Raw genomic sequence first — 106391 nt, 5'->3', positions numbered from 1 at the left:
AGAAAGAAAATGCTGCAGCTTGTAACATTTGTTTCCAAAATGAGCAAATAGGTTTCCACATGCTTGGATCTGACCCCCTTAAAACCTTTGGCCCTGAAAATAGCCCATGGTAAATACTTCTGGTAATGTAATGATGTTGTAGAGGAATAGTAATACAAAAAATATGTTAAAATCTACTTTAAAATTAAAAAAAAAGGAAAAGAATATTCATGTTAAAATAATTGCACCCCAAAACCAAGCTGCAAATATTCTTCATAACTTTCCAAAACTACATGCCTAATGCTTCAGGTAGTACATGTAGCTGCTAAAGAACTCCAGTGATGGATGGAATTAACATTGTGACCTGGTGTACAGCACTGTAGATTCTGGGAATGGTGCAGTGCATTGTGAGCAACAGAGTATCTCCATATTTAACTGCCCCAATGTACGGGGGGGCACCCCAATGCTCACGTTATGTTTTGTGATGGATTTCAAGGGCCTGACAGCAGATTAACTTTTATATGTGGGTCTTGTAAATTTTTCTAATGCCAACTAATAGAATTTTGTTAATAGAGGCAACGCAAGAGAAGGGAGAAGTTAGTTGATGCCACATCTGATATTTTAACTGTTCTGAACAATGGTGTTTTATGTTGTAATAGCCATAACCAAAGAGAACTGAACTTTTTCTCCAGATCCTGCCACTGGAAGAGAAAATGGGCATATAGAATGTACCTGGCCTAGAGGGCTTAAAACACACTGCTTTTCCGTACACAGTCATAGGTATTATGATGTGTTATTAAAATAGTTCATGTTACATGTAAAACCTGTTCTAAAGTAATCATCTGAACTGAAGTGTCTTAGCAATATTAAATATTTCCTTTTCATAGTATTTTGATGCTATGCTACTAGCTTAATGTGTGTTTTGGTTTGACTGTGGCTAGATTCCAAAGTGTCTATAACTTCTCTCTGCAGCTGGACAGAGGAAAGAAATTTTAACAAAAGGTTAATGGGCTGAGATAAGGACTGTGAGAGATCACTCACCAAATACCATCATGGGCAAAACAGGCTCAACTTAGAGATATGAAGTGAATTTATTACTGACAAAATCAGAGGAGGATAATGAGAAGTAAAATAACCCTTAAAAACAGCTTCCTGCCACCCATCCTTCCTTCCAGCTCTGCTCCTACCACAGCAGCACAGGGAGACAGGGAATGGGGTTATGGCCAGTTCATCACCTGGGGCTTCTCCCACTGCTCGGGAAGAGGAGTCATTCCCCTGCTGCACCATGGGGTCCATCCCATGGGAGACAGTTCTCCATGAACTTCTCCAACATGGGTCCATCTCATGAGCAGCAGCTCTCTCTCAGTGACCTGCTGCAATGAGAGTCCCTCCCATGGACACACAGTCCTCCCAAAACTGCTGCAGCCTGGGTCACTCTTTTACAGGGTACAAGTCCTTCAAGGACAAGCTGCTCCATCATGGGGCCTCCCTTGGACTCATGGACTCCTTTGCGCATCCACCTGCTCCGTTGTATTGCACTAAATAGTTTATTTAGTTGTTGTTTTGGACTGGGTGATGGGAAATATTTACTGAATATGTTAGGTCATGTGGATGGGTTTTTCCCCTCCCCCATCACATGGTCTCTCCCTCACACACCCCCCCTGTTATACACACCTGGTGGTCAGTCCCATGGGTACCCCTCCCCTCGCCCCTCCCCACCGGTATCCCATTGGCCGCGGTCCTCTTTCCCCGCCCCCATTCCTCGGGTATAAAACTCCACTGCAGGAGTTCTTTCTTATGGACTCTTTTCTACTTGGGTGGTTGCTGCAACCAGCAGGGTCCTGTCCCAGGCCAATAAACAAGATACTCGTCCCCACGTGGAGAAGAGCGCTTCTCATCTTTTATTTCTGTCTATGCAAGTCCGTGTGGGCCAGAGTCTGGGCTAGCTGGGTCGGACTAATACAACAGCCCAGAGAGCCACGGATTATTGCACTGCTCCAGTGTGAGTCTCCTCCACCAGCTGCAGGTGGATCTCTGCATCCCCATGGACCTCCATGGGCTGCAGGGCACAGCTGCCTCGCCATGGTTTGCACCAGAGGCTGCAGCAGAACCTCAGCTCTGGTGCCTGGAGCACCTCCCCCTCCTCCTCTTCCTCCTTCTCCACTGACCCTGGTGTCTGCAGAGTTGTTCCTCTCATGTGTTCTCACCCTACTCTTCTCTGGCCACAATTACATCTGCATAATAACTTTTTTTCCTTTCATCTTAAATCTGTTATCACAGCAGTGTTATCACCATTTCTGACTGGCCCAGCCTAGGCCAGTGACACATCTGTATTGGAGCCACCAGGGATTGGCTCTGCTGGACATGGAGGAAACTTCTAGCAGCTTCTCACAGAAACCGGTCCTGTAACCCTCCCCTCTCCAAAGCTTGCCCTTGCAAACCCAATTCAATGCATTAAAGCATTAATATTTCAGTGTAGAAACAAGAAAATGTTCTCTATGCGAGTTAAAGGACGAAAATAATGAAACATGATACAGTCAGATCAAATCCTGCTTATTACAACAAAGCACACCTTTTATCACACATGACATAAGACTGGAATTGTAAAAGGATAGGGAGCAAGGATTCAAGAGAAAGCCAGAAAATCTAGCTTGTTAGACTCAAGATGGAAATGACAATTATGGAGTTTGAGGATAGTAAACTTTCAGAGATAAAAACAACTAACTCTGAAACATAACAAAACATGACAAATAAAGATGAAATGATGTATTCTACCTCTTTAAAGCATGTACTTTATATTATGGACTTTAGGCAGATAATAGCAAACGATCACACTGCATGTAACTTTATTGTTATTATGTTATAATATAGATTTATGTAAAACCTTAGCAATGGTAATAATATCTTTTATCCAAGTCTTTGTTATTATATTTTTAAAGTTTCCAGATTTCCTGTCTGAGCATTCAGATTCCACTCTAGGAATCACATTCCCAATCCGTGAGACTTTCACTGCTGGGACTGAGAACCCTTTGCAGTGGGTGGCTCCAGTCACCTTACAGGTGCCCCATTTGAATCCCTACACTCACCATGCTCACACTGCCAGACAAGCTTCCTTTGCCATCTTGACCCCACGTTTCCCATAGCAGTGTCCCAGATGCTGGGTTCTTGGAAGTATTTTGATCCTGATGTGGCAACTCAGTAGCAGCATGTGCTGTTTCTAAGGAATTCCTGGGCTTTTACACCCTTACAATCTATGCGCCCACCCTTCATGCCCCTTGCACTTGCCTCTTGGTCCAATGGTGATATTTTGGCTGAGGTCCTCTCCTTGTTCACTGGGTCCTGCAGAGTCTCTACGTGACTGGCCACCCCCACCCCCACCAGCTAGCACCAAGGTCCCTGTGCCCTTTGTTAGCAGAAGGTCAGTGCCTGTTCCTGGCCCATTTGATGGGGCTCCAACCATTTGCTGCCAGCCAGGGCACAATGTCCAGCTTGTGCACAAAGCTCTCAGCATTAGGGTACTCCTCTATAAGCATGTCCATCTTCGGTGATGGAGCTCTCTTTTTGGCTTAAGACTTCATGTAGTCAATTTTGCTTAGTAGAATTGTGTTGCTGGAAAATGTATGAAATAGCTAGATCCTCTAAGTGACACAGTGTTACCCTCTCTACCTGTTACCCTCTCTACCCTGCCCCAGAACAGCACCTTGAGCTATGTCATGTGTTCAGGATGTGTCTCCCTCAGGCCGGAGAGATGTGGGCATAGAAAATGAAATGTCCAGGGATGAGAAAGTGTTTGTACGAAAGGTCAAGGACAGGATGACCCTTGCTGCTGATTAGATACTTAGCTGCAAACATCAGAGAAACACCAGTCAGCATTCTCAATTCTGTCTTTTGTAATTAGGCACTTTTGCACCTTAAAAAAAAAAAAAAAAAAAGAAGAAAAAAATAAGCAAGGGCTGTTTTGGTAAAGATGCCGTATTCCATATTGGCATCTACCTGCTAGGCAACCTTGCGTAGAGTGCTGTTATGTGGTTGTGAAAAATCCACTTGTGGAGAGAATGTGGACGGGACAGCCACTTAGGCAGGCAGCCCTCATCTTCACTTAACAAGAGTTACCTGTTGTCAGAAAGATTAGGCACCTGTGCCTTGTATTACAACTAGGAGATTCAGGCTTTGCATGCAAATATGTAATCATGCCAAAGCCATCGCTATTACTTTTTGGTATGAAATTCCAGACAGAGCATTTGGTTAAAATGTAAAATTCAAGTTTTCCTTGTCTGTCTCCATTGTTTGTGCAAGTATGTAACTCGACAATCACACACTGATTGCACATAGTGAAAAGCTGTGAAAGGAATGAGAGGGAGGTGTTTTTACCAACAAACTGTGGGCCTGCTGGTAGATAGAGCCAGATACTGATAGGAGAAAGAAGCAATGGTAGGAACCATAAATTCCAGAGGAATTCCACTATTTGACACAGACTGTTACTCACTCAAGGCTGCGCTAAATTCCTGGAGTTAGAGAGAAATAACAAGAGACACAAAGAAAAGGGAAGGGGGGGAGGATGCACATTGGAAGAGGGTCTGTATTAGGCGATTTGGGAAGTCTGTACCTCTCAATTACCTAAAACAATGGGAAAAGAGAGAAGGAAATGGGGCTGAGAAATTAGGATAAAAAGGAGGATGCATCCCCCAGCAATTTGAGAGATCCTGTGGGAAATTGCCCCATGACCTCTCCTTTTATTCATGAATAAAGCTATGGGACTCCACTCCACTCCACTCCACTCTTTTTATGGGACTCCATTCTGTCTCTTTTTTGGACATAAAAACCTCTGGTATTTTGGATTAATTTTCCTGACAGCTGCAAGCAAAAAAGAGATTGCAAATTAATTTCATTTGTCATGCAAGACTTTTAATCAGTTTGGAGGTTGGAATCTCTTACAGAAATTTTGTTTTGATTGACAGCGCAGAGCATCAGAAAACTAAGGATTTTTCTAAATCTTTGCATTAATTTTAGGAAACAGAATTGTACAGATAAAGATAAGATATATTTATAGCCAACACTGGTTTTGGCTGTCATTGTGGAATCTCTCTGAGCAGTTAGATTTTTTTTTCTTTTTCACGAAAAAAAAAGCAAATCCCATGGAACACCAAATCTCTAATCTTACTGCTGAAATATATCTGAATTCCTCATATTCATCCCTCTCCAAAGATACTGTGACCTTCAAAGTACCTATTAAAGCTGTAAGGACATTACAGTCAGTGATGGCACTGACCAATGATAGTCGTCTGTCATCTTTCATACACAGCATAACCTTGATTCAAACTTATAGAATATTTAAATAAAAATATTTCTAAAATTTCTAAAAGAATTTTTGGATACAATGTGTGCTGAGTAAATCTAGTGTAGATGCTGCAATTGATACCAAAAGGCTCCAAAAAGATCTGCAAATATTTGGCGAGATTTTTGATATGCTGTAGTAATGTGATGTTGTTAATGTCTTTCTCCAGATTAGTACAGGACAATGTACCTTTCCAGTTTCTTCTTCGCACTGAAAACACATGAGGTTTCATCTTTCTACAAAATAAACCAACAATTCAGAGGAAAGGACAGTTGATCTAAGTGAACATTTCTTATAAAGTATTTTTTTTCATATATAAAATGTATATATTATATCATATATATATTTTTCATATTATAAAATATATATATTATATCATAAATTGAAAATTTCATCATGAATTTTTGTTAATTATGGCTAGCTACATTTTACAACATAAGAACTGTGCAGAAATAATGATATTTTTCTTTTGTTGACTTATATTTTTCTGCTTTTAATTTGAAGTATAGAGCCTGAGAGATTTGACTCAACAACCAGGATTTTGTAAAGCTGTTTTGCAAGCAGATAATTGCCTGAAGTTTCTGTCATTAATTCCATGCAAAACAGTACTTGTTCTCTTAAATGAAATTGAAACTTGAAAGGGCACTAAGTCCAATTAAATTAGTTTTTTAATTCTGCATGCCCTAAGCATGTAAAAGTGGGTCTAGATGACAGCCAGGAGAGATGCAATGACTATGTTCAAGGCTTGGAATAATCTGTAGACGATAAACTTCATTTTGCTTTATAGTGGTGTCTACAGACTTATCAGAATCCCAAAATTAAGATAGAAAAGGGCTGTCTTTAATCCTGCCTTTTGAAACACAGCATGATTTCTGATACTGTTTCAAGTTACTGAAATAAGGATAAAATTAATTTCAAAAGCAGGTGGTATATGCAGTGAAGTTATCATGACAGAGGAAGCGTTAGTTTCATGGAATAAAGACAGCCTCATCACAGAAATCAAGACTGCAATCACCATTCTTTGGGCAACTGTGGCTGAAGGGCTAAGATTTTGTTGTTACTGTGGCTGATGAAAGAGGCACTGATATTTTGCCCGCCCAGGTGCCCGTCCCCTGCGGAAAAAAGCCTTGATGAGTTTCCTGGCATGTCACTGTTGGTCATATTTGTTGAGACAGCAAAAGTACTCGCAGCTGGGTGCAGCTAAGGCCTCTACAGGCGTGCTGCACCAAAATCTGTCACCGTGGCGGCCGGGGAGCCCCGTCCGGGCTTTGGCTGCCCGGAGCCGCTCTCCGAGCCGCGCTACGAGCGCCGCGCTGCGAGCGGGTGGCGGTGCCGCGGCGGAGCTCGCTGCCCCGCTCGGACACCCCGCGCCAACACCACGCTACCTTATCCGAGAGTGCCGGCAGCAGAGCTGCCCTGGGGAGCGCCCAGTGTAAGGGGGCGCCTCTTTCCTTGGCGTTGCGGAAAACGCGTGTTTTATGATTGGCTTTTCGCAAATATCGAAATGGATATTATATGTGTTGTGTTAGAAAGTTACGCTGTATTAATTCTCTTAAGTAGTGTGCTAAATATAGTTGTAGGTTATAACAAAATGTTGAAATAGAAACTATGCTAAGTAAGATACTTTTTTTAAAGAAAGGACTCTCAGCGAGATAGCAGCCACAGGACACCTAAATCTTTCAGAGAAAAAGAATTTATTGCCCTCTTATGAGAAGAAACTAACTTCTTCCCGCCTTGCTCAGGCTTGAAGGCACCGTTAAGATTCAGAGGAAGAAGTCGACGATGACCAGAGAGAATCCTGTGTTTGAATGGAATTTATGCATTATATATGAAGTGTATGACTATGCAACAGGCTATTGTTTTTAAATGTTAATCCTCTGTTAACGGGTGTCCTTTTCCGGGTTTATGCTGCCCAGAAAAAGGTACCCGGACGTCCGTAGCTCCTTGTTTCTATTGTCTCATATTGTCCTAATTCAAATTGCCCAAATTATTATTACTCTAATTGTATTACTACTTTCATAACCATTTTAATAGTAATAAACTTCTAAAATTTTAAAAAACAAGTTATTGGCGTTTTTCACAATGTCACTTGTTGGAGGATGTAGGTCGTACCCAAAGACCCGCGGCGACACACCGTTGTGTCACAGCGCCACCTTCGAAGCGCTGTCGCCAAACACCGGCCCCAGACGGGGCGGGGCTGTAGCGCTACCGGGCTGGCGGGGCCCACACCTGATGAATAATAGAGCAGCGCACCGCATTGGTTAGCGGGCGTGATTGACAGTTCCAGTCCTGCACAGTAATTGGCCGCAGCTGGGCACCGGGGGCGGGGCGGAGCCTGGCGCCGGGATTGGCTGCTCTGTTACTCACCAGTCGCGCGTGGAGGCGGTGGGCGGGCTCGGCCGCGCTTATAGGCGGCGGGGACGGCGGTGGCGGTGGGGGGTGTGCTGTGGGGCTCCATTGGCTGCTGCGGCCGGGGCGGGGCTGCGGAAGGTGCCGGGGACCGCGGGCGCTGGGGCGGCGCGTAGGCCGGGCCGCTGCTGCTCTCACCCGGCGTGTGCCTTGCTTCGGCCCCGCGCAGCGGTGGCAGCCTCCTGCGGGGCCCCGGCGGCCGCCGGGGTGCGCGCAGGGGGCGGTCGGGGAGGCGAGGTGGCCGCGCGGATGATGACGGGGCTGGTGGGCAGCCCGGTGGGTGCCGTCATGCAGGAGAACTTCGGGTGCTCCGTCGCCAATCGCTTCTGCCAGCTCCTGGACGACGAGTCAGACCCGTTCGATGTCCTGCGCGAGGCCGAGCGCCGCCAGCAGCAGAGGAAGAAGCGCGATGAGGCGGCGGCCGTCGCTAGGAGAGGCGTGCCCGGCGGCCGGGCGGGCGGCGGCAAGAGGGAGACCCAGAAGGAGCGCAGGCAGCCGGAGAGCTCCCCTGCACCCTCCCTTGCGGCGCCGCCGCAGCCAGGTACGCGGGCAGCACCCCGGCGGGTCGGGGGCGGGCCGGACCGGAGGCCGGTTTTGGGAAGGAGGGAAGGCGATGCCCGGCGCTGCGGTGCCTGGTGCGGGCCCCGCGGCGCGGCGTGGGTGGCTGCGGGCTCCGCGCTCCGCCGACCTCTCGGCAGCCGTGGCGTGGCGGGGGTAGCGCTGTCATAGCGAGGCTGAAAAATCCTGGTTCCCGGTGGGGTCGTCGTGGTGAACACACCTGAAAGTCCCCTCAGAGAAAGCAGTGACGCTTGGGCACGGTCCCAGCACGATGTTGCCGAGCACTCTCAGCCGAGGAGGCCTTGGAATATGTAAGTGAAAACTTCAGCAATATCCCCAAGAGACAAGTGCAAGAGCATAAACTCCTACGCTGCGGCATCGACAGCTTTCATGGTGGTTTAGCAGCCCTGTTGCTGCGTTTCATTGCTTGTCACCCTGGACAGTATCCTTCAGTGTTTTCAGAGTTCTGTCGTCTCCAGGGATCTGTGCTTATTTTCCTTGAGCTTGCATTGGTGAGCCAGCCTTTGAATAAAACCTTATTTCCTGGGGTAACTCTTCAGCCGATGTTCAGGAGTGGTCATCTGCTAGGCTTTGATGCGTAGTACTGCTTGGGGAAAGAGGGAGTCAGTTGGCTTTTGTACTAAAATGTCCGTCACAGTCCTCTTGGCAGCTGGAGGCTTTTTGGGCTATAGCTTCCTGCATTTGGAGCTGATTGCTAGTCTTAGTGAGTCTGATTGTTACTACTTACCCAGTATTGAGCTTCAGGTTGTTGGATTCAGTATCTAAAGTATCTGAGCAAACTGGTGGATGGTTTCCAAATATTGAGAATCTTTGCACAGAAGATTCTGGTTTCACACTTTCACTCTGGTTTCAGGTTTTACACTCTGTTGTAAGTTCCCATTCTCCTGCAGGAAGCAACGAAGCCTAACACATAATCTATTATTAAGATATTTTCTTCCTGTAGTAAAAGCTCCTGTTAAACTCACAGTAATGGTACTATGTGTTTTAATGCCCTAGGAAAAGGCTTTTGAATTAGGTTGTTGCTCCATCAAGTTGTTGCCAGTGCTACCAATTCTATTGCTTAGGCTTACAGTCTTACACTCTTCCCAACAGCAGTTCGTAGATGCATTTTTAGCAGTTTGTGGAGCAGAGAATCTTCGATGCTAAATATGCGCTGAATAATGAGCACCTTTGTCGAGGAAGATAAGTTTTCACTGTCTTTATGGGCAGTTATATGAAACTAGTCTGAGATTTCTCTGCTATTATGTGACTTTATCTCCTAAGACCAGTACTCAGACTATAACAGCTTATTTTATTTAAAAGTTACTTTACTGTAATTGTAGTTGTCAACTAGAAGTTGAAGGCGTCTGCTCAGTGAACATTAGAGTCTCAAGTTTTGATGAAAAAGTTCTTGAACAAGATCTGGTGGTTATCAGTAACTTACCATAGTAGTATGTGAAGACCATCCTTTACCTCCCACTTGCCCATAGGTGTCACCGTTCTTGGCAATACACAGTGGCTCTGTGGCTTGTCTTTGACTGTTCTCTGCAACCTTGGTTGCAGAAATTTCTTGTTAATGCAGAGATTTCTTGTTAAGAAATCTCTTTTCTCATACAGAGACAACAGGCATGTGCACCTTGTTTCAATTTCCTGCTGATTTAAAATGGAGAAAAGACTGCTGACTATAGTACCCTTAGTGAAAGGGCATTAGGATCTATTTTAGGAGAGTTATTTCTCTTCTATATTTAAAACACACACTTTCTTCTTTTAACATAGCATCTGTTTGGGAATTTGTGTGTTTGTCTTGGGCTTATTAGGAAGTAAGGACTATAAAAGTACAGTGCTTAAGATGCTAAACCAGTGTGGATAGTCATGATTTGGTCTTGACTGTGTTCCTCCTTTGAATGTGCTGTGTTAGTGAGTCTGCTTTGAATGGCAGAGAACCCTCTGAGTTAGGGTAAATACACAAATGATGATGTAGCTGACAAATGTTATGCAAGTGTCATGTTGAGAGAAAAATCTTGAGGTTTTTTGGAAGGGAGTAGGTCAGCTCTTTATTGGTGCCATACAAAGTTGGTTTGTTACGTAGGGTTCAAAACTTCTATATTTTATATAAGATTCAGGGGGCTATCAACTTGACAGTTGAGAATGACCAACCTCCTTTTACTCCCACAGTTTGGCATAAAGCTTCTAATAATGGATTGTTAGAAGAGTGCACCTATGTTTGGGGAAATAAATAATATTGATTAAAATTACTAAATTGTTAAACTAATTGCTAAACTTTTAATTAAAAAAAAAAGAAAAACATAACAGTCTTAAGACTTTGTTTCTAGACTTTCTTAGTGATTTTTTTTTCCCCCTGATTTTGGGCATAACTACCCCTAACTTCATTCTACTTATTAGTAATTAAAACACCAAAAAAATAGCATCTAGACCCATCTGAACAGCAAAATCAGAGTCTAGTGGTATTACAGTTGAAATGATGGAATTCACTGTCTTGTACTAGTGTTTTTGGAATCATCACAGAATAGGGTTGAGAGGCTATGTTGGAAGGATGGTCTGGTCCAAGCTTTCCTAGGAAAGATAGCCTTGAAGACCTCATCTGCTACCTTGTCGAGTTGCATTTTGAAAGCCTTCTTTGATGGGAGTTTAACTCTGAAAAGGTTGTTTCAACATAAGGTAGCACCAGAAAGAAATTCTTAACACAGATGAAATATCTTCTTGTGCAGCTTGTCCCCACTGTAGCCACTCACTTACATGGGGCTCCTTGTGAAAAGAGCCTTCATCATTGTAGCCTTTCTAATACCTGGGTACTGTGATGTGGCTTATCTGAAGCCTTGTCCTGGGAAGAAGACAGTCTCTTCTCATAAGGCAGACTCACCAACCTTTTCATAACCTTCACAGCCTTCTTTTGGATATTCTGCAGCCCGATCATCTTCATAACCCTACTTTGGACCCCTCCAGACTGTTTTATCTAATTGCTAGGGTATTTGCTTGTTTGGACTACAAAAAGTCTTGCTAAGTTTCATGATTTTTGTTTTATTCTAGTATTATTTCTTAAGCATATTGAATCTGTTAAAAAGGGTCTTTCTAAAGACTCAAAGCACATCTAGTCTTCTATCTTGCAATATAAGAAGTTTTACAGTACTCAGAGATTTTTTGTGGTATTATGTTTTAGTGTTTGAGTGGAAGGTTTAGTCACAAAGTTCTGTAAGGTAGGTTTGTGGGTTTTTTTATGTAATTCTTCACTGAGTTTTTCAAAGCAGGTTTTACTAAATTTCTGGAGATATTTTCAATTTGAAGCAAACCTCCTGAGAGGACTTTGCCAGAGAATGCAATACTTTGAACTCTAGAATCCAAACTATTTATTATGAAATGGCACAACTCTAAGGAGACAACTTTTTAAGCTTTGTTTTTAATGGAGAAAATGGACTTCTATTTCACTGTCTACCAAAACCTATACTTTTGACCTTAAAGGTGCATTTTTTCTCTTCTCTGGACTGTTGTTTTGTGATTTTTAGACTGTATTAGCTGAGGATTTGGGTAAAGGCTGGTTGTAGGTATTGCAGCTCTTGTAATTGCACCACTTGATGTTAACTCAGTTCATTCTTACCACAGTGACCAAACTGCATTTGCCAGCTCTTTATGCAAAAGGCCGAGTTGCAGAGCTTGCATTCTTTACCAGTCCAGGAAAATTAAATTTGTTGATCATGCAGTAATACTCTCTGTTCTTTTGAAATCTCTAAACCTTTGTTGCTAATACTTCTAAAAGGTTTTCTTCTTTCCTATACATATGATGACTCTGGTAACATTTATATATAGTTCCTAAATACTGTGCTTTTGAGTTTTTAGCTGTGGTTTTAAAATGGCGTGGAATTTTCTATGGAGTTTTATCTTAGACTGACTGTGATTTTCTTATTTTTTAATAGTTTATCCTGATAGCATTCTTTCAACTACAGTGCCATAAGGATTGTCTAAAGGAAAGCTATGGTAGGCAATTCTGTAATTCAGCAAGTACTGGCACACATGTAAACAAAATGGCACAGGTTAGAGTCTAACTCCGTGTGTCTCTTTGGTGTGTTGCTTGCAATAGCTGAAGCTATTGTTTGAAGTTTGGTATTAGAATCACACACATTTAAAGGGGAGAAAGTGAAATTGTTTTCGGAGTCTTAATTCTTTTACTCTCTAAAATATAGCAAAATAAGAGTTTGAGTGAGAATAAATTTCCTTTTACTATTACCAGTTATGAAGTTTTGTTGTAAAGAAAGATTAGTTGCCTGTGTATAAGTTGTTAAACAAGTTTATTCACCCTAGGGTTCCCACAGCTGGCATCCGGTTTCAGGAGAAAAAACATTAATAATTTTGTGGTATTGCAACAAGTACAGCTCAAGCTAGGTGCCTCATCAGAGGGATTTAGGGTACAAAATCCCAGGTATTTCTTTGTTTTTACAACCAATGCTCCTATTCCTTGCACACTTCACACACCTTGCATGCACATCTTGCTCCAAAGGTGATTTTTGTTTTGGAGTCTTCTTGTTCATATCACTTTTTTTTTTTCTGTAGCTGTCCTTATCTGGATGGGTTGCAGCTTCTGATGATAGCCATGACTTCTTAATCTTTTAGTTTGCACTGTCTCAGAGGCTCCTTTCACTGTAGCTGAACAATGGTGCAAGACTCATTCAGCATTTCAAGGTAAAAGTTTGCAGCTTGTGGCCTAAAACTTCAGCACTTTGCTTGTGCTAAGCAGAACAACTTAGATAAAAGAATTCAGCTAACTAAGCTCAGTATATAACAGTCCTCCCTTTGTTTTTATTAAGCTTTCCCACTATTATCAGAAAGAACTCATGAAGTTTTTCAAAGCATTTAACTACTATTCATAATGTCACATGCGGTGTTATTACAAATAAGAGGCATAATATCCTAAAGCTTTAACAGCAAAGTAAGTACATAGTAGGGTGGTATGTGACCACTTCCATTTAGAATCTAATTTGGATTTCTGTGAAAATATTTTAATTAATACTTCAGTAATACCATTGAGCATACTTTTTTTTTCTCAAAGCTTTTTTGCATTTATTTAGCATACTGAGTCAACCACTGATCTTCAAGAGGTTGATCCTAGGTGTAATTGTTTGCCAAACACTAATCCTGTTGATGTCAGCCTTAGATGTTGGGAAGGGCTGTTTCCCAACATTGCATAGTATTCCAAAGTATACTGCTCATAAGCTTCAGGCCATTATAAACCTATCTGACTACAAGTTTGAGTTACTTTTTTTTTCATTTTGTTGGAGCCTTTTATATGAGCTCAGGAGTGTACTACAGGAATATTATCGGCAGAAATATTTTCTGCTGAAGCAAGGGACTCTCATTTTTTCCATAGCATACCCACTGCATGACACACTCCAAAAGCTTACTTAGACTCAATATAAATAGTGGCACTTGCTGATCATGTCACCACAGGGCTGCTTTTGCTAATGCAATCAGTCTGGCCTCTTGGGTCATCAGCAAGGGTTGTAGAGGTTCAGTTTCAAGCGCCTCAAAGTTTCTCACTAATGCATATCCTCTGTGTTGTTTTCCATTTACATAGTATGGAGATCCATTGGTCAACAGTATCAGATCTAAGGTCTGTAGAGGCTGATTTTACAGATCTGTCCATAAGTGGCTGGAGTGAAACACCTCATAGCAATCATGATACAGCTCACTGTTGGAAAGAATAAATAGTAGAGCTGCTGAATTCAGCATCCTTTTAAAGTAGTAATAATTAAATTAATGATTTAAAATTCATAACAGTTCATGTTTTAACTGCCATAGCCCTGGTGGTTAAGTTCTTCAGTACCCTACTGTGCCTAAAAAATTCCTCACAATTGTTTTCTTTGTTACTTTGTTTGGTCAAGATATTTGTACCATAGCCTTGGACCTATTTTGGGTCTACTTTGTCCTTTTGAGGTATACTGGGAAGAATGGGAAGAAGGATAGTCTTCTTTCAAAGCTGGAAGGGGTTTCCTCTTCTTTTTTTTTTTTTTTTTTTTTTTTTTTTTTTTTTTTTTTTTTTTTTTTTTTTTTTTTTTTTTTTTTTTTTTGCGGGGGGTGGTGGGAATTGTTTTTTTGTGTTCTGATTTTTTTTTGGTTCGGGTGGGTTTTGCTACTTGTTTATTTGTTTTTTGTTTTATTTATAGATTAAGCCCAAGCATCAGTTCTGCATTAATGCTGATTTTTCTCCACAGCTTTGTGACTGTGGTTTTCAACAATTCTGGTATTTTTAGCTCCTTCTGTATGTTTTTGGTCATTGTACTCCTTCCCATAATGATTAGATCTATCCATTCAGGTAACAAATGTAATTCTGTATCTCATGTCTGTAAGAGGTCTTTTTTTATGTGGGGGAGTCTTCTGTCAATGTGACCCTTCCACAAACACTCTTTTTCCAATTTGTTCTTTGTAAGCAGTTACCTCTCTCAGCTTGTGAATTGCATGCCAGCTACCACTGTCACATCCTTACATTAGGAAGTGGGAGAAACAGCAGGGTTTCTGCTTTCGTTTATAGTCTCTGATAGCAGTTGCAAGCTGGGCTCCTTGAGGTGTTTGTCTGAAGTCAAGGCTCTCTAAAAAAAATGTTTAAAACGAAAAATTTAAAAAAAGGTGAAAGTGCACTCTCTCAGTACAGGCCATTGAAGAACCACAAAACCTAGAGATACCTCTTTCCAAGCAAAAGTCTCACTTTTTGAGGATGGATTATATAGATGGAGGAACTTGCTGAGAGCTAGACAGCAACACTGGAAAGGCAGCTAGATTTTGCTGCATTATTTTATATCCATCTGTTAATACATAGATATCCAGTGTCTGGGAAACCAAACAATGCAGATTATAAAAGTATAAGTTCTGCTTTTCCAGTAGCAAGTTCTGTATACATACTTATTAAAAACATTTCTCTAGGAAGTCTTTTTATCTAAGTGCTGCAGTGTTAGCAAAAGTAATTCTAATAGTGAAGTATTATTGTGGGGAAAGTGAAAACTACTGAAGTATGTCTGCTCTGTATGATTTAGAGTTTTAACAATATCTCTCTTACAACTGAGCTTTTTTTCTTTAGCACTGTCTAGTTCTAGTACCTGGTAATTTTAGTATTTACAGATTCTTTCCTGCTAATAATAGCTCAGCTGCTTCTTCTGGGGAAAAAAATGCTAGGTCTGTTGAAACACAGATCTCTGTTCTGATTCCTCAGTTTAGAAAGTAAAGTGATAGGCAGCTTAGCCAACAGACTGGGCTGATGCAGTAACAGTCCAGGAAAGCTGTGGTGAGGTGGGGAATGGTGGGACACGTATTCAGGTGAATACAGATTACAGATGTAATTTTAAGATACAGAAAAACCACTTTAAAGAGAGGCTAAACTAAGTAACTAGGAAAGAGTGATGTTCAGTTTTCAGAATTGTGTTTGTAAGGCCTCAAGTAGATGATCCACAGAACTCCAAAGCTTTTTTTTTTGTGTGGTTTTGAAGAAAACCTGCATACCAGATTATATAGACAAGCAAGCAGACAAAATTGGGGTCTATTTGGAGAGGTAGTTATTAAGCAAGCATTCAAAATGTACCCCAGTTCTTTATGTCAGTGATATACAAGATGGCTCATGCTTTGTCTTGATTTTGTTGCCTTGTTTTATTGTCCCCCAAAGGATAGATGGCCCTTGAGCTCTGTGAATTAAACTGAGTCTGTGTTAGGACATAACATAGCATAAGCTCTACAGTTTTAATCCTCTGCTATCACTGCTGTCAAGCTCCAGTCTGGTTTTATTTACATGCAGAGCTGAAAGCTGGGCTGTCTTTTTGAACTGATTTACAAGCAGGTCACATGAACTTTTGCCCCAAGGGTGACTTGTCCTACTAGAGAGATACAGGTGTTGCATACTGCCTTAATCCACTACTTCATGTCTGTCAAACCAATTAAAGATGTTTTTGTGGCACTTACTTCCTGTATGAAAGACTTTCTAGTGTTTAAAATACATCTGCAGTAAATGAAGCCACCTGTTAAAATCAAAGTGAAATAGCCTGGCACTCAAATTGGAGTAGAACAGACAGCTCCATTCAGTATTCTCCATGCTGCTGACATGTAATATACTGACATGTCTGGCAAGAAGACTTGTTTTGAAGTTGTTTTGAAGTGCTTATAAGCAGTACTGGGTAATAAAATGAGACACTATCTTTTTAAAATGACTTCTGCATCTTCTTTTTTTGGCGTTGTTTTGCTAGTTTGAAGTAGCTCTTTGAATCTCAAGGTGAAATTGAGGTTAATACTAAATATGTAGGGATTGGTGCCTCTGACTACTGCATTCTTGCCAAAGGAATCTTTATAGAATAATTGATGCTTCAGATAGCCAATGAGAGAGGATCAAAATTAAAAAACATCCTAGTCTGCGCATTCAGATCCAAACAAAATAACTAAAATGAGGCCAGAAATTAGTAGTAATTTTCCCAAGCGAGATTCCAATTTAGAATTAACCCTTGCGTAGCTGGTAGTGTAGTTGAGATGTGTGTAGAGTAGATGTTTCCCAACAGCATGTACTGTTCTGTATCATCTGTAATTTTGCTTTGTGTTAAACTGTCCTGATTTGAAAAGCTTACTCAGAAACTGATTTAAAAAGTTGTCCTTTATGCAGAGATTAAATCATAATTTGGGTAATGCAAATATGCTCAGTGGTCTGAGGGTCGAGTAACTTCAAACCTGAGAAGAGAGAATTACTGGAATGTATTATGTCAAGTGGTTTGTAGTTCAAAGAACAGCAGAGCTGGAGTTGCTTCTGTACCACATATAAAACTATCTTTGTGCAAATATGACTGTTCTTACTGCATAACAAAAAGCTTTATTTACTACATTCACCAAGTGGATAGTTCTTGGAAGCTTTCTCTTTACAAATGGTATTAGATTTTATCCTTACCACCTAAGCTTTGATCAAAAATCTTCTGATGTGGGCATTTCTCTGGGGCTAAGAATTAATTTGCATATTTTAATATTGTGACATAAAATAGCCTTTTTTCTCTCTATGTTCTAGCAACAGAGGTAGCCAAGACTGTCACTTGTCCACTAACCTGAGTTCAGTAATCTGCTCAGCATTCCGCAGTAGTTCAGTACTTCTTGTGGAAACAGTAGCTTAGATTTGAGACCAATCTTCCTGTTCCTTACTTACTTGATTGACTTACAGTATTGGCTGAGAAAGGTGTTGGTTTAAATATAGAGGCCTAGCAGACAAAATGGCTTGCTTCTGGAGATCTTGCTCCCAGAGGGAGAACAGAATTTGGGAAAATGGTAAAGGAGGCACATAAAGAAGCGTAATCATCTGCTAGATGTATACAGGTTGAGTGTAAAACTTCATTTTTTTTCTATTATAATTCACAATTTCTTTTCATTCATTCTGCCCAACCCAATCCTCCTCAACCCCAACAATGGCTGAACAAAAATCTAAAAAGCTTAAGTATATTTTATCTTGGAATATGTTTATGTTCTAGAATCAGAGGTGTTGAGGTCTTTCTGCTTACTGTTTGGGTCTCTGCCAGCTGAACTCAGTGACCTTTAGTGTCGTTGAATGGTGCTTTCCTCCACAGAACAGCAGTGTGAGAGGTGACCCTGTGCTGGTCGTTTGATACTGTGGCCATGAGCTTAGAGGACCCGGAGGCTTAGACTTCTAAACTGAGCTCATCTGGCAGGAGGTGTGTTGTTTCACAATCATCACCTATCTGTAAGGGGTCATTCTCTTTCTCTCACCTTCATTGCTTCTGCTGCTGTATTTCAATTAGTCTTTTCCATTGAAGCTTCTCCACCTCATCCTGTACTACACTTTCATGATCCTTGAAAACATGAGAGAAACAGGTTTTTTTCTCCCTCTCTGTGACTTGTGAGCAAAATGAGATTTTTCTTTAGACTATCTTTTCTAGAAATCTCTGACTATCAAAACCCATAATATTTTGCAGGTTCATCAATACAGAAGGTAAAATAAGCACGTGTCTTTCAAGCAAACAGTGTCTGGCAACATTAGCTATAAGGACTTTTAATATTCTGGTGGACTTGGGTTTGGATGTGTAGCCAGCTCACTTCAGTGAGTAGTTTGGTAACTGCAATTGTGTTACTATTGAGCTGTCAGTAATCCCTGCGTGTGTTTGTGTAGGCCCAAAGCGAGTACCCAGGCAGGGAGAACAACAAGGGTTCAGTAACAGAGGCACAGAGGGGAAACAGGACAAAACTGAATGGAGACCATCTTTCAGGGAATACCGTCCCTATGGAGCACAAAGACAAGTGGAATTCTCAGTGGAACGGTATGTATCCTGCAGAGAGAACTAAGGTCCCTCACAGAGGATATTAGTGTGCAGGTTTTCTGCAAGACTACTTACTTCATGGCTGTAAGATTTGTAGTTTCAGCTTCCTTGGGGGTTGAATTGCTACATTTTTTGTTGAATGTTAGCAATATAAGGCAAAACTGAAAAATTTAAAGATCTGAAAATGTACCCCCTAGTCAGCAGCGTATTTATAATGTTAGTTTCTGAGCTCACATACCAAGCCTTGCAGAACATGTAGGAGGTTGCAAACTGGAATTTACTGCTGACAGTGAATGCATATTGATTTTGCTGTCTTCATAAATACTAGAAGATTCCACCTAAACCCTTAATGCTTCAGAATGTGGCTGTTCTTACTTTATACCACAATAGTTGATATTTAACAAGTTGTCTGAAATTTTAGCAGTTGTATATAAATATGGGTTTAGATGGTGGAGCTATTGCTATTGCATATAAAGTTGTGAAGACTTGACTTGACGTTTTATAATGTTTTCTTTAGTTTCTGTAATGTTTTCAGTGTTAATAACTGCTGATCTTTCTGTTTGTGTGCTGTAATAATTCCTCTAGAGTTCAGTTTATGTCCATTTTCAATGAAAAAACCAAAACAGCTGTAGTGTGTACTGTATAAAGATGCGCTCTACAAATTGTGCTGTAGCTGTTATATACTGATGTATCCCATAGCTGCACAAACATAACAATAAGATTTTTTTTTCTTCTTGTTAATTGTTCTATAAAAACAAAAGTCTGACTAATTACCTTCTTCTTAGACCAGTGGAAAGATTAGACTATGAAAGACCAATAAGAGGCCGTGGTGGGGGAAGAGGCAGAATGAGAGGTAGAGGAAGAGGTGGTGGATTAATTGGAAGTTTTGATGGGTTTGACCAAAGAAGAAAACGTGAACCTGAAAGACAAAGTGGGAATGATAAAACGTAAGTGTTCTGTGTGCTGTTTCTTACTTGGTATACAAGTAAATAATAGTCAGCACTGCAGTACTGTCTTTTAGGTATTCTGTTCCCTTCCATATCCAGGTTGGCTGGCAAAAAGTCAATACTGGTTTTAGTTTGAGGTCATAAAAAAAGGCAAAAACCTCCTAAACTCATAGAATTGTTTTCCTCTCTAGAGGTGTGAAAGCAGATGACAAAAAGGATGGAGGTGGACCTCGCAACTGCAGAACAATGAAAGATGGTATGAGGTATGTCATATACTTGTGCCCATCATAGATCATCATTTTCATCAGTTTCATGTCCATTTTGAGCTTTATAAACATCGCTTTCTATTATTGTTGTAGTTAATGTAATTTTACATTTTTTTAACTTGGCTCCTTCATGATGATAAGATTAAATTGAAGCAAAGGCATGATGACGTTTGTTCATTTAAGACAGCTGGAATCTTTTGACTGGAGCTGAGTTGTATTTTAATGGAAATAAGTTATTATTTTTCTCAATAGTCAAGTAAATGGTATTTAATGGAATTACTCCAAAATGCTAATTTTAAAATTCAAACTCTGTTACTGGGTTTAAAGACCAGTCTCTTTTCTGGAGTTTTGTAGATAATTTCTAAATTGCAAAATGGTAGTACATTTCAGTGTGGTTCTGAAGGTAATATTGAGTTGATTGTACCACAGAAGTACATTTTAAAGTGCTAGAAAAATCAGTAGCATAATGTGATTAATGGCCACTTTTAGGTAAAAAAAATCAGGACTTTTCCATTCAGTTCTGTATATCTCTTAGGGGTACTGATTTTTTTCAGATTTGTGAAACCTCACTGATTATGTTGGCTTATATCCATTCTTTGTACCTAGCAATACATGCTCTTTCCAGTAGCTTTTCTTCTCATATACATCTAGAACTCTTTAATTGAAGGCTGATAAAGGATGGAGAAAAAGTAATGTCTTGAACTTGTAGCAAATATATTTTGCTACATACACATTGATTCACAAAATTGTTTTAAAAATAAAATTTTATTTTAAAATCAAATCTAGTTTTAAAACTCAGTGGATTCAGACAATCATGCTGAAAGTTTGAAAAATATAGCCTTCATGTGTAATAATTTTTGGGTCTTGATATTTCAAATTCTTCTGAAAGTTGTATTAACTTCTCTCCCTCCTACAGAATTTCATATTAAGAGTAGATAGTTTAGGTACCCTGGCTTTTCAAAGGATCAGTTAGATTAACATTGTTCTGAACTGATAGTGCAAAACAAGCTAGCGTGCTTGTAACCATCTTCTGCAGGATATCAGGGAAGGCTTCATAAACTTAAAAGATATTTATTGGCCCTTACATATTTTCTTCCTAGTTGAGGTGGTTTGTTTTGGGCTTTTTCAGTTCAACAGCATCAGAACTTCTACCACTGTTTTCCTGTGATGTGGTAGAGGTGACATAAAATTAAAGTTCTCTGAACAATTGTTAAAGCATCTCTGTGTCCTAATTGTGCTAATCATGCATTGAAGCTAAAAGGTGTTAATTTTAAATATGTATGCCTGCTACTGGAATGAAAATAAGTTCCTGCTATCATTTGACAGTGAATTGAAGTCCATTTTACAGAAAATACAAACTTGAATTCTTTAAAAGAAGCAAAAAGGCAACTCCAAATGTCAGTGTTATACTGACAATTAATACTAATCATGAATATTATTCATGATTGAATTATTTCGTCTTCATACATGCTTTTATTTTTTTTAGTGAAATAGGGTTTTTCCCCAGTATTCCCAAAATATACTTGTTAATTGCTCAACTAGTCGCTTAGTATATCTTTCTGCTTATGATCAAAGAGTTTTCCCTTTTTTTTTTTCCCTTCTTACCAAGGAATTCTGGTCAAAGAAATAATGTATTGATTTGGCTTTTTTTCCGGTGTGACTCATGAAGACTATGGTTTTGTTTTGTTTTTTTTTTGTATGTGTTTTGTTTTGGTTTGTTTGCTTACTGTTTTAGTGGGAAGGAGCAAACTGCATCTATGGAGGAGACTGTGGAAACTCCTGAACAGCCAAGGACATCTGAAGGAGAGCCTCTGAGCAAGTACAGTCAGACAAATATTTTCTGTCTAAATGCAAAGGAAACAATTAACTCTTACTGATGTACTTGTATTGAGGGGCACACTTGAAATGGGAACTGTGAAGTTTTGCTAGTGCATGTATTTAAAAACAGAAAAGCTTTGTTTTGTATTTGTGAGTATGGAAAATATGTCCCTAATTCTGACTAAAGCTTGATTTATACAGTTGGAGATTGCATTTAATTGCACAGTGATGCTTAACTTCCTAAGATTTGGTGATGATTTAAGGAGAAGGTACATACTATGTTTTGCCTTTTTCACTCATCTAATTTGTAGAAACAACCATGCTTTTTGTTCTCTGACAATAGATATTTGAGGTGCTCATGCAATTGTACAAACACATTTAAAATATGCTGAGTTACTCTAAGTTTGTAGTCACCAATCACTAATATCATGCAGATATCATCAATTCTTGAGAGGCCATGGTAGAACTTGGAAAAAAATTCTGGAAATGCCATGAGCCTTAGAATAAGGAAACTGAGAAAGAAATGTGCCTGTTGTCTTGTGGCTTTCATTCTAATCAGTGTCACGGCAAATAAATGAACACTGGCATAAGAAAAATAACTGGACAGTCTTGTCTAAGTAAAAGATTGAAAGAATAAGTAAAGAGCATGTGGTGCACATCTCCTAATGAGTGTAAGATGGTCAGTGCAGTATGTCAACCTCTTCTATTGCTGTGAAGCCTTTTTTACTTCATGGAGCAGCTCCAGATATTAGTGATATGGGTTAATTTATTAATTATAAAGCTAACTAGATGACAAAACCTGTTTTATATGTTCAGGTTGTTTAACCCTGTGAGATGTTCAGTTGATATAACTTAGATTCTTTTAATTTTAGAGTAGGTTTTAATATGTAGGTAAAGGTGTATACACATGTAAAAGTGTATACACATGTCTTTGAATGACTTATGAAAAATATTTCTAGGCTAACTTAAATCAGATGGGCAGTGTAGGTACAGTGGCATAAATACACTGTATTAGCTAAATATGAAAACAGTTATTCACCTTTTTTAAAATTTCAGTTTTGTTGCTTGTACCTTTGTTTGCCTCCTGCTTGTACTTGTTTCTACTTGAATTCAAGCTCTTTGTAGATATGTCCCAATATCTGTTCATTGTAGAGCTTAAGGTGTGAGAAGTGTATGCAGTGGAAAAGGCCTCTGGCAGAATTTGCCAGTTATCTTTAACTCTTTCATCTTTCATTTAGAGATCACTAGATATTCAGTCAGACTGGGAGCCTTTCTGGAGATTTTACTTCTGTTTGTATTTTTTTTTAAGATTAATTTAGGCATAGTCCACTGAAATTCAAATTATTCAAAAAAAGCAAGTAACCTACAAGCACAAAATTCTGCACTGTGTACTCCTTTCAGGGCAATAAATACTGTCCTGAAGGCTTACAAATCTATATACAACACATGAGTTACATAAATCTCCCTGCACTTACTTTTTGGGGGGTGTCAGCTTGGTGACCCTATGTATTTTAAAACAGGAGATACTGTATGAATAGTGCCTTTATGGATGGTTGTATGGCATACACCTTAACAAGATGGAATTGTGTTGTTTTAATGTTTAAAAGCAAAAGCTGGTAGGCAATGGTGTTCAGGCTTCAGGATTTACTTAAAGGTCTTACATGCTTAGGTTGCCCCTGCTGTCCAGATAACACACATTAGGCTACCTTCTGCATTTGCTACAGCCTCAGTATTATACAGGGTTGTGTGTTTGCTTGGGCTGCTGCTAGGGTCATTCTCATTTTGATGCTAAAATGCAGTGACTGCAAGGTAACCATTTATTTTCTACAACTTTATTGCAGTTGTGTGCTTGCATTGAGAAAGTGATTGAAGACTTGAGGTTGTCTCATCTCTCATTCTCTTTCTAGTCTGAAGTGTTTCCATTTAAAATTACAAGTAAAAAAATGCACTCTTGGAAGTTGGGAATAACCTGTCCACATGAAGATGGAGCTTTCTGATGTAGTACTGGCTAATTTCCATGCAGCTCTGGAAAAGAGGTTCTGTGGGCTTCTGTGACTTATGGGGTCTTGCCTTTAAGACTCTGTTTTGCCATTCCTGAGCTTCTATTTGCAGAGTATTGCTGGATAAGAGTTTCTTTTATACTTGTGTGATACAAGTCAAGGTGTTTCTTTCCATATCCTCAAATCTTGAGTGTATCAAGAGTTTTTATCTCTAGTTATTATCATCCCAAACTGCATGCTAATATGGGGGTTTTTTGCTGCAAAAGCAAAACCTAATCTTGACCCTGTATAAAATACATAGGTAGTGCAGAAGTATAAACTTTCCTCACAACTGCTTTTGGTTGGACTTTTCTTCACAGTTCAAACAATGTTACACACTTGTGTTGACCAATTCAAATTAGATTTTTTAGTTTCATTCAGTACAACGCATGGGCTAATCAACTGCTGTTCCTATAGGTATCTGCAGAGCTTATATTTAATCTTGTGGGGTTTTCTTACTTTTTTATTCACGTGACAGTTTTCCTTTTTGGTGGAGCTATGTATCTTATTGGTTATGTAATAGGAAGCTCTAACAATTTATCTTCAATGTTTTAGCTATTTCTCATTTGTTTATTTGTTTTGTTGTTTGTTTTTTTGTTGTTTAATGGTGGCATAAAGCTGTTCATAGATCAGGCCAGAGCTTGATAAGTATTTGATTCAGTGTTTTTCTTCCATAGTAAGTTTGTAAAATTGTTTGGTCTTACCTTATTTAACTTTAAACTTTTCTATAGCTGGTGATAATGCTCTTGTAAATAATGTTTAGTGGGAAAGCTTCTTGTCATTGACTTCTTGATAAAAGCTGGCTAAGCATTTGCTTTGTGGAGCTGAATAATACAAAAACTGTTCTGAGAGAGACCTGCTGTCATTATTTTTAGTATGAAAATAATAGGTGAATAGCTGAGCTAAATGGCATTCTTTTCCATTTACCTTCCTTAAGAGGTTATTGTCATCCACTGGAGACACTGAAGCAGTAGGAACTATTACTGAAGATTCTCATTTAGTGATTTGCTAGGACTTCCACTGTAAATTCAGTTTGTTCATGTCCAGAGGTTGTGCTTAGTTGTCTGGCAGTGTTTTGTAAGCATGACTGCTGGTGTGCCAAGACCTTAATAATTTGATTAATGAAAATGCACACTAAGCAGTTACTAAAAATGTATAACATTAGAAGGTAGATAGTAATATACAGAATGTACTTCCATTCTGGCTTGGTGCCCAAAATAACTTGCTGCAATTAAGTGTCTGTCCAAAATGTGGTGTGCAGGTTTTTGTTGGTGTGCTTCACTCATACTTGAGAGTCTCAACATCTTCACTCACTTGAGAGTCTTGACATCCTAAAACAAATTTTTACTCCTAATAACCTAGCAATTAAAACCATCCTTGGAGTAAACACCAAAACCATACTTTGCAGTTGAAAAGACCAAATATTTGCAGTGTAAATCTGCAAGTATTTCCTTTGGAACTGGCAAGTGGATGTTTTTGTTGTATGTATACTTTTGAAAGGAATACCTCTGTTTGCTTTTTGTGAGATCAAGTTGCTGTGTGGTCAAATGTCCTTGTGTTTTCTTATGATCATAGCAATTTGGACCTGAAAGGGGTCTTTTGGGCCCAAGGCATGACCAATTTTAATTGTTGCTTCTGATACATGTCCAGTTAATTTTAATGTACTCTGCTACTGGAGATTTCAATGTCCCCTGATGGTCTTTCTATACTTAGAAAAATAGAAGCTGCTATGTTAGTTTTTTTTTTTCTCCTGGATGTCTTGCCTTAACGTAATGGATATGCAAAATTTTTTTAGCATTATGTATATTTCCTTTGTACATCTTTAAAAGATTCCCCATTGTACATCATATGTTTCAGACTTGCGTCTTGCAGTGCTACTGTGGGCTTCTCATCTGTTCCCATGTAGAAGACATTATTCAGTTGAGATGTTGTTCCACCCTACCAGGAATAACAGCTGTTCCAAACAAAACCATTTATGTGGCTCCTTATCATACATACTGTGTTGTTGAAGAAGGAACAGATACTTGAGTGCAGTGCTCCTGCACAATCCAGGGAGTTGAGGTCCCTCCTTTAGAGCTTCTGCCTTGTTAGTGGTTCTTTCTGTGTTTGGGTGGCTGATACTTTTGCCTGAGTGTGCATATTTCTAGTTGTTCTTGGGACTTTCTGGTGATTGTTGTTTTGGTTGCTTGTTTTCAAATCACTGGGTCACTTTAGCATCTTGTACCACTGAATCAGAAGCTGTTCAGTATTCTTGAATACTTGCACTATTGCCCTTCTTTTGGGCAATCTTTGTGCCACAGAAAATGCAGTAAATATTATTTTACACTGTTGAACTCCCATTCACATTCTTGGCTTGCTTTTGCAAATTGAAATATTGATAGCTAGTTCTCAAGTACTTTTTCCTGTCAGTTCTGCATCTGTCTGCATCTCTTGCTAAGGACTGAAACATTGTCTCTGTAATGTAGTGAAAGGTTCATGGAAGGAGGAGGAAAAAAGACTTCCAAAGTTCAGATATGCAATTTACTGAGATATGGCTTAGGAAAAAATTAAATCAGTCTAATAGAGACACTTTTATTAGTTATGTTTCTCTTTAATTCCTCTGAGTATTTACCAGAAGTCTTGTTTTTCTAACACTTATTCCCAAAACTGAAGCTTCAGATAATTGATCAAATTTGTTTGGCCTCTTACTCTCGAGGACAACAAATTGAAGTGGTTTTGGGGCTGTGTGTTCTTAGTGCTCTTACAGATGCAACAGTATCTGTTAGTATTTTTCCAGAAGTAGCTGCTTCTTTCACCAGTATCCTTTTTATGTAACTCAGTAAACTAATTTTTTTCCCTAATAGTCCTTCTAATACAGTTTCAGATGGTAATGAGAAGGGAACTACAGACTGCTTACCAGTCTTTTAAGCTTGAATTTCTGGTTGATAAAGCTGGAATTTTCAAAACAACAGGGCATAAAGGCACGTCAGAGGGGCAGGCATATTGAGCAGGACTTCTGTATTTGTTATTCTTCTGTGAAGTGAATTTAGAACTAACTTGTGTTAATACTAGAACTAAAATTAAGGGCTACTTTAGTGTTCAGTTCTGCTTTTCCCTTTCATATGCTGGGTGTTTAGAAAAATACTGTCTAATTTTGGCAAGAAATATGAATGCTTTGGTGCAGAATCTGGTAAGAAGGACTAGGCCTGTTCCCATATAGGCTAGTTCTATAAAGTACAGTCCCAAAAAATGTGTATTCCAGTGGGTTGCTTGTCCGACTTTAAAAACAAAATACACGCAGTCACTGATTGTCATTTGACTCTGCATCTTTCCATGATAAAAAAGTTCCAACTTGCACCTAATAAACTGTATATTTACATTGGGGAAATTATAATTTTTGGTAGGACTGTGGAAATTATGCAGAAAACCAAATCCATCATTCTCCCACAAGACAGGTTCTAATGAAGGGGCTTTCTAGAAAAGTCATTGTTAGGGAAACATTTAGTCAACTCCAACTGCTATTGTAACACATAACAGTTTTCTATGTAAGGAGAAATGGTTTCTCAAGCATCTTGGAGTAATCAGTGTGGGCTTTCCTGTACAAGTCATGGTATTTGACTTGTTTATGTAGCAGACAGTTATGGTGGTGTAGGAAGTTGTGCTCTCCCTGTATGTGATGCTGGTTAGTAGGTAGTAGTTTTCTGTAGGTATCATTAAATGTATACCTGTAATATTCTAAAAGCTGGTGTCCTGGCCAGGCCTGTCTTGATCAGCAGCAGAAAAGTGGCAGAAGAGTACTTAAGCATGATCAGTGGAAGGGAAGTTTTTTTGCTTATGTAATTTATCTTATCTCTGTGTATTACAGACATAAAACCTTCTGTCTTTACAGTTCAAAAATATGCAAGGCAGCCTCTGATGTATTCCATATGTTCTTCTAGAACATATAATTATTGTACTTAGTGACAAATGATAATTTGACTAGGATTAATCTGATTTTGCCAAGTGATAAATACTGTCTGCTTGTCTGTTGCTACATCTGACAAAAAATTCAAGGAAGCATCTTGTGAAATTAAAAAAGGAAATGTTAATAATTTATATTAATAAATAAATGTTAATAATGTAAGATCCCATGGTGTGATCATCATATGGTGAACAATTTTGATGACTGAAAGCTCCACTAAAAAATGAATTCACCTCGTATTGTCATTGTGCAGTACAAGGCAATGAAACCATGCAATTGGTGTGTTTTAAAACTGCTCTGTGTGCCTTTTTTTTTTTCTTTACTGTGGCTATATTTACTATGGGTAGATCCACTATTAAACTGTAGGGTTACGAATATGCCAGATCAAAAGGCAGAAGGATTTTGTCTAGAATCTAAGGGCTTGAATTCAGGATGAGACTGGATGACTACTAACACAGGAAGCTGCAGACAGCATTTGTTCATATTATTAATTTCAGAGTACATAAATATATACTCTAAGTTACATTAATGTGAAACTTATCATATGAAGTTACTGTGAGGAGTAAGTGAAATTGACAATAATTTGGTGAGAAACATTCCAAATGTTTTGTTTAGTATCCTTACTTTGGAGTTAAATAATGTAAGTGCTCTTATTTATCTTGTTTTTATTTTAAAAAAAAGTTTTTTACTCTAAAACTGTAAACTTGTAGAGCTGCTGAAGGAGAGCCAATGGAAGAAGTGGTTCAAGAAATGACGTTAGATGAGTGGAAAAATCTTCAGCAACGGAATCGACCAAAGCCTGAATTCAATATCCGGAAGCCAGAATCCACTGTTCCTTCCAAAGCAGTGGTGATTCACAAGTCAAAATATAGTGACGATGTAAGCACTGCCTCCAGAATTCTGTAAACCTTCCTTTATGCCCAGGGATAGGAAACTGTCTCTATTTTTTTTTTTCTACTAGCTTTAGTATAATCTGAATGGGCAAGAAAACAGCTTTATCTAAGCTTTATCACTGCAATGACATGTGCCCCAAAACTGGCTTTAAATTGTGTGTTCAATTTCTTTGTCTGACATCATTGCCCCTTTTTTCTGTGGAAACATGTAATATATCAAGTTGTTCTACCTTATGGCTCAGCTGCTGCCACCTGTATAGGTCTCTAGTAATGCTGCTAGAAAAACTTGGCTTATGAGTTTAATATACACTTCTTTTCCTCAGTTTGAATCCTGCTTAGCTTACTTGCCAGTATGCACTTGTATGTATCTCATTGTGCACTTGAAAAGATGAATTTTGGATTTTTAGGATGTGGTTTTTTTGGGTCCTGCTTCTTAGAACTAACCTTGGAGAGCTTGTGGTGCTGTAGTGTGCATCCCTCCCAATTTCCTCTAAATTTCACTCCATAATGTTATTTAGATTTAAATTCCACGGAGAAGTTCTGAGGAGAGAGGGGAAGCTTCTTTCAGATTCTAGCTTACTTTGATTTCAGATTTTGGGGGTCACAGAAGTATGTGCATACCGTCTAGCATGAAGTCTACATGCGTTTATGGATATGTACCTTTTCTCTAGTTATAATACTAACATCAAAACTTGCTTAATCATTTTAGATTGTTGAGTCTGCCTTCTTTTTAGTGAGACTTTTTAGGTCAGAGTTGTCATTATCCCCTCTGTCTTTTCTGAGAGGTAGTGGTAGGGGTGGGGAGATACCTGTTTCTCTTCAGAGTTTGTGGAAGGTATGTGAAGAGTACATACAAGTTTCTGTTCCTTTTGCCTGTAAAGTTTCTCTTCTGGTAGTATCAAGAGACCTTGTTAAAGTAAACACAGAACAGGAGGTACAGGAACTGTATAACATAGGCAGGTGAAATCCCTGAATTAGACACTGAATAAGTGATTCATCATTGTAAGGATTGAGTTAACATACACTTTATCATTACTACAGTCCTCATTAGTTATGCTGGGCAATAACCTGACATGCACTAGCTATTAGGAACACACAGTTAAAACCACAGCGATCTCATAGCTGCAGGCATGTTGAGGAATACATTGATTAAGTAGCTTTGGTATGGCCTTTTATCTATTACTTGGACATAACTATAGGAGTAAGTAGCTTAGGTCTGATGCTGTAGTCTCTTTGAAAACCTCCTAGATTTGTATTTCTGACAGACCTCTTCAGTATTATGGAGTTGGTACGGAAGCTTTTGTTACCAGGAATCTCTGAGCCAACAAAGAATGCATTTCCCAGGCATCTGGGAAGCTGCAATTACCTCATCTGTGTTAAAATCCTGTACAGGTTAAGGCCTGTCTTCTACTCCAGATGCTATCTTGGTTCATCTGCTGCTTAGTCAATAATTTAAGTGTGAATGTGTATCTGGGAGGGGAGAAGTTCATACATGGAAAACTGTAAACTTTAACCAGATCTTCTCTTTAGTTGCAAAAAGAAGACTTTGAAGATAATTCTCATGTCTTTCGAAAACCAGTGAATGATATAACTTGTCAGCTGGATATTAATTTTGGGAGTCTGCCTCGCCCTGGCCGTGGATCAAGAGGAGCACGAGGTGGTCGTGGCAGAAGACCTGAAGAGACAGGACCTCGACCAGAAGTAATGGTAATTGATTTTGTGGTGGTGGTGGTGGTGTTCATTTGGGGTTTTTTTATTTGTTAGGTTGGGGTTTTTTTTCTGTTGTTGATGGTGTTTGTGAGTGTCCTGCCCATTTTTGTGTGGAATTTTGATTTCTGTAGTGATAGAGTTGTTTTTAATTCCTGTCTCATAGTATGTTGTCTTGCATATTGAGTTCCTGGCCCATATTATGTTACTTGCAATTAAATACTGATTCAGGCTCCCAACGTTTAACACATACATTTCAAAAGGTCCGATTACTGGATGCTCTAATGGTAACTAGAGGAAAGGATGCAATTAGTTTTTATATAAATTGGGAAGTAATTAAAATAACTACAGGCTTGTATCTCTTTGAAAAAATTCTGTGATACAGTGATACTTTGTTTACTAACAGTGAGATCAGTAAATCTGTGATCCTACAGGATAATTCATGTGTTCAATATAACCATTATTAAAAAACTTCACTTACCTTTTCCTTTAGAATAAAAAAAGCATTTGTACACTGGAAAATGGCATCTTTATTCTTCATACTAACAGAAACTTTACTGTGACTAAAATGCTTTAAGACCAGGAACTTTTGGAATAATATGGAAGTGTTGATGCATTTGTTTCATCTGTAAGAAAAAGGTTCTTTATGGTAACAGATCAGAGAGATTAAAACGACAACCCAATATGTTCAGTTGTTCTAGAATGTAAAAATATAGTAATGCTACTTCTAAAAATATGCTGTATTCTGCTTAAGATGGCTTAAATTTTCCTTCATTCAGTGCTGCAGAACTTGTGACCTGGTCCTCTCCAGGGAGCATTATAAAAACATTCACACTGAAAAGAAACTATAGCAGTCACAAGTTCTGAGATAAAAGCCTTGTGATAGTGATGGATACAATTTGAGTAGAAATAGCCTTTAGTAGTAGTAGCATTTGAGTAGAAGAATGAACCCTTTTGAGAGTAAAATACATATACATAGCTGTCAGATACTTTTGAAATGCATTCATTTTTATAAGACTTCTTTTCTTCCATTCTAGGTTGCTCCAAATCCTGATGATCCTGAGGATTTTCCAGCATTAGCTTGAGGACCCATCGTGAATGGTGGTATCTCAAAGTTCCTTTGTAACTGTGAAGAGACCGGTTCTATGCTGGTGTGGATTGAGGAAGCCAGTTTCCTTCTGGAAAGTTGTTTGGGTGTTTGGTGTGGAATGATTGCAGCTGTCTGCTAATAGAGTTGGGTTCTGGAGATATGGGTGGATTGGGATCCTGTCACAGGCTCCAATGTCTGCCTCCATTTATGAAACCTATGGGAAGGCTTATAGTACTTCCCTACTAGGCTTCAAGTGAAGTTAAAGGGAAGAGTGTTTAAAAATGTATATATAGAGATTATATCAAGTTCTCCATGACACCATGGTGAAATGTAAACTGTACAACACAATCCACAATTGGGACTCAATTTCACTGTATATTTGAAAGTTGTTTCCTTTGAGTGAAGTGTATATTTCAGACAGTCACAAGTTGCAGTTCTTCAGAGTTTCACAAATAAAGAAAAGTGCACATTGGTTTGGGTTTGAGGTATTATTTTAAGAAATCAGAGTGGTAGGTCGAAGCTTTTGCTATTTGGATATAGTCTGGGGAAAAAAAGTGGGGGAAAAAACCCAAACCCTAAACAGCAATCTGTACTCACCAAAAAAAAAGTGAACATCTCTCTAAATGGAAGTGATCTTTAAAATCAAGGCAGCATAGGTGCTTTGAATTGACACCTAACCCTAAGTCCTACTTAAGCAACAAGTTGTAGTCTGCAATTACTTTAAAGATTAAGTAAAATAAGAATTTAAAGACAGAACTAAGTTATTAAAGAAGTTTTTTATTTTAGCAGGAGCAACTACAAACTAAAATGTTAAATGCCTTACCAAGAAATTTGTGATGTTGGGGATGAGGTGCAATGTTCTTTCATTGCAGCTTTAACATACTTGAGCCAGATTTTCTGTTCCCTGTCCAAGGGGACATTGAGAGCCATTCTGGGGGATATGAGAGAAACAAGAAAATGGTGCCAGAGGTGATGACAGAAAGAAATGAGCGGAAAAGCACACTGGGCATTTTGGAAGTAGCTGTCAGCCTCACAGGAGTCTTCAAATGCCTGCTCAACTTGAACACATTCTTTAAATTTACTGGGAAAGCAGATGACTATAAACCTTCCACGTTTTTTCCAGTTCTGTGCCTCACTTCTAAGCAACTCTAAGCAGTCTCCTTTGAGAGTAAATAGTGGATAAAACTTAGAAGAAAAGTTTTTCTTTGGAGTAAGCTCTAAGAGTACTCACAATCTTTGAAGACTTTGCTCACTGATAAGGCTTTACTCAAATAGGATGTAGTCATCCTACAAAGACTCTTTTCTGTAAGCTCCCAACAGATGGTCTGCAGAGTAGGTAAGCCCAAAGGATTTGTTCTTGCATTGTTAAATTACTTATATGACAATGTGTTGTAATGTGAGTTTGCAAGAAGTTCATTGTAGTGGCCTAGAGATGCTCTGACTTGCAGTAGGAAGAATGTGCAAAAGCAAAGTTTTGGTGTTAGAGGAACCCATGCTGCTGCTATTTGAGTAATTGAACGGGATGAAACAATGCACACCTCCTTCACTTTGTAGTCATGAGGTGTTACTTGAAATCACTGCAGTTTAAGATTTACCTGATGCTGCCCTTTTTACAGGTGTTGTTTGTTTCTGCCAAAAATGTCAATTTAATCAATGTGGAATATAAGTGATTTTGTCGGTGGGGTTGTTGGAATATTTTGCTTGTTCTTCCCTTCTTGTTCCCATTTTCCCATTGGACAAGGAAGAATGTGTCTGAAAAATTTTTATTTATATTTTTACTTGCTGGGGTGAGTGAATGAATAGAGATGAGGAGAGCTTCTTGGCAGGGTTTCCTTCTATTTCCTGTCATGTTTTGAATATAGCCTTCTCTTCCACTGACCTGTTTTTGCTAAGGAAAGTGTTCATATACTTAAAAGTAACACTCCCTTTTTCTACTAAAAATTAAATCTTTGGTATGCTGTGCTACTGGACTCAATCTGCTGTGATGCATTCAGTTTGGTTCTGACTGTTCTCTGAGAAAGCTGAGAGAATTGTCTATTTTTCAATCTCCTTCCTGCTGTTGCAAAGTTACTGTTTATTCTTCTAACTTTGATCTGCCTTTCAAAACAGAATGACAAATAGGTTCTTTGGGGAATGCTTTAAAGGACTTGTGAAAATGTATCTGTATAATCCACTTTTGGTTAGCAGATTGTAAACTCCTGGTTAAAAGGAGAAAAGGCTGGTTACAGGACTGTTTAATTAAAAACAGAACAAACCAACCAACCAAAACTAAAAAATGCAACCCATCCAAAACTTTGTGAGAATGAGATTTAGTGTAATTGATTACTGCTTCAACCAGTTAGAGCATGTATATGTGACAATTTTATTTTTCAGTTTGTCAGACTTGAATATGGCTTTAGAGTTTCTCTAGTTGATGGTATATCCAAGTATAGAAAAGAAATTATTAATTGTAAGTGATGACAGTGAATGCAATTTCTTTGCCTAGCTGTGATAACAGAACTGTAAATCTCAGTAATCTGTCATATTTAAGGTACCAAAATAGCTGTATCTGTTAAGCACAGATTTGCTGCTGTCACTCCTGGTGTAGCTTTACTCCTTCATGTAAAGCAGTTGGCAGCAGGTGTAAATATATATACAAACACTAGTAGAATATGGCATGCATATTAAGAAGGGATTAAATTGTGTTGCAGGTCTTAGTCATGTTATTCTTTAATGCACTGCTACCAGTTAGTCTTTGTATTAATGTAGTGAGTGGCCTAGGAAGAACTGCTGCATTTCAGGTTTAAGTTTTAGATTCATGTTAAGTTGCAGTAAGTTTGCAAAGAAAGGAATTTATCTCTCTTCATGATTGTCATTTACATATGATAATGTTGATATGATGTTGTTCAGTTGAATCATATGCCGTAGTAGAGTTTAGGATTGGCAAGTATATATTAATATAAAAGTGCCTTTAGAAGAAAGGGGAGAGAAATGTCTGTGCTTAAGATAAGAATACCAAAGAATTAATTAAGAGACTAAGAAGTAAAAACCCTGAGTTTATGAATAAGAACATTGGGCATTTGAGCCCATAAGAAATGAGCTTTCAGCTGGTTGCACTTTTTTTTGGTATGAAAATGGGCCCTGGGGTAAAAGTGTGTATTGGGCCCAAATTCAGAATCTGTACCTCTAGTACACTTATGCCATTAAGATTATTCTTTACCTTGTGTTATACAATTTTCACATAATTTTTCCTTTTTTTCCCCAGAGCTGTCAGAGGCACATACACACATATTCATATGAAAAACTGAATATATGTGTGTATATACACACACACAAACATATATATATATATGTACATGCAGTGTTGGAAGTAATGCAATGCTGACTCATTATCAGTGGATCAATAGTTGAATGTGAAAAATGATTCTTTGCATAAAAAATACATTTCAATCACTGAATATTTGGCATGAAATCAGAGCTTTTTCTCTTTGAGTAGCATATGCTGAGCAAGTACTGAACAGTTTGTGCTTGGAGGGAGGTAGCCTTCAGTCTTTGGAGGAAGCAACAACTGTTACACTTTGGCTGTGTGGCTTAGAATTTAACTTGAAATACATTTTATCTTGAGCTTTTTATTTTTTTTTTATTTCTCAGCAAATGCCTTTTTGAATTTGTGATACAAGTGTTGCAGATAGCTGTATCTTCAGTGCAGCCTCAGATACTGCATCACATTTAATGGCTGTTGGAGATGAACCAGTGCTAACTAAATTGAATAAAGTTTCTGCTCTCCCTGTTTAGGTAACTAAACCAGTTACTAGTAAAACTGACAAGTGTGACTGTTCATAATCTGTGTTCTGTTGTCTCTACAATGTTTTACAGCTAGTTAACAATAAGCTGTTACTTACTTTTAGCAATAGTAGTTCTTCTGTTGAGATTTGTACAGTAGTTACTGTTTGAATGAAAGATACTGAGTTTTGTATACTGGAATTAAATCAGCAGGATAATTCTGCTAAAACATAAAACTAACAGCAAGGTACAAAATTTTTTTCTCATGCCAGAAGAGAATAAACTGACATATTCTGATCCAGGAATTCTGTGCATGTTAGTTTTTGATTATATTTCTGTTGCTTATGGATTGAGTGCTTCTTTTTGGAGTTTTTGTTAGCTCTAGCAAAGACTTGGAACCTTAGAGGGTATTGTAGGAAAAGAAAAACCCAATGAAACTGCCACCAGATTGAAAGAAGACCAGAGGCTAGAAAGGTCTGATCAGTGGGAAGAAGAGATGGAACTCCAAAAAATCAACGTTAAATAGTAGTTCACTTTAAAATAGGTATGATGCTGGTGTAAAGAGATGGACAAAAAGCACCTAGAAGCATGAAAGCAGGACAAATGTAATGTGTTTAAAATACTGACTAGAGATTCAGTCGAGTGAGCATTTTGGTAAGAATGGTGAAAGATCAACCTAGTAATAGTAAACATGAACTCAGGAAGAAATACAAGGATGTCTAGAGAAAAGCTGTGTTCAAAGGAGGGATAATGAAGAGGTTGAGCCCTTCCACTGAGCAGAAAATAATGGAATTATTCAGCTATCTTAAAAGAATGGCATCAAAGCACTGACAGAGGCAAAAGCAAGCTCACAAGGGTAAGAAGTGATGTTTCATTATTTACCCTCCTGCTATTGGAATCACTCTCGCTTTGGATTTTCTTGCATTAGTAATAGCTGATTCCAGGAGTCTGTTCCCATTGTGCTGTCAGGGTACAAAGACTTTGGGGTTTACCACTTTAACCTGTTAGTGCTGTAACTGAGCTGCAGCAGCTGGCATGGCTGGAGGTGCTAGTGGCACAGAAGAGCTTTTCATCTGCTGCTATGCTCTTATGCAGCAGGGCCACCACATGCTGGGTTGAGGGATCAAAAACACCAGTGGCTGCTTGGCCTCTCCGGAATCTTTATCAGCCTTGAGAACTAGGACAGACTTTGATAGAGAGGACATGGACCAGGAATGGAGTTGTTTAAAGGACAGACTTTCTAGGTGCCTTCTTCCACCCCCTTTGTGACAGTCCAGCACTTGACAAGGCTCTTGGAAATATCCCATGGATGGAGGGTGTCATGTTTAATACCAGATTTACTTACTTGAAGATGGTTCATGTCACATGGTATTTCTAGTTTGGAGTGATACAAAGTATACCGAAAACACAAAAACATAATATTATAATTAATGTAGCAATTGCAGAACACAGATCCTTCACAATAGCGGTATGACTCCCTTTATTGGTCCTTATGAAATACATCCTCACTGTCATCATGTGAGGTGTCCTCAGGTGTCAAGAAGGAATAGGGAGGGTTGATCAGTTAAAGCCCATTGTTCTCTTTGAAATTCTTATGGCAGTTGTCTGGCTTTTATTTCTATGTATTCATTCTCCCCATGCTGGCCTGGTCTTCATTCTTGCTAAAGAAGTACTGGTTGATCCACCTAAACTTTGATAGCCATTTATCCAAAACAAAGGCCACCCCATGTTCCTTCTGAGTTGAGATAAAGTCATCTTTGTAACTGCTCTGGTCCATCTTTTCCTGAGCTTCAAAAGCGCATCACCTTTTTCTGTGTTCTCTTGACCTTATTCCATATTTAGGACTTATTAGTCATATCCATATGAAACCAATCCCAGAACCAGAAGTGCAAGAAAAATACATTTCTTCCTCAACAAACCCTTGGTGAGGTAGGTTTAAAGCACAGCTTCTCTCAGAAACTAGGCTCAGATTTCATGTATAACAGGGCATCCTTTTTGCTATGTTTTTGTCTACTCCTACATAAGCAGTGTAGAAATTGCAATGCAAAGGAGGCTAAATAGATCCAGATTGAAGTTACTAAGAACTACTGTGAACAGATTATTCTTGCATTGACTTCTCAATGGAATTGTCTTGGGCCACTGTTCAGTTTTTCTCTGTGGGATTCTTTCTGTGCTCTGCCCTCCCCTGCCCAGTGCCAGTACTCTCTTAAATTGCTAATGATGTGATAGGGCTTAACTGTGTTTTCCTGTGGTCATCACATGCATAAATTGGTGTTCTCCACCATTCACTCTTCATCAGGCAGCTTGTTTGTCAGGAAAAGGTGCTTTAAATTCTTGTAAATTTGGAAAGGATCACCTTACAACAAAAGAACACAGATTTTCCAACTATAAAACTCTACCTTTGAGGCAAGCAGAAGTTTACTTGCTTGTCAAATAGGCTCTGGTTGGTGTGTGCAAATTCTGCATTTTCTAATGTAGGTAAGGTAAGGGTGATAAGAAATATTTCAGTTGGTAGCTATTTTTTGCTGTTGGATATTCTTTAAAAAGACTAAGAAAGGCCATCACCCATGCTCGTGCAAAAATCAGTGTACCTAAAAATTTAATTCTTTTGGGAAGCCTTCACTGTTGTGGTAAGTATAGAGTATTTAAGATAATGCCTGTTTCTAAAAATTAATACTATATATCATAGAGGAAGGAGAAATAACAACTAAAATCCCAGTGATCTGTCTTACTGTGCTTTTTTCACTGTGTAACTGTATCACAGCAATTCAAATGCAGGTACTGTTTTCCAGTGTGAGTTCCTGGAAATGTAGAGCCAAAATATCTCTATTTTTCAAATATGTGCTTAAAAATGTGTTTTAAGAATCTGTGCTTTAATTAAAGATTTTCAGGCAGCTGAGTGTGGTGTTTTTTCAGTGCACATATGAGTCAGTCTGCTACAGAAATGATGGTTTTGTAATCACTGGAAATAAAACAGAAAAAAAAACCTTCTCATTATTTTTAATTTTACACAGCTCACGTTTACACTTCTCACTATTCAGTATTTTGTATAAAATCAAATGCAATTTGCAGTATTTTCAAATGACACACAAATGCATATTGAACTAATTAATATTACAAGATAATATGAAGCTTTATCTTAAAAATACCTTCAGCAAAATAAACTTCCATTCTGTCAATCCAAGTTAAAAAAATATGATTAGAAATATACAGTTTAAAAATAATCAGCATGAACAGTACTGATTAGTCAGGAAATTTTAGACCTTGATAGCCTGTATATGAGTTTACATATGACAGTCTGCAAACGATTAATATAAAAAATGCAGTGCAACAAACTGGTGAACATCACATTTATGTTTTGGTTTTTTCCTATAATCTCTTACTGTTTTAAATCAGCAGTGCTTCCTCTGCTGTGGCAAAAAGACAAGGTCTAGGTTAGTGTTTGAAATTTTTGATGCTGTAATGGAAACCAGCAATTTTACCCAAGATATGACATCTTTTGAGCATGGAGTATCGTTTGAGTTAAGAATTTGAGGAAGAATCCATATGTAACATATTTGAAAGAGGAAAGAATTTCTAAGAAGAATCTCCTAATTGATGATAGCAGAAGTAACTTCATTCAGCTGCTCTGTTGTACAGATATACAAAGGTGATGCAGCTGCCATAACACATTCCATTTTGGCACATAATACTTCACAATTCAGAAAAAATTTAGAAACCAGGAATTTCCTCACCCGTGTCCACTCTTCATTCTTGTACCTATGACACATTTGGTATGGTATATTAGAAATGTTAGACAAAGTAATAAAAATTTGTTACAAACTAAGCAATACAATTATATGTGGCACAATGAGGTAATGAGTTAATTTTCCATATAAGGCTATTTGGAAAGCTCCGATGTAAAATCCCTTTGACATTTATGTGTTTTTCACTAAGATAGTGGGTGGTGGATGGGGTATCCTGGAAGACATTGATGCTAAACATGCAGTTTTGGTTTAGCTAGAGTTGCTATTGTTTGTGCACTTGCATTATGCAAATTTACTTCTGATGAACCTAGAAGTGCTAATTACTCTGCTGGTTACTTTAAATGAGGTAAATTCTGATTTGGAATTTGGAAGGGGTGAGAAAGAGACCAATTATTTTTAGGTTAAAAAAAGATGCTAAAAGAAGCAGCTCAGCTGAGAGAAGGCCACAGCCAAACATAGTAAATATTACTAAATCTTTATTCTGGTTTTCCCTTCACTATTTTCATTCCTTTTGCCTTCCAAGATGAGAATTTTGTTCAAAAAGAACCATAGGCTCATATTTGCACAACAGACCTACTATTGTGGTTACCTATATGTAAACTTTTGCGCAAAATGGCTTACTAAAAAACCCACCCAACCAAAAAAAAAACAATCCAAACCATACAACCTCCAAACCCAAAACCCCCTAAACTGCAATAAACCCAGAAAAACCAAATAACCTCTGCCAAAACAAACAAAGCAGCCCCATTGAAAGCCCAAGAAATTTTAATTGCCTTATCCGGATGAGATCATTCCCTCTCTTTCAGATGCTTTTTCTCTAGAAGGGTGTGAAAAGGGAAGTTCAAGAAGAAAACAAAATACTTTCAATCTGAGCCTTCAGTGGTCCTTTATTTTGCATTAAACCTGTTCTTTTTAATTTATATTCATGTTAGCAAATTTTGACTATCTAAGCACATGGATGTTATTTGTAAGCTTACTTACAAATAACATTTGTAAGCTTACTTACTTCACATCCTGTTTCCTCTCCAATTTGTGATTCTTTTGCTAGAAAATATTTTCAAATCACTGTGTGATATTCATATTGGCATTCAAAAATCATCAGCCGAACAGAAGGCTTAGTTTTCATTCAAAAGGATGTAGATTGAAACTAGTCACCGAACATTTACATTCATTGAAATTTCCCCCTCTCACTAAGGTAATCTGCATTTTTAAAAACTTCAGTTATTCCATTACTAACATTGTAGATTTCTCCATTTCTTCCACTTTGTACTGTAAGAGCCATTAAATCAACAGATAACTGATCCATAATTAAGGCTATGTGGTAACAGCCCTCATCTGAGGGATATGCAGCTATAACCATCAGCTAGCTGGTGCACAAGAGTACATCAGCTTTGAAATGTCATAATGTGAAAAGTAGTAGGAAAAAAAACCACTGTAGTCCTGTAGGGGATAAAAATTTCAGTTTCAAGTAGATTCCTCTAAAAATTACACTGCTTTTTACCAGAGGTAAATTGTAGTTCCTAAAGTGTTATGTGTCAAAATTTTTACCTGCTCCTGAATTTCACTACCTCAGTCGTATGGAACCCTTATTTTCCCTTTTTTGTGTGCTGCACTCATTAAGTGTCCCAAAGCACTGTCCATGTGTTATCAAGCGTACCGATGAAATCTGAGGGGGGGATTCCTACCTTTTATATATGGTAATTTAAAGTTTCAGGTAAAGAACGTGATAGGAAAAGAACAGTAATGTTTCAGTGATTAAACAGTAATGACAATTCAGTAAGACAGCACTGCTTTAAATGGTAGTGTTTTTCCTCCCCTTTAAAATCATACCAGATTTAAAGCAGTTCTAAGTAGTTCAAAGAGCAATTGGTTGTGAAGAACTAAAAAGCTGTCACTACTAAAAACAAGTTAATTACTTACAATTAGTTTTTCCTAAATAAACCACACGACCTTTGACAATAAAGCACTCTTTGGTGGACAACAGTTACATTGTGTACTCAATACTGCAGCTTCATAAAAAACTTTATACAAAGTAAGAAAGAACAGCTGATAACACAAGAGAGTACCAATACTATTAGAAATAAAAGCTTTTGTGGTTGATTCTCAGACTCAAGTGAAGACTTCAGCCCAGTCTGAACGCACAACACAGATTTATATACTTAAAAGCTCCCACCATCTGGTGATCAGCAGCTAAGTGATTGCCATCACAATTCGTACACATGCATCGTACATACTAGCAAGCCCTCTTTATAATAGAGAGCCTAAATATTTACACCTGAGTCTGAATGTACGTAGATTATGTTGGTTTTGAGAAAGTATTAGCATGGTAGAAAAAAGTCTACCAAACATGTTGACAGTTCATTTCATTCTACAAATAAAAAAGAGATTGTTCTATTTCATTTTTTACTGAAAAATAGAGCCAAAGTGAACTTCCTTGAATTGCATCAAGTCCCCTCTATATCCCCTTCACTCCTGAATATCCTCTTCAACACTGGTGGCTTATTCAAAATTCAACGCAATACTGTTCTATTCCTTGTGGCAGATTGGCTGTTGAAATAAAACATATTTGAGGGAAAAAGTTAAACATTACTCAGTATGTAATTCAGGCAAACATTTCTGGCAAGGTAAAATGAGCAAATGGTACTTCAAAGAAAGAAACAAAAAATCAAAGTCACTCCATTTAGTAACACAGCAATACTGATTGTCAAGGATGCACAGACTGGTCTGATTACAGACAATATGAAGAAAATTCTGTTCCATACAGAAATGCAGAAGGGGATTCAGAGTACCATAATTTAATTAAGCACATTTGTGTAAAGCATTCCTTTTCTTTTTCTCCCTCTGAAATATCAGACTGCAGGAAAAGTAGGAAGAACAGGACAGAAACATATTTTTTTAAAGCTAGGTTTAGATGACATATAGAAAAGTTCTGAAACGCTGCAGGTAGTTTTCAGTATTTTAACAAGGGTATAGAAGACTGCTTTGTACTACCTGGCAAAGCAAAGGCATATGAGATTTTTAAAGTGTATTCCTCTTCATTAGCTTTTGTGATATTCCTCTATACAGCTTTCATACCTTTTCCCCATTATAATTTTTTGTAATAACTTTACCTGCATTCCCTTAAGCACCTTTACCTATCAAAATGCCTTTACCACTTAGGATTTCATTTCTTATCAACTCCTTACTACAAATCAAATTTTAGTTCTGTTCTATGTGGTGACATGGAAAAGACCATTTAACTTGTGTCTTATGACTCGGTTTGGATGTGAAGTATGCACCTTGTTAAAATACAGACATGAACTTCTCAGTAACTGGCAAATTTACAAGGAATATGTCTTATCTGGAGAAATAAGGGCATCCACAGAGAAACACTGGGTTATGGGCTAGAAATGTGATTTCCTGCAGCTCAAAACACAGATATGTGTTATGTCCATCAGTACTTTCTTTCTTTCATAGAAGGCAGCTGACATCTAAAGATGCTCCACAAAGGAAAAGCAGTGAGTGTTATAGATAGGATTGAAATTCCCTATGTTCTCTTTAAAAAGCCAGAATAATGTTTTAGATGTAAATAGCTCTTATCGCTGAAAAATCATTCTGGAGACAATCCATGGTAGGGTCTCCAACAGTCTGAAGGATGAAATGACAAATGAATTCCCTAGCTGTGCAGACTATACTGCATGAGGATGGGTCACAAGTGTGATTCACATACAAAAAGAATTGACTAAAGTGACATAATGCAGTAAATGAGATTGATGTAAAAATGTTGCAAGATGTTTCCACTGGAATGTATCAGAAAAAAAAAGAATAAGGATATACAGTAATGTCAGTGAAGTTCAGTGAAATAAACAAAGTCTTGACAAAGACAGATGCTGGTTAGGGCAGGATGTCAATATTGTAGAAATAAATAATTATTCTCTACTCTGCAATCCACTTGATCTGGATTAAGTTCAATGAATCTGAGTACTGTGAGGTAATGCAAACTGCTCATACTTCAAGAAATCAAACTTAAATGAAAAGGCATGCTTAAAAGAAGACTGATACTTTTTCAAATGGTACAGGAAAATAAAAGGAGACTTACAAGACTAACAACAAGGCACTGCATTCTAATTCCATTAAATTATATGGCCATACCACAAGACCCTTCAAAGGGACCAGCACCCAATTAGCCCTCTCAGATTATAAAACAATTAAGACATCTAGAATAAGGACAAATTTGATTATTGGATGGAAATATGAAACTAACTGAAACTTATTTGACCTCCAAAGTTAGAAGAAAAGAAACAGTATATGGTGAGGTGTTTAGGGTAGAAGTTTTAGAAAGTCCATTAAAATATGAAGGAAGTAATTTATGAAGTTTGAGATTGACCTGGTCCTTGGCCTTCAGAGTCATACATCTGGCAATGCACTTAAAGGACTTCTTATGAAATTAATGAAATCTTCTGTGAGCTCTATTTTAGGGATGCTGTTTTTTCCTAAGGATAGGTATTCACATCTCACACAATACAAATGTTAGCTTGGAGAAGTGCTTTCAAGGAACTGAAAATCTCTCTTCAGATTACACTCATGCATGAATGTTGATACAAAATGTTGCAAGCAGGCTAGGTTAAAACTGGGAGAGGCATGAAGAATAAAAACAGCAGGCAGAATCCCATCAATTCTATTTGGATCAAAACTGACATGGTAAAAATTGGGTAAAATGGAGAAAAAATCCAACCAACCAAAAGGAAAACCTGGAAAAATACCACTGATATTTAGTAAAATACCTGTTTCCTAAAAAAGGTCTTATTTTTTAATATGTTATTCAATAAATCAAAACAAGTCACAACTAAAATGTCTCTGAATAGGATTTACTGCACTCTACTGACTATTTCCACTGACTAACAGAGCAAATTTTTCCTAACTTCATTATCTTCAAGGGAACAGGATGAAGAAAGAGAAAGAAGAACTCTGTGAGGAAAAAGCTGCAAAACAACTTAAATTTTCAGAGATATTTATAAATCAAGCCAGTTAACATAGGAAGTAGTTATGTGCCATCTTTTACTCTTTCCAGTCAAAATCTCTTCAGCACCTGACAGATCCATTTTTCACTAAGAGTTTAAAACAAATTCCAGTAAATTGTAAGCAATAGATATTGTTTTAAACTATGCTCTCAGAGTCATCTTTTATAATGACCTGGAGACTTGCCACTGAGGGGTGTGATCACAGGCATACACAAAGATAAATAATAGGAGTAGTCTGGCCATATGCTTCTGGGCCAAAAGGCACTTTCAGTCTTCCATAAATCCATTAGAATTTAGAATTTCATTAAGCTTTACCAAACAGGTTTACTTCAGATTATCAGCCATGCTATCAGTAAAAAAATCTCATACCAGTATACACATGCATTTTATACACTTCACCTTTCCATAACCACTGCATTTCAGTTGTCTATTGAATCCTTCCATGAAGTTTTGACTTCATGCACTGACTAGTATATGACTTAATGCTGTGAAGAATTTTTCCGTCTCTCACTCCAGACAAAGGGGTTTTCATGTTATCAAAATCCCTTGTCTTCAGTAATTCTCACTCACATTAAGAATTACTATTTAAAAGTCTTGAACTTGGAAGACTGAGCAAGACAAATAAATTACTTAAGATGTAAGGTTCCAGATGTTCTCAGTACATGACACAAACCATTTAATTGTTTCTCACTTTCCATTGCTAGGAGAAGGAGCTGAACTGTGGCAAAGCTCCTGCCAGCAGTGGATAGAACAGGTCAAAGTATTTGCCAAGAAAACAGTTACAGGATCTGTAAAGAGGGTAACTCTCACCTTTTTAAACTTTTTTTTCTTGCAGCGGACCTGGTAGTTCTTTTAGTAATGTCTGTACTGTCAGAAATGCTAGGTTCAGAGGTTTTATTTTTCTGAACACTGGACTGCAGAGTTACTCTGTAAAGAGTAGGAAAAAAGAAAGATTATATAATTGGAAAGTTCCTAAAAACACTGAAAAGAGGGTGTTACAATAGAGCTAACAAGTATCAGCTTTATATCTATTTTCTATTCCATCTGTGCAAGGTTCCAGCTGTGAAAGTATGCACTGTTTTAGAGATTCTGACCTAGGAGTAACTTAGCTATTACTCTTTATTCTCCTGCTATCATTAGACTCTAATTTTCAGTGGCTTCAGTGAGTCCAGTCGTATGCGCAGATTACGTTAGACTGGAAATCAAAACCTTCATTAAATAGTGCAAGTTACAGTTTGGTCGGTTAATACTCTGTAGAAACTACTTTCACAGAATCCTAGATACGAATACTGAATGCTAACTTTTGGAGCAAAAGTGAACAGGAATATATAGGGAGAATATACATTTCTATATTCATGTAACATACCAAAAACAGAAATGGAAAAAACCTCCAATGTTTTCATTGTTTTATATGGGCTTCAGAATTAGAACATGTATTTGAGATAACACAATTTCATCTAAAATATATTCTTTATGCAGTAAAACTATCAGCAACATTATTTTTACTGCATATACACTTCTTGATTAGCAAACAAATGCCTACATACCCACAAATTTCAAGTACTTTAAACTTCTACTTGAAAAAATCTCTCTTAGTAGTTCAGCCTTGCAAAATATTATTACTTGATTTGCAAATGTTCAAACAAAACAGCCAGTTGCTCAGGTAAGATACAAGGTTTCAATGACAAGTACTATGAAAATGCAATGCAAATTCTCCTGTAAACACAGGACATTAAAAGTTGAAGGAATTGCTTTTACAGGAAGCAGAAAAAAACACCCCCAGCTGCCTTCAACTTCATATCATACTTTAGACAAAAGAAATTCTTCTAATGAAAATGTTTTCCTTGCATGCCCAAGGTGAAAACATTTAAAACCTGAAAGCTTATGTTTTAATTTCTACTGTGATTGTAAAACAGTTTTAGCAAGTTCTAATATTGAAATTCTTTTTTCCGTGCCACAGTTGTCATACAGAATGAACAAATTCAGTCCTACCACACTTAAACCAAGCACTAAAAATTACAGCAATGGTGAGATAAGACTTGCATTATACCATTCATCTGAGCTGATAGAAACTCCTAGGAATGAACAGAAAAGCACGAGGTTATGCTTAACCTCGTAACATTCGGTCACTGAAATATAAACACGAACAGATCATGGCACATTCTGTTTTACTAGAGCTCATGCAGCCAGAAATATGGAAAAATCATGTTTTCTCCTTAAATATACATTTGGTGTCTCTCTGCATAAAATGCATGCAATGTACATATAAAAGAAAGCAAAAGTTATTGGAATACAATTTTTGTAATCTTTCTCTCATAAACATCCGTTTTTCTAGATGCCAGAAGTTCAGAAAACTGGTCAATGTACGTGGCTTATGCCCATGTACGTATCTAACATGAACTGAAATGTGAGCCAGCAGTGTGCCCTTGTTGCCAAGAAGGCTGCTAGTGTTCTGGGGACCATCAGGAAGAGCACTGCCAGCAGGTCAGAAGAGGTGATCCTGCCCCTTTACTCAGCCCAGGTGAGGCACATCGGGAGTGCTGTGTCTAGTTCTGAGCTCCTCAGCACAAGAGAGACATGGAGGTCCTGGGGAGAGTCCAGTGGAAGGATATGAAGATGATAGGGACTGGACATCTCTCTCATGAGGAAAGGCTGAGGGAGCTGGGTCTGTTCAGCCTCCAGAAGAGATGACAGAGGGGACTTCATCAATGTCTGTCAGTATCTGAAGGCAGGGTGTCAAGAGCCAGGCTCTGCTTGGTGGTGCTGAGCAGTAGGAGGCATTGGGCACAAACGGGTGTACAGGAAGTTCCACCTGAATGTGAAGAACTTCTGAACTTCTGAACCTAACACCCGAACTTCTTTACTGTGCAGGTGACTGAGCTCTGGAAGATTGTCCAGAGAGATTGTCAAGTCTCCTGCACTGGAGATTTAAGAACCATTTGGATGCAATCCTGCGCCATGTAGTCTGGGATGACTCTGCATGAGCAGGGAGGTTGGACCAGATGACCCACTGTGGTCTATTTCAACATTTATCCATTCTGTAATTCTGTGAAGCATTATGAATTCTCAAGATAGCATTTTGAACAAACATTTAAATATTCATCTTTTCAATATCATAAGGTAGCCCTTCCCAAAAAATTTCATCTTATCTGTTGAAAACAAAGAAAGAAAATAATAAAAGCTCTAAGTGGAAATGTGACTTATAATAAAAATAGCCACTAGGAAACCAAAACAACCACAAAAACATCCTTGTAAGTTTGCTGCATTTGCCAAAGGGAGATAACAAGATGCCTTATGGGATCAGCTCAGAGCCAGCTGTGAGCAAAGTAGAATCTTTAACATCATCTGCTCTTCAGTTGATATGTCATTTTTACATCTAAGATACATGCAACTTCACTGGGCTACTCGACTCTAGTAAAGAATAATTGAAATCACTGTGAACAAAACATTTGCTAAATTATCACACAGACATTTTAAAATCAGACTAGAATTCTATACTTCCAAGGCTGATAGCACCTCAAGGAAAAGAGACAAGGTTTCATTTACACCACTGTCTGACAGGTTGTTGCAATTAAACACCCAGAGCTGTCTTTGAGCCTCACAACTGTCAGCTGAGGAGCTGCAACAGTGCTATCACAGCTTTTATTAGAATGCTACCGCATATATGTTAAAGGTGAGAGAAGAAACTAACACATGGAATTTTGGTTTAGCACAATTAGACTAACAGCCTCACTTGATAGCAGGAGGTTCAATAGATAGGTTTTATAATGGATGTGAGATGAAGAGGTAGAGGTACAGGAAAATTGTGTCAAAATGTCAGCCTGAAAAACATATCCCAAACTATATTAGAGAAGTGTAAGATCTCAGGACACCTACCTTACTTCTTTGGAGCTGTTCACATAAAATAGTATGTCACACAACTTCCAGAAACACCAGCAAACCCATCTGATGCACACAAAGGTTTTCTAACTCATTTGATATGATAAAAAAATGAAAAAAACCAACCAACCACCACCACCACCACCAAAACCTCACAAAAAAGAAACAACCAAAAAAACAACCAAAAAACCCCCAAAACCCTGCAGGCTATAGGATGTTGTAATGGTCACACTATTAAACATACATTTACATTGTAAGAATTTTTCATCTCCAATTCATCTGTAATAGAAACATCACTTGGCAGTTCTGATCCTAAATACACACCACAAATAGCAGACTAGTTTATATACTGCTTTCTTATTCAAGTGAATACTTTGGCCTTTAAACAAATAAACAAATAAAGACCTGTTTGAATGGAACAGTGTAAGGAGCAGCAACTTTTAAATTACTCACAACTCTTATTCACCATTTAACTCAGTGCAAGGGCAGAACACAGGCACACCACCAGCACACAAAAACCCAAACTCCACAACCTGAGACAAAATCCACAAAACTTGAATTGCAAGCAGTGTAATACACATTGGACAGAAATCAGTCCACACAACAAGCTTTTTTAAAATAAGTGATTGCAGAATCCTAAGCAGGGATGAAGAAAAAAGAGGTTACACAGGTGCGTGTCTTCTCTATCTGCAAAAGGCATTTTAGTCTTGCCAACCAATCTGGGCAACCTGTCTTACAAGGTCTGTCAAGTGCAATACTGCTTTCTCCTTCATCACCTCATGATTTTTAAGAAAATAGACCTGAGACCTCTGCTACTCTTCCAAGTCATTGACAGGCAACAAGTGACCAATAACTCCTCAGCATACAGGGCTCCAGCCAAAAAAACTGCCAGGCTAGCCCAGATTGATCCATGATCCTTACCGATAATTTGATCTATTAAAACATGAGATACTTGCTGCAGAAAGAAGAGAAAGTTAGGCAAGCTTTTAAGAAAAGCCTAAGTGTTTTCTCTCCCTATATTTAAACCCACATTGTTAATCTTGAAAATCAAGCAGCAGCACCAGAAATTGGAAATTCACAGCAAATGGGAATAACAAAATTGCTTGCATCACATATACCAACATCAAACAGCCTTTTTCATCTAGCAAGGAATAAGTGTTTCTAGTTTTAAGACAGAACACAGACACAGTAAGAGAAAGAAAGGATGATAGTTGACTGAAATTGATCTTATAGCACAGTACAGCAAAACAAAGCACAGATTGTTTCACCTCCTTAACCTGTGTTTTAAGTTTAGCTTTTTAGTAAGTGTTCAGAAATCTGAGGTCTGACTTCCAGAGACCACTGAGAAAAGAAAGAGTGCTCCATTCACTGTAAAACTTTGAAAACACACCTCTCATGTTATTTGGAATAATGCCTCTCAAGTAAGTTATTTGACAAGGTTAGGGGGAAAATTAAGCTGAAATGATCTTTATTTCTTTATAATTTCTTTCTCAAAAAGAACAGATTAAGATGACCTCAGTGAAGGCTAACTGAATAACTAACCTGTCCAAAGTCTCCCAGTTCTCATTCTATAGTTATCCAGTCACTTAGGTCAGCAGAAAGAGTTTCATGCTTTTTAAAAAGTGCAGACAAAAAGTTGCAAGGCCAAAGGTATGGATGACAGAAAATCTCAGCCCTTCATGCCTGTCAGGAGAGAATGCCTATTCTTAATGAGTAAAAGACTTTCTGACCATTTTTTAATCTGACAGCACTAAGATTTCAAGTATTCACCCACAGTAATCATTCTGCTTTGAGGGTGGTGATGACAGAGAAGCTCCAGGGAGGCTCAGAAACAAGCAAAAAGTTCATCTGCACTTCCTCACAGTTCTGTGTGCTGTTGGAATTTTATTTCACCAAAATATGTAAGTTGTCATTTAATGAAAACATTGCACCTTTTAAGTAGAAGCAAGGCACAGAAATCACTGCAGCTACTCTGATGAAAGTGGAGTGAAGAAAGAGTGAAAACTGTACTCAAGGAACTGATATGCTATTAATGTTTTCTCAGCTGCTGAATCCAAGTAACAGAATAAGGAATGTAAGTAGTCTCCTAAAGCTCTAGAAAACATAACTGTGAACAAAAGATGATGGATCCAGACTGGCTGGGTAAACAAGTGAGCCTGGACCTAACACTGCAACTTGCTCCATCTTCTTTAATGTCAAAAAGGTATAAGAAGTAATGTTTTATGACATGGCATATAAAATTTGATCTCTTCGTAGAAACAAAGACCTACTGACATTTCTAACAAATTCTAATTCTTGGCATTTCATGGGAATAAAATAATGTGTTGGGAAACTAGCCTACTTTGCAAGTTCATGACCTTTGAAGTAAAACTGAAGCTAACATTTGCATCGGCAATATGCAAAGGATAGGATCATATTTTAAAGCAGCACTTTATTTCTTACAGATAATTTTGCTTATGTAGTTTTAAGAGCTCTTTGCCTTTGTATATTGTAAGCCAGCCATAAAAATCATTCAATTATTCCAAATAATATACACAAGAATATAACAAAGCCAGAGCAGTGAAATTCACTCTTGCAACAAAGCCAGTAAGAAAAATGACATGAAAACATGCATTTAAGAGACATACTAGACAGAAAGTGTGAGCTATTGTAGAGAAATGGAATGGGACACTTACACAGTGGCTCTCTCTCAGGGGGTCCTGATGGTTACTATGTTCTTAAACCATCTAGACAGAATAGCAGGCTGGGCAGAAGGGAGCCACATACAATCCACCAGATGACAATGCTAAACAGTGTAGACACCAGCATAGCTAGGAGCCATCTAAAAAGGGATTGGAGGGGGAGGTAGAGATGAAAAAAAATTCAAAGCAAAAGCTATTGGTGCATTTTAGCTTGTTTCAAGTTCTTCAAAAGGATACTGCTCTATAAACTTTGTCAAGCATTTCTTACTTTCTATGACTAACAATCCATACAGCCATAAATTGCCAATGTGGTACCCCTATGCTGCTGGAATCAAAGCAAATCTTCTGAAACCCACACCAAAGTCACCTATTTCACACAGTCTGTATCACTCTTGGAAAGAATTGTGTGCAGGAGCAGTACAGCTCTGACCACTTGCTGCCATCTCTTATGCAGTTTGATCAGCCTGTATTCACACATTTTACTTCACAATCATATATTCTGATACTAAAACATTACATCACAGACAGGTATGTTTGCAGAAACAAGCAACTTATATAAACAGGGGGTGTATTACCTTTCCGTGTAAGAAGCAAAAGCCAATTCATAATCCTTTGCCACAGGTGCAGAATATTGCTTATTAGAACATACATAAAATATCCAGTCATCAACACATAAAGAATTTATACAGCCAACCTCAATAAACACTCTATACAAGTCCCTTGTGACTTAAAAGTAAATAATGCCTCTATTTTTCAAAGACCAACTGTCCAAGCTTCTGGTGCTCTTACTTTGCCCCCCCCAACCCCCCTTATTTTTTCTTCTGAAATAGAACTACTTGGAAGATTTAGAAGCTTCTGTTTGTTTGTTTGTTTAGATAAAAGTAATCAATTTCACTGCCAGAATAATTATTTTAACAGACTAAACTAAAAAGGAAACAGACAGTCATCTCTTGTAGTAGAAAAAACTTCTGACTCACGTAAGGCAGCTAAATATTCCTTGCAATAAAACAACAGTAACGCAAAGGAATGTATGAGTTTACACATTCATTTTTCACTGAATTATTTCAGTACAAGTCGCAACCATAAAAATAACTCAGGGGAACAGAAAGAGGTAAATTGAAGCTCCTTGAGCAACAATGCACAATGTAAAGATGAGCTATAAGCTCCAGGTCAGTTAGTTTAATTCTACACAAGTACAAGCTAATTAGAGCAGATGTTGCAGAACGTTTCATGAGCCAAATAATATTTTGATAGTAGATAGGTTTTGTATTAAGAAGGTATTAGGACAATGGCTCTGAATAGGTTATCACACAGTCTACATTCATCATATGGAACATACACTGAGCGTATGGCAATTAAATACTTGACAATTAAGGCACTTCTGTGCCTCGGAAACTAATCTGCAAGGTAATTGTTTTTTTAGTGTGCTATTTGAAATAACTGAGGTGATGCATTTTGGTATTTTTTAAGTCAGCTGGGCACAGTTTTTGTTCTGAGTATGTTGTTTCTTATATGGCTGCCTGTGTAAATGATAAGCATGAACAGAAGACAGTAATTTAAAACAAAAGTGGAAATCAGACATAGCAATGTGTGAAGGTTTCCAGAGATATATTCCTTTACCTTCAGCACATTTTTACTACATACTTCTCACTTTTTCTAAAAGTCTGCTGACAGTGGTGATCTTGAAAAAGAAGAAAAAGAAAATAAAAAGTCCAGCAAGGTAGCAGCATCATGTCCTACAGAAGGACAACACAATAAAAGTCATGTTGACTGTGGCCTGTGATTTTGGTCACGTGTGATTCACAAAAGTCTGACAGCCAGGGGTCACCATTGCTTTCCTAGCAATCAAACGCGATCCTGCAAAGTTTTCCAAGTGTTGCATTCACTTGCAGTTTGTTTAAGGGCAGGCAGATATATTTTGCACCCACAGTTCTTACAAGCTACAAAAGATGCAAACTTTCTTTTACAGGTGATGTTTCAGGACTTGTCTAAAATAAAGAGACTACCAGCTTCACTGACAGAAATGCAGTTCTTTGAATTTGTTTACTGAAACAGTGGCTACTCTGCCTTCCAGATCCACCAGACATAATCACAAAGCCCACAGGATTTAGGGAGAGTTCTCTTCCAAGGAAGAGAAAATGAAAGAAAGCTAAAAATCCTTCTTTCAACTCTGACTTTACCGACTTTACTTCAAACACCAGGACATAACTTATTTGAGCCAATCAAACAAAACCACACATAGTCATACTCTTTTGTTTTTATACTACCACAGGACAGACAAGGGAATGTTTGTGATTAAACTAAAAGTAAAGCATTCAGAAGTGCTATAGGAGCTTGTAAAGTGCAGAATATCAGCTTCAAAAACTATGCAGAAAACTAGAAATTCAGTAATATAGTTCTTTAACCAAATTGTCCTGCCTCCTCAGCATTCACCAAGCCTTCAGAGAAATGGTGAACCTCATGTTTGTTTTAAGGGAATAAAAACAGCATTGATAACAAAAATTTGTGGGCAATGGGAAGTATGCATGAAGAAAAGGATAAAAGTGTTTCTGGCATTTTATATATTCAGAAACTGACTTACGCTAGTGGAGATGCAGTTGGAGCTTTTGCTTGCCTTTTGCTTTTCAGAGCACGAAGCTTATCCCCTTGTGTTAAACAGTTTGTTTCGTCATCATCACTGTACTGAATAAGTGGAGGGGGGAAAGGGATAAATCAAGATTAAATATAGGCACTTTGATATATAAGAATTAACTTTATCTTAAACCTTAAAATTAGAATTATCTCAACAGGATAAAGTCAAAGGAAATTCATTTGCATAAATATAGTTCTGTTTCTTCCAGTTTCCTGTTTGCTGCCTTAGAAGCTGTAAACCATTAAGTGGTGTCATGACTTACATGCATTGGAATATTGTCTCCTTTTAAAGCATTGGAAGCAATATATTATAAAATCTTTGCTTAAGTACAGTATGATCTTCACTAAATACAGCATTTCCCTTCTTCAGTTGCCTTTTTAAAACAGCAGAACTGTCTTTTTCAAAAAGCACCATCAAAAGGTATTACAGAAGTTGCAATTACTTAGAAACTAAAATGAGTAAAAATGATAAGCATAACCCACCCTTTCATCCCCTCCCTTTAAATACACACAGTGAAGCAACAAACATTCCAAAATGAAATCAGTGTTTTTGATTGCAGAATGTATGTTTTTTCTATTGTTGACCTAATTACAGAAGACTAAAACATGATGATGCTCCTACTTCACCTGTGTTCTAAACTCCATTTTTCATAACTGCCATCCCTAGTTTCCTCCCCCTCCCCCACATCCTTTTATACAAAAAGGGTGAACAGAAAAAAAATTTGATTAACAAAGTTTTAGTGCACCCACAGGTTTTTTCAAAACCTGAGAGATTCTCAACAGTTTCAACTTTTACAAGAGCACAATATTTGGATGGTTACCAGTTCAATGTCCTTTTGGATGCTTCTCCTGTTTCTTGTGTTATTAATTGAAATATCATCTACTCCTGACAGAATTCTTGTTACAGCAATTTTATGGTTTCGTTTCAACTTTGCACGGAAAATATCCCCTTCTGTCCAAAGTTCTGCCTGTTTGCTATCATAACATGGAAAAAAAGGCCCAAAACACAACAAATTAACACTGAAGATTGTTAAGTGTATAATAGAAGAAGAAGAAGAAAAATACATCTAGATTTATTTTTGGCAATAATTTACACTCAATCTACTTACTCCATCAGGAAATGCTGTTGTGGTCCAATCACAGAACCAGGTCTATTTATTCTGATCCAGGCAATAGATTCAGCAGCTGTCATCCGATAATGCTTCATGATGTAACAGGCAATAAGTGTGCCAGTTCGTCCGAGACCAGCTGTGTAATATAGAAGAATGGCTTCTTTTATATATCCATCTCCATCTGGAATCTGTTGTAACTACAGACACTGTTACTTGGGCAAGTAGTTACCTGCCTAATTTATCAAAACAAACCTCTACTTATCAAATGTGGTAAGGGAAACTTAGTCTTTAATCTGTTTCATCATATACAAGGTTACTAACACACTCTCCATATTTTCTTTGAGTGAGGTAACCCTCCAAAGCCAGCAAATTTACAAATATCTGTAAGTTTAGCTACCTTTATTTACCTATCTATCTATGAATATGTATGAAGGTATGAGAATGTTTATAAGGATGGGATAAAACAGTTGGCCTTTTTTTTCTTTTCAGAATTCTCCCAGCACCTTCTTGCAAACTAATCATACATTGTACTCATTGCACTGAAATTAGATGTTCTCCCAGCCCCCCGTCTAATTAATCTCTTTAACTCCCAAGAAAAAAACAAATTTTGCAATAAGCAAGTCTGGGCACTAGCTAGCACAGAAAAGAAGTACTCCAGAGTGAGAAACCTTATTTAAAATGGCCCTCAAAACAGTTCTATTTACCTTGGGAAAACATGAGAAGCAAGAGAGGACTGCTCCAGCTAAGTGGCATCTCTCCTTAATCACTTGCTGCACATGCAAACCACACACCACCTTAGCTCATTTAACAATTAACTGATCAACACCACTGTAAAATCTTCTGTATAACACAATAGCAAAGACAACCACACAGTAGCTTCCATGACTTGCTTTAGGAACTTGCTTTAGCTTTCTATGACTTCCATGACAGCTTTAGGAACAGACTACAGCATTCTACACTTCCTCAAGAGTAAGCGCAGTCTAGACACCATTAGTCTGACATCTACCAAAGAACACCTTAATTTAAATGAAAACAAAGCACTTGTATCACTGATACTCAATATTCTGGCATAACCACTTAAGCAATATGCCTGAATTTATCACCTCAGTGAAGAATAAGAGTATGGACTTGTTTTCCCAGAGTCAAGATGCTGGTTTCAACAATTCTTTCACTTTATAAAATATAATTCTGTTAAATGCAGCAAACAGATGGCAGATACAGGAACAAAACTGCAGCCTTTGCAGGTCCAAAGAAACAGGTTAAGAAAAGGCCCTTCTCCTTCAATCACAGCATTATCAGATACACTAGTAATGCAAAGCTGTGGAGAAGAAATGTCTGATAGACTATTAAAGATGGTGTGGGAAGGGAAACATACTGCCTCTAGAACAACTGAAAACATATATAACAGCTATACTAGCTGCATTGGCCAGGCTCTTACAATCTTCGCAGTTTAACTCTGGAGGAATCGATATTCAGAGCATGCCCAAATTAGTATAGTTTCTGAGAGATGAAGATTTTGGTAGCTATGCCAAAAGAAGAGCACTCATACACTTTGAGAAATCTCCCCAAAATACAACACTGTTTCCAAAACTTTACCACTTGGTATATTTAAACATGTATTTTCAGAGAGAACTTGACAGGACTTCAAATGCCTGCCCAAAGCATCCTTTGAAAGTACTAACACTTTCTAGCAGAAACAGCTATTAATATCGGAAATCTCACTTTCCCCAGTCTCATTTTGGGAATGGCTTGGAAGATTTTTCTGGTACTTAACAAAATTAGAAGTTGAAGCGCTGAACAGAATCATAGAAATAATTTTAATGGAACAGTTGCAGTTTGGCAGACATGTTAATAACTAGATATAGTAGAATTATATTGCAAAATAGCTCAGGAACTGTAATTATAAACATCACTAGCGATATAAACTGGTTTTTGCATCATACCTTTGCAATGCACGGCTATTACACCTTCAGCATTTTCACAAATATTTAGAAATGTTTTAACTATAGTATCACTAGGTGTGCTTCCATCAGCAAAGAAGAGATCAAAATGCTCAAATCCAGCATCTGTAAATCGTTTGGCATCATACAGTTTTTTGTTGAGGCGTATTATAGTGGTGACCTTCTTTTGCTTGAAGTATGGGAAATAAGCCTCTGGAGCATGGTGGGGATAGCCTATTTGAGAACAGAAGATAAAAAAAAGAGTAAGGCTTAAAGTGAAGAAATAAAAAATATTAAAAAAAAGATATGAAAACACTCCCAAAACAGAGAGAAGATAAAGAAATAGACTAACTGAAAATGGAATTTTAATACAATCACCTAGGTCAGATACAATTAAACCAAGCATTAAAATTTTACTGCCAGAGTTCTTATAAAAGGAAAAGAGCCAAGGAAAAAACACACTGTTTGAGGAACAATTTTTAAAGCTTGTTCTTACTGATAACAATCAACTAAGAAAGTAGTGGGCTTGTGTTCCCCACCTCCTTTTTTAAGCATACCATTTTCAATTTTACTTCTTGAATGAGGTCCACTGAAGGCAATGAATTTGTTTGGTATTATCCAGTTAAAATCTCCATTTTCTGCTCTCTGTCAAGAGAAAATGCTTGGTTTATCATTATCCCTGTATTTTCAGGCTTTTCCTTATTGTTTCAAAATACATGCTAGATAGAATTGATGTATAATTTTTGTCAAAGGAAGGTGTGTTAGTTGGCTGCTTTCTTTTTCATCATGAGGATGACAGATGCTCTCAACGTCACATTTCTCCACTGTGTCCCTGTCTTTCTAAATCAGAGTTTTAGAACAACACAACTGATGCCCTTCAGATGAAGAGCAACTTCCAAATTTTTATTTTTTATAGGATTCTAAATTGATCTTACCAATTGGTCTTACCACCATTCACAAAATATATAATGAGTTTTTCAGCTCAGGACCATTTAATTTTCTCTTTACAGACATCTGGCAGCTTTGCATTTCTGAGACTGCATACAATCAGGAGTTGCAGTCCTTCATTGTGACAATAATTTCCTACGACTCAAAGTGAATTTTATGCACTTGGAGATTCCCAGCCCTGTTTTCTTCTTTACCTCAAAGAGTGTTATTACATTTTTGCCATGTGTCCTCAAATACATACTTTGATTGTTCTCTAGCATTCAGTTAGACTTGGGCTTGTATGCCCTTTAGTTTTCATCAAGACTGCTCAAGAATATCCAGGGTTTTACTAATAAAGGAGACTCTCATTTATTTCCATTTTGGTTTCTGCTTTTCCCCATGTTTGAACATAATTATGCTTAAATCTGGATTTTACTATTATCTCTCTGACCACTAACCTTTATTTAACTTAACCTTTATTTAACTTATCATAACTTAAAGAGACAAAACAAAAATGGAACTTAATACTACAAAAGAATAGCAGAAATTATAACCAATTGCTTTAGCATTAGTAACAGCAAACAAATCAAGAAATTGATATTGAACACTTACTTCGTAATGCTCATATTCATCTACATCAAACGTACTAAAATCCAGGAAACCATACTGCAAAGCCTAAAATTCAGAACACAGCTCTTAACAAAGATACCTCTTCAATGAGGACAGTTTATTACTCTTTTCAGTTACATAAAGTCCTTTAGTACACACTCTCCTTCTATCTTCACAAAACTTAAGAATACAGAAAAACTCAGTCTTGCTTTAAACTAGGTTTGTAAATTTCAATATAAGTGAAGTTAGATGAATAAATCAACTTTTTTGTTTTCACAAAATCACTATAAAAACCCCAGATTACTGAAGCATTTAGTCTTTTCATTATTGCTAGCTGCACAAAATAAAAAGAAAAATAACCAGCAAAAAAATATCTATTGAAGCTATGAGTAGATTCTAAAGACTGCATTCAAGGACTGGAGATATTTTTTGTGCACAAATTCTATTTGCTAATATCTTCACTGATTTGAAATTGCTTGCAGTCACAAAGTCCTAAGTAGATACTACTGTGAGTCCGTATGTCCCATAATTAGCCACAGCCATAATACTTAACACTGTATAAAAAATGTAAACATTTGGGTAACTAATAGTTTATCCACTTGTTAAACAGGAAGACAAATACAGATAAACCTCCTACCTCCAGATATTAAAAATACTACATTCCAATTTTCTTTTTTACTACCTAATCTTCTGCAGCTTTGCTTGTTGCTCACCTGCAAGAACATCAATGCACCAGTCTTGGCATACAAATAACCAATTTCAAAATACCCAGAAAAGCTGAAAAATCATCAATCTTCAAGAAGATGACTTAACCAGTAAAAATGTCACTATTTGGTAGAGATACCCATAATACAAAACAATAATATGGTGGAGAGCTGCAGAATTCCATTTCACTATTCATACAGACTAAAAATAATGTGATTTGATTCCCTTATCCTTTAATGCTGCATTACTTCACTGCTATATTGCTATAAAACCTAGATTTTATAATTTTATAGTTAAAAAAAGAAGCACCTACTTCCTAACATTTGTTCTATTTCTATTACTGAAGCAAAATCTGAAATCATTACCATGTGCTGCAAATGCCAGAAGTATATAGCAAACCCATTCAAAACCCTTTGAAAGGCTATGTTCAGCCTAATACATAACACCAGGGGGCATACAATAAACCTAATACAAAGCTCTTAGGATTAGAGGTGAATTACTGTCCCAATAGATTACACAAGTAAAACTCAGAATTCCCTCTATAATGTCTTCACTTGATTACATAAAGTACTGGTAGACTTCTAAGAATGCTATATCTATTTTGTGACAATGCGTAATGCATAGTAAACTAGGCAACAATCAGCAGATCTGCTAGTTCACAGCTTTAATTGGATCCTAGTTTCCTAAGCCTTCTTCTTCTGATGGGCAACATTTAGCTACTTTTTTGAAATGTGTAAAATATTTATTTACTGACCTTGTTTATTGCATGAAAACAGTCCAGTAACGTTAGATGAAAACTGCAAGTACCAAAGGAAGCATCCCTATAAGATACAATGACCAAAACATAATTATTGTATTTTAATCCAAGTGAAAGCAATTGAAGATACTTCTCTAAAACACCTTTTAAAATTACTTCAAGGTAATGATTATTAAACTGAAATAATTATATCAAATGATTACTTCATTTCCCATACATTGAATCTTACAAGAATAACAACATAAAATAACTTCTATTAACAGATACAACAGTAAGATTACTCCAGCTACAGTTTTTGTAAAGCAGAAATGTTCAATTTCTGACATGGACTGTTAGTAAAAATGTTCAATTTCTGACATGCACTGTTATACTAAAATATTTAGTAAATATAGTAAATATATAAATCTAATAGTAATTATACAATAAATTATAGTAAATATAATAAAATAGAATAAAATATTTTCCTTAGTAAATAAAATATTTTCCTTAAGAAGCATAAATAGTTAATGCTTACACAAGAGGAGAAACTAGTTTCATTAAAACAGCTCCTTTCAATGACAAGTTTTTTAATTCTGTTGATACAGGAATTGCATGTTCTTAGTATGTGACCATTATAAAATTTCATAAGCACTGCAGATTACGAATTCTACAGGAATACTATAGTGAAGTAAATAAATTAATTAAACTGAATCTAAACCAGAGAACCATTAGAAAACATTTCATGTTCAAATTTCAGCTGAGATGAAGAAGAATTTTGAAGAACCTGGATAGCTATCTCTAGTAATTTTTTCTATCCTTTCCTTCCTTATGAATCAGTGAGAAAAAGGGCAGAAATTAGGAGGAGACAGAAATAATAGAATGTTACTCAAGTCAAAGAAAGGACACATAAAGGTGACATCATAGTAGCACGTGTATCAGACCACCTGATGAGAAGGAACAAATGGATAAAGCCTTCTATAGTCAGATGGAAGCAGCCTCACATTCTTAGGCCATGGTCCTCACAGGGAACTGCAACCACTCCGATAGGTTTTGGAGGCATAGCACAGTAGGGCACAGGCAACAGAGATGGCTCCTGGAATACACTGATGACAACTTCCCACTTGCCAAATATGTGCAGCAATCTGCAAATACTGCCTTGTGATAAAGAATGCTATTAAGTATTGCAAGCCCTCTGTGGTGAATGACAGATATTTTGATATGTTTAACTATCAGATACTGGCACAAAATCAGACTGCCAAGTGAGAAGCAATAAGGAAGATTAAAAAGCTCAATGAGTTGACAAAACAAAACAAAATAAAATAAAACCCCAGAAAACCAACACAGCAGAAATTAGTACTGAAAAATGTTACATTCTTCTTCAAAATATCAAGGTACCGAAAGTTCTATCAACTTGTTATTTACCTGAAAGGAAGATATGAAACACTTCCTGACAATATAAGCCTGTACACATCTTCAGGGGATTCTCTCAGGTATATTATCTATTTTTGGAAAAAGACAGAAAAGGAAAAAGATTATTTTATGACAGACTTCAATAATTTCAAGTAATTTGTTTACTACAGAAGGCATAATTAATTATCACAGAGTGCAGAAGTGCTGGAAAAGAGTGGAATCAAGAACAAATGTTTCAAGTGTGCAACAATAAAACTAACATAAACAATAAAAAATCTTGTCAATCTAAAGAAATATATATTTTAAAACAATCTTTATAGATTTGCGCAGGAGTTGTTCAGCTATAGACTACAGTGAAAAGGCTCCTGTTCAACTGAATTCTTACATTTCTACTATGACTCAGCTTCACCAGTTTGTAAATTTGTTTAAAATAAGCTTTTAAGATGTAAATCAAAACATAAAAACCTGAAGAGATATCAGTAAAGCTATCATCTAGTACACAAATTGTGGATACACACAGCAGACAAGACTAAAACAGTTATTTATGTTTGATCTTCCTACAGAACATTTACATTAATCCAAATTCTGTACTTCCTCTTTTGCACCTCTGGGGCAATATCCAGTAAAACTAAATCCAGATGTCATAAACTAAGAGAAAACAAAAAGAAAAAAAACAAACAAATAGGTTCAGAAGCAAAATACTATGAACAGAATGAATCGAACTTTCTACTGTCAAAAACACTCAGAAAAGAATTCACAAAGGACCAACTTACGAGAAATATCCGTATGGTCTTCCATCACAACATGTCTGATCCCTCTTGGATAGCCTTTAACACTAAGGTCTCCTTAAAGAATACCTAAAACTCCTCTTTTTTGCATATCTCTTCTTCAAATACCATTAAACACCATCCCCAGCATGGCCAGGAGGTAACAACTGTTAATAACAAGCTGTCATTAACAGGTCAATATTGAGTAATTTCAAGTTAATACTTTTTCTTTGAATTTGCTTTAATACTCTACAGAAAATTGTGGGTTTTTTCACTAATTTTCAGTGAAATTATTTATTTCTTTTATACTAATGACATTTTCCCTTAGAGATATTTGAAAGTAAAAATCCTCATGAGTATTAATTAAATATCTTCCAAAAATCAAGGCATGGTGTATTTACTTTCTGTTGCTCTGGACATTTTTTCTTTAAAATGTTGGCATTGCCTTTCAAATTTCTTTGATGCTGCCGCAAGGCCAGTTTCAACAAATGGCTTAACATACCTTAAACATCCTCTCTCCACATACACACACAGAAAACAAGAGTTAGAACAGATGTTGCTAAAAAAACCTAACAAACAAACCCAGCCTGAAACACAATCTAAAGAGACAGCTAAAGCAGACATGGCCAACAGGTGACCCCTTTGATTTTCCTGATTCAATTAGTGCGTTAAGTATTTTCAGAGCATTCTTCCCTTGAAATTGGCAGAAGAAAAGAGAAAAATAAATCTTGAGACATAGCTAAGTAATGAAAACTGCATGTTTTGTGTGTGTGTGCTTTCACTGGGGAGAGATAAGCGACTTCTGCATTTATATTTGCAAGTATACACTCAAAATAGAAAAGATACTTCAAAAGCCTCCCCAAGTATAATGAATAGCTTAGCCTCTGACAGCAAAATTCACTTTTTATTCTACAAACATTCATTGCCTGATTTGGATGTAAAGGTTATCTTCCAAGAAATTTCAAATTGTATGCTTTGCTACAGTCCTAATTTGCATCTTGCAGGACAGTGAACACATATTGCTAGCAACCATACACATCAAGCCCTTCTTGTTTACCAGGAAGAGAGCCCTGTTCCTGAAAAACTTACAAACCCGAGACATGAAATGGAATTAAAAAAACAGACAGTAATTAGACAGGGTTTGTAGCCAGAAATGAGTCACCTGGAAAAAACTGGATTAAAGAATCACAGAATCAATTAGGCTGGAAAAGATCTCTGAGATCATTCTAGTCCAACCTTTGCCCAAACATGATCATGTTAACTAGACCATGGCACTGTGTGCCATGTCCAGTCTTCCCTTAAACAGCTTGTCCACCATCTCCCTGGGCAGGCCATTACAATGTTTAATCAATCCTTCACCCTTCCTGTGAAGAAATTCCTCCTAATGTCCAACTGGACTTAAGTGCTATCACTGTGTAGTATACAGAGCACTAATCGTACCACAGGCAAATAGAAAGGCAACTAATACTACGTGATTTTGTAAGCTTGTATAAAAGCTCAGCTGAGGTATGAGAGAAATCCTTGGCCTTTCTGAGCTACCAGCTTCTTAAAGGAAACAAGACAGAATGCAGAAGCATTTGTTTACAAGTGTAACAGCTGCAAGAGAGAATTTTTTCTCATTTCACTGTGTTGTATTAAAATAAGTTAGTTAGTTCTATTATGTTAGCTCTCAAGCACAGATCCTGCTTCTGAAATTACATTACCAGTGAAACTGCTAGAAATACCTTTTTAACATACATAACATACATGCATAACAACAACACCCATCCATCCGTCCATCCATATGTGTATGGACTTTTCTTAACAAAGCTACATAAGAACACTTCCTCCATACAAGGACATTTAAAAAACCCAACTGATTTTGCAAAGCAAAAATACAACTTGTATTGTTCAACTGAAGCAAAATACAGCATATTTACTGAAGAAGAAAACTTATTCTGAAACAAAGAGAAATCCTGCTACACTCAGCTATGACACTACCACACACACAAAAGACACAACAAGGGAACAGCTGCAGAGACAGCATTTGATGAAATGGTCAGATAGTGTACTCAGTTGAAAGTGCTTGCAAAAAAATTAGGTTAGTATGAGAATAGCTGGATGAGTGCAATGGTATAGAGTGCTTCAAAAGGGAAGAATGACACTCACATATAATGGGAAAGACCATAAACAGATAATTACTTCACAAGGAAAGTATCTTGGCAGTAACACAACACAAGAAGCTGTGATAGTCAAAGTGGAGACATAATCAATTTCTGTCACAGGTTAAGGGAGTACACAGCTAGAAATCCTGGATGTAACCAAGGCTGGATGAAGGCTAAACATGGGTGGGGCCTGCTTTTAGGTTGGGGTTAATCAAATTCCATGTATGGTAACAGGTAAGACTGAAATAGCAAAGCTCAGAGAAGCAACAGATGTCAAGGCAGCAGAGGCCACACATCTGCATCAGGAAATGGTCTGCACCAAAAGAATTCCATCAGTAGACAGAGAGACAGAGAGCCAGCACTGCAGATCTGACATCTTTACTATATAAAACTTCCAGCAGCTTTTAAGCTTAACAGCTGAGTTTAGTCTGTTCCTGCAGACTGAATGCCCATTATCTGTTGGGATTGCTCCTACACTGCTCCATGAAGTGAACCAAAATGCAGTATTAGCATTTAAAGAAAGATTCAGTTAAAAAATATTTTTGACACATCTGTATCTATGTAAAACTGAATATAATACTGTTTCTGACCTGGAGGAGGCCAGGGAAGCCTTAAAGATGAACAATTTCATTGGAATGATGTGAGCGAACAAAGTACTAAAGAAAGCAAATAAACGGGAAAGAGAAAGTAGTAGTGATCAAACACCTGTAGCAGACAGAAGCGTTGCAAGAGAGAAGGACATTCTAAGGCAGCAAGCAGAACTGAAGTTTTAGAAAACTGAAAGTCTTAGAAAAACTGAAAACTGAAGTTTTAGAAAAGAATGGAAATGTTGATTTGATGAATAACAAAACAAAGATATATTTGTAAATTAATGAGGTATGTACTGGGGGAAGGAGAGGAAATGAGAGAAGACAAACTCCAGAAATCAAAATATACAACAACTGAAACTAATTTGTCCAGATGCTGATTACAATTTATGTTTCTGCTGTGCTTTCTAAGATGATGAAAACTTTCACCAATAAAGTTGTTTTCTTAGGTTAATGCTAATAAAGCAACCAACAAAAATGACAACTAAAAAGATATAATTTTTAAACTAAATTTAAAGCAATGATATTAGAGGTTATTTAGCAGAAGCATTCACTCTCTGGGATAATTTTTATCCTTCTGTGTGTATACAAATGAAGAAAAGACTATTAGAATTTTAAAATTATTTCCCAAGAGGATTCTTTCCTGCAGTTAGGGAAATATTTGGAAAAAAAAAAAAGGCCTTCTTTCAAAAAAGCTTAGTCAATGCAGCATGCATCTACAGGTTCAGCTTTTAGAATTTTCCTACAGTCATATTCAAGTGCAGATAGGAGAATACATACATATCTATACAGACACAAATACAAACAGAAAAAGCCTTAAAATATTTTAGAAATCTTCTACTTAAGTACCTTTCAGGAAAATTGTTACTATAAGGAATTGATATCTTTCAAGTCAAACATATAATTTTATCACAATCTGCAATCATTTGTATACAGATATATATACATTATATATTGATTACAAATATATACATTTGTATATATTTGTAATCATTTGTAAATGTATGCGTATAAATTTTATGCGTACAAAAATATATACTACTGAACTTCAACATATAGCCAGGAATTTGCTATTAGCAGTTGAACTACTAACAATGCTCTAATAATCCTTTCCATTTAGGACATCTGTTTCTAATTAAGGAACTACAGGCCCCTCTGTGAATGGTCAAGAACCATCCAAGCACTGAACACTGGGAAAGGTGCACTCAAGCACTCCTCCTGCTAACAGTGCTGTGCAGTCAAACAGCTGCCTTCAAGTTCACTCAATGAAATACAAGGGTTTGTAGGATTAGGTGACCCAGTCTTTATTTAGGAGCATTTAAAATCGACCAGAGAATGAGAGCTTTTAGCAAGCCATGTTTTCATCTGATTCATTAGTGTTTTCAATCCAGCCTTATTTTTCAAGCAACCATTTCAGAGATTGGAGTTATAATCATTGGAATGATATTCACAATAGGATGCAAAGTATTCCTGGTAGAAAGGGAAATGATTCTCTGGTTTAAAAAGGCATCTTAACTTTCAATACATGGCACTGCCAAGTAAAATAATAATGCTGCATATAAAACAAGACATGTTTAGTAATAATAATCTATGACATAACTTGCTTCTTTTTTAGGAAAATTAAATAGGCTATTCAAAGAAGCTTTACTGTTAGAAACTATATCAACTCAAGTCTGTAAACAGCACTTTAAATTCATATCTATGATGTGCTCAATACAATCATGTTTATCCACCTGTTCACCCTCAAATGAAAAATCTGCTTAAGGCTGCTACCTAAATCATATATTTTACCAACTATGCTTACTGTGAAGCCAGAAAATAATGAGATAAATAATTTTAAACTGCTTTCAAGTGAATTTTATGTGATACAACTTTGTTCCAAAAATGTCACTCTTCCAAGAGGGCCTGAACTGCTGTAAGCAGCAAACAATTAAACCCATTCTGAACAAATGCAAGTAACTGCTGTGTGTGACCAGACTCAAACACAAGCTCATACAGGTTTTATAACTTTAAAGTCTTAAATATTTTATTTCATTAAAACCTCAATTGGATATACTACTCAGTTAGTAGAATTAAATTTCTAGCAATTTCCTTAGGACAAAATGTTAGATGTTGCAAAATTAAAATAGAAGTTTATTAGAACAAAAAGCTTCCTGTATTTGTACTGTAGTGAAGAAATGCATGCAGCCAACAGTTTCATCACTAGCAGAAACACAGTCATTAAGTGGATAAAAGAGACAGAGAGTGAATAACTGCCTGTCTCTGGCAACTCTCTTTGTTCATCATAAACAAAAGCAAGAAACCTCCAATTACCTTTTAAACAGCAGAGGAAAGTATAAAAAACCCTGAACTGATTGGATTGGGCACATCACTATTTTATGCCAGATAAGGAAGCAACCTAAGGGTATAGAGTGAGGGACCTCCAAAAGAACAACCTTTCTTCTCCTATGGAGACAAGCAGTTTTGTAGGAGCATACTGGAATAGAACCTAGTACCAACAGCAGGAAAAGCTGCTGCTGTGAAGATTAATCACGATTTCCCAAATACAACTCAGAGAAGGTAGCATTTTAGAGGACACAAACTCAGAGACAGCCAAGACTCCAGGTAACTTCTGCTTAAATGAAAGGTCAGTACTTAGTCCATCTTGTCTCTGCCACTTGCTCATCAAGCACCTCTCACCAAAACATAGCTGAGGGTAAACATGGTTTACCCACTCTAAATTTGAGCACTGCCACAGTTATCCATTCACCACCACCCAGCCTGGATCACTAGAAGGTTTATCTCAGGTTTAGCCAGAGATAATTCTGCAAGTGTCATACTAAGAACAGAACAGTTCAACATCACAGCAGTGGGTGCCAATTGATTCTCCAACCTCCAGCTTCTACCCAGCATTAGGCCCACAACTAGGAAGGATACTAACAAATTGAAAAGGCAAAAACCCAATACTATGGATTAGAACGGATGAAGGAAACGCTGCTTACCCTGAAGAAAGAAGATGAGAAAATAGACAAAGTACAGAGATGAGTCCTGGAGAAGGTGACCTGAATTACAGCAGTTCATGGGGCGGTACCCTGGAAGGGTCACCCTCCAAGTACATAATTAGTGCCAGGCCTGAGAAAAAAAACACTGTTACTAAGTTAATGTAGCCAAGGGGAGAGGGGGGAGCTTGGGAATTGGGTGGACAGGGCACAGAGGGTACATTTTCTTTCGTAATATAGAAGGAGCAATGATGGAAGAAGCAGACTTTCCTCACCCACAGCCAAGTCCTGGTGAAAATCAAGAGAAGCCACTGTAGATATCAACTCAGAAGACCACTGCTGCTTTGGTAGTGTGGTAAGGCCTGAACAGTGCAGATAGCTTTCAAGGAAAAGATTTTTCTTTAAAAGGTGAAGAACAAAGCTTCCCCCCCACCCCCCTTCTTTCCCTTTTCCCCCTCCACCCAAATAAAGTGTAAACATTCAACCCCAACACATTGAATTCTGGCTACCCTTTGTGTGGCTGAATGTGCCAAATTTTTGCTAACCTGCATAGAAGAATATTATTCCCATGATGTCTGCAAACATTTAGAAATGAAATACAGAATTAAAATAGATGAAAGATGAACAATAAAGGGATTAAGGTCTAAATTGTTAAGATTTACTCTAATAAACTAGTATTTTATTCTAAAACTACATATACAATAATGTATTTGTAAACTTAATTCTTCAATCTTAAGGCCATGTTATACTGAAGAGCTTGAGTTAGGCTGTGCTGTCACATCAAAGTACACCTGGAAGGAAGCAGGAGATGCAGGAGGGGGGAGAAAGAAGTATGTAGTCTGGAGAGTTCATAAACTATCTCCACTGAAGAGGAAAGAAAGACAAGTTAGGTGAACGGGAATGGGGGAAACATTAAAACACATCAACTGTGAAGAAAAGACTGAGAACAGACTTTGCTTGAAAACAAGAACACTAACAGCTGCCCTTACCACACCACAGTTAATGAAGACTTTCATAATTGCCTTAGTGGTAGGAGCATATCCCCACATGATATATATACACACACATATACATTTGAACAAAAGATGACAAATTATAAATCATGCTAATATATTGCAATTCCTTTAAGCAGAAGTTATAATATTTTGTTTAAGAATACAAGTTTGCGGTCAACAAGCCTTTGAAAAGACATGCCCAGAAGTTGAACATTTATGAGGACATAGAAGTCCCAGAGGAGAGCTAGTCATATACAGTTCATTACAGTTTTATAGCTTAACTGTAACTGTGTTTCAAAAAAACCCAAAAGATAACAAAACCAGAAATTACACAGACTCACTGTGCCTTGCTATTCTTGAAAACCTTGCTGTTATTCCTTGTTATTCCTAGCAAGTAACTTATAGCACCTGCACCTACAGAGCACCCCAAAACTGTGCTTTTCAAACAACTTTCAACCAAAGTAGACAAGCACTATTTTTGTCTGCACAAATCTGCAAAGACCACGTTCCCTTTCTACTTCCTTGCTCTTCCTTGAATGAACCAGAACTCCCTCAAGATAAGGCATTGCTTACCCACAGAGCTCCTCAACCCTGTTGAAATGGGAACCTACCATGAAGCTAAATAAATAGAATCAAGTAAGAAAACATATTCAATCCACAGAAAACAAAATACAGTATCAACCTACAACCTACACTGTAAGATCAGAAAATAAATTATGACAATCAGCTCAAGCAACAAAGAGTATTACTAACATGACACAGTCTGATTAACTAAAATTATAGAAAAACTCCTTAAAAGATTTGACCAGTATCTGGATGGATCTTCAACAAAAAGCAAAGTATTCTGAAACTAAAGAAGGTAGACACTTAAGCCTACATATGTTTTAAATAAAGAAGTCATCGATATTTCCTTTCAGTCATGAAATATGCTTATACACATGTTTATCAGGCATTCTGAACAGATCCCATATCATTGCTTGCTCCACAGACAACAATCCAATTCTCCCTACCGAAAGCAAAAATATGGGACAAATATGTGTGAACACTTGAGCAATGAGCTCTGTAATTAAGCTTGCCTCTTCATGAAAGATCATCAAAGAATGCCATGGGAAAAAAAAGTCCTTAGGGGCATAGTTTTTCTTCTGTGATCTTTCTTCAGTGGAATCCCTCCTACAAGAAACTAGGAAGAAATTCTACCCTACTGTAAAGAAAAAGCAGTATCAAAGCCAAAACGTATTGCACTGGAAAGAAAATCAGCATCTAGCTAGAGCTAGCTCACAATCTTAGACTTGCAAATTTGCAAGATAGACATGCCTACATATGACTGATACTAGTACTGTGTTTCACTTTCCCATAGGCCTTTCAGGGAAACTGCCAAATACTCAATGTGTACAATACAGTAACATAAGCACGTCTCCAGACTCTGAGAACAATGGTGGTTTTGCCATATTTTTTTGCCATATGCCACGTGTCTGCAACTAGCCCTACCACATGCCTTGACCAGGCAGTCATCATCTCTCTGTGAGCAAGCATCCTTTCTTTACTCTCAACTCCCGCTTCCTTCACTGCAGCTCTCTAAAGCAGAAACTGCCTATTCATCTGTACAACAACCTCCATTTCTAATTACTGTGCTTTGGATTGTCATAAACCATACATATTAATATTTTATTCAAGACTGTTGAAGAACTTACCTTCACTTGCATGCTATTATTGTGACATGGTAGGGCTACCAGGTGATCAAAAATAAGATTTATTTCAGGTTTTCTGTATACTTTTGCGTAGTCAACCACAGTTTTTTCCTATTAGATTGTTTTGCCATTAGTTAACCTTCTGTACCAAAATTCTGCTCAGAATGTCAGCTGCTGTGCCACACAATGTTACTACTACACATATTTAGAAGAGTGTAGGAAAAAACAAAACCCATTTTTTTCCAAATAATGGCTGATAACTGAAGCCAGGCCCCTCTCGCTCTCTGGACCTCAATTATGATCAAGTAATTACGAAGAAGTAGTTTTCCTAAAAGCTGCAGCTGTTTTGTCAACATAATTCCTTAATGGCAAACAAGCTTAATTCCTCATATTTCCAGTCTCCATGCAGTTTAAGATTGCACAGGACTACAACAACATTCCCAATTCAAATACCAAGAGTGACATGTTTTGAAATTTAGTTCTCAATTTGTAAAAAGTGCTATACAATATAGACAACAGAGAAACTCCAGGGAACAGAAAACGGACATCCTGCATGATGCAGGGAGGCAGCAAGGAGACTGCCTGCATCACAGAAAGTACTGTGTAGCCTTTGCAGCCAATAAATAGGAATAACATAAGGCTACATGAACCAATCTCAAATCTCCAACATCAAAAAGGGCATAGCTTTTATTTCATTTTATTCCTCAGTAAACAAGAGAAATGGTTACAACCAAGATGTGTTAAAAGTCAAAACAGAACCTGAATATGGTGCATCACAGCTTACAGCCTGAAGAATTCAACATTTTATTTCTTGACTACCTTTCCATGTACCAAACACATGCAGTTGTGGTATAAAGCCAGTCCTTTACTCTGCAGCCACAGGTTTGGCTTAGTACCTTCTCAGCCACATTGTATCTTCCCAGCTTTTAGACAGGCTCTAAACCCATCACACATTCTCACTGCTTCTCCCAGATAAATGGAAGAGATTACTTTGTACGAGAGAAGAAGCAGCTGGGGAAGGAGAGGTTCATGTAAACGTGCACTGGGCAAATGATACATTACACTTCAAGCAAAATACTATGTTTCTATTATAAAAAAAGAAAAGAAGTTGTGTGGTTGGGGAAATGCAAAACTTCAAGAAGCAATGATTTTTTCTAAATGAAAATTTTAAAACTGGTTTCTTTTCAGCAATGTTCTTATTTCTTAAGAACAAAATTGGCAGTAGGAAGGAAAAAGCCTGAAATCATATAACTTCACTAACATATATTTTGGACCTTAGAAACTCTCCTATTATGTGCCTCATTACTATAATTACATTAGTAGGATGATTATTCAAGAGAAAAGAATTGTTTTTATCTTGCTGTTCTAAAAATTGAGTATAAAAAATGAACACAATCAGCAGCTGTTGTAAAAATTTAAATACTTACTGCGTAGGAGCCTATGAGGAATGCAGCATTTGCTTGCTTTTTCTGATCAAAGCCAGTATAATGAATTATTTTCTTCCTTATCAATGAAAATGACTGTATCAAGAAATGAACAAGATTATGATTTTGCATTTTAGACCTTTTATACCTTATTTTATAAAATCAGAGAAATGCAAGAGTTTGTTTACCTCCTTTCATCCAGCTGTAGTCAGAGAACCAAAAATACTGTGGAGTAGTCCCTCAGAAGCTTTGGAAAACTGTATTGCATCCCTAACTAAATTTTTCCAGTATTTTTCCCAGTATCCAGCCGAAATAATTTTTGATAGAAATTACTGAAATACTTTGTTTTTCTTCTTAAATACATTTGTATTTTTAGTTTGCGTTTTTTACTTCAAGCCTTATGTAACAGATAGCCATTTATGAGAACAGAAAGAGGCATTCTCAGAAGCAACACAAGTATATTAAAGTTGCAAAAATTTTAAAATCAGAGTTTTTACCTTTTTGTTCATTTTTCAAACTCAAATGTAGATAAATCCACTAGTATTTGTTTCTAAGGATCAGAACCATGCTTAGATTAAAATATATTGAAATTATTTCTAAACTTTATCATACATACTTTTTTTAAGTGTCTTCTTGGCTTGGCATACAGTTTCTCCATGTGTCTTAGAATGTGGGTGGAATGGTATTTTCAATAGAAAGGACACACACGTGTGGTGGCTGTTATCCCCTAACTAGCCCTTGAAATAAATTCTGATGTGCTTGAAACTGCCCACTTTGATCAACTGCTAAGCTATCATAAAATGTTATTTTATTAATTTAAATAGCAATGTTACCTCTTCAAGATACCAGATTCAATGCATTCAAGACAAAACCTCAGATCAGTAGCAGAAATATGTTCTCAGAAAGCCTAACATGTCAGACACAAGACATGGAAAGGGACTATAACATAGAAGCAATTATTTTGTTGCTTCAGAGCACCCAATATACAAAAATCAGAGAATCTCATCTCTAATGAACACAATTACCCATGTGGGAGTTTACCACCTCCCAGTCTGGACCACTAAACAGGTTTATCTCAGGCTTAGCCAGAGACAATTCTGCTAGTGCCCCTGTAAGAACTGAGCAGCAACATCACACCCATGGGTGTCAATTGCTTCTACAACCTGAAGAATAATAAAGCAAGTCTGAATTCTGCAAACTATCATCTGTGACAGACATCAAGGAATTTAAAAAAAAAATACCCTCCTATTATGTGCTGTATATTTCCTACTTCTTACAGTTCAGTGGCAGTTTAAAGATCTAAGTAGTTTTGAAGAGGCAAACCATGATTGACATTAACAAAAATAAGCTTTTTTATCTGCCAAACAGGTTTTATACTCCAACATCTACTAAAGGTCAACTAACTTGTAGTAAGTTGTGTTAATTAATTTAAGAAATCCGTTTTAAACACACTATGCTTTATCAAAAGCCCAATCCCAAAAATTACTCAGCTCCTGTAAGAGAAAATAATCTGCAGTACAAGCAGAGCAGCCTCCTTCAGGCCAATGCTATCAATGCTACTAAATATCAAATGTTGTTCATTATTGAAGAATGTCAGCATCAGAAGAGAAGACCAAGTCAAACAAAAATAATTTCAAATAAAAACATAGCACTACACCTTCAAGCTCACTCAATACGGGCCGATTGCCAATATGACAGAATTCCAGGAAAAAAGCTTTTCCTGTATTAATTCAGCAACTGATATTCTAGAAGCTTAATGATAGTTGTGTATCTTCTGTAAGTGAGTGAGTGAATGAATAAGTGAGTTTTCCACCCTGATCCTCCTCCTCCCTAAATTCACCTCACTAAAATATGGCACTCATATTCAGAATTCAGCTGGGTTAGGAAAACAGGAAAGCACCTGAACAATAGCAACAAAAGAAATGTTGGCCTACTTGTTTTTGCTTTTTAAAAAGCCAGTAATAATTGGCTTTTGAATCAAAAACCCAAGAATTACCTTTAATTTCCTATTTAGCTTGCAGCAGTATCTGTAGACCATTGCCAGATTGAGTGGTCCAAAGTCTGCATAGAAACTGTTAGAAGAAAGGAGAAAAATTGTACATGACCCTGTAAAATACCTTTTTTTAAAAAAAGATGCACAAAGCAAGGAGTAATAATATACGTGTGATATACATACATCATTCTAAAAACAAGCATACTGTCTTACATAAATACATACTGTTTTGTTGGAGGAAATGTTTTGTCATCTTAAACATGGACGACATTTTTTTTATTTTACACACAGCACCATTTGAAACCAATACCCCAGACTTTAAGAACTATTTCTCACTACTGTATCACTCTGTGACAAAAGTTTTTAAATTCTATTTAAAGAGGACCTCATAAGCTTTACTTTAAAAGAAGGCAACTTGTGCTAGAGAAAAGTGAACACAGAGAATAAAGATTTATTAGTGTACTAAAAACCAGCAAGCATGCCCTTGATCAAAACTATTTGAAGAATTAGCAACATTCCACATCATGTAAAAGACAAACACTGTTCACTACAGGGGAAATAATATATCCATTGTCAGCTCATAAAGGCTTGAATTGACTTTGCCATTTTCTTCTCTGATTCTAGGAAGTTCAGACATTCCACTTAATACATGAGGAACCAAAGACACCCCTTTTAGTCTGGCAGTACAATGTGCACTTCTAAATTTATATGGCTGTATCATGTTTCTGTGTCTTCGAACAAGAATGGGTACAATGAAAGTTTCTGCTTTGAAGATGTTTTTAAGAAATCCTGATGGGAAAGCAAGAAACTCTTCAAAAGCCTATAAATCAGCATGGCACGAAGTCTTAGAAGAACAAACTCATGGAATTAATTCTCCAATAAGACTAATTCCTCACTGCTGTTGTTCTGACTAATTTATTTCTGTCAAAAAAGGAAAAAAAACCTAACTTGGTACTTACTTCTCATACACAAGTTCATCATCTATGCAGAAATAATGCGTATTTGCAGCTCCACTCTTTGGTTTTTGGTAGAGAATTGCAAAATAAAGGCGATCTGAAATGCAAGAAAATTGGAAGCTTTTATAAACATAATGATTTTCTGCTGAATCTCTGAAGTATTACTTGTCAATGGGACAACATTAAATGGTTTAGAGTGAATAAAATCTTCTTTTAAGTATTAAATTCGGTATTATTATTTCTCCAGTGTTAAACAAACAAGGCATACAAAGATTGAGGCTTTTTGCTCAGCAGCATTCCCATAATCCACAGCTCTTTAGTGTTCTTTCCCAAAGTGTTCCTTGTTTGATGATTTTGCAAAATAGCAGGAGCCTGACTTGCACCCACACACACAGCAGACACATCCTTTATCAGGTTTGGTTCCACTCCAAATACCAATGCACACACACCACCCCCCAGACTAAAGCACAAATCCCTCTGCACCTCTGATTCCCTACATTAAACTAAATGATGAAGCACACTCACACCAAACACAGGCACTCCTTTCTGTAAAGCCATGATTTTGACAGTAGTGCCATACAAATTAAAGCCTGCAGGTAACAGACTCAGGAGGTATCCAACATGCTGCCCATGGGAGCACCAGCCAAGCCCCACCTGGACATCTCCAACTGAATTCTCATCCCCATCCCAGCTGCCCCTTCAAAGCCTGTGTGTCTGCAGGCAGGAGATATCTTGTACTTGCCCTGGCTTCCTTTGTTAAGCTGAGGGGGAAAAAATACCAGTGGTATTCACATAGATATAAATTACTTTTATGGCTGGGGAAGCTGAAGCCCCAGTGAACTTTAAACACTGACTGTGCTCCTGCTATAAATTGCTGTGCTTGGGGTAATTGGTCAATAAAAATTGAGGCTTGCAGCACCACCGCAATACTCGTCTTCCTCCTGCTGAGAAAATATCATCATTAAGTATTTGAATTAAAATTCAGACCTAAAAGGAAAGCTTTTTTTTTTCAAATTAATTTCCTAGAACAGATATTATATAAGTATCAAAACAGATCACGTGTATTATTTCAAAACATGATCTGTGGTGAGGAAAAACTGTATGTCAGTTTTTATACAGCAGAGGGGGGAAAAAAATCGCTTCAAAAAAAACATCATCCATGACCACCACTTAGAAATCATCACCTGTATCTTGAAAATATATATCCAGGTATGCCCTGAAAGGAGTTACCATATCTATATTTCAACAGTCACATGCTCAGTGCTCACCTACATACACTAGTATCTCAAGGGTGAAGGCAGAAAAGTCCACCAAAAAGAGTACAATTTCTTAATGCTTTTTTCAGTAGAACAGCAGCCCGATGTGAGTGGTTTGGCTTAAACATGTACAGGTCAGGAGCAACAGTGGGATGTATAGTACCTCCTAAGCAACTCAGGCACCTACCTCCTTACTTTCTAGCAGAAGCAAGGCACCCAGCTTGCTTATTTAATTTCTAACAGACCCATTCAGTAAGCAGAGCAACTTCAAGTACTACATGTGCTGCTTCTGTACTTCCCAGCACTTACCAAATAATTCCCTAAAAACAAGACAAAGGATAAATGTGTGCATTTTTAAGAAGTGACTAAACTGGCCCACAAAATGAATTATGTGTGGAGAAGCAAGTGCACTGATACTTCACCTGAGTGCAAAATATGCTATGACAAAAACAGCTTCATAGAGAGGCAGTCCTGGGGTGGACTTTTGGGGGTAGTTCCCCACCATGGTGTTAATCATTGAGCTCTGTCAAGGTGGATTTGAATTAATTAGAAACTGTAACAGGCATCCCTGGGCAATACTAAAAAAAAAAGAAAAAAAGAAGAAAATAACAGGGGAAAAAAAGGAAAAAGAAAAAAAAAAGGGAGAAAAAAGAAAAAAAAAAAGGAAAAAGAAGGCAAGAAAAAAGAAAAAAAAGAAAAAGGAAAGGATAAAAAAGAAAAGTTAAAAACAAGGTAAAAAGCTGCTTTTCTGACTTCCTTCCCTCTGCTCTGAGAATGAGAGCTAATGTATGCAGGAGAACTGAGGGCAAGGGAGGAAGCAGAAAGGAGAACTGAGAAGACGTGATATCTAGGGATTGTATTTAAACTGGCATTGCTAGATTAAGCACATGTCACTGCAGCCCCAAGCTATAATTTCACACCACTTCTAAACTGATTTAATGGCTAGCTGCCACCAGGTTCCTTAGAAGGAAAAATCTACTGAGTTAGCTCACTGAACCAGCCTGCTGAGGGTTAAGAGCAGGAATATGCAGCCAAAATTTTTCCCTCCATGGCATCTGTCCTTAAGTGCCAGTCTAATTATTGACTAGACTGAGCTCTCCCTCTTCACTGTACACAAACAATAACCACTTCAAAGTCTGGGAAGAATGGCAGTAGTACTCAAACTGAATTCCTTGGGTACTCAAACACTACCTTTTTACCCTTTTCCACTTCAGCTTCTTCAAAGAAACTTTACATCACTTTTGAAAATATAAAAGTACTTTGCAAAGAGCAATCCAAAATCTTCAAATACAAAAGGAGGACAAAAATGAAAATATATATAGTTTGCACAGGTCAAAGACCTAAAATAATTTAGCATTTTGCTCCAAAACCAGATTTGGAATAAAAGAATCACGTGCATCCTCAGTGCTCATACTGTTACTGAAGTGCTTCTGCAGCTTGCAAAAATGTCCAGCAAAAATAAAAATTCCTATCTTGAGCAAGCAGTGTGTATGTGGCCTTCAGAATTGCTATTGGCAATGGTTCTGCGCTGGTACCTCTGAACTGTGTTCATTGTTGCTATTCTTAAAACACCTGAAAGAAACTTGAGTTTAATGAGTTTACAGAAGTACCTCACAATAAGAGCAGTGTGAGTCAAATGCCAATATCCTGACAAGCTGTCCATTCCTGTGCATTGCTAACAATTACTCCCTATTATGTAAACAGCAGGCTCCATCTTTTTAACATGTTTCCTATGGGAAGATTTTGGAATGAATAAATTTCCTGTAAGTGTATTTACCCTTCTACTGATTTACCAGTCCAGCATCTGATAAATGCTGTATTACTCACCAGGTCTGCTTTTACCTGTTTTTTTTTTTTCCAAACACATTCCAAGTTCTATTTAATCAAGGATTAGCGTGTTATGGTTTTTTTAACAGAAATTAAGAGAAAGGAGAATTCCTTCATTAAGGATCTGATTGCAGGATTGAAAGTTTATACATAAAATACACTCAAGCACTGATGATTTGATTTCACTTGGATTTCACAAAGGTTTGGGACTGCCAGGAGCAAGGCTTCCCTCTCATTATCTTCGTATTTACTTTGCTAATTTTAGCTCTTTAGTATTTCATTTACATATAGTGCACTTGAGCACTTCCTAATTCCTGCAATTTCTGATAAAAAATCATCCTAAAACTATCAAACTAGAGCAGACCTTTCTAATCATCTCTCAGAAGAACGACAGAGTAGGGCTCACTGCCTTACAGGCTGCATCTGCTCTGCAATTAAGAGATATGGCTGCAGCATTTTAGATATACTTCAAATACACTTAATTTTGTCAGCCTTATATAACAGAACAGTTAAAATACATAAGCATGAATGTCACTGCAGGCATTTAATTTGAGTAAGCATCCAGTGTAAGCAAAATGAGCCTACATACCCCTCACTGAGGCACAGGTTACCACAGCTGAGTTACTGCTGGTAACTCAGCTAGTGAGACTAAAGTGAGCACAAGCATGACTGTCAAAGCTGACTGCAGAGTGTTACAGAAGGAAAAGCACTCTGCTTGTTTATCAGAGCCACAGTGTTCTGTGGAAATAGATGTGTAGAAAATTGAGAGCTACCATTTCAAAATCACATTAATGTGAATTTGGAGATGAAAAAAATAATCTCCTTCCTTTATTCTCAACAAGCCTGATGCTTCTCAGGTTGTGCTGCACAGGCCTTCAAGAAAGAAACTTCATTAATTCAAGAATTACAGTTGGACTTGATCATCTTAGAGACTTCTTCCAACCTAAGTGATTCTATGACTTTAAGTAACAACTAAATATTAAATAGGCATTAGTGGCAGGACTAGTTTGCATATGATCAACAAACATTACTTAACGCAAACAGAAATTCTACAGTTCTATTGTAAAATAGATGCCCTAGATGAGAAACTCAGTGACTGACAGTACAACAAAACCCAGTGTTAGTCTGTTTTGAATCACCAGGAATGTAACCAAAGAGAACTGTATTTCTGAATTCAGAGTTGGTATACAGAATTTTGTTGTGTTTGACTTAAAGAACTTCAACATATTTGTTTAAGATTTTTAGTCTTCCTATCCTTGAAAAATTTCATTAAGTCATCATCACTATGATATTTCAAGTTCAGCTAATGATAGACTTGCCAATTGGAACAACAGCCTGGAATCTGAAAAGGAAAATAAAAGTACACTGAAAAGATAGAGGAACTTTTTTATAAACAAAAAACTATGAAAGCCTTATTCTCAGTGCCATGTCATGACTGATCAATACTATTATTTCGCTTACATAGAGTGCTTCCACTCTGCTGCTCTTGACTGACACACAAGACTGCATATGTTCATGCACTTTCAGTGCTGGATTAGACACTAAAAGCCTTAAACATGTATTTAAAATCTTAGCTTTGGAGAAAAATCACAAGTAAGTGAAGTCATATTGATAAAAGAGTAAACACAGTTTTTGTACTGAGACAGCTGCATAATAAAAACTAATTGAAAATGTTGAGAGTCAAAATATTGGAAGCTTAATGATACTTATTAGAAGTGTCATTAGCATTCTAGAAAAATAGTTTTCTATTGGGTACACAAAGTTTATAATGACAAACCACACACCTGGAAAAAGACAGCTTAATGGTTTGAAAAAAATAACAAACTGCAATACAAAACCAAATAAAACAATCCACATATCAATGAATACATTAAAATGAAAATTTAATTATCAACTCCTAATGACAATATAAGCAAAATTATTCTCAATTAAGAAAAACAAAATAGGTATGTACACTGTAGCTCGGAGCATCCTTTAAGATTTTCAATTCTGTAAACAAACTGGGTATACATTCAACAGGAAGAACAAACATCAAGAAATTATCCATGACACTATATCACTTAAAATTTAATTCCATATCTAGTTATTGTAGTTATTTCATTTTAGAATTTACTACACAAAAAAGATGAGAGAGAAACCCACACCTTTTGCCTGAAGTTTATGCATTATAATTCCACCTCTTCTTTAAAATGTTCTTTATAAAATAAGAGCAATGAGAAAGAAAAGGAGCCGAGGAAAGGAAATGAACAGCTTCCAAGCATCTCACAGAGCATTGCTACATTTTATTTAGATCATATAAATTACTTCTCTCAGAGATCAGAAGGATATGGGAATATGCTTCTAATAAACAGACTAAATGCATTCAGTTCCAGCAAATTGGATTCATACCAGCAAGCCCCATGCACTCGTTGACAAAGAGAAAATGATAAAGCTTACCATGCAGCTTAACAGACTAAAATGAACAACTTTTTAAAAGGACAGCTTTCCTGAACTAGTTTTACTAGTAACCAAGAATATTTAGACAGTTCTAAATAATAGTTATTCTGACATATGGCTGATGCATACAACTAATTACAAAATAAGGAAATGCAATGATTACTGTAAGTATTGTGGGTATAAAATTCCTAGAATGGATTTGAAACTTCGCCATCTGTGAGTGTAACATCACACAACAAAAGATTGATCCATGAATCTTTACAGCAATTTTGGTTTATGTTCTGCTTCTGTCTTTTGCAAAGATGAAAATAAGGGTAGCCTGAGGTGTTTTTAATACGTTTGGCACTGTTTCTCTAAGCAGATAAGCTAACACAGATCTCTCAGCCTTTAAGATGGTTCAAATATTTACCAGTATGTCCATTTTTAAGAATAAGACCTTATGCTTTGTCTCCAGTACACAGCTATTAATTAACTTCTCAAAACTGCATTATGAGAAGGCAAAACTGACATTTCAAACCTTGACAGAACTTTAAAACAGCTGAAAAAAAAGGTAAGCCTGTTAGCTTATTCTTTTAAGATTTCTCTTTAAATAAACAAGTATGACAAAGCAGCAAACTAAACATTAGACTATAATTTGAATCAGAGCTAAAAATTGGACAATAAACAGCAGCCACTGCACACAGCAAGATCAAGACAAAATGAAGTATTCTTAAAAATAATAATGAAATTTACTTTAATCAAAGTAAAGTTAATTAAAGTGTACTTTAATCGAATTTACTACACTAGGTACTGCTGCACATGGTGAAATCCCACTGAAAAAACACAGGTCAAAGCCTAGGTGCTCTACTGAATTTAAAAAGGTGAACACTTTCTTGAAGGAGAAAATACAGTAATTTAATGGGCTTGTTGATGCCAGACACGTTACCAGGTCAAAGCAACTGCTTCATGAGAATGGTTAGACAGATCTGCTTGCTGGAGATGTGAGCTGGACAGGGCTGCGTGGTAATACTGGCAGTAAAATCACTTTGATAGTAAAAAGTCATTATCTCTTACAAGAGGGGTTTCCACAACTGACCTTAAAATCATACTATCATCATGTCCTATATGAACAGTTGCTGCAATAGAAACAAAACACATATGGAGTTGTTGGAGCTTTAGAGTTCTGTGGATAAGTACACCATTATGTTTCTCAGTGTAGATTAGGCCTAAAATGCTGAATTTTTTGGCTGGAATATTTAGGATTTGACTCGCTGACAGTATTAAAGCTTTTTAAAAAGAAGAATCTGGTAAGCTTTGGCAGTTTACATTCTTTCTACGTTGCTATGACAAATTTTCAAAACAAAATCTTACAGTTTTCTATACATACTGTTATGTAGGAGACACACTAGTTAATACAAGGAACCATATTTTTACCGCAGAAATAAAAGGTACATTGGTGCCTTTTCTGCATGTTTGCTCTTTATATTTTTGCTTGCTTTGTCCACAGATATTTTCCACGCCCTTCACAGAGATGTGCCGGGAGGTATAGTTCTTGCTTTTTATGAGAAGTTGTAAATACACTAAAATTCTGAGATTATGACGTATGACTTAAAAAGTAATTTTTGCTGTTGTTTTTGCCTTTAGGCAAACTAAACTCAAGCCCATCTTTCAGATGGGGAGCTCAAACCTAAACACATAATTTTCTGGCTGTGATCCAACAGGCTTCTTAAAAGAGGGAGACTCGTGCCAAAACAAAGCGCGGCTCGGAGCCTGGAGCACGAAAAAGAGAGACGACACTGAGCAATCCTGCCTGCACAAGCTGTTGGCACTTGCATGTCAAGGGGAGGTGCGACGTTTGCCCACTATTTTACTCATTAGCCAGCAAGCCCGATATAACGGCATCAAGAGAAAAAACTATCTGTATCTATCTATACATGTATCTATATATATAGATACAGATAGATTAGATATAGATGTATTTGTGCGTGCGTGCGTATACACACATTCCCCCAACACATGGACAAATATGCCACTTTTTTCCACCCCACAACGTGTTGAACGGATAGAAACGTGTTTAACGTTGTTTTCCGTTCACACTCTCTGGCAGGCAGAAAATGCCAGCGAGAGGCAATCGGGGCTGAGTACTGCTCGGGCTACCGGGACACGGCAGGACGAGTTATCCCGCTGGACGAGCGGCGCACTCCCAACAACACTTGGCGGAGTGACGCGCCAGAGCTCCGGGCTCGGGGACTGACCGGCCCACCGCCCGGACAGCAGTGCCTGCCGAGCGCCCCGGGCTCCCGCCGGGAATCGCACCGACGGCAAGTTTTCCTGCCCACCCGGAGCCGGCGCGGCGCCCACCGCCGGCGGGACGGGACACCGCGGCGGGACACCCCCGCCCCCCGCGCCCCCGGCACACCCCCCTCACCCGCGATCCTCAGGCAGGTCTCCAGACCGGCGGGGGGCGGCTGCCGCCGCCGCTCCGCCTCGCCCCCCGCCGCCCGCGACGCCGCGCCCCGCGTCCTCTTCAGCGCGGGCGGCGGCGGGGCTGCGCGGCGCCGCGCCTCGGCCCAGCTCTTCCGCTTCATGGCGGAGGCGGCCGCGGCGCTACGATCCCCTCATGCCTCGGGGACCCGGCGGCCGGAGGGAGGGGAGGGACCCCGCGGCGGCGAGGGCGGCGGCGAGGGCGGCGGCGGCTGACGCGGCCCCGCGGACACCGCCCCCTCCCGCCGCACCTTCGCCCCGCAGCCCGGCGGAGCGCCCGCCGCACCCCCAACGGCCGCCCCTGATTGGGGCGCGCGGTGTGGCGTCACCGGCGCGGAGCGGCGGGGGGAGTGACGTCATGGCGGCCGCGGTAACAGGTGGGCCGGGGCACGCGCCCCCCCGCCCCCGCTGCCGCGGCGCCGCCTGTCTGGGCGCGCGGCCGGCCCGCGCTGCTGACGTGGCGCTGGCTGCCCCCGGTGGGGAGCGCGGCCCGGGGGCTCCGCTCCGGGGGCTCCTCTCGGGGGCTCCGCTCCGCGCGCTCCGCCCCTGCCCTGCCTTCTCTGGGGCCTCGCTGCCCTCCAGGTGCCCCTCCTGACATGTACCGAGAGAGGAGCCCGAGGACTTGGTACTTTGTAAAGCCAGCTCAAAACAGTCCAGTGCATGTAGGCTTCTGGTCTGAACGTTAAATGGGCCGATCCGGAAAGTTTAAATAACTGTTTGAATCTGCCTCTTAGATACAGCGATACTTTAAAATACATAGTTATTTTAAATGGCCGTAGCACTAAACCAAGCCGGTAGGTAAAACAGCTTCTGAGAACCACTCCCTTCCCACCTCCGTCTAATGGCCATTATGAAAGCCCTGGAGGGAATACTCTACCATCTGCTGAGTGCGCGTATTTATGGACAAAAACTTGCTGGAAACATTCTAGTAGCCACTATTCACTGCACGACTTTTTAAAAAATATCCTTTCTAAGTAACACCAGTCACCTAAAATTCTTCTGACACTTTGGAAACAAATTCTCCCAAGGTGACTGTGGCCATCGTTCTTCCAATTCATTATGAATGTGGGAGTCATTGTCTCGCAGGGGTCAAGCAAACTCTCTCAAGCTGTGGCCAGATGCAAAAGGCAGGGCCAATGCCCTGATTAGGACACCTCAGCTCTTCTGCTGAATCTTCCCCTCTCTTCCTCTCTCCTTTTTTTTTGTCTGCAGTTTGTGAGTCTTTCTGAAGAAGTGATTTTGCTGGGATAACACAGAGGTTGTGGTATGGTTCCTGTCAGTATTGAAATAGTAAGGGTAGATTACTTCTACCTAAAAAGCTGTAAAGCTACAGTTTAATTAACTCCAATATCTTTTAATCGCCCATAATCCTTTTAGCTGTAGTTAATTTTTTTAAAATGTGCTTATTAGGACCAACAGAACGATTACCATTGTATATTCTTTTAATTCTACTAAAAGCAAAAAAAGCAGGAAGGCAGCTAGAATGTTTCCTTTAAAATCAAAAGCACCAAGAACAACTGCAAAATAGAAGTGGAACAAGAATCAGTGCCCTTAACTGTGATTATCAGGTTAATGAAGCAGAGTGGAAGCACTACATATCAACTGGCTATTCATCATACGTTGTCTTTGAAAATAATTTTATTTGTTTATTGTCTTTGTTTTACAAACATAAGTTTTCCAGCCTGCTTTTGGCTGTTTAAGTAACATGAGGCAAAGAGGCAGATGCATTCCAGAGTTCTTGGCATGCTGAAAAATATTGTTGAGCTGGGGGACTGCTGGAGGGAGGAGGCAGCTCCTTATTTGAGACTGTAGGAACAGTGGTTCATGAAAAGCAGACTTCACTCCCCCGCGAGCCTGAGCTGCCTGTCCCAGTCTGTTATGCCGAGTTTGAGGAAGCCTCTGGCCAGCCCTGAAATCACAGGGGTTGAGAGTCTGCATGTGACTACCTTTAGCCCTGTGCCGAGTGCTGTTCAAAGCAGGCAACTGTATTTTTACATTCATAAAATCCTTCTTCTAAACATGTAATATCAAAATAGAGGTGTAATGAATAAGTTGCTGAGGCATAGTATCTTTAATAGAATTACATTGTTCGGTATTGTTATGTTTCTTACGCAAGCCTTTTATTTTTTATCAAGGAACAGTGCACTTAATTTCGCTCTTAATGGTGTAAAGCTTTCCAGACCTTGCTCTGGGCCTGCCAGTGACCTTAATGAATGCAGGAACAAACATCTTCACAAAATGCCATTTCACAATTGCATTAAAGCTTAAAAGGGGTGAAAATTTGCAGTTGAGACATGTACGTATGGTAACATTTTACAGTGAGGGTCAAAGATCAAAGGCTGCAGAGAAGGATCTGCTCCTCCATAAATCTTGGACATTTTTTTTTTTCAAATTGCTAAAAAGTGTATCCTAGATGAAAGAGGGCACATCTACTTTAATGAAACCAATAGATGTTGAACATAAACATCTGTAGATAAATGAATAATATGAAATATGCCAGAACTGCAAACCAGAAAGAATGCTGTTATGCTTACTTCAGTTGTTTAAGACAGAAATAACTAAGAACAATTTATTCTGAGACCTCTTGCTCAGAGAAAATACGTACATACAAAGGAAGAACATCTTGCTGCAAATCTTCATAGGAACACAAATAATTTGGGTTACTCCAAAACCAATAATCTGATCAGATACAAATTTAAGACCCACCCCTCTCTGGTCTTACAGACCCATGTTTTTGTATCACACAAAAGAATTGCAGACAATACAGGATGATGTATTTAAAATATTTATTTCAATTTGTGAAATGTGTTTCATAACTTCTGCCACTGCCAGATGCAAATGAAGTCCAGGTGTTCAAAACTGTGGCTTTTCAAGGTGTATTTCAATACAAAATACAGTCATACAGTGCTGGAAGCTTTAAAACAGTGCTGAAAAGTCTTGGATTGAAAGCCAGTGTTGATCTGCTGAAGACAAGAATCCCAAGTTCTTCCTGAGCAAAATCTGATTTCTTACCTTAGTGTTCTTACCTTGAACAACGATGTTTAAAAAAAAACTAGCAAGTTTGTCTGATGAGACAATAATAAGCTCTAGGATTTTTTGCAATCAGTCTCAGTTGTGTTTTAGTTTTTATTATCTTGTACTCAATGGAAATAGCACTTTTATATCCATCTCTAGTGTCAGGTAGTTTATTCTATGCTTTGATTTTCTACATAAGGTTTCAGATGTTCCACAAAGAAGCAACAGAACCAATGCTTGCTGTAATTCACCAGAGAGCTGTTCTTGTAGAGCACAAATTTACAAAAAAAGTATACATTGCTTCAGTGTCATATGTCAATAATCTGGGGTTTGTTTGAGAAATTCACTGTTTTAACTCCTGCCAGCTCCAAGATTGTATTAATGGGAACATGATCCAGCCTGTTTTTATCAAGGTGCAAAAAATGAACTTCGTTGCCTGGAATGAGAATAACATGTAAATTATTGAATAACATATTTATTTATTCAAAGATGTAAGTATATTGAAGCAGCATTCTGACTACCTACCAGTTACTGTACAAATGTGTATTAGTTCTGTAGAGTGCACATATTCTGTATTTTAAACAATGACAAAGTGTTTTTTAATTATATTAAAGAAGCAAGGAACATTGACACATTTAACTACTTTAAATCTGCTGTAGCAGGATATTTCCTAATAATGTGGTGACTGTCATGTTGCAATTCCCCCTTCATGCTTTACCCCTCTAATAAAACCACATTAAATGCCTCAAATCACATGTGAAAGCAGAATGTAGGTAAATACCACAATGCCAAGAAAACCCTCCATACTTTGAGGCAGTTGTTCCATCAGCGATCCAACCAATTTCTGCAGTACTGTGATCAGGTTTATGCCACCTCTGTGGGAGATGGGACTACGCAATGACACTCTGCAGATTTCTTCATGCGACAGAAATCACACAGTTCAACACCAGACTGTCTCCTTGGGACCCACAGGGACAGAAGGCGAAATGGCAGCAAACAGCTAGAGGAGACAGTGGTGACTTTCACACAAAACAAAGCAGCTCACCTGGGCCTAAAATCAAAGCTCCTCCCTGCTGAGCAGGGTCTCCTTGAAAATCAAAAGCTGGGCCAGTCATTGCTCTCCATATACTCCTAATACTTCCCAGAAGAGTGTTTGATTTCACATGAGGGCTCCGAACTAAACAAAACCACAAAACACTTGTTATGTGGAAATATGAAAGTATATAAGAGCAACAACAATTAACAGCTGCTATGAATACTTTAGAGATTCCTGATTACCAGTGTTTTCACAAAATATAGCCTACGAGACACAGTCTGGTGGGCAACTCATTTTCTCTTTACATTGTGATCATATTATTTTATCAGAGCATTTCTGTTTTGTTTGTGAAAGTCTAAATAAGGTGAGAAAATCATTCTTACCTGATGCTTTATTACCTTCACCTCTTTTCATCCCAAGTATTTTATAAATTTCTCTTTGTGGATCTACATATATTTCATGTGTATATCCAGTTAAACTGCAAAAAGGCTGCAAAATATAGGCATAGACACAGACAGACACAGAAAAATAAAGTAATATTTGTAAGGTTAAGGCAGTAACAAGCTAGGTTTTACTGACAACAACAAAAATACCAACACTCTGCCAGCTTCATGCTCCCCCCTCTTATTTGAAAGCTGTGTATTTGTTAGTTATGTTAAAGTACAAAATTTTTAGCCTCAAAGCTTCTATTAAAACAAAGCTTTCAGTGAAATCAAGAAAGGATGTTTCCTTAGCAACACCTGGTGGCTTTTAAACTGCAAGTTTTAATTATTTGCTTTAGTTGTGTATTACTATTAGAATTGCCTCATGAACGCTATCCTTTTTTACTGTTGCAAAAGACTACCCTTTCATGCAAACCAAATCCCTCAGTACAGACCAAGAGGACATAATAGAGGATTCATTGTATTTAATGACCACTTTATTTACCTTGATGTGATGATATGATGACTGTCCAATAACTATAAGCCTCACATTCGATTCCTAGAACAGAAGATGGGTATTGAAGCTGTGAAGAGGAAGTGGGTGTCCTACCTGACTTCAAAACATTGCCAGAATCTGGTGTGCCGAGTTAGTGATTGCAGTGCACTGACTTAAAATTGTTTCATCTTAACATAACTTCCATGTTTGGAGACTGTACTTTTGTATATCACCCACAGTTAGCAGCAACATTAATTTTTTAAGTGAAAAAATATTTTTAAATACAACTTTTAAATTACAGTTGTGTAATTAATCTTTAAGTTTCCTGTAGCATTGACAGGATTGTCTTTTCAATTAATTGCAACATGATATGATTTTGGAAACTCAAAATTTCCACTCAATTGCACCTACATCTAAAGAAGAAGCACACAAAGGATGGTGCCCAAACATTTGGGATTTACATATATGGACCCATTGATAGATATAACTTGCATTTATATCGACTGCTGTTTTTTGCAGGTGCAGCCTTAAGCCTGAGTCTGTAAAACAGTGCCCAAAATTGAAGTTCATTTAGATATCACTAAAACCAGTTCCTAAATATAAGGTTGTTTTATTATATATTTGCCTCTCCCAAATAGAATAATTTTCCATATAAAATAATTTTGCTTGTTATGAAAAGAAGCCCTCCTAAAATCCGAATCTTTTCATTAAGAAAAGCGCATTCTTAATTGACATTTTTGACTCTCTAGATACATTTATTTGAGGAGCCAAATTAACAAAATGTCCTTTTGAGTAACACTGATCAAACAGTTTAGAAATATCTGTCCTGAGAAGGGAACCTGACAAAGAAATTGCCCATTTTTGTCCTCATAATTCCTAATCCATCTCAGATGGACCTAGATGGAGTTGCCATCAGCAATGACCTGAGTCTCTGTCATTGGCTATGCTGCTGGGAATAAAGTAAGGAAGAATTTCAATCAGCAGTCTAGAAGAGACAGATTGACCTTCCACATTTAGCAGGATATCATTGTCTTCTCTGGCATCTCCTACCACCCAAAAAACTCATATTGATAGCAACCCCTGCCCACTCTACTTCTCTTTTCTGTCACTGTCATTCCTGTTTGTGCAGCTGCCCTGGAGAGCAGGACACACTACTAATGCACTTTACAAATCACCATAGAAAAAGATCCTATTTTTAATCCAGATCAATTTTCTGATCTTGTTCTGTGCACATCAGCCGGACCTACTAGTATAATGGACAGGGCAGTAGTTAGCAGTCAGAAGACAGCTGTCCAGGGCACTACTAATACTGAAAGAAATGCCTGTCAGATGTTGTCTAACTGCTCTGAGCACAACAGTATAAAGAGCACCAAGCTAATAGGGCAGGGAGAAATAATGCTGTTCCAACAGAGCGTGCAATGCCATAAAATCCTTTCCTGTGTCTCCTAGGCAGATTCATTATTGCTATTGTAGCAAACAATGAAAGTGCTTCTTCTGAGCCTTTTTTTTTATTCCTCGAAGCTTTATGTAAGTGCGTAGCCGGACATAACAGATCTGCTTGATTGTGGCCACAAACACATTAAGAGCAGAGTACTTACTTGTAAAAATGCCTTGGGAACTTTTGCCAGATCTTCTACGTACTCCTTACAGGTGTAACACAAAAAGTTCTGCAACGTACCCAATTGAATGTGTGAGAAACAGATACAACTGCATAAATAGGAAGCAGCAGACTTTGGACACACACCACTTTGGAGGTGATCAGGAACAAGGAATGGGAAAGATTCCAACCACAAAATTTGGATTCGGATAATGGTTTAACCCAAGCCTGAACAAGGACACTGGGCCTGCAGCCTTGCAAATATTTTTATCTCTAGGTATTTTAGGAATGTGATAGCTGGCTCGACAGCCGGGAAATCAAGGAACACGATACTTGTTTCCCTAAACACCCGGCTGAAGAAGTATTTCCTTTCTGGTAAATAGTGTTTCACTTTACCAAAGAACAGGGGTCTCAGGAGAAGCACGGCTCTCCTTTGTGTTCCTGCCCAGCCCGCGCTAAGCCCCCGCACCGCCGCCCTCCCACTGCCCCGCCAGCAGCCGGGCTAGGCCCCGCGACGGCCCCTCCTCACCCGCACGAACAGCACGATCGCTTTCTGCTCCGCGTACAGGGCCTGGAAGGGGACGCTCCTGCCGTCCGCGTCCAGCACCGGGCAGCGGGCGGCCTCCCGCAGCTGCTCCTGCTCCGGCCGCCGCCCGCAGCCCCGCGCCCGCCCGACCTGCTGCGTGACCGGGGGCGCCGGCGACCCGGCCATGGGAGCGCGGAAGGGAAAGGCGGAGCTGGAGCGGAAAGGCGCGGGCCGTTGTGCGACGGCGAGGAAGCGACGGGCCCGGGATGGAGCGGAGCCGTTCGCTCCCGGCCGGGGGAGCGACCTCGGGCAGCCGCGCCGAGGCCCAGGAGGAGGCGGGGGATTCCGATGGAGAGAGCGAGCAACCTGCGGCCGAACCCGCTGCGCGTCCGTCAGCCAGAGACGGGGTGCAGTTTGTGCCCGGGAAACACAGGAGAGTCACCCGGAGCTTCCAGGAATGGTGTGCAAGCAGGAGCAGTGACATGGCTGCACGGCCCTCGAGGTCGGCGTTATTTTTGCGGGAGGCCGCAGACCTGCAGAGGGCCGTAAGCGAGATGGAAAACTTGTCGAGGAGTTGCCGAGCTGCTCGGTTTTTGTATCAGACAAAAACCGCACCAAACCCAGTGTCCCGGTTCATGCAAAAGCAGAGCTTCACCGTGTCTTGACAGCTGAATAGCAGATGCTCGAGTGCACGCAGAAATGAGTGAACAGTTCTTAAAAAAAGAAAAACACTATGTCGTTGAAGAGTATTGTAGTATTTTACATTGTTGTGTCAGCTGAAAGCTTATGAGAATGAGGGTACTTTTCTTAGTGGGCAAAGGACAAAGAAATATCAGAGAGAATAGGACTGGGGGGAATCTCCAGAATTTTTTCTGCTTTGTGAAACTGTCTGATTTTATTGATTCCAAAGTTTCTCTTGGCAGACTGTCCTGGGGTCTGTATGTTAGTGTGATCCAAACTTACATCCCCTGTACTTTGGATTAAGCCACTGCTTTTATATTACCAGGACTGAGCACATAAAACAGGTTAAGTTTTGCATTTCAATATGTCCTCACAAGAACTTTGATTTGAAAGGTGATGAATTCAAATTAGTAAAGATTAGTAAAGAACTTCAGGAAATTGTGAAACTTATAATTCTCCAATGCAGTTGGACCCAATGATTTTAAAGATCTTTTCCAACATAAGTAATTCTATGATTCTGGAAGAATATGGTCAGTTGTTTTCATCAGGCTTCCTTGTTCAGTTATTAGTGTGTTAGAAGTATGCAGCACACTTCTTCCCCTAGCAGTTCATAAACCAAACCGTGTGCTGTGTGCTGTGTGCAGCAGCCCTGTAGCTCCCTTAGCAGTACTGATGGGAATGTGCTGCCTAACCTTGACTACTGCAAGACAGCAAGGCAGACAACTGACAGCTTTTGACAAGCTTTGGTCTTCATCTTGAAGCTGAAGGGGATGGGTAATCTTGTTGTGTTATGCCTGTGGTAAAACCAGGAAGCATTGGGCAGGACTCAGGGGCACAGCTCAGGACTCGATCATCAGGAGAGCTTAAACCAGAGCCTTTGCCACTGCAGCTGGAAATCAGAAGAAGCAGTCATATCACTGTAGGGGATCTACTGATGAAAAGAATTGGGCATTGTGGTGTCACAAGCTCAGAAGACACTGCCCCGGGTCAGTCTGCACAGAGCTGACCTTGTGCATCCAGAGAGCTTGTTCTTTCTTGATTTGAAATGAAATCTGAGCAGCCCAAGAGAGACACTCTGCCTGTCTTGGAGAGGTGGTAATCATTCCTACTAGGCCAATGAAGACTGCCTGCAGACTTTGCTTTATGTAATTTGGCCTCCTTAAACAAGCTGAAGAAGCACATCCTTAACAACTGGTTTCAGTTGTATACAAGTGAGGAACAGCAACTTTCTTCTGAGGGTATTTGCCAAAGCATTCTCTAAAACCCCTCATGCACCATGTTTCTAACTTTTGGTGGCGAATCTTAAGTGTTGTAAGAATACAAATACAAATTGCTGTCACCCCCACTTTTATAGAGAAAGGGCAGAAGTGAAGACAGTTGTACTCTAACATGTTCTCTAAAAGAAGAAAAACTCAAAATTAGCAGTCATGTTTTGAAAGCTGAAGCTTAAAGCCTTTCATTAATACATGCTTAGCAGAAATGCAGATGTAAGTTTTTCTTAGATGGGAAGAAAGAATCCATATCTGCTGGACAGTACTAACTACCTAAGTGTGCAGTCTACTAAAACTATATAATTCTTCTATGTGTGCTGTGAATAGGGAAATTTCATTTTCTTTCCCTTCCCCTCTTTTCTTTATAGCTCACAAATATAGAAATGTGGATAACTTAAAAAACCACTTTTGTCAGAGTGATGTATTTTTCATTGTCCTAAGGAGAATCAATCAGTGCATTTACATTATAAATTTCAATTCAGGATGCAAGTCACTCTCTTCATTGAAGTGCAATTTACAGTTGTAGAGAGAAATTTAGCTAATATTTAATTAATCAAGTGTTGGGTTACTTTGTACTGTGGATAAGAAATTCAAATTCCTACCATTTCAAGAGGGAAGATAGTAATTACACAAATATGGTGGTTAATTTATTTGTTCTGTATTGACTAGTGAAACAAAATACCAGCTGTAATTATGCAACCTTAATTCCTTTGTATACTGCAGCTACACAAAATATTTGACAAGAGAGGTGTGGCCTGTATCAATACCATAAATGTACTGCCTAAAGTATTTGGTGTTTATTTGTAAAGCAACACGTTATTATCAATTTACTGCACAATGTACTGTTTAATTAACACAAGGATATTTGTTCTTGTTAATCTAATATTGTTTAGCTAGAGATAACAAGGTTATTACTTATCAGCAAAAATAAATTAGTGTTTACAGTGCCAGGGAAAAACATCATGCTAAACACTAGCTAAGAATTAGTTGTTTTTAAACTGTTGTTGTAATAACAAAGGAGTAAAAGTGTATACTGTCCTGTAGATAAGACAGATTCTTCTCTATAAGGATGGTGAGAGAAGTACCCCAGAGAAGTTGTGGACTCCCTGTCCCAGACAGTGTTCAAAGCCAGGCTGAATGGAGCTTGGAGCAGCCTTGTGCAGAGGAAGGTTCCCTACCCATGGCAGGGGGCAGAACTGGATGATCTTTCAAAGACCCTTCCAACTCAAACTATTTTATGATTCTATAATAAGAGGCTTTTTCCTTCATGTCTGCCTTTCATTGTTCCCTTAGTCTCACAATATCCTGGAGGTATGATTGAATAGCATCATGGAGTGATTCTTCCAACCAGCAAAGACAATACCCTTTTCCTGACCCAGAGATGGGGCAACTGAGAGGCATTTTAAAAACTTGTATTCCATTTACTGTCCAGCAAGGACAGTAATTTGCACTTTTTAAATTACATCAATTTTGCAAGAGGTGAGTTAATCTCCAGTTTCACTACCTGCTGTGTGTACTCATCCTGATGTTATTTCTCATTAGTTTTGCTTCCTGTTTTGCTTTCTGTGGTTGTTTTTTTATTGTTTGTTGGTTTTGTGTGTGTGGTTTTTTGTTTGGTTTGGTTTGTACTTCTCTATTTTTGTTTATTGAGGGAAGATTGGCTGTTTGTTTTTTTCCTTGAAGGAAAAAACCAGACTTATTACTGTTTCAAAGCTTGCCTAAATTTTGCTTTTTGGCTCCATTTAAAAGTTCAAGATTGTTTACCAGACTAAAGGGCTTTGTAAGTCTGGCTGCAGTATCAGAGTATCAGTGCGTATTTCATACTGACTAACTGTTGTTTCAGAACACAGATAATAGAAATGTAATTTAAAATCTACTCAAATAGTTCAGGGATTATAATGACGTATGGAGAGAAAATATTTTTCCTGTTAATTCTGATATATTTAGTTTTGTAAAGCAAACCCTACAGAGAGAGCAGTAGTACAAACTTTACTATGCAACAAAATAACAGTATTAAGTGAAACATGCACATCTTATTTAATATAGCCTCAAGGCACAAAGAGAACTTTTAATGCATTTCATAAGAAATCTCTGAATTGAATCTATTTCTGCTTTGCAGCTACCTACTCTGTGCTGCAAATGAGAAACAGAGATGACCATCTATGTGTCAAGCACAGTAAATTATGTGTGAAGATGCTGTTTATTTACTCTAAGTAAATATTGAATATTTTTTAAAATAACTAGGAAGTAGCAAAATAATACTGAAATAGATGAGACATGGTCAAAAAACAAATAAAAGATATGCTACAGACAGGCCAAACAGAATTGTCTTGTATCTTGTTAGCAATAAGGCTCTTAGAAAGTGAGCTAATTATCATTAGTGTAAACCAGATGAGAGGATTAAGAAATAAAAAATGTGAAAAAAAGCAGATGTGATTTCATGGAGTGTCCAGGGAAGACTGGTATCTTGCAAAGTAAACAAAAACTTATTGAAAACTTTAGATACTGTTCCTTTTTTAACGTCTCACCTCCCCCCCTACCCCCCCACCCCCTACTTCATTTTTTGCTTATATGGAAAAGTGTGTTGTGAGAAGGTTGTAGTTCCCAGCTACTATTTTCTATATTTTCTATGTTCTTAGAGAGTTGGATGGGTACTTAGCAGTAGATTCAGTTCAAATGGCTCTTTTATTTATGACAACATTGATATTTAGCTACAGTTAGGAATTTCCTTCTTGAGGCCAGTAGATGGTATAATATTTTCGCTGGAGGCTAATAGCTTTTGCTAATTATAGCACACACTTGAAACAGATCTCATTTATTTCTTGGTATATAATTAAGAGTAGCATCACTTTAGCATCAGACATATCTCTTGACCCTCTTTGCTAGAGGGATCAATTAGAAACTCAGGCCAGTTCTCATAAAGAGGTGGATATGATTTTTTCACAACCTTGCCTGACTGTATCCTAAGGACTACAAATCCATGACCCATGTCCACTCTTCTGCCTTTCAAATTTGGCTAAAACATGTTGACTCTCTTAATATTGACTGACTGAGATGATGTATGTGCCAAACTCTGATGAAGTAAGCCACAGTTTTCATTTAGTGGGTACTTTCTTAAGAAATTATTTAAATAAGAAAAGGAGTCCAAAGATGAAGTGTCTAATGCCCATGTGAAACCTTAATCAGAAGCTTTAGACATTACAGCTTTCCAGCTGGCTCTCCTAGGAGGGCCTTTAAAATCCTCTCCAGTGGAAATAATGTGTTGGGTTTGTTAACAATGAAACCTTCTACTACAGCCGGTAAAATTCATGCTGAAGCTGAGGTGGAGGGCCTAGGCCTGAAAGCCTTTTCAGTCTGGAGTTCATGTGGATGCTGGCATGGATCCTGCACTTGGTGCTTTGAGAGATAATTGTTGGCTTATGGCTCAAAAATATGGCCCCTTCTGTGTCTTCAATGTTTAAACAAGAAAGCTGTTTTTCCTCATGTTGTTTGCACCGTGATTTTGTTACTTACTTCAACAAAGATGTCAATCTGCTCCAGATTTTTCTTTCTTAATGGAGCTATTTATTTTTTCCCGATTTTCAATTCCTATTTTCAATTATCTTTTTAATATATTTCTAATGCAGTCATTAGTTTATGCACAAAGCTAGCAGTTAAAGTGAAGATCAGAATTAAAAGGCAAATATAGATACATGGAATATACTTTAGTTGGAGACAACCATAAATTAACATATATTAACATATCAGCTAAACCACAAATTCTTTAACTAAAATGTCAGTAAATGTAAAACAAGTGTCACCTTTCTTTGCATATTGATGAAAGGCCATTCAAATTAATTCAAATTTATGTACTGTTGTTTCGTTACATCATCATCTTTCATGTTGTAAGTTAGAATGTGCCATGTCCTTCTGTCTGCAACCTAAGATTTCACATGTAAAAGCTAAAGAATACAGTGCACAAAACCAAAATCTGTTAAAAAAGAAGAAAATAATGGCAAAGGAATGAAAATTCCCTCTAAGCTCTATTTCTTCTTTTTTTTATTTTCTTCATTGTTCCTCAATAAAATGTTTGCAACAATTTTGTTTTCTTCATGCTAATGTTTATGCATCAATCATTTGTTGAATGCAGCTACTGCCATTTCTGCATAGTACATGAATCACGTTTTTTTTCAAACTGAATTGACTTGTGTTCTCTCCAGAGAATGATCAACAGCCCCTGTTTAAAAATTCTCATTAGGCACTGTAGCATTCAAGCGGTGGCCCCGCCATGGTTTCCAATGTCTTGGAAATAGAAACCTAGGGATTTCAGTATCAGTTTGATCATACAAATATATTAGCTAGGTGTCATAACAATCAATCTGCAAAACATATGTATTTCTGTCGTGCTGCTATCATTAATTCTACAAAGGGAAATCCTTTAAAGAAGTACTAGTTGTTGTTTGAAAATATCAGAAGAGAGAAAATATCTGGCTTACAGTCCAAATGGGATCAACACAACTGTGTCTGGAATTGCTGTACCAGCAGGAATCTCTTCTTGCTAATGTAATTTGTGTGACCCTTTCTGAGTAGTAATTGCTGTGTTGCTTTTCTTAAATGAAAAGCCCGTACGACAGAAAAGAATGAATCAGGATTGAAGAATCCTTATTCCTTTCTACTGCTTTGTGGACTGCTAATTGCTAAAGCAGGCGAGTCTAGGCAGGGATTGTTTGTATGTATTTATTTATTTAAACAAATTTGTAAAATAAATTTTGATTGTCTTAGTCTATGGAAATATTTATCTTACTCTAAAAATGACTTCAGGAGGTATGATCCACTTGGAAATACACGTATACGTATTCTTTTTCTCCATTATACATTTTTCCCGTGTGTGTCTATCTGCTTTGGAATGCTGCTTCTGTGGCCTGTCCTCTGCCTGTGTCTTGTGGCAGTGACTTTTGCATAAAAGCTTTGATAAAGTGCTATTGAAAATCATACTTTTTAGTTATTTTTCCTTGTATATCTGTGTAGCTGTACTCTAAACAGGTCATTGTAATTCAGCCTCTGCTTCAGAAAATGTAATAAGGAGATTATTCACACTTGAAAGTTAATTCTGACTAAAGTAGATGTAAATTTAATTTCTGTAGCTATTGCTGAGTAAGTCTACTTGTGGCTGTGCTTATTTGAACTGTGTTTATCTGAAATAACTTTCAAATAATGAGACTAAATCAGAATAAGGCATGGTTTTCTAGGAAAAGACATGTAAAAACATGAGGGTGTTCAGAATACCTGTAGCTCACATTGTGGACAAGCTTTGAGAAGTCTTCAGTGGGACATGCTTGTAGCTTTGTTTGGGAATTTCAGGGGATAAAATGTCTTGAAATATCTTTGTTGTTATCTCTGATGTCACTTAGATAAAAGAATTTTTATCTAATTTGAAATTTACCTAAGAATTCTGCTTTCTTTGAAGGAAACTGATGACAATCTTCTACAGCAAATTATTTACTAGATTCCAGTTCCAGTGAAAAAGAGCATTAAAACCAGGGAGTCAACAGCTGGCTTGCTGAATGGTGGATAGACCAGTCTTTACACAAAGAAGATGATACACTAGTCTACAGTTTTCCACACAAATTTAAATTATTTATGTAATCCACAAAAGATTTTACGCCTTCCTCAAGTTCTTAGAAAGAGGTGTCATACATAAAGTGGAAGAGCTATCTGCTGTGGGTATGAAAATTCCATTTTCCTGGATGTACTATCTGCTTCTGCACATTTTTGAGACACTTGTGGGGTCAGAACAGTGGTTTGCTTTTAAGCACAGTATGCCACAGTACTTGTACTGGAAAGCTTGTAGAAGATGGAGGCAGTGGGAAAATGAGTGTGTCATGAGTGCAGAAATCTCTGTTACTAGTTCTCTTGACTACTTTAGCAACATGTCAACCTGGAATCACAAGCTTTCCCTAGAAAGTTGTTGGTTCTGCTTCTGTAACAAACAGAATCTTGAAAATAATGACCATGAATGTAAAAATCCAAATTCTACTTGGAAAAAATCACCAGTGTGACCTTTGCAGAATCTCCTTTGAAAAAATTCTGCATCAAAAGCAACCTTTACTTGAAACTGGCAATACTGAAGTTACCACTGGCCAAAGCTTCTTAATGCTTTCTGTAAATGCTTCAATGTCTAGCCTGTCCCACTTCAAATTAACAGTGCATGACTTATACTTCTAGGGGGAAATGTAGTTTTACCACTCTTCTCAATTCTGAGTGAAATAAAAGCTCTTTTCTCATTGAAACCATGGCATGACCTTGTCGAACACTTCTTGATGTGTGGGGTTCTAAAACTGTGCACAACTACATCACAGCAGCTGAAGACAAGAGGCAAAGGAGTGTAGAGTAACTAAACAAAAATGCAGTGGAAAATTTGGTTTGACAGAATGCAATTGCAAAAATGTGATTTAGTCAGAACTCCAGGGAAAACCTTGTTCACGGTGCAGAGGAGTTCTCTGAGGACCATAAATACTTCAGATATAGGTTTAATACTGCTTCTAAAAGACAGTGAAGCCAATAATTCAGCCTGACACCATGCTGGCATATTATTTAGTACTACATCATAGAGGTAAGGATACTACCTATGAAGTCATTAGTGTTAATGCCTGTTATCTGACTTAGTAACAGGTACTATTTAACAGTTATTTGTTATCTTAAAAAGAGGAAATCATGCAACGTCTATTTCATGTGGTTTACACATAATAATTTTTCAGATTTAATAGTCTTTCAGAAGATTGGGGTATATAGTAGCACTTGGAGGAAACAAGTATTTGTGAGACTCTTAATTCTATGCCTGGAACAAACCCATTATCTCTGAGTGTGCAGAAAGAGTCAGTGGGGGATTGACTTTTCATGTATCTCTCACATATCTCCTCTAAGATTATCTTGAGCTGGTGGGATTCATAAGCAAAACAGTCACAATCTGGGGAGCTGGAGTTGGGGCTTTACACCTAGTGTTTTATTTCTGCCAATATTTTCTTCTTGTTTTCTTCTGCCCCAGTGTGGTTTATGCATGGGTAGCCATCTCTTTAGGAAGTTTCTGCCCTGGCATATGCTCTCTGTGAGTCATAGTCCCTTTGGAAATGCCTTGCTACTGGTAGTGACCATCTATGGCCTGTTGCTCTTCAGGAGTGTCTCTACTCTAGTGTGTGTCTCTAGGGGACTGTCCCTACTCTAGTGTGTGTCACTAGTGGACCACAGTTCCTTCAGGGCATCCATACTGTGGGCTGCAGTCCCTTCAGAGCAGCTCCTCTGCATATGGAGATCCTCTGAAGAGCACATCTCCATCCGTGTCATCAAGAACATCCCCATCATATCTTCTCTGTTCATGCTTTACTGGCACCTGTCACATTTTATAAACATGTCTGAACAGAAGCACCGTGTGGTTGGTTGAAATTTTGGTGTGGGACATGGGGTGCACAGTGGTTGCAGAGCCAGCTAGAAACAGCTGTAACTACACAGCACAGATGTTGAATTCCTCCCTGCAGGGTACTCTTGCAGCCCCTGGGTACAGAAACCCCCACATTTAAGCCCAAAATCAGCTGGGTAAACTCTCTCAGCATAGCATGCTGTGCCCCTGCAAGACAAACTGTTACTGAGGGGATTCCGAAGACATGCCATGGTGGTTCAGGTTCTACCTAAACAGTAAACTGCGTTTTGTTTTATTTATTCTGTAGTTGCATCTTGCTACTTGATATCAATGAAATACTTAATACTGTAATAGAAATCAGTTTAATTTCTTGGTTTTTTTGTTTGTAGAAATGTCTCATTGAGAATGGCTCCCCCTTGAAGATGTTAAGAGTGTCCACTGGACATAAGGGTTGAAAACAGAGGACAAAAATTAAAATAAATAGAATTAGAAGTGAGTCTATTCAGAAATTATATATGGTAATGATATGTTCACAACATTGACTTTCTTTGAAGAAAGAAAGTGCCTTCAGTTACCAATGATGAGTCTTGCAAAGCAGTGGGTTAATATGAAGACTGAGGAAATGCTGATCATCACTGAAATAAAGCTGCTGTAATGATTTATATCTGAAACTGGTGATAGGTGCCATCTTTATCGATGTAAATGCTGCAGTTAATTCCCTTTTCATAAAAAAATACACTACCAGAAGTTGCTATGTTTTCTATGATTCTACATAGTCTCTTATTTGACTTCTAGTATCCATTCAAGAGGCATTAATTTTTTTACATTTACATCTTGATGCAGAAGATCAAGATGTAAATGCTGTGGTTAAAAAGCTCTGGGCAGATAAGAAAGGTTCTTCAATGAAGTCACCTGACTGTGAAGTAAGCTAATGGAGGAAATAAAAATGAATGTAAGCTGCAATTTGCAATTCTTACCTGTTAGGAAAATCTTCTTTGTGTGTATGTTACTGCTGACAGAATCATATTAATTGAAAGGTTAAAAATCAAAGAAATCAGCCAGAAAATGAGAATTTGAACATGTTTGGTTTAAATGTCCACTGGAGATGCAAGGATTTCAGGGTCCATTGTGAAGCATTCATCAAATGACCTAAAGATTTGAAGATGCATAGGAGCTGTGGTGATGGCTGCTTTACATGAAGCAGAAATAAACATAATTGTACTCATTTTAATTGTTAATTAGACATAAACATTTAAAAGGAAAGTGGATTTTTTTTTCCTGAATGCTGATCGCAGTTAATAAGAGCAGATTTTTTTACAGCTAAGAGAGTCTAAAGACATCTGGGTCTCAGTAATCATTAAATTTGGGGCACAAATCATCTCAAAATGACAATCATGCTGGCAATTTGTTTTGCAGTTCTTCTATATATGTTTTGTTTTCTGGTGTGCTTCTCTAATAGCAGTACAGGAGGGGTCAAGCCTTGCGCTTAACTTGTGTTGGGGCTCTTTTTGCTGCTGTGAATTAGTTTTTAAATTGTAGGTGTTTTATTTCACAGAATGTGCATAGGGTTCCTCTTAGGATCTTTTAAAATGCTTAATCTGACTTCTGAATTTAAGTATATATACTTCAAGTATATATACTCTGAATTTTGAGTATAAATGAAAGGAAATTAATTTGAAATATAAAGGGCTGGAGTGAAATGAAAATAAAGTTTAGGTGGCATAATGTGGCTGTCTTATGAAAGACCATCCTAGGACTTGTAATACAGCTGAGAGTGGGCTGAGGACCATTGGGTTTAAAACCATAAAATTTTCCTATTTTCATTGGGCCCATCCTGCTTGGTTGTAACACTTATTTCAAAGAAGGTATATAAGGAAAAAACCCCCTTTGAGGGCTGTTCAGGTGACCAACAGAATGCACCTCTACAGACGAACCACTTGGTGTCAGGAAAGCACAGCCCAGCACTGCTCAGGTGTTGAAATTTCAGTCAGACTGGAGGCTAACGTTGTGTAATCTTATTTTTGTTATGTGGCTTCAGTAAAAGACTGGCCCTTCTGCTTCTTTATTTTTACTTGTCTTTTTTTCTTGTTTTTCAATATTTAGATTTTCTTGACCCCTCCCCCCACGCTCCTACAGTCTTTATCTTGCCCTTTAGCTGCATAATTTTTTTGCTAAAATGCTTGTATAATGAAGTCCTGCTGGTAAAATAAAATCCTGTTGGAATACATTTGGCAGGAGCTGTGTTCAGGCAACACAAGCCTTCCCTGTTTTTTTTTCTGTGCTCAGAATTTTTTCCCAGAATTTCAGCTTGAAAGAAGAATGAGTTCTTTAAAATAAGCTGCCTGGCTTTAAAATTACTTGTACAGAGTAGTAAAAAAGTAGGTTATGCGCCCGCTCAAATATGAACAAAAATTCCCATTATTGTAATTAGGGAAGAAGATGCTATAAATTGAGTAAACATCAAGGAGAGCTAGGTAACAACCTGATTTTTTTAAAGGATTTAGATTAGTTGTCTCTCCCTTCCCTCCCTTCCCCAATACTTTGTTTCTAACCTTTGCATATGCATTCAGCAAGGTACTGATCAGTCCTCTCCATCCCTCCCACTTAATGAACATTTTGAAAAGCCAAAGCGGCAATGGTATTAGAATCTCTGTGCTGGAAAAAGCACAGTTCTTGTTGCAGCCAGTTTGCCTGCCACTGTGCTGCTTTGAGCATGTAAAGATGAAAAAGAAAGTAATGAATAGGTCTGATAAGTTGAGAATGTAATAGAGAAATTTGGACATATTTCTAGCCAAGATCTTCCTCTCTAGAAATATAGTGTGCTGTATATAATGTATCTCAAATTAAAACATAGAGCCATATCTAATACCAGGGTATGAAAGTTGTTTTAGAGTATCTAAAATCTAGCTTTGTCCTAGGTTTAACATCTTGTGTTCGTGTTTGTGTTGGAAAAGTACATCTTTTTAGAAGCCCTTGCTTCTCCTTCAGACAGAGCAGAACTTTTTCTAACACCAAGTAGGTTCTTGTGGATACTCTGTAGTTGCCAGGTGCACACATTTTTTTGCCAATATGCTTGGTAAAGAATTCACAATTCAGTTTTGTGCAAGTGCCTGCTGTGACGAAAAGAGAAATTTAGGTTGTGACTGCCTTTTCAAGGCAGTATTTATCAGAAGATATATTTGTCCAATTATGAGTTAACTTTAGACTGGGGTTTACCGGAGTGGTGATTTGGGGAAGGCACCCACTGAGAGAATAGAGGCACAAAGCCAGGATAGGGTAGATCCTATTAACTCTAGTTTGCTACAGCCTAAAATGAAGGCTGTCTGAATGCTGGTTCTTTCAAGCCACAAGAAACCCTGTCAGAAAAAAACCCTCTAATAACTAAAAAGGACAATAATGCACTTTTGAGTTAATAAATGGAAGCTATATTGAACTCTAGAAAATGAAGTCCTCAGACTCTACTTCTGATTGATGTATTAGCTGGGGTATTTCAGAATATGGAAGGAAAAAGTGATATATGCTAATGCAGATTGTACATCATGAATGTGCTCTTTCTAGTTATGTAAGCAATTGGATATTTACATCACTTTGCTTCCTATTTCCTAGCTAAAGCTTCCTGATATTTCGGTGCTGTAATTCTTTGAATTCTGATGCAAATATATTTAGAACACAAATATGAGGTTACAAAACATTGTGGCTTACATGGAATTTCCATATTTCCACACACTTTTAATGAAGCTTCCTATCCCTTCCCTTTATGATTCAATTGATCTCCCCAGCCTTTGACATGGTATTCTAGTACATGGCAGCTTTTCCTTTTTCCTAAATCAAAATTGGCCTATGGGTATCTCTTAACCATTTTGATGTGGAAACCTCATTTTCTGTCCCCCAAGGCAATAAACAATGTCCTTTCTTTCAAATTTGGAAAGAAAAAGTCCTCATGAAATAAAGAAGAAGGGAAATGAATATGTAATGCTGCAGTACAATTTGCACTTATAATATGCTGTATCCCTGTCACTGCCCTGATTCTTTACACACCCACTATGAATTAGTTTAAATAGTTATTAACATTACACAAACTGCAGTGTATAATAGGGATTCTGATGGTGAATCTGGAGAGTGGCAGTGTGAACTTCAGGGGATTGTTTAATATTCATTGTACACACTTTGTAAAAAGTCAGAACACGTTTTTCAACTTCACTGCACATCTGTGCATTGCTGTGTGTGTACTGCAAGCCCTAGTGGCCTCTGAACAAGCTGGGCCAAATCTGCCATTGCTAATAATGTTAAAAATCTGGATAAATTATAATCTTTTAAAAACAGAGATAATCTCCTTACACCACCATTGTGGCAGGCAGATCAGAGGCCCTCTACTTGATTTTGGCTGCTGTGATCGGTTGATGGACTGTGTTTAATGATATTACTGGCCTACACTCTCAATTAAATTTGCTGTTTTTAAAGCAAAAAAATCTGATATTCTCCTTAGGAAGAAATTAAAAAAAAATTAAAAACAGGAAAAAAAAAAAGAATGGCAGCCTCTTCTGTTTTCAAAAAGAATCTTTTGGCAGAGCGTTCTGGTCTCTATCTTCTACAAGCACCTACTCCCTCCAGGTCAAAGCCTTAGATACTCTCAGGTTTTCCTGTGCTCCAGGTCAAAGCCTTAGAAACTCTCAGATTTTCTTGGCTGTAATGTTGGGTTGTAGGTAGAGGTTTTGTATGGTTGTGTATCAATGTACTTTGTCTTAGAAACTACAGATTATGTGCAGAAAGATCCTCTCTTTCTGTGTATATTCTGCTGTATATCCTTGCAGAGTGCTAGAAATCAAACCTTGTTCTCAGGTAACAGGACATACCACCTCATACAGATGTGTGGCAGGTAGTCTGATATACTGATTTTGGTTTTTATTTGCCCTGAGTCATGTAGTTCTACTTGTTTTTTTCTAATTTGCTTAGTCTATGTTGCACAGCAACAATATGATTGTTCTTGTAGCTATGGAAGTTTCAGGGTTAACTTTATACTGAGCTATATTCAAAGGAAACTGAGATGCACAAGAATGTTAGTAGGATAAATGGGTTTTTTTGTTTGTTCCTCTATGTCCACTGTCAGCAGAAATTATGCTAGTAAAGCATTTATGAGGTAAGATTCTCTACTTCATGTTCCATAGTATTTGGAATCAGAGCATTTCTGAACTTGCCGTAATTCAGGAGAAAACTTTAGTGCCAGCTGTCATTGTTAACTAGTTCACTGTATGAGTATAATGTATGGTGGTTGCAAGTGGTGCATTGTGAATGTGCCAAAGATGTATTCTTTATAGTTACAACTTTTGGAATTTAAGGAATATAATGAATCACCTTTATACAGTGACTGGGAAAATAACCTAAGAGATTTTTTTAACATTTGCCACCATAGTTTGTAAAAATTGACATTTACAACACTTCATTCTGAATCACTGACATTATGTGACAGTATATTTATTCTTTTGATGATGCTGGTAACAAAATTGCTCAGTTCAAAATGTAGGTTGTTGATTGATCCTATTTGCCAACCCCATCTGTGAATGGAATTCTGAACATTTTTTCCTAATTTCATTGAGCCCATCCTGTTTGGTAGTAACAATTATTTTAAAGAAGGTATATAAGGAAAAAACAATTATGTTATTTCCTTCTTTGGGCAAAAATTGAAAAAACCACTACAATAAAAATTGGAGCGTAAAACACTAAATTCATAGAAGTATATGTAATGCAAGATGCAGTTGATCTATACAGAACTGCAATCAGTGGGTACAGTTTTGCCTAGAAGTTTGTTGAAATTTAAATATGCTTGATATATCAAGTACAGGTAACTACTAGCATGTTCTTCTGGCATCTCTATTTATGCTTCCTCTCCTTTCTACTTATATGAAAGCAACTGAATAAACACTCAGTAAGAACTTATTGATTATAGGTGGTATTAAATGTAGCCTGCAAACTTCTTCACAGCCATACTCAAGTACAACATCATGTCAGTCTAAATCTGTTTTCCTTCTGCTTAGTGAACAGTGATACTGTTGTTGTTTTTACCAGTATATACTGTACACACCTGTAACATCCCTTCTTGATAATATCACCTCTGATGATATCACCTTGCAGCAAAGGACTGTTTTTATCCTTTTCACTGGTAGTAGTCTACAAAAAAGACCACAGCTACTAATTAATCTATTTAATCTCTAGGCTGAACAGTGCATACTCTGTGTTGCACTGATTAAAAGTGGGTGACTTCATCTTTGCCTAATCTTTAAGGTATCACTGAGTCACTCCAAAGCTATCTTTTGAGGTGTGGTGGATTTATCTTTGCTCTTTTCTTTTCACACTGCAGCCACATCTTCTTGCTCAGCCAAACCATGTTGTCTGCCTAGAAATCCATTTGTCTCATTTCCATGTGGGGATGATTTTCATCCTACCACACATCTCAGTCATGTTGACCACAGAGTGGCTGTCCATTATTGTTATTGTTTTTGGGCTTCAGCTTTCATCAGCTTTTCAGCAAATTGTTGATTTAAGTATTATGAAACCTCTGTGAGGATAGCCTTTGTCAAAAACAAAGTGCAGAAGAACACGCCATGTCTCACACTGTTCCTGTCTCTCACACTGTTCCTGTCTTTGGCACAGCTGTAGTCTGCCGGCTGTCCCAATTTACACATTTAATAGTAATAGTACTAGGGGGTGTACTGGGCTTTGTTACCTCACAGTTAAAAGGCTTTAGAGCTAACACTAGTTGACTCAGGAGAAAGGAAATTGGGAGTTTGCAGTTTGGAGGTTGTTTAATATTGTATCAGGAGGACAAGAACATTTCTTCATCTCTGAGTTGACTGTATAGGAAAAAACCCAAAGAAACTAAAATTGAATGCAATAGCTGGAAATTACTCTTAATGGCAAGAATAAACAGAGACCAAGCAAATAAAAGGCAACCAAAGGAGTAAGAGCCAGAAGGGCTAGATTTTTTATTTCCTCTGTATTATGGTGATATGACTCATATTTCTGTGGATTGCTTTATTTGGTATTGATTGATCACTCCACAAAGAACTCCCTGACTCATCTGAGCTTGTTGCTAAATATCTCATTTTTTGAAAGAAATGTCATGTTTGGAAACTCATCAAGCTGACAAAATTGCATGTCTGTGTCTACAAATTGCTAGTTCTTAAGTAGGAGGGCTTTAGATATTTTCCCATTGTCCCACTGTTCTTCAAACCTGCCCTAAAGGATACACCTCTCTGAGCACAATAAATGTTCAGTCCCCTTGCTTGTTGTGTGTGGTCTTAAATGTGAAACAGAGCACTCTAGCAGTTATATACTTCTTGTAAAATGGAAGAGACAAGTGTATTTATTTGTTTTACTTCTGATTTGAAGCAGTGCTTTAAGAGTGAAAGGTTTTTTGTCTTACTTCCCAAAAGAGATTCAGCAGGCCTGAACCACAACATTCTATCTGGCAACACACTCTGCGTATAAGACTATCTGCTGCTTATGCATCTTAGAAAACTCTTTTGTGTTAAACATCCATACCAGCTCCAAACGGAGTGGTTGTTGAGTAAAGCAAACCTTCAGGTTTCTGCAGCATGCTCTGTCAGGGAGGGCTCCACAAGATGGCAATGTGTATCCAGGATCTGTTTCCATCTGCTTTAGATACAGAGATCTTCCACATGCCTCAGCAGATTTTGCTGGTGGAATAAAATATTTAAAAGTTCCATATGACAAAACCTCGATTTAATTAAATAGTTTTGATTATTTTTCTTAAATTAAAATCATTGTGCATTGTTTTAATGTTGCTGGATTAATGTGCAAAAATAGAATTGCTTTGTAAAATATATGTTTTCTTTCCCTGAGACATTCCATATCATAGAATTTGTCTTTGATCACACAGTATTATTTTATTGAGATAGATTACTCTATATACAAAATACAAGTAATTATATCCATCCATAATTCAAACAATACCCTTTTTTAGAGATGAAATCATTGCAAATTAATTTTTCCTGTCTTAATATTACTTTCT

General features: G+C 37.8%; 3 protein-coding genes across 13 annotated transcripts; 1 reads left to right on the top strand and 2 right to left on the bottom strand.

Annotated features, from left to right (window-relative positions):
• The first annotated feature begins 7773 nt into the window (after positions 1-7773).
• HABP4 (hyaluronan binding protein 4) lies at positions 7774-31745 on the top strand. The gene is made up of 8 exons (XM_054652293.2): positions 7774-8264; positions 18426-18573; positions 19359-19520; positions 19712-19783; positions 21522-21605; positions 28294-28462; positions 30007-30183; positions 31221-31745. Exons 1-8 carry the CDS (start codon positions 7973-7975, stop codon positions 31266-31268), a joined length of 1152 nt encoding a protein of 383 aa, XP_054508268.1. The 5' UTR covers positions 7774-7972; the 3' UTR covers positions 31269-31745.
• A 6273-nt stretch (positions 31746-38018) lies between these two features.
• On the bottom strand, positions 38019-82223 carry CDC14B (cell division cycle 14B). Of its 10 annotated transcripts, XR_013179797.1 has the most exons (15): positions 81870-82221; positions 73947-74040; positions 72991-73066; positions 70998-71090; positions 60424-60500; positions 59020-59086; positions 57564-57626; positions 56582-56669; positions 56028-56258; positions 54082-54220; positions 53794-53947; positions 52923-53023; positions 50336-50481; positions 44592-44708; positions 41307-41328 (listed from the first exon to the last, which is right to left on the bottom strand). XR_013179797.1 is itself a non-coding variant. In XM_054652284.2 (14 exons), the coding sequence occupies exons 1-13, from the start codon at positions 82027-82029 to the stop codon at positions 50370-50372; spliced, it is 1455 nt and encodes a 484-aa protein (XP_054508259.1). In that variant the 5' UTR covers positions 82030-82221; the 3' UTR covers positions 38019-41328; positions 50336-50369. The 10 variants fall into 10 exon arrangements, 9 of the variants coding, with proteins under 9 accessions (XP_054508259.1, XP_054508256.1, XP_054508264.1 ...); XM_054652284.2 differs by lacking the exon at positions 44592-44708 and having other exon boundaries at positions 38019-41328; XM_054652281.2 differs by lacking the exon at positions 50336-50481 and having other exon boundaries at positions 38019-41328; positions 81870-82217.
• Positions 82224-84694: 2471 nt separating this feature from the next.
• On the bottom strand, positions 84695-89636 carry PRXL2C (peroxiredoxin like 2C). 2 transcript variants are annotated; one of them, XM_077171648.1, is made up of 6 exons: positions 89058-89636; positions 88493-88561; positions 86904-86957; positions 86360-86465; positions 85986-86117; positions 84695-85376 (listed from the first exon to the last, which is right to left on the bottom strand). In XM_077171648.1, exons 1-6 carry the CDS (start codon positions 89499-89501, stop codon positions 85249-85251), a joined length of 933 nt encoding a protein of 310 aa, XP_077027763.1. In that variant the 5' UTR covers positions 89502-89636; the 3' UTR covers positions 84695-85248. The 2 variants fall into 2 exon arrangements, with proteins under 2 accessions (XP_077027763.1, XP_054507864.1); XM_054651889.2 differs by having other exon boundaries at positions 89021-89335.
• Positions 89637-106391: the final 16755 nt, after the last annotated feature.

This window comes from Agelaius phoeniceus, chromosome Z (assembly GCF_051311805.1).
Source record: "Agelaius phoeniceus isolate bAgePho1 chromosome Z, bAgePho1.hap1, whole genome shotgun sequence".
NCBI lineage: Eukaryota > Metazoa > Chordata > Aves > Passeriformes > Icteridae > Agelaius > Agelaius phoeniceus.
Note: the sequence above shows the minus strand (reverse complement) of the source record. Positions and strands in the feature narration are given on the sequence as shown.

Excerpts from the sequence above, each read along its gene's own strand:
- HABP4 (XM_054652293.2), top strand. The coding sequence starts at position 7,973 with ATGATGACGGGGCTGGTGGGCAGCCCGGTGGGTGCCGTCATGCAGGAG. Across the intron at positions 8,265-18,425 it reads TGCGGCGCCGCCGCAGCCAG|GCCCAAAGCGAGTACCCAGG; the intron begins GTACGCGGGCAG and ends GTGTTTGTGTAG. Across the intron at positions 19,784-21,521 it reads ACAATGAAAGATGGTATGAG|TGGGAAGGAGCAAACTGCAT; the intron begins GTATGTCATATA and ends TTACTGTTTTAG.
- CDC14B (XM_054652281.2), bottom strand. The coding sequence starts at position 82,029 with ATGAAGCGGAAGAGCTGGGCCGAGGCGCGGCGCCGCGCAGCCCCGCCG. Across the intron at positions 71,091-72,990 it reads AGCTAAATAGGAAATTAAAG|TCATTTTCATTGATAAGGAA; the intron begins GTAATTCTTGGG and ends TTCTTGATACAG. Across the intron at positions 57,627-59,019 it reads GTTTTCATGCAATAAACAAG|GCTTTGCAGTATGGTTTCCT; the intron begins GTCAGTAAATAA and ends TCTGAATTTTAG.
- PRXL2C (XM_077171648.1), bottom strand. The coding sequence starts at position 89,501 with ATGTCACTGCTCCTGCTTGCACACCATTCCTGGAAGCTCCGGGTGACT. Across the intron at positions 88,562-89,057 it reads AGCGTCCCCTTCCAGGCCCT|AACTTTTTGTGTTACACCTG; the intron begins GTACGCGGAGCA and ends GGTACGTTGCAG. Across the intron at positions 86,958-88,492 it reads TTCCCAAGGCATTTTTACAA|GAATCGAATGTGAGGCTTAT; the intron begins GTAAGTACTCTG and ends CTTCTGTTCTAG.